General features: G+C 53.2%; 12 protein-coding genes and 1 long non-coding RNA gene across 23 annotated transcripts in view; 7 read left to right on the forward strand and 6 right to left on the reverse strand.

Moving 5' to 3' along the window:
- Positions 1-2,117: 2,117 nt before the first annotated feature.
- PBX4 (PBX homeobox 4) lies at positions 2,118-16,148 on the forward strand. Of its 2 annotated transcripts, none has more exons than XM_055699977.1 (9): positions 2,118-2,449; positions 5,885-5,958; positions 11,983-12,224; positions 12,580-12,770; positions 13,072-13,207; positions 13,451-13,607; positions 13,814-13,920; positions 14,765-14,866; positions 15,290-16,148. In XM_055699977.1, the coding sequence occupies exons 1-9, from the start codon at positions 2,244-2,246 to the stop codon at positions 15,380-15,382; spliced, it is 1,308 nt and encodes a 435-aa protein (XP_055555952.1). In that variant the 5' UTR covers positions 2,118-2,243; the 3' UTR covers positions 15,383-16,148. The 2 variants fall into 2 exon arrangements, with proteins under 2 accessions (XP_055555952.1, XP_055555953.1); XM_055699978.1 differs by having other exon boundaries at positions 14,765-14,851.
- Positions 16,149-16,295: 147 nt separating this feature from the next.
- DSN1 (DSN1 component of MIS12 kinetochore complex) lies at positions 16,296-20,869 on the forward strand. 2 transcript variants are annotated; one of them, XM_055699979.1, is made up of 11 exons: positions 16,296-16,444; positions 16,529-16,574; positions 17,296-17,622; positions 18,060-18,133; positions 18,334-18,406; positions 18,777-18,864; positions 19,916-19,975; positions 20,126-20,197; positions 20,289-20,436; positions 20,532-20,619; positions 20,712-20,869. In XM_055699979.1, the coding sequence occupies exons 1-11, from the start codon at positions 16,319-16,321 to the stop codon at positions 20,798-20,800; spliced, it is 1,191 nt and encodes a 396-aa protein (XP_055555954.1). In that variant the 5' UTR covers positions 16,296-16,318; the 3' UTR covers positions 20,801-20,869. The 2 variants fall into 2 exon arrangements, with proteins under 2 accessions (XP_055555954.1, XP_055555955.1); XM_055699980.1 differs by lacking the exons at positions 16,296-16,444; positions 16,529-16,574 and adding an exon at positions 16,590-16,759.
- Positions 20,870-21,010: 141 nt separating this feature from the next.
- Positions 21,011-23,155, forward strand: MVB12A (multivesicular body subunit 12A). The gene is given in 10 exon segments (XM_055699991.1): positions 21,011-21,110; positions 21,112-21,129; positions 21,217-21,312; positions 21,403-21,499; positions 21,626-21,752; positions 21,835-21,985; positions 22,141-22,216; positions 22,621-22,685; positions 22,774-22,824; positions 22,935-23,155. Coding segments are annotated over 10 exon segments (807 nt in total). The 5' UTR covers positions 21,011-21,047; the 3' UTR covers positions 22,998-23,155.
- Positions 23,156-23,445: 290 nt separating this feature from the next.
- Positions 23,446-38,454, reverse strand: ATP13A1 (ATPase 13A1). The gene is made up of 26 exons (XM_055699975.1): positions 38,094-38,454; positions 37,302-37,391; positions 36,800-36,990; positions 36,397-36,469; positions 35,930-36,085; positions 35,718-35,787; positions 34,999-35,105; positions 34,263-34,392; positions 33,935-33,990; positions 33,172-33,298; positions 32,551-32,688; positions 31,945-32,065; positions 31,134-31,291; positions 30,153-30,328; positions 29,647-29,757; positions 28,994-29,119; positions 28,559-28,667; positions 27,827-28,026; positions 27,343-27,439; positions 26,757-26,938; positions 26,338-26,452; positions 25,851-26,047; positions 25,242-25,384; positions 24,577-24,688; positions 24,209-24,352; positions 23,446-23,857 (listed from the first exon to the last, which is right to left on the reverse strand). The coding sequence occupies exons 1-26, from the start codon at positions 38,430-38,432 to the stop codon at positions 23,747-23,749; spliced, it is 3,579 nt and encodes a 1,192-aa protein (XP_055555950.1). The 5' UTR covers positions 38,433-38,454; the 3' UTR covers positions 23,446-23,746.
- Positions 33,900-35,077, forward strand: LOC106630906 (uncharacterized). The gene is made up of 3 exons (XR_001334298.3): positions 33,900-34,010; positions 34,084-34,254; positions 34,960-35,077. It is a non-coding gene; the product is annotated as an uncharacterized LOC106630906 (long non-coding RNA).
- A 90-nt stretch (positions 38,455-38,544) lies between the features above and the next one.
- On the forward strand, positions 38,545-60,463 carry CHCHD5 (coiled-coil-helix-coiled-coil-helix domain containing 5). Of its 6 annotated transcripts, none has more exons than XR_008730407.1 (5): positions 38,545-38,564; positions 38,652-38,792; positions 39,169-39,320; positions 44,942-45,061; positions 49,785-49,967. XR_008730407.1 is itself a non-coding variant. In XM_055699988.1 (4 exons), coding segments are annotated over exons 1-3 (294 nt in total). In that variant the 5' UTR covers positions 38,545-38,562; the 3' UTR covers position 39,320; positions 59,607-60,463. The 6 variants fall into 6 exon arrangements, 4 of the variants coding, with proteins under 4 accessions (XP_055555963.1, XP_055555962.1, XP_055555960.1 ...); XR_008730406.1 differs by lacking the exon at positions 49,785-49,967 and adding an exon at positions 45,205-46,534; XM_055699988.1 differs by lacking the exons at positions 44,942-45,061; positions 49,785-49,967 and adding an exon at positions 59,607-60,463.
- On the forward strand, positions 42,155-85,671 carry UBL5 (ubiquitin like 5). 2 transcript variants are annotated; one of them, XM_055699990.1, is made up of 5 exons: positions 42,155-42,159; positions 84,915-84,976; positions 85,073-85,156; positions 85,267-85,304; positions 85,451-85,671. In XM_055699990.1, exons 2-5 carry the CDS (start codon positions 84,921-84,923, stop codon positions 85,492-85,494), a joined length of 222 nt encoding a protein of 73 aa, XP_055555965.1. In that variant the 5' UTR covers positions 42,155-42,159; positions 84,915-84,920; the 3' UTR covers positions 85,495-85,671. The 2 variants fall into 2 exon arrangements, with proteins under 2 accessions (XP_055555965.1, XP_055555964.1); XM_055699989.1 differs by lacking the exon at positions 42,155-42,159 and adding an exon at positions 84,698-84,803.
- LOC102057726 (LIM homeobox transcription factor 1-alpha-like) lies at positions 46,341-71,149 on the reverse strand. Of its 2 annotated transcripts, XM_055699982.1 has the most exons (7): positions 70,969-71,149; positions 50,578-50,810; positions 49,984-50,141; positions 49,816-49,893; positions 49,053-49,185; positions 48,521-48,679; positions 46,341-48,149 (listed from the first exon to the last, which is right to left on the reverse strand). In XM_055699982.1, the coding sequence occupies exons 1-7, from the start codon at positions 71,139-71,141 to the stop codon at positions 47,995-47,997; spliced, it is 1,089 nt and encodes a 362-aa protein (XP_055555957.1). In that variant the 5' UTR covers positions 71,142-71,149; the 3' UTR covers positions 46,341-47,994. The 2 variants fall into 2 exon arrangements, with proteins under 2 accessions (XP_055555957.1, XP_055555956.1); XM_055699981.1 differs by having other exon boundaries at positions 48,026-48,679.
- On the reverse strand, positions 77,452-80,661 carry LOC102045844 (hepatic lectin-like). Of its 2 annotated transcripts, none has more exons than XM_027800164.2 (6): positions 80,524-80,661; positions 79,550-79,657; positions 79,172-79,246; positions 78,635-78,713; positions 78,165-78,260; positions 77,452-77,925 (listed from the first exon to the last, which is right to left on the reverse strand). In XM_027800164.2, exons 1-6 carry the CDS (start codon positions 80,564-80,566, stop codon positions 77,790-77,792), a joined length of 537 nt encoding a protein of 178 aa, XP_027655965.1. In that variant the 5' UTR covers positions 80,567-80,661; the 3' UTR covers positions 77,452-77,789. The 2 variants fall into 2 exon arrangements, with proteins under 2 accessions (XP_027655965.1, XP_005435595.1); XM_005435538.3 differs by having other exon boundaries at positions 78,165-78,277; positions 78,635-78,786; positions 80,524-80,660.
- Positions 82,325-84,908, reverse strand: FBXL12 (F-box and leucine rich repeat protein 12). Its single transcript, XM_055699983.1, has 3 exons — positions 84,581-84,908; positions 84,399-84,471; positions 82,325-83,931 (listed from the first exon to the last, which is right to left on the reverse strand). The coding sequence occupies exons 1-3, from the start codon at positions 84,679-84,681 to the stop codon at positions 83,176-83,178; spliced, it is 930 nt and encodes a 309-aa protein (XP_055555958.1). The 5' UTR covers positions 84,682-84,908; the 3' UTR covers positions 82,325-83,175.
- Positions 85,672-85,912: 241 nt separating the features above from the next.
- PIN1 (peptidylprolyl cis/trans isomerase, NIMA-interacting 1) lies at positions 85,913-97,482 on the forward strand. The gene is made up of 4 exons (XM_005435523.4): positions 85,913-86,067; positions 87,579-87,779; positions 93,877-93,987; positions 96,907-97,482. Exons 1-4 carry the CDS (start codon positions 85,914-85,916, stop codon positions 97,014-97,016), a joined length of 576 nt encoding a protein of 191 aa, XP_005435580.2. The 5' UTR covers position 85,913; the 3' UTR covers positions 97,017-97,482.
- A 17,121-nt stretch (positions 97,483-114,603) lies between these two features.
- On the reverse strand, positions 114,604-116,046 carry LOC102059952 (microtubule-associated proteins 1A/1B light chain 3C-like). The gene is made up of 4 exons (XM_005435535.2): positions 115,995-116,046; positions 115,865-115,920; positions 115,582-115,688; positions 114,604-114,979 (listed from the first exon to the last, which is right to left on the reverse strand). The coding sequence occupies exons 1-4, from the start codon at positions 116,044-116,046 to the stop codon at positions 114,604-114,606; spliced, it is 591 nt and encodes a 196-aa protein (XP_005435592.2).
- Positions 116,047-125,459: 9,413 nt separating this feature from the next.
- The window catches only part of OLFM2 (olfactomedin 2), a 14,329-nt gene continuing 6,046 nt past the window's right edge, over positions 125,460-133,742 (reverse strand). The window contains exons 3-6 of the mRNA XM_055699997.1: positions 132,899-133,054; positions 129,078-129,297; positions 128,487-128,593; positions 125,460-126,427 (exon numbers count right to left, since the gene is read on the reverse strand). Coding sequence (XP_055555972.1) covers positions 125,750-126,427; positions 128,487-128,593; positions 129,078-129,297; positions 132,899-133,054 — 1,161 coding nt within the window. The 3' untranslated portion in view covers positions 125,460-125,749. The remainder of the gene's footprint in view (positions 126,428-128,486; positions 128,594-129,077; positions 129,298-132,898; positions 133,055-133,742) is intronic.

A 133,742-nucleotide genomic window follows, 5' to 3' on the forward strand; every position in this document is an offset into this window, starting at 1 on the left:
AAACCCCATCGTAAATATACCAAGATCAGGTCGATTGAGAGTCTTACTGTGGTTATTGTTTTCCCCTCTGATTTAAAGCTTTAGTCAGTTCAATCAATAAATGCACCAATACTAAGAGAACGGTAATGCTCTGCCTGGAAACAAGATTTCAAGATCTTGATGGAGGCAAGCAGAGTTCTGGGAACGCGGTACTTGGATGTTTGTGTTCACTGATACCAGCGGTTTCTTGGACATTTTTTAATGTAACAAATTTTTGTTTGTTTGTTTGTTTTCCCCCCTAAATGCAACTATGACCCCCCGAGGAACAGCAGTATGCTAAGACTTCTACCCATGGCTCTGCATTGATCACGGTTGTAGCGGTGCCTGAAAGTGTCAGTGGTTTTAAGAGGTGTGTGGTGTTACGGGGGAGAGAATAAAGCTCACCAGGAGGAGAAGGAGGTTTCCCTGCTTTGTACTTGGAGGGGGCCTTCAGCTGGGCTTCAGCGGGACCCCCAGGGGGCCCTGCTGCCTTCCAGAGTCGTGAAGACCCCGCACGCTACCGTAATTGCCGCTTTTAGTAAACTTCTTTTGTAAGAACCTCAATGTGTTTGCTGCAGAGGAACAGAAAAAGTATTTTAACTTTGTCAGAGCACAGCTACTTCAGCCGGGCGATTGCTGGTACGCTACACTCGCTCCGCTGGGAACATCCCCAGAGGGGAAGCTCCGTGTCGGTTTGCAGCACCTTCCTCATTCATCATGATGTCTAGGAGGGAATGTTTTCTTTACAAAGATTTTGCTGAGCAGCCGGAGAAGCTGATGTGCCCAGCTGACACTGAGACCTGGCCACCGGGCATCCGAGAGAGGGATCAAACCTGGATTTTGTGTTCTGAAGCAGACGATGAACATCACGTGCCTGCTTTGGAGGATGAATGCAATGTTTCGTATTCGCAGAACTGATATTGTTACTTTAAACAGCAGTAAAACTGCAACACCGAACGGTAAATGACCCTTGCCTATGTGGTGAAGATGCAGGCGTTGGGTTAGCAGCAATCAGGAGAGCAGAAGATGCTTCTACTTGCAATGCAGCTGTAAGAGGATGTGGAACGCTGTAACCACGTTATGCTGCTGGGCTGCAAAATGCTGAAAGAGGTGAAGAACGGTGACGGATGCACTCAGCTGCATGCTTGTGCAGACACATTTAAATACACTTTAACCGTGAGGTTTTCTAACTTCTGTTTTTAGGCAACCCTAGGTCTGGCTAGAGTGCTATAACTTCCAAGTAGCAGCTTAGGAAGATACCCAAACTTATACAGCTGTCTGGGTGATCCTCTCTAAAAAATAACTTGTTCTGCACTGCTTTGCTCCCACAAGCCTTAATTCATCTGCAAACCTGTGAGATGCGCGGTAGCTTTGCTGTTGAAGCCTCTGCACGCTCGGAGCCACGCGTGGTGGCAGCAAGAGCCTTTCGGAGGTGACAAAGCGATGAGTGAACACGACCTGAGCCCAGGCTGGAGCCTGTGCCGCCTGCTCATGGAAGAAGGCGCTTATGGCGCCGGTGGATACCCGTGGCGTTGGCGTTGCAGAAGATCAGTAGTTCAGCAATAACTGGGCAGAACAAATCGGTTTAGAAGTGACAGTTTCCTTGGGTTACTAAGAAACGTGAACAGGATTAGCAACACAGAAGCAACGTGTAGTCTGATTGTTCCTTCGGTTGTGTTCCTGACTAATGAAGTGCCATTAGCATTGATCTGAATAATTTTGCTCTCTTTGAGCGTGAAAAGCGGAGATGGGAGCCGTGCTTGTGTGATGCTTGGCCTGACATCAGGAGACGATGGTGGCTGGGCGACGACCGGGCTCCTTGCACGGCACATACACGCGTGTTAGCATGCGGAGATGTTCTGTTTTCTGCTCTGACAAATGAGAGGTCAGTTAGCGGGACCCCCGAAGCTCATGAGCGCAGAGCCGCCTGAAATGGCCGATGGCCGCCTCCAGCGGTCAGCGGAGCCGGCGGCACTCCGGGAGGCGGCGGGGCGGGGCGGGCGGCGCTAGGACCCGGCGCGGGGGCGGGCGGCGCTAGGACCCGGCGCGGCGCTGCCGGCGGCCCCGCCCCCGGCGTGCGGCGGAGGGGGCGTGGCCTGGCGGGGGCGGCGGCGGCGGCGGCGGCGGCGGCGGGAGGGGGTGCGGGCGCTGGGCCCTGTTGTGTGGGAGCCGCTGGGGCCGCGCCGCTGCCCGTCCGCGGCGGACCGGCCCCGCTGCCCCCCGCCATGGAGGACCCGTCGCGGCTGCTGACGGCGGCGCACGGCGCCGGGGTGACCCTACCCGGCGGCATCCCGCCGCCCCCGCCGCCCGCCGCCGGGGATCCGGCCGCCGCGCCCCCACCGGGGCCGCCGCCCGCGCACCACGATACGGGCGACGTCCTGCAGCAGATCATGGCCATCACCGACCAGAGCCTGGACGAGGCCCAGGCCAGGTAGCGGCTGGCCCGGCCGCCGGGCGGGGAACGGGGCGGGGGGGGGCAGCCCGGTACCGGCCGCCTTCCCGCGCAGCCCGGTGCCGTGACTCAGCTCGGCGCGGCGGGGCTGGGCGCGACGCTCTGCCCCGCTCGGTACCGGGGCTGCGGCGGGGGCCGCGGTGCGATGGGGCCGCGGCTCCGGTGAGGCCCCGGGGAGGGAGGGGGGGTTGGGGGTCGGTGGGAAATCGCCCACCGGAGGCGAAAAGTTGGCGTTGGGTTCCCGGTGCTTCCGTGGCATCACCTCCCGTCAGCCGGGGAGCGCTTCCACACCGGCCTCCAGCACCGGGAGGCCGCCCTCGTTGCTTGTAATTAATTTCCCCACTCTCCATCCTTCTCGCCACGTTAAGAAATAGCCCGGGGTGGCGTCAAGACGGGAATCGCAGCCGTCATCCCCGGTGGAAACGGGATTATCCTGCCTGACGCCACTGGGAACAGGAAAGCCGAAACGGTGGCAGCCGTTGAGGGCCGAAGTTTGCTTGGGAAGGGCAAGAGAGAGGCAGCAGAGGTCCGTGGAGCCCCTCACGGCGAGGGGCTCGCGACGTTTTCCACCGCCACCGGGAAGTTTTTTCGGTAATCCTATCGAAAGGAAAAAGAGCAATGTTCCTACTTTTCCTCTTGCCTTGGCTTCGGTGGGATGTAAATAATTGCATGGCAAAACCAGCCTGGAAATCAACAGAATTCAGCATCTTCTGGTGTGTTCTCTGTGCCCTGGAGCTGCGTCCGGCCCTGATTGGCGCGGTGCAATTACACGTAATTACACGCTTTGCTTCCTCGGCGTGCGCGAGGTGGGCAGCCCCCACCATGAGGCCAGTTGGGAGAAGGTGGAGACTCATCGAGCGGGTTTATAAAAAGCAACAAAATGGTTTTCTGGTCTTTTTTTTTCCCCGGGATGAACGTGGCGCCGTGCCCCTGGCGTTGCCCTTGGTCCTTGCCCATGCCCTGATTTTCCTATCGCAACGATGGCTGCCGATAAAATCGTGGGGGTTTATTAATCTCTGCCTAAAGTTTGGCTGCGTTTAGTTACGCCTGGTGCTACCGTGCGCCGTCAGCAACCGGCATGCCGAGGCAGTGGCACTACCATGGGCAGGTACCAGATTCCAGAGGGCTGCGTGGGTTATATGAGGAGAAACCATGTGTTCGAAGGCACTCATAATTTGGGTTTAAAGTCGACTCTTTAGGGTAACTTTCAACTGCAGCTTGTAGGGCAATGAAATCCGTGAGCGTTGCTTGCTGGGGGTCGCGTGCGGGGCCGTTGCTTCTTCCCCAAACAAGTTTTTCTTTTCTACTTGCCAGTCTTCTCAGAAAGACCTGTCTGCAGCTCATGTATAGATCCTATAGGCGTGAATTTGCCTGTACGTTGCTTAAGAGCCGTAGTTTTCTCTCCTGACGACGTATTTAAGATCATTTTGACCAGAATAAATTTGTTAGGAACTTGAATTCTAGATAAGAGTTGAGGAATGGGCTTTGAAAAATGGCCTGACCATTGCTTAAACTAAATGACCTCAACGTTGTCTTAGAAATGCCGTCAAACTCCAGCTGGAGCACTGCAGGTTTTGAAGGCCCCCACGTTTTAAAGCAACTTTAGTGGATTTTCACGTGTATATGCATAAAAGAAGCTGCTTTTGTCTTCTGGACAAGAAGTTTGTTGGGTTGGCTTGGTCCTCCTTAAGAGGACGCGCTGCTGAGAAAGTAAAACTCAAGCCTGGTTAAACCCGCTGCAGAAGTGATCTTGGTAACACGGTGTTAACCGTTTCATTTGTTGGGGTTTACTTCTATTATTTATATTAAAAATGCACGTGGCTGTATTTTGTGTGCATTATTTTCACGCCTAGTGAACGCCAGAGCGTTCTTGCAGTGTGCTCAGCGAGATTTTTTTTTTTTTTTTAATACAAGTTGCAAACTGGGGTGAAAGTTGCGATGGAAGGAAATTCATCTGCCAAGGGTGAGTTTAACGCTGCTGTTAAAGACGTTGCCAGCCGTCTTCACAAGAGTTAGTGGCCATATTAATTATGCAATTATCTCTGGGTCTAGTATCTCTCCTGCCTTGTACGTAAACACCACTTTTAGACTCCGGGTGGAGCGTACAGTCTGAAGGCTTGGAATTCATTTCTCTCTCCCCCTGTTTTTTCCCTCATCAGGCAAGGACAATAGGCCTTCCACTAGGCTGTCTTCTCAGCTGCCTTTGTTCTCAGGCTGTTTGTCTTGGGGTTGATACTATCAAACATCTCCGTAGCCGAATGGGTTTTATACTTCTTTAGGCCGTGTCATGAAGGAAAGCGGCCGATTGGCTTCAGCTTCTGCAATTTTTGTTAAAAGCTTATGTTTCTGGTATTTGCTGGCAGTTTGGTGGTAGCTGGAAGTGTTACGGGTTGTGAGGAAAGCTGGGGCACCTGTATTTTGCAACTGTTTGTGATGGCTGGAGAAACAGACTGGTGCACGAGAAGGAAGGCCAGTTTGTATTTATGTAAAAGACATACTGAAACCTAGCCGTAAAGGTGACGTAAATATTATTTCTGAATGACAGAAGGGGTCACGAGAAGCAAACGAGGCTTTCTTGGAGGCGTGTGGTGCGGTTAGATGCTTCTTTCCGCTGACGTCTAGTGGAAGTTGGGCACCTGACTGCTGGCCAGCCTTAGAAATCGGTGTGGTGGTAAAACAACCCGCCCGCCCCCCTCCGTGGGAAACCTCAGCTCCTGCTTATTATACGGCGCTCACCGCGCTTCAAATGTGTTTTCAACTCAGCAAAAGATGTCATTCCTCTTGTTTTGATTAGGCATTAGGATGGATTCCGTGTTAACAGTGTAATTAACATGGTCCCTTCCTGGAGAGCAGTGGGAAAACAAAGCCGCAAACACTGAAGAGCTTCAAAAAAAGCAGAATTAGCACGTGCGGTAAAAACTTGTACGAAAATGCCGTTAAATACAGTCTGCTTTTCTTTGGATTGGGCGGCCGCTTGCGTGAGCTAGGCGAGTCGGCGAGCGGCTACTTAGTTTCTTCCTACTGATCAGGATGTATGTGCCCTAAAAACCCCCGGGTTTTTTCTACCTTTTGATGGATTCCGTGATTAGATTTTTATATTAGTATACTCAAGAAGCAACTTTTTATCCCCATGTATAAAAACACGCTTTTGGTAGAACCGAAGGTGCCTGCAGTTCCTGGAAGTGACACAGAATTCTGGATTCTAAGGCCTGCGTGTTTTTACGACAGTTTGCTCCTAGCGATGACTGAGTGTGGTGCTTAAATGAAATCTATCACCAGAACTTGCCCATTTCTCACTTAATCCGATGTGTTAACCTGCTGTCACTGCAGCGCGTTCCAGTCCTCTGTAAAGCCTTGGCGTCTTTCGCTGCCTTTCCTGCTGGCGTTTGCTCATTCTTTCTTCTTCCGTTTCAGAAAGCATGCCTTGAACTGCCACAGAATGAAGCCTGCTCTCTTCAGCGTGCTGTGTGAGATCAAGGAAAAAACAGGTGCGTTGATGTCTTTCCTGGCCTCAGCCTTCCAAAAAACCCACATTCCGTCACCTGCTTCGCTCTCATTTAATGCATTTAATTTAATTAAAAATACAAAAAAATTGTATTTTCCCTGATAGACTCTACAACTTAAGGCTGTTTTTTGGCTTACTAGTCTTCTGTAAGCTGGGAATTGCTTTGATGTGCTTTTTGTCATGCTGTCTGCGTGCAGATTTGGACAAAACGCTGCTTATTTGAGTAGGTGTTCTAGTTGTGTGTATGTAAAGAATCTATAGGCTGGGGTGGTTTTTTTTCTAGATTACCTAGAGAATCCTGAATAACGCTGCTATGTTGTTACACTCCTTCTCCCCCCCCCCCCCCCCCCCCCCCCCCCCCCCCCCCCTTTAAGGAATTAGTACCGAAATCGTGGTAGGAAGAGTTTGAAGTTGAGAAATAACTGTATTATGGAGAAAAGGAGACAGTAAGGCAGAACACTTGGGGATATTGGAAAACTGAAGTGGCAGGAAATGGAGCTGGTGATCGTGCAGCTTGCTTTGAGGAGCAGAAGCAAACGGATTTCGATTTTGAATCACCCCGTGTGTGTTCATATCTGAACGCTGAACGTTGTTTGAATATATAAGTTCTATAAACCATAGTGAATTTTGATGCTTTTTTAGAGAATAACTACTTCCGTAATACTTAACCGAAATGGTGGTCTTTTTCTTTTTTTTTTTTAAATTTTTTGTTGTGTTAATATTTAACATCCTAAACCTACATTTTTGTTACTTTTTTCTAAAAGCGTATCGAAACTTGCAGCGCTGTTCATTGCATCGCCAAATGAGGGGCCATGCAGTTCGGTCCTCCGCGGTGCCCTCCTCACCCAGGCGGACGTTACACGTTCATTTCTTGGGAATTTGGTTCATATCTTGCGTCCTCATGATAGCAGCTTGCTCCTGAGAGAAAATATTGGGGTAGGAAGCGTGTGTGTGCGCTGCCAGGGCGAGCTTTTATGTCTGTCTGTCCTCCGAGGATTGCTGTCCTTACAGAGGGTCTTTCCTCTGGTTTTCCCTTCTAGGTTGAAAGGAACCTTCTGTGTTTTATTGATTGAAACTGTGACTTCTCCCAGCTAAATACACTTGCAGGAGCAGACCCTGGTGCCGTGGTTATGCTGGATTTGTTTTGGTCTCATAGGTTTTTGAATGTCTGATGGTCTGTCTATTCCTTATTTAAATTATGGGGAGCAGATGTTATGGCTTCAAGCAAACAAAAGCCTGGACATACTGTAGCACAAGGTTTTGGGCTTTCTTTGTGACCCAGGCACACAAGCTTCTTTTCTAGCTCAGAAATCAGTTTCAAACGTGTTCCTCCCCCCACCCCCCCCCCACCCCCCCCATCTTTCTTTCGTTCTTTGTTGGAGCGCTCCTATCGTTCACAATAGCTCAGGATAAGCCGTATGCCTCTGCAATGGGCAGACAGCTGAAAGGTGCTGAAAAATTCTCCCCAGCAGCAGTGTTTATTAATGAAAAAGAAATTACAGATGTACTCTTTGTAATTCTGTTGAAATTACTCTTTGTAATTTAAATAGATTTAGCCACGTTTAATATTTTGCTCAAGCCCCGTGTGTGTTGTCATCATCTCCCCCCCCCAGTGATTCTATTTTTTATTTTAAACCACCTTTTGGGAAAAACAGGTATTTTATTTTGAAGTCTTAAATACCTGCTTGGAGCATACGCAGGTATTTGAAGAGGCATATAATCCAATAAAGCCTCCTTAGTTTTTTGTGGGAACTCAGAAGCATTTAGAGCGTTTTTAATCCATGCAGCAGACAGGGGTTTTTGCTCGTCAGGTTACACTTCAGGTATGATTCAAGCTGTATGAATTCAAACATGGCATAATTCTATCTTAAAATCAGAATTAACCATCTCTCCTATTAGAGATGCACGCTTTTGGTGCTGAATGTTAAATTTTAGAGTTTTTCTTCTCGGCTGATTATACCATACTCAGAAGACAGTAGTCTGCAATGGCTTCAGGCCCCTTGGGGCAGGGAGAGGATATTTCTCCCCACTTTTACAGAACCCGCTGCACAGTAGGACTCTGATTCTGTATTTCTGGCCCATGGCAGGGAACGTATTTGTTGCAGCATCGTAACATGGAGTACCATTTTTTTATTGTTTCTTGTCGTTGCTAGCTGCAACCCTCCGTCCTTCCTGCATTGTGCTGGCGCTCGGCTGGGTTAATTCAACGGGCACCTTTTCATCTGGTTATAAAACTTGGCAAGCGGCGTGGCTGAAGAACACGCTTTGTCTTTGTTGCTGAGTTTGTTGACATTCTTACGTAGCCCAGTCTTGTTCCTCAGCGCTCGGAGCCCTGCTGGCTTTTGTCTTCTGTTTCCATTTGCTTTCCTCTCTCCCTGAACGTGCAGGAGAGTGTTAGATTTGGAGAAGGCGCTCTCTGTGACGATGCTGCGAGAGCAGCTGAACCAACAGCGACGTCGTTCTCTGTAGCGGGGTGCTTGGGGGGCTGGTGTCCCCCAGGGAGGACCACTAACTGAAAAATGGGGGTGTCCAGTGCAGGTGAAAAATTGGCTGGGTGCCACACGATGTATGTGTGTGGTATTTTAGTAGCGGTAAGTAGTTCAGAAGGGCTTCACGATCGATTTAGGTGACCCGCTATTAAAAAAAATACGCTCCTGCCTTCTCACCGAACAGTCTGATTTGTGGGCTGCCAGACTGAGGAAACCCTTCTGCCTGAATAAAACCATCGTGAGTCAGTATTTAGCGTGAGTCGTAGAGTAAATATTTGCAAGGGTCACACAGGGGACAGGATCATCTTGGAACAACAGAGACATGGACCAGGAGGGGTGCTGGTCCAGCACCCAAGTGCCTACTTCTTGCACTCTCCATAGGTGTTTTATGCTCCATACAGTACAGGCTGTTCATTTCTAGCACTGATCATGCAGGTTTTGGTCCTAACTGTGTGTGTTCGCTACCAAACAGACGCATTTATCACGCGCTTCTGCATTACTTGCTCCATGAAGGAAAATCGGGAAGGGGAAGCAAATCTTAAGCAAAGCGTGTATTGCTTATTTTGGTACCAGTGATCTTGTACAGTTCATTACAGAACTGCAAATCTTTAATTAATGAGATGTAAATATATTGTAATGATTGCATTTGCATACTGAGTGAGGCTTCAGCACCTTAGGTTGTGATGTATTTTAATTAAAGATTAATTAGAAATGATGGGAATTTCATTTTGCTTAGTATAATTATTTTACATATTTGATGAATATCTGGTAGGTGGTGTGCCAGAGAATGCACAATATTGTATTAGTGCAGCTGACGGGAGCGAGTCGTTGGGCTTCTTGAGCCGGGGTAGGATTTTTCTTAAACATCCATAAAAATGATGGATTGGGAAGGATTTCAGGGAAGGATTTAAGTGTGAAGGATTTTACCGTTACGCAAGGACTTTCTAAATCACGCTTAAACCACTGACTATGCCGTAACTCCGGTCTCTTAGTGTCTTGACTCAAAGCCTTGAGTATTAATGGAGTTGTTATATGTTCCTAAACTATGGTGGGAACTTGAAAAATTCAGTGGCCGAAAGGCTACTGAGAGGGGTAAGCTTGCTGAGGAAGCATTCTCCTCAGAGTACAGTGAGCCAGCAGTTAATAACCGGTGTGTGAGGACGGGCATATGTAACAAGTCAGTGTTGACCGACATGCTTTTTTTTTTTTTTTTATTGTGGTAACTTTTTTTCCCCCTTTGGATTCCTTTTTCTTTAGTGAAATCTAGTTCTTGCAGAAGCCATGTAGACTGCGGACTCCTGCTGGCGTAATTTTCAGGACTGTATGCAGAAACGGGCGATGCCTGACCCACGGAGCATGCCGAAAGCTCACAGGGTAGATGCAGCCACCCTGACAAAACTCTTTGAGTGGTACGGTGTGTGCTCCTGGAATTGTTTTTACCAGGCTGCCAAGAGAGACTTGCAGAAGCTGGTGTGAGCATGGCGTTCCTGCAACGGCCGTGGCTTTGCTTTCCTGTTGCGCTGTCTTTTGAGATTTAATAGCTCTGGAAGATTGGTAGATGAACAACTGTACTTGGAAATCGGAACTGTCTGCTGCTGGCAGCAGAGTCAGGAATTGACTGAATAGGTGGTTTTGAGTGAATCTGATGTAATTTATGACCTGTACAAATATTATCATTAGGTGAAGATGCTAGGAGTAAAAATAAAGCTCAAGCCAAAGGTATCCGTTCCAGGAGACGATGGCTTTAATTTAAAAACCAACATCTGCGGCAATGATTTCTGTAGAACTTGTTTTAATTGTCACACATATTAAGATGCAGTTAATGCCAAAAGTTCCAAGTCAACTCGATGGAGCTGGTTGGACAGACCCAAGCTTCTTGCACTCATCGGTTCTTAGGTCTGCTCACCTCTGTCAGAGTTTATTAAATAAAATTTGCAACTACTAGGTTGGAAATAGAGTTTACGACGTGTTGGTGGTGGTTAACTCCTTTCTAGTTTCTCGTGACTTGCTAGAGTCGGCCAACCAGAGTCTTCCCTTGAGACTGGGAAGGTGCTTTATATGTGCTTTTCAGCAGTCAACTTGAGATGAGCTTATGTGTAATTGATGATAACTAATGTCTAATTACCATAATTAGACAAGTGACATAAAATTAAGCTGCAGCTGGGAGCTTGACTTCAACATGAGGTACTCTGATATGCATCATAATGTGCATAAAAAGACGTTTGGCAGAAGCACATTCACATAAGAAGGTGACACCAAAATATCTGTTCCACTGAATTTGTGCTTAGCTTAATGTGAGTTTTATCAAAAAGACCGAGGAGCAAGTGGCCACTGGCCAACTCTCTGCTGGGTCTTCTGGAAAAAAGGAGAGCTGGCGATTTTTAAATACAAAAAACCCAACAACAAACAAAAAAACCACCCCTTTTTTCTGTGTTTGTTTCATTTCTTGTCATGTTCACTCAGTAAAAGGTGTATGCAGTAGGTCTGCTATTAATTTTTTTTTTAAAGGTACTCATTTTAATTCCATAATGAGTTAGAAAAGCCACTAACTTTTAAAACAGTCAACACTTTCCTCGTTGTTGTCCTACCTTGAGCTCAGCCATTACCCATGTACAGCTATTTTTGCCTTACCTTTTTCTGCTTGCAAAAAGCCTGGGGATGTTCTGGGGATGTGCGTTGCTGTGACAGAGCGAATTCGGGTCTGCAGCCACCCCAAAACTCTCCTTTCATCAGAATTGCGTACTAATTTCTGTAGTACCTGCAAAATACCAAGTTCAGCAATGTGATTTTAAGTTTAGGCTGATTGTGTGTTCAAAATTAGCATTAACCTGCCTGTTAAGAGTTTGGAAAAGGGCATTTGAATTTGGTGGCTTGACGACTATCAAACTAAAATTGTCTAGCAGTTAAAAGTCAAAACGCTGTTGGCGTTTTTTTGTATTGACTTGGTATCTTGTGAGTTCTTACGCCTTTTAAAAAAAGAAGTTCCTAATACATTGTCAAAAAATTTTGGCAATTAAGTTTTAAAAATATATTTGCTTGGAATCAAACTTAAATAGTCTGAGTGTACAGACTGCTGCAGTCTGGGTTTGTTGAGTATAAGCTTAAAGAAACCGGCTTCTAGCGTATTTTTTTCATCTTGTTTCAGATATCGGTAGTTTTTAAATAGTTTTTAATAGATTTTTAAAATTCAGTGCTGTTAAGACCTCAGTTTGTAGCCTGCTGCTGTACAGCGTGGCTGCATCTTCGGCATATAAAGGGGATGAGGTCAGGCTCGTGCCTTGCGTACGGATTTATGTTTCGGTGTTCCTTGATCTGAGCAATGTCCTGTTTGTTTTGATGCATCGCCTTGTGGCTTTGTTAAACGCACCCTTTCCCCCGCCTCGTTTTATTTTTCCCCCCTTTGAGCTCAAGACCGGCTAAAACCTCTGAAGGGCGTTTAAATGCTTTGCCAGAATTGAAGTGGGTGTTCTTTCCTGATTCAGAAATAATCTGTTGATTCCTTCTTTATATTTATCTAGTGTTAAGTATTCGCGGTATTCAGGAAGAAGATCCCCCAGATGCTCAGCTAATGAGACTAGATAACATGTTGCTGGCAGAGGGTGTCTCCGGGCCCGAGAAAAGAGGAAGAGGAGGACCGATGGCTGTAGCAGCAACATCAGGTGGCTGTCCAAATGACAATAGCATTGAACACTCTGACTACAGGGCCAAGCTGTCACAGATCCGACAGATATACCACTCTGAGCTAGAGAAATATGAACAGGTGATCTTTCTGCATGGAAGAGTTTTTATCATCTCAATTAAAAATAACCGTTTTTTCCTTTGGTGTTGGTTGTAAGCACAGAACAGGAGGTATAATGAATTCAGGTGAATGCAAGGATATCAAATTGAGTTGAAAAGTTATCTCAGTGTTACGGAAGTAAGGTGAAGATAGAGGGACTGGACATCAAACTAAAGATATTAAATGTCTCGTTTATCTTTGTTGCTGTTTTTTAAGAGTAAATCGAGTAAAGCTGAAACATGGAAACTCTAAAGTTTTTTTTGCATATATTTTCTTGTTGGGGAAACAAATTCTAGGGTATTTTATTGTTTGTCGATACAACTGTGTGTGTTTTCAGGCCTGCAGTGAGTTCACCACCCACGTTATGAACCTGCTTAGGGAACAGAGTAGGACAAGGCCGATTTCGCCGAAAGAAATAGAGCGCATGGTGAACATAATCCACGGCAAGTTCAGCACCATCCAGATGCAGCTGAAGCAGAGCACGTGCGAGGCAGTGATGATCCTGCGCTCACGCTTTCTTGATGCAAGGTACGAGAAAACGCAGCCTAGCGATAACAGGTGTTCAAGCCAGGACTTCTTTTGTTGCTCAATGCCAATGACTGTGCAAGAAATCTCAAGTCTGTTGTTCCCAGGGTTGTTCTTGTTTAAATATTAAGAATTTGCCACCCATTTTGCTTGCTAGGGTATATGCTTTGCCATTGACAGTGTCCAGTCCCACTTCTTACATTCTTCAAGCCAAGCGTATTTTAGAGGGGGAGGGGAAAAGCCAAGTCTAGCCGTTCTACTCTAAAAACACCATTTTAAATAGGAATAACTAATATTTTTCTAGGCGTAAACGACGTAACTTCAGCAAACAGGCAACGGAAGTACTGAACGAGTATTTTTACTCGCATCTGAGTAACCCTTACCCCAGTGAAGAGGCCAAAGAAGAGCTAGCAAAGAAAGGTGGCATCACAGTTTCACAGGTATGAAATATGTTTTATGGGGAATTAAGTAATTTATTTTTCCTTCCTCGAGCGGTGGGGTTTTTTAGCAACAGGCTTCAGTTACTGGTACTTAAACAGGATTTGGGTTGTTCCGAAGGGTTTAGTAGAAGGTGTTTTCTGCTTGAAGCCTAGTTTAAAACATCTCCTTTGCTGACAACTCCCAAAGATAGTGGAAAATATAATAGTTTGATCAAATGCTAACAGCCATATCTATGTTTCCAGGTTTCCAACTGGTTTGGTAACAAAAGAATTCGATATAAAAAAAACATGGGGAAGTTCCAAGAAGAAGCCAATATTTATGCCGCAAAAACGGCAGTGGATGCAACTAATGTCGTGGCTCAAGGCAACCAGGCAAATTCTCCGTCTACACCAAATTCAGGTGAGTGAGAGTGCCAGTGAAGAGTCTGTCCGCTGGAAGGTCTCTCATTATTTCTTGTGACAATTAGTACCGCAGCCCACCGGTGTTCAAAATGGTTGTAGGGTTTCTTTTTCTTTTAAACTTACGTAATACTCCTTGAAGAACCATTTTTGTTGGGTGTTATTTCTCATTAAAATATGTTCTTTTTTCTTGGTTTTGTTTTTTAGCTTCCTCTGGCTCTTTTAAGATGACAAATTCCGGAGATTCCTTTATAAATTTGCAGTCATTGACTTCCTACCAGAGCTCCCCAGTGGGAGCCAATGTGCAGTCGCAGGTCAGTAAGGAATTAAAAAAAAAAAACAAACCAAAAAACAACTAACCACCACGTACTTTCAGCAGCGAGATAAAAGTTAAAATCCCGTTTCTGTCCTTTATACGGTATGAAGAGGTTGCCCAGGGAGGTTATGGGGTCTCCGTCCCTGGAGATACTCAAAACCCAACCAGACTGACCCAGCGTCTGACAGCAGGGTTGGATTAGACAATCTTGGGGTGTTTTGTGGTTGGGTTTTTTTTTTTAAGTAGATTCTCTTAATACCAGATAGGGGTGGGTTCTTCTGTCTCTGGCCAGCACTGGCTCGGATGCAAAACATGATTAGAGTAAAATTTCTCAAACGAGTCAAGAAGCAAGCCTGCTCAAATGCATCTTTTCTCTTGGAACTGGAATATTCTCTTACAGAATTAACTGATACCTAAATTAACTTACTGCTGGGTTTCTATCCCTTTTAAATATACATTAATGAATTGGTGTTTTCTCATTTTAGAGCCAATCTTGTTCCATGTAAGTAGAACTTAGCATTTGCGGTTAACAGTATCGTTAAACTAATTTTCAGCTTTCTGCTGAATTTCTAAATCCATCTGAATGGTGCAAAATCTGTTCCTCTGTCATAAAAGCTGTAGGTGACAGGTGTGATTCTAGGCTCCAATTCTGCTTGGTAAGGAACTAGCTGTAGTAGCTCAATTAATAGCAAGAACTGCAGAGAAAACTTGTCTTCCTGCAAGAAAACCCGCCCCTTATTTAAAGAATTTTTGGCCTGATAGGTGTGTGCCACGTACTACCACATTTCTTTAACCTGACTTTCTGTCCTTAACTGTTCTCATGGGGTGGGATCTCGTTCTAGATGGATTCCTTACATCATGTCATACACCAGACAGGAAGATACGACACAATTGTGGGGAATCCTTTGTATACGACGCAGCGCATAGATGTAAGATGTACTGAGGTATTTACTCACCAGAAACACAAGCTCTGCCCTGAGACTGTGGCACGGTGATCTGTGAATATAAGCTGACTTTTTATTCTGCCGACATGTCTGATGTGGGGATAGGAAAAAGCAGGGAAAGACATCTTTTAATACAAATACTTGACTTAAAGTTATGGCTTTGGTCACCAGAAAATTTGTGCGCTTCAGTTAATTCTTGCCGCAAGGAGATAGTGCTAGGAGTAAGAGTAACACCATAAAATCTGGGGAGGGAAGGGCGTTTTTTACACGGGGTATTTGTGGACCCTGCTTTGCCAGAGCTGATAAATAGTAATTTCCTTTCCAAAGCTCTGGTCCCTTGTAAGGTGGAAATGTGTAAAAACAAGTTTTTACAAGTAGTTTCTTAAAGGTTTTAATGAAATGTTGCATTTATTCTCCCTTCAGGCTAATGGCAGCTGGCAGGATGCTACCACCCCTTCATCAATCACTTCACCTGCTGGAGACCCTGGAAGTGTTAATTCGGATGCGTCTAATTAAGTTTTTAGGACCTATTGATGAGAGGAAAGAGGTCATTAGTGTAATTTGTCAATGTTGCTCTTTTGCCAATACTATTGTTTATACAACTTGACACACAGCTAATTACCTCAGAAAAACCCCTGGAACCAATAGAAGATTGTGATTACAATGATACCTCTCTACCTCTCAGCCTCACACAGTTGAGTTCTTTTTACTTATGCCCATTGGGATGTGAAATTGTTTTAAAAGAACTTGCTTCATTTTCCTAACCAAATTCATTTTTTAAAAATATGGATTTTATGGTAAGAATCTGAAAGTGTCTCTTCTAGAACTTGGCGTTTGTCTCAAGTTTTACAGCTTAAGAAAATTGACTTATTTTAATTTCCATAAAGTTTTTTACTATGAAATTTCTGTTCTAGTTGATAGCTACTAACAGTTAAACCCCCTGTATTGTAATTGTATGCGTTCTCTGTATTGTAATTTTGTATAGGAAAATAAGCTTTTCTTAACTAGAATTCATTCTGAGCTAATTAATCAGAACGTTGCTTTACCAAAACTCTCACTGGACTTTGCTCTCGGGTAGGACCTTCCATCCTGTGTCATTCCACATAATTCTTAATTTAATGTCTAGTGAAAAAAACCACCACAAAACCAATGAAAAAAAACCCAACAGCATCACCTGACTTCCCCGTGGATGATAGGTTTTTGTGCATTCCTGCAGCTGTTAACACAGAGTCCACCCCTTTCAGTTGAGATTTTATCAAAGATAATAAACTTCCAAAGCTTTTTTTTTTTTTTTTTTTTTTTCTTTTTTTCCTCCCTTTTTTTCGCTGTATTTCCTGTCAGTTTTCCTCGGGCGGGGAAAAGCGGCGGCGCTCCCTCAGGGCGGGCGAGGGAGGGGGGGAGGCGCGCGGCGGGGGGGCGGGGCGCGTTTCCCGCCATGCCCCGCTTCCCGGCATGCCCCGCGCCCAACGGCTGGGCGGTGCCGCCATGGCGGAGCGGGCGGTCAGCGGCTGCGGCCCGGCGGGGAGCACCGGGCCGGTTCCCGTCCCACCGCAGCTCTCCGGCGGCTCGCAGGAGGAGGTGAGCGCTGGAAGGAGGCCTGGCCCGGCCGGTGGGACGGCGGGGAGGCCTCGCCTCCAGCCTTGTAACCGATTTTCTCCTCAGCGTTCCCCCGGCGGAGCCCGCCCTGCGGCCGGAGGGGGAGCGGCAGGTAAGGGCCGGGAGCGGGGTGACGGGGCCGACCTGCGCCCCCAGAGGCTGGGCCTGCCCCGGCGGGGCAGGCTTGGGGCCCGGGAGGAGGATTTCCACGCTGGCGGGGGCCCCCGGCGGCCCGGGGAGGCTGTGGAGCGGTGATGCGGCCTCGCACCTCAGCGCTGCTGTAATAAGTAACTAAGGGTAATTTGCTGATCAAAGGGGTTTTTAACAAAAGGAATGATCTTGCTGCAACAGATTTGAGAATGTTTTGTCTGGCGAGAAAAGAGTTAACTGTTAACCATGAGGTTGGAGATGTACCTTCTCAAGGCCAATGTTAAACCATAATCTCATGTTACTATGACAACCTTTGTCTTCGTCTAGACTTTAGTGTAAAAATAGCTTAGTTTTGTAATATACAGCTTCTTGCTACGGGACTGAGAGCATAACTGTTTGCTTAAACCGGCCTTGAAGTTGAGAATAAAAGGGCTGTGTTACTTGTTGGAATTTGCGAGCCTGGATGGAGCTGTGACTCCCCGGCTGCCCAGTGCTGCTTTTGCTTTCCTGCCTTAATAAATACTTAGTGAATTTATTTCGGGTTCTAGTTATTTCAAATTCAACTATAACACTGCTGTTGCTCCGAGCGCAAACAAAGGTTCAGTGCGTTTGAATCCCTAGAAAAGACCCTTTCCCCTGTTTTTTTTGCCCCTCTTTTTACAACTATATCTTATTTGTCTCAGATTCTGACCCTGGAGAGGAGCAAGTGGATCCCAAGCAATTCCTAAAGCAGCCTGACAAAACTGCTGGTAGCAAGAACTCTAGTCCCCATGGGGTGACCAGAGCAGCTGTGAAGACATCCCGCAGAAGTCCCAGTCTTGGGAAAAGTACCTTCAGATTGAGTCCCTTAAGAAAGAGTACCAAGAGTGACAATATGCTGGGTTCTTTTAGCTTGTCCCCGAGACTGCTCATCACCACTCCTCAAGCCAAGCGTCGCTCTTGGCGTCGTTCGAGCCTGAAAGGCACAAGACGCCGAACGTCTCTGCCTCCCCTTCACCAAGATGTCACTGGTACAGCCTCCGCTTCTTCCCTTTATCAAGCTCTCTCGAGAAACTCGTAGGGCAGCCTGCAGCAAGTTGAGATTTGATTTTATGGCACAACCTTTAGGGCGATTAGAGCACAATTACGTTATTCCTAGCTAGTGGCCACTGATACCCGTGTTGGAAGTGGTCTCAGAGGTCCAGGGACTTGAGGATAAAAGGACATCCTGTGCTAACGGCTTCTGTAGACCAGTGGTTTGTAGTCTCTGCCTTTTTATTAGCATGGTGGAGCCTTAAGTGTGACATTTCCTCGTTAGGAACTCGCGTTTCTCCCTCTTTTCCCTGCTCCTTCCATAGCCTGCAAACCACGCTCCTATACAACAACAGCTTTTAAGTGTCCTTCAGGAAAATGCCAGCCGTTGGTGTGAATGTAATTGTTCTTAAATGATTTTGTTCTGATTTTTCAGAATTAAGCAAATCAATTAGCCTGGATCTGCCAGAGATAGACCGGCTTTCTGTGCTGCTGTTGTCCAGTTTCGAGGTAAGGTCCTCTCTTTTAAAAAGTGAATTATTTTTCCCTTGCCTTTATTCTGCCACTAAATGTACGTTCTGATTTGTATAACAGAGTTGTGAAATATGTGCAAGGGGAGGAGAGGCTCCTTTCTCCTTAACAAATCCTCCCCCAGACTTTGTCATACAGCTCAGGAAAGGGCTAAAACCTTCTTCTCCATCTTCTCTTAGTTTTCTGCACAGAAACTCGAACACGTCTTGAAGCAGACTGACGGCTTTAGCCATGAGACTTACAGAGCTAATGGTAAGGTGTGATACAGCATCAGTAAGGGTAATCCTGGGCTTAAAAACGTCGACCCTTCCCTAGCATCCTCTCAAAATGAAACTAGCTGTCTCCTGGAAGGGGTGGGTGCAGCAGAAAGTATGGGAAAGATGGTTTTTAAGCTGCTGTATGTGACCACGGTTTCTGGGAGGGAAGAGACGTGAACACCCTAAAGCCAGCAGTGGCCGCCGAGATGAGTTGTTTCTTTAGAAGCAGTGTAACTAGAATATCTAGAAAAACTATAAGGAATCAGAGCAGTGTCTGCAGGTTAGGTCACCGCTTCCTCTCTCAGGACTAACTAGCTTTCTAGGCAGTGGGTACGAGCACTGTTTTATTTTGTCTTTATCTCCAGTGCACTCGGTTTCAGAGGACTTGAAGCGATACATGCAGAAGCTGAAACGAGACGGAACGCTAAAGAGCTGCATAGAAAACCCTAAAGGGTAAGGGCTCACCCCACTCATCCCTTGCGGAGTGTAAGCGGTGAGTCGTATCGCTTTTGGGTGGAGAAACAAGTAGCCTGAGTACAAAATGGGTCTGTTGCCACGTACGACCTCGGCCTGCCCGCACAAACCTTCCTAACCCAGCTGTGTCAAAATACATTGGGTTCATTTAAACGTTTTAGTTAGCTGGCTTCCCCCATCCAGGCATCTGTAACAGAACGAGTGGGGAAAGGCTGCTGTGGAGATGGGCCAGCAGATTTTAGAGGGGGGTGAAACTTTGAAGTGGGAAGAAGCAGCTGTATTATCCCTTGGTACACATGCAGGATGTGGAGAGGGGAGTCGTCTGCAAGTCAAACCCACCCCAAATAAGATTTTGCCTATTAAAGTGGATATAAAACCCACGTGGATAACAAGGATCATACGGACAGCACGCTGGCCACGACCAGGAGCGTGTCCTCGTGGCCAGTGGGACCCTGGGGGCCACGAGGAGCGTGGCCAGCAGGTCGAGGGAGGGGACCCTGATGAGGCCACGTCTGGGGTGCTGTGGCCAGTGCTGGGCTCCCCAGTTTGAGAGAGATGGGGAGCTACTGGGGAGGAGTCAGCGGAGGCTGCAAAGATGGTGAAGGGGCTGGAGCGTCTGCCTCGGGGAAGGGCTGAGCAAGCTGGGCCTGTGCAGAGGAGAGAACAGAAGGGATTTTACCAGCGTGTACAAACACTGTAAGGGCGAGTGTCGGGGGTGGGGGCAGGCTCTTCCCAGCAGCGCCTGGCCACGGGGCAACAAACTGCAACACGGGGAGCTCCACTGGAGTGGCAGGAAAAAAGTCTTTGAGGGTAACAGGGCACTGGGACGGGCTGCCCAGAGAGGCTGTGGCGTCTCCAGAGACATTCCCATGTGCCTGGCTGCCACTCTGGAGCCAGGGGTGGGATGTGCTGGGATGGGATGTGCTTCAGGGTTTTACTGGACGTGGCTCTGGCTGGAGCGGGGGATGGGATGATGGGATGGGCTCCAGCAGCGCCCTGCAGCCCAGCCCGTTCTGCATCTGTGCTTCAGGGTTTTACTGGATGTGGCTCTGGATGAGTCGGTGGCCCAAATCAAGGAATACATCGCCAGGTAAGAGCGACCGGTGCACAGCCTGGGACTCTGAACAGACGCCTCTTGGAATTTGGGGCAGATTTAATTTTTTAGCCGTTTTTCCTACGGGCCTGTGCCGTTGTCGAGCGTTACAGAGGGATCAGGCGTACGGCGCTGTTCTCCCCGCAGGTTCACTGCCGAGTGCCAGTCCTGGGATCGGCTCCTGCAGCGCTACCAGGAAGGTGCTGGAGAGATCTCCAGGTGTGGATCGTCCCCCTTCCCACATCTTGCAGCTCTTGGAAAACTGGACAATGCCGCGAGCTGTGCCTCACCGAGACGGTGTCTCTTGCAGGCAGCTGGAGGAATGCCAGCGGCAGGGGGGGTGGGCAGAGCCCCCTCCCCACCTCCAGACCTCCCAGGCCCAGGTCCTCAGCAGCAAACCCGACTACCAGAAGATCCTGGATGACCAGGAGGAAGTTTTTTGCTGCATGGAGCTTGTGGTGAGGTCGCTCAGCTGGTTTAGGGGGAAAAGATTTAAGCCCCCTGCGAAGGACTGAGTGGTTTTTGTCTTGCTTTTTTTTTTTTCAATTTGCAGCTCGACGAGCTCCAGCAAGCAGTGACGGTGCTGCAGACCTTCAGCGAGGACAGCCGGCTGTACCTCCAACGCCTGTCGGAGCAGCTCGGTAAGCGAGAGCCCCTCGGGAGTGGAAGCCTCCGTGGAGGGCTTTAACGGGGGTTAACAGGCTTTTTTCCCCTTCTCCTCTCCCCGTTCCAGCCGCCAGGACCTTCCGGCAGGTGGACAAGTCCCCCGTGCGCAAGCTGATCGCCGCCCCGCCGAGGAAGACGCTGCCGCCGGAGGGCTGAGCGGGGCGGGGGGCTGCGGGGGCCGCGCTGCTGTCAATAAAGCCCGGTGCGAGCCGGGTGTGAGCCCGGTGCCTTCCCGGTGCCCGCTTTTCCCCGCGCTTCCGCGTTCGAAGGCGCCCGGCGGCCGCGCAGCCGCTCAGTGGCCGTCACGCACGTCAGTCAGAGCGCGCCAGCCAATCGCCGCAGCGGGCCAATAGCAGCGGGGAGGGGGCGGGGCTCCGCCAGTTCCGGGCCGGAAGCGGCGGCGATGGCGGCGGCGGCGGCGACCCCGCTGACCGGCGTGGGCTGGGCCGCTGCGCCCGAGGCAGCCCCCCGCCGGTTGGACCGCGGTGGGTCCGGGGGGAGGCAGCGGGGGCGGGGGGGCGCGGCCGAGCGGCGCCCGGGCTCCCGGTTTACGCCGCTCCGTGTGCCCGCAGATCACCGTTACCGTGGAGGGCGCGGCCGCCAACCTGGGCAAAGGCTTCGGGCACAAGGGCGGCGGGTACCTGTGCGTGAGCGGCGGCGGAGCCCAGGTGCGGGGGGTGGGCGGCGGGTGCCAGCCCGGGGGGGGTGGGAGGGGGTGGGCTGTGCCCGGTCCGGCACCGAGGTCCCGTCCCGTCCAGGCGGCTCCCGGGCCCGTCGTGACCGACGTCCAGGTGTTGAGCGACCGGAGCCCGCAGCCCACCGGCTACACCCGCGCCCCCGAGTTCCCAGAGCCACGTAAGTCACCCCCCCCGCCACGGTAAGGGGGATGGGGTGGCGGGGCCCGGTACCCCCCCCCCCCCCCCCAACCTCCTCCTGCCACCGGCTCCGCCCCCCCCCCCCCCCCCCCCCCCCCCCCCGCAGGAATCGGTGTCTCCCGGAAAAAACGGGTGTACGTGAAGCTGGTGCCACTGGACGCCGCCGAGACGGCCGTGTTTGACATCCAGCTGAGCTCCAAGAGCAAAGCCCTCCCGCACTACATGAAAATAGGGTAGGGGGTCCTGCCCCTCCCCCAATCCTCCCACCCCCCGCCCCCTGCCGCCCCCCCACAAACACCCGCCGGTTTTCCGTAGGGAAATGGGCAGTTTTGCCATCTGGTGTAAAAAGGGGCCGGTTCCAAAGTGCAGCCCCCAGCCCGTCCCCAAACCACGGACCATCAGCGCCGGCCTGAGGCAGCTTTCGCTCCAGCCCCCCGACCCAAACCAGCAGTACGTCCACATTGGGGTGTTGTTTGTTTTTTTTAACCCTTCCCCAGTCTTACCTGAACCAGTCCAGAACTGGGAATAAAATCTGGCGGCTGCCGGTGCCCACCTCGTGGTTCCCATTCACCTGAGCACATCTCCAGCCATTAATTATCCTGATCTGCTACAGGTCACCAGCGGCTCGGTGCAGCATCAAACGCGCTTTCCCAGCACCCATCTCTGTACGACACCTCCAACATCTACGGCCTCTCGGGTAAAGTGTTTTCTTCAGCTAGAAGCGAGGAAGCTGCATGAAGCAAGCATAGCTGTCTTTAAGGAGTATTTTAAAATATATATTAAAAAAAAGGGGCTTTTAGCTGGTTCGCATGCAGCTTGTTGCTGCGCGGTTCTTCTCGGTGGAGCCTGGAATTGAGCTGCGTTTTCTTAAAAGACTTCTCCCCTCCTCCAAGTTATTTCTCGCTTGAATTAAAGCCATCACTGACCTCTTGCTCAAACTGTGCTGCTGAGGTGTCCCCTTCCACTCATCTGCTTTGCGTGGTAATTAATTATGTAGGAATTGATCAAGGCCTCAGATTGGAGTAAATGTATTTTTTTTTTTAAATTGTTTTCAGAGCCGTTCCTGTGATTTCCTAACGCTTCTCTCCTTTCTCTTCCCAGCTATGGACGGAGTGCCTTTCACACTACACCCCAAATTTGAAAGCAGGCTCATTTCTGGCACTAATGTGAGTTCCCTTATGCTGCTGTTCTTGGCCCTGCCTCCTAACTTGGCTGAATTAAGAAATTTTATGTTTTAATTTTATTTGGTTTTAGGTTTTTCTCACAGACCTGAATGTTAAGTCACTTGCCGATATTGAGAAAGAGGTAACAGGGCTGCTTCGGTCACGCACCTCTTGGGGGGGGGCAGCGGGCGCGTTCAGAATTTCTTAAATACCCGTGTCTCATCCTGACCGATTATTTTTTTTTGTTTTCAGTACAATTATGCTTTTGTAGTCGAAAGGACAGCGGCTGCCAGGCTCCCACCCAGCATTTGTTAGCCCTGGAGTCAACCTGGAGGATGTGAACAGCATCCAGCTGGGCTGAGCTGCTCCCTCTCTGCTTAAATTTCGGGGTACCCAAAGAAATGCAATCAGTATCTGATCATGGGAACTGCTTAAGGAGAAAAATAAACGTGTTTCTCTTCTCACTGCCAAAATATTTTTGCAGTGCTTTTGAAATAGAGGGCTTCGGGGCTGGCGCGTACGGCAGCGGGTAACATCTAGAAGTTCTTGGCTGTGTGTGTTCTCCTACGCTTTGTCAGCACTACGAGTCTTTATTCTGAACATTACACCTCCTGCAAGGGTGTTTACGCTGTTCGTTGTGTCACAACTCCTACCCCTCGGCCTCACCTTTAGTTTGTTGCTGCTTTTACTCCTGCACTCGGTCCCACTGGCTATTTGAAACCATCGCAAAGCTTTCGGCCCTACCAAGGAAGTCCCAAACACGTTTTAAAATACATCGACTCTGGTTTTAGTTACCAAATTCTGTAAACGTTTCCTTTAAACGTTAGGGCAGTACAAAAGTCCTGCCAGTTGGTGGTACATCCCTGGAAACATTAAAAAGTCAGGTCTTGTTTCACAGAGGTGATATCCACGTGATTTGGAAGAAAGCTTCCCCACGCCCGTTTTCCAAACAGGATCAGAGTTCCTGTCAAAAGAATTAAGGATGATTCTTGCGACGGTGCGATGCGGCCGCGGGTGCTGTCCTTCGCATAGCACTGCTGGGGGCCAGGACCTTGGAACCCGTTTCAGGAAGGCACTTTAAGTTTTGCGCTCCCCAGCAGGAACTGAAGAATTCGGTCCACTAACAAGGCGAGGAAGAAGTCAGCCAGCAACACTTCCGTGATCACGATCTTGAACTAGGAAAAAAAACACAACGCGTCGGTCCCTCCCCTTCTTCAGTTACTCCAGAGCCGCTGCCCCACGAGGCGCTACTCTGCAGCAACTGCTCCGCTACAGCCTGAACTTCCTCCTTTCATAAAAATGACTCCGTTTTCAGAAATTCACAAAATTCACAACCTGCTGTAAAAAAAAAAAAAATAATCCCCAACGCTTCAGCAGGATCACTACCCTATCCTCTCCCTCGGAGCTACTCGGGCAGTCAGTGCTCCTGCCACCCTGCTAAAAACCTGAAGATGGGCTCAGACCTGTTCTCCCACTGGAAACCGCACTTAAAATCCAGTAGGAGCAGAGAAACGCCGCCTGCTCACCTCGGTAGGGATTTCTACCAAGCCGAACTGCTCGTTGAATTCTGGCGAAGAGCCTGTGAGAAGGCCCACGATGGCGAGTCCCGAAAGGACGATGCTCCACAGCAAAGGCTTGTTCTCCTGCAGGCTCTCCATGAAAGGATGGCCCTGAAACACCGCGGGGAGAAACCATGAGGCCGTACTCATTCAAACTAGGGGACGGGGTGCAATTTGCGACGGTTTGGGACACATGGTGCGAAAAGAGGGAGTTCCTCCCCGGCAGAGCACTGAGAAAACGTAGTTTGCAATTAGAGAATTTTGTATTGTTGCATCTTAATTACAAAAAACGCTTTGGTGGTGCTGCTGGAGATGCGACTTAAAACATGGCTTGCCTTGTAGTTGATAGCAAACGTGGCCATCTGCATCGCCATGGACATGATGTAGACTGTGCTGTTCACAAGGCTGGGCTCAAACTCCTTGTACAGATCCACAAACTCCTCTTGTCTGAAAGGAAAAAGCTGGAGGTCAGACCCAGAACACCGGGAATATTCAGTTCCCCTTGCACAGCCCTGCTGAGCCCAGTTTATTCCAGTTTGGTCAGGCAAAACCAGTTCCCCAGCAAGCATGCTTGCACGGGTAAGAGCGGAGCCGCAGAGGCTGCAAGCACAGGTCATCAAGGGGTTCTTTTTCACAAAATAACAATCAAAAAATTGGAAAGAAAATCAGTTTTTTGGGGCATTTTTCTTTATAACCTTTCCACTAATCCACCTCATTGGTGTTATTTTTTTTCCCTTTCCATATGGGGACGGTAGACGTTGGAACCACAGCGTATCAGACCGTACTCCTGCTGGTTTCATCACCTCCCTGCCAACGTGCTCGATAGACAATTAAAAAATGTTTTTTCTGGATGTGTCCCACACATTAAACTCCTAACACCTGCCGTGCTTGATAAAGCGCTCACAGGAAGAGCACTGTAGTGAGGGAGGCTGCTCTCCACCCTCCCACGTAGCAGCAACTGGGAGAAAAACATTCCAGTGTTGGAGGGAGAGACTCTTACTTGGAATCGCTGCGTGCCTGGGCGCCGCGGTACAGGTAAACGAGGCTGAGGAAATGCACGAGGAACTGCAGCAGCACCGTCAGGACCGTGTAGAGGTTAAAGATGTTTGGCAGCGGACGCTCCTTGGAAAGCGTCTTCAAAGGCTGGGAAAGCAAAGCGAGCAGAGGTGCCTTGAATGGTTTTGACCATTTCTAGGCAGTTTTCCAGCAGGATCCGACTAACGTTAGTGTTTCTCAGGGAACACCTACAAAAATTGCGCTTCACGCGCCGAGGAGACCCACAGCTTAGCTGGTGCAGCAGCCTCGACCAAACCATTTATCCACATTCCGCTTCCCACCTCTTCCAACCTTTCCGTGTGGGGACAGCAGTCGTTGGGACCGCACCATTCCCATAACCCGAGCGAAGCTGCCTGCCTGCAAGCCCGGGATACTCCCTCACACAAGTGCTGGCCTTGGGAGCCTCCCAAATCCAGGGGAACAAAACCCCTCACCCCCTCCAGCCCTGTGGATTCTTAACTTATTGAAATCCAACAGCTTTTTTGGGGAGAGAGGCGCTCCTTCAGGCATCCCGGTGTGCCCGACATAGACCAGCCACTGTCCCAACCCTCACCTTCGACCTGGAGATGAAAAGGAAGCAGCCGGCCAACAGCAGACCCTGCAAAGTCGCCTGGAAATCACTGAACTTCACCCCTTCCAAGTAGAGGACGCTCTGGCTGTAAGCGAGGATCAGGGCATTCAGGGCGAGGATCTTGAACATCTGCAGCGTAGTCACTAGCGTGCAGCGACCTTGCTTGATCACGTGGCAGACTAAGGAGCAAGAGGAAGCAGAGTTTGGAAACCAAACGAAAAAACAAAATGGGTTCTGGGGCTTTGTCCCTCAGCCCTCTCCTTTTCTGAAGCAGTTAACCCCTCACCACTCGTGTCCCCATCCAACAAACCCGCAGAGGGTTGCTCCACACAAAAAACTGGCAGTGCCCTGGGGTTGGGGGGGGCGTTTCTCACCACCCCACGCCCTCTGTCTTGGCTTCTTTCCGATCTAGATTTATTCCCCTTGGGGAACGCGGAGATGCAAAGTTCAGCTCCCACCACGCACTTACTGCACTGAATGGAAGAGAGCTTGGAGGTGAAGGGGGCGGCAATGCTGGCGTCGCCCAGCTTCACGACGGGTACACGCTCCTCTTCCAAATCCTTCAGGACCTGACTGATCCGCTCCTGCCGGTGAATTAAAGATACAGACACGTGCTTCATCACCACAACCTGGATGGAAGATGACCTTGTGCTACCCCCTCCCACACCCCTGCTCCAAGGGGAGGCATTCATGCTTGCAGCGCTAACTCGATGGCTGGCTGGAAAAGCAGCACTTTCTCTGCCCAAATCCACGATTTCAGGATAAAAAGCAGAAAAGCTGGTCTTTTCCCAGTACATCCTGCCATTTCCAGTTCCCATGAATTAGCAGTAAACCAGAGGAGGAACAAAGAGCAAGGGTAAGTTAACTTTTAAAAATATCGTTACCAACCCTCTGGATAGCCATCTGCTCCTCTCTTTGGGACATGACTCTGTGCTTGGCACCACGGGAGGTGGGCTTCACAGTCCCACTCCCCATGGATGGCAGGGCAGGCCTCCCGTCACTGGGGCCGTCTCGAGATCTTTTCTTCCGTTCGGGCAGTCTCTCGGGAGCATTTGCCAGAAGTGCCACTCCTGTCAGAGTATAAAAAAAATTAGCTGCAGGGAAAAAGAGCCGTGATCCCTTCCACACAGCAGGAATCCCAACTGCTGTTTACACCCGGAGCCAGGGTGCTAGTTACGCAGGGACTTCAGAGATGTTATGCTTGCTAAAAGAAAGCTTGGGGGGGGGAAAAACCATATGTAAGGATCTTTCTTCCAGAAAAACGTGTTTGCAGCCAATTCCTGCTGGCACGCAGGCAGTGGGCATTCCACCAGCACAGCGATCCTTCCTCTTGATGTTGGTTTCTGCCACTAAATGATGTTGGGCAGATCGATCCCAGCCCTCAAAATACCGGAAAAATGAACACCGGTTTTGCATTTAGGAACGCTAGCCAAACTCAGCCGGGCACGCAGGAGAGTCCTGCACGCAGACTCACCCACGTCTGCGTGTTTCAGAGCTCCGACGTCGTTGGTCCCATCGCCGCACATCAGCGTGACGTAGCCCAGGCTCTTCAACGTAGTGATTACAAACTCCTGCGCAGAAAAGGGTGCAGTGAGCCTCGGCAGCCCGCGCCTCCCGACACGCTGCTGCCTGCACTGGGTTATGTGTCTTGGTCAAGCACACAGAACAGTTCCTGTTCTGCAGGAATTCACTGGTCTCACACCCAGGCTCCCAAAGCTTCACCTTTGGGCTGCATTTTAGGAGCACAGAGCTAAAACAGGCCGAAGAGCTCAGGACTCTCTAGGATAAGAACACGGCACATCCTGAGCTCTGGTTCTTGCTGCTTGCTGGCTCGGGTATCAAGAGAGGTGCTGCTGGGTATGTTCATTAGCTGTAAACAGCTTTGGCATTAATCAGGGGCTGGTATCTACGTGGCTCCCAGGCGCCACGCGAGCCCTGCTAAAGCTGCCGCTTCCTACCTTCTGCTTGGGCACCACTCTGGCAAACACCTGGATGTGCGGAATGAGCTTTAGCAGCTGCTGCCTGTTCACAGCCTGGAGGTGGGAGAGACCTTCCCCAGTGACACACAGGTCGTAACGCTGCGTCAGCTCTTGCAAGGAGGTGGGCGAGATGGGGAGCAAGACAGCGCCGTCGACGGACCGCCACTGCCAGCCGGAGTCTGGGAAGAGGGAAGCGCAAGCTGGATGTGAGCGTGGCTGAGGCGCCTGGCTGTGCGAAATGCTCCCAGCCACCACACAGACGCTGACTCTCGGGTTTTCAGCCCCTCAGCCTCATGGACACGAGGCCTGCTGCTTCTCAGGACAGTGCTGTGCCCACCTCCCACCTAGGTACGCTCCTCATGGGGACTGCCCTTCCCTGCAGTCAGCGACATGGCTCTTGGCATCCCTGGAAAGCCTCTGAACCTGCACGGCAAGGAGGCCTTCAAGCTGCGGCTGTTTCTGTTCTTTTGGTGCTTAGATAGCTCGCGTTTGGAGCTGGCAGAGCTCGCGTAGTACTCCAAGCCAGAGAAGAGAGGGGCAAAAGGACAGAGGGTTATCTAGGCTTCTGGAGAGCAAGTCATCTCCATTATCAGCACCAAGCAGCAGTGCTAATAGCACGTGGCTAACTGACATGATGCCCCAGCTGCCCCAGCAGGCCTTTGGCTGCCATCCTCCAAAGCACAGAAGAGTTTCCTGCATGGGATCAGTTACCTTTGCTCACAGGAGGCTGCAGAATGAGGGTGTGCTCCCTCCGGAGGAAATGTAGCTCCCGGGCCACATGGCAGGCGGTGAGAGGATTGTCTCCTGTTATCATCACTACCTGAGGGGAAAGCCAGAGGGGTCAGAGAATCAGTTCTGGGTGGGCAAGTGGGGTTTCATGATGAGTCTCTTTTACACTGAAAGGACTTCTGCCTAGCTTGGATGCTGGTGACATTCTCAATCAAACGTAGTGATGTGCAGCGCCCCGAGGAGGCTTCCTCCGAGCCGGGGCAAAGCCCACCGCAAAAATAACATCATATGCACGAGGTCTCCCTGCCTTCACCACAGCGAAGCCTTTGCCCTCACTACACAAAGGCTTCGGGTACGCAAACTCCACACCCCAAACACCTTGGCTACCAGCAAGGCTAAGATGCTGCTGACGCTTACGTGGTGTGACGCGTTTTGGATCTCCCTGATGACAGCTTTGGAGTCAGCTTTGAGAGGGCAGGAAACCACAATGAATCCAACAAATCTAAGATCACACTCCAAAGCTTCCCGCTTCATCTCCCGCACCTGCCAAAGCAAACCAGTAAGGTGTTACCTGCTGCTTTGTGGCAATCCCCTTTTCCAGCAGGTGTTTCCTTGCAATCAAAGCACCAGCTAGTGCCCCAAGATGCACAGAGCAATGCTAGACCGTCCCCAGCTGCTCTAGGAGACAGCCGCCTTCGGCACAAAGCTCCACTGAGGCAGCCCTGAAAGGAGTTACACAGAAAACAGGTTCCCGTCCCCAGATAAAACCAGTTTCACAGCTGAGAAGTTCTGTGGTAAGCCTCTTCAGCTGCGACAAGAACGCACCCTGCTTTATACCAACAGGGAAACAGAAACATCGACGAATAACGGACAGGAATTCAAAGCTGGGAGCACAGGGCAGAGGCTGCCATCTTCCCAAAAGATCCAGATCATAAAAAACCCAACAAGGTTACAGCAGTTTGGGGCAACCACATCCCAAGAGACCCCCTCTCCCCCTCTTCCCCAGCCCTGCTCACACCGTCTCCGTTTCCTTTAACGGGAGCTCGATTCCAAGGCTTAAACACCCGTACCTGCTGATGAGTGAGGTGACCCAGTTCTTTGTAGCCAAGGGCCAGCACTCTTGCACCCTCATGCGAAATTTCCGTGTGGACAGCATGGTAGTTGCTTGGGCACTGAGACAACTGGAGAAGACGTGGGGAAAAGCATCGTATTAACACAGTTTCAAGCACGTTTCGGCATTTTGCATTAAATATACAGAGAGGGGGGGAAAAAAGGCACCTTTGGGAGGGTCCCTCACCATCAAGGGCGAAAGAGGAGATTCCCCCAGGTTTAGCCCTCTGTGGTCAGCAAAAGCATCAGGGCCAGGAGCCCCCGTGGCGAGATACTGGGATCTCACTGGGATTAGACTGAAACTCCCCAGTGGAGCCCGTTTTCAGGCATGGGATGGCTGCACCGTTGGGCGGGATGTAACGCCTACATCCCTCGGGTTCCAGGCTTGGCAGGGCCAAGCAGAGGCGTAAGGGGACGAGCACACGTGCTAACGAAGGCCCTTCCTCTCCTAGAGAGATGCGCTCACCATTTTGTGCAGCGTCTCTGGGGCCCCTTTCACAGCTGCAATGTAACAGAGATCAGTCGAGCCGATCTTCTCGTACGACGCCAAGACAGACATTCTTTTCAGGGCACTGGCAAAATGAAAGCGCTGGTGAATTTTCAGTCCCTGAGTTTTAATACTTCTGGGGAAAACTTTCTCATCTGGAAACAAACAGATCAGGAAATCCTGAAAGGTTTCTCGGTATCAAAAGCAACACCCCTCCCTTCAAGGTCCCGAAGGAACCCATAGGTCACTGAGATCACGCCATTTTCCTCTCTTTAGATAAAAGCATACAGAGCTGGAAATTCTCATGCCAACAGGCAAGGGAGATAGCGGATCAGAACACCTGGGTGCGTTAGGATAACAGCTGCACAGCAGGCTGAAGGTGCATTTATAGCAAATGTTCTCATCGGAGGTAAAAATCCAGAAGGAAAAACACAACAGCACGGATTTCAGCGGGATATGTAACACAGTATTTCCGAAAGATTTCTAACGTTCGCTGTCTGCGCGTGTGAGAGACAAGAAAGCAGAGCAGAAAGCCTCCAGAGGGACTGCCCGCAGACCTCGCTGAAACCCACGCTGTCACGTTTCCACTGCTGCGACCTGCGCTACTCGCACCCTGATTTTACTCCGTCTGCGCAAGCAGAACTGGAAGACACCAACCTGAGCCTGGCAGCTGCAGAACGCAGTATCTGCAGGCCCGAGAACGGACTTCTACTATTTGCTGTCCCTCAGACACAGAGTACAAGGATTTCCACCGCCCCAGACCAGTCCCTGGGATCATACCGGATGCCATTCACTCCGTGCAGAAAGCTGGCATGAGGCATAGGAAATCTCCACAGACTAGGTAACGTCACGCTCAGAACAGTGTCATCGTTGTCACCCTCCCCTAAAAAACCCACCCCACACCCCCCAGCGTATGTAAACGGGGCTCGGGAGGAGGGAGGAGCTGGAAACAGGTTTTACCTTTGGTCAGGGTCCAGTCCACAGCCATCAACATCGCCTTCTCCAACGGATCTCCCACTAGCGTCCCATCATCCAGCAGCACAAGCGAGTGGCAAGTAGCAATGGCTCGGTGGGTTTCTACAGGAATGTCAGACACTGGTGTCACTTCCTTCCCATCCCTGCAGCATAAAAAAAAAAAAAAAAAAAAGACCGCCCGTGTTAACAGACCCATTCACATTATCTCAGACAAATCCTGAAAAAATTTTTTTTTCCCAGCCAAAAATTCCTACTCTAATATAGTAAACAGCAGAGCTTCTCATGGTGAGATCAAAGCCGTAGGAAATCTGGCGCTCTCTCAAGTGCAAACAGTGCCAAAGCCCATCATTTTTGCCAGTCCTCCAAAGGAAACTTGATTCAAGCAGAGCACTCGAAGAAGAGGCCTGAACTAACACACTTAAGTAACTGCACAATCGAAGGACTTGGCTGCCTGTCTCTCTGCCGCGGCATCGACCTTCACGCGCAGCTCTGAATGGCAGCGGCACAAGGTGGCAGGATGCTGCTACAAGGATGAGCAGCGAAGAGCTCGGTTACACAAAAGCCTGGGGCAACAAGCCCCCCCAGACAATTAAATTCACAAGTCCCAAGCCCATAGTCGTTGCCAGAGAGCAACAACCCTCTTCTCCTTCCAGTTCAATCCACATCTTTCACTCTGAATCCCCAGTTCTCTTCTCTTCCTCACTGGAATGTGATTGCACTCGTGCCTGAGGAGCTCCCACAGCGCCCAAAGCCTGGACCACAGCAAATCACGTAACAAAAATCACCCAGGACCTACCTGAGCCCAGCCACTCCTCTCACTACCAGGTGATCGCTGGTTAATGTGCCGGTTTTGTCAAAACAGCAAACTTGAACTTTGCCTGCAAAGGGGATGCGGAAGGGCTCCGTACAGTACACGTCTAGAAGAAGAGAGGAAATTCCACGAGAGATCTGCCATGACAGGACGCTCGGTGGCTTTAATCACAAGACAGGAGCTCTCAGCACAGTGCTCTGATAGTTAACGAACCCAAACCTCCCTGTTCTGAATTGTGGCAGTATTTGAAACCACAACAGCCGCCAAAGCCATAGCAGCGATGCAGCCCAACACCAAATTCACTGACCTCCATATGCCACGGGTAGCAAGCTGCTCAAAGCAGAACGGCGAGGCTGCTGAGCAAGCAGTTCCCTCCTACACTTGCTTTAGGACCCACTTCAAAGCTCACAACTCCCAAGCATTTTGGCCTTTAAACCCCCTCACACACACCAGCTCCCAAACCCACCCCATCCCCGCGTAGAAACAAGAGGAAGCTACAGTCATTACACTCTCATTTCCTCACTGATGTCCCCACAGTTCCAGTCACAAGAGAAGTTCTTTTTTATCTCTGTGTTTAGGCTTGGTACTTACAGAGCTTGGCCAAGGCGATGAGGGAGGTGTTGACAGCCAGTGAGAGCTCAATGGGAAGTTCAGGTGGAACGACCGAAGTCAGAATTAAAGTACACTCCAGGAAAAGTTTGTAACGGTTCCTGCTGGGATCCTTGGTGCCTACGGAATGAGACGGGAGAGCTGTATACCTCCTCATCCTCAGACTGGGTGTGCCCCAGGGAACTTGGATGAGTACCACAGAGGAGCTCACCTACCGAGGAAGGGCTGTGGGAGGGCAAGAAAAGCAGCATAACGGCAGCGGAACAAGAAGGCAGGATGCTACTGCACGGAGGAGCAGCAGAGAGCTGTTCCGTAAAAACCTGACCCTACAAGTCCCCCAAGACAATTAAATTCACAAGTCCTGAGCCCGGCGTTGTTGCCAGAGACCAACAACCCTGTCTCCTTCCAGTTCAATCCACTTTATCGCTCTCGGAATCCCCGAGCGAATCTTCTCAGCGGTGCGGGCCCCTACACTGAAACAGTGGCGCAGCCCAACCCAGTTATTGTGACTCCCAGGAATTACGTCGACTGCCCTTCCCACAGGCTTTGGTGCAAGTCCTGTGCAGAGACCTGGAAGAGGCAAGGAAAAAAAATAAATCTCACCTTCAATCCAGACGTACGCTGCAGCGGCAATGGCGAACACCAGCAGGAACAGGATGAAAATGAAGGTCTCCAGGTTATTGGCCGTCACTCTCTTCACCCCAAAGAGGATTGTACGCAGCAATTTCCCCTGAGAAATACAGCCTTCAATGCAAGAAGCTGACTCTGCAGCATGCAGTGGTTCGTTAAAAATGTGTAATGCATTGGTTTGTTAAAAACACGCACAAAACCCATTTTTAAAAATACACTCTGGTGTTTTGGGGCCAGAGCCTGAGAATGATTCCCACGTCTGTGATCCTCTTATTAGGCAGCAGCCTAGAGTCACTTATAATTAGTAACAAGTTTGCAGGTTTTTTAACAAGTCACTGGAGTTGATGATTTCGTTGAAGCAGCCTTCAATTTTCGATTGAAAAAGCTCGTGTTTGTGGCTCCAGTCTTTCCAGACACACTCAGAAGCCCTTTCCCAACATTTACCATTATAGAAACAGGGATAACCAGAAGCTGTAGTATAGACACAGCGTGGCCAGTGACAGCAGGAACCCCGAATCCTGACTGCTGGGCTTCCACACCGAACATCAGACTACTTATCCGACCCACAGAGACCAACCTTATTTATCCCTGTCCCAAACAAACAAGTAATTTTAATGCCCCGATTTATATTTCCCCCGTCGCTGTACTTCGTAAGCGTTTTCTGACTGCGGAGGGCTGAGCAACACAGCCAGCACCATCGACAAGACGGGGACGAGAAGGCACGTCCACAATGTACCTGAGATGTGTTGAAGCCGGTTCGCAGAGCATATGCCACACACCCGCTATCAACAGCTGGAAGAGGAAGGAAGACGGTAAGTTTAGGGCAAATCTTGTACAGGTTTACCACAGACAGAATAAACTTGAAGCTACACCCTTCTCTTACAGGAGGACGTAGTCAAGTTCAACAGGACATCACAGCAGCCTAATAATCAAAATAAACTGGCAGTGACAGGGCCAAGGAGACTGGCTCAACGACTCCCTCCAGAAGTTTTATCAAGCCCCCTAAAATCAACCTGCGAGCGTGCCACACGCTCGTCTCTGAGGAGATTTGCGCAGGTACGTACGTTTCAGTCCTGTGCTGGCTTTCTGGGGCGGGATGTGCTGCACCACTTTTGTTCCCCCAAATATGATGTGTAAACGGGAATCTGTCTGCATGTCCAAGATGTGCTCTGGATTGAGATCTTCCACAGGCTCCTGCGGGACAACACTCAGCCTCAGAATCACAGCTGTAAACAAGTACACTTAAGAGTATTCTCTTCTGTTCTTATCCCACGAGATGCTCTCAGCTTCACTTCAACCAAAGCCTGAACCGAATCTAGACCTTAACACGCCATTCAGCTCCGATCGGTCTGGGTTTAGAGCCTGGCATCTGTGGGAATGCTGGTTTCGGGGGACTAGTTCACCCCTGGCACACTGAATTCAGCAAGGGAGGCTCCGCAAGCATTACTTTCTCATTTTTAAGTCACCCACTGGCATAAAAAAAAGGAAGACTCGGGGCTTTGAAGTGCTTTACACCCATTCCTCCTCCCACCTCCACCCCACCAAAGGAATCCAGACTGGGGAATGTGTAGGAGAGCGATGCCATGCCCGCACGATGGAGTTCAGACCCAAAAGCTGGAGCCATTGCCAGACAAAACAGACTTTTCTGTTTCTCATTTACCAGAGACCATCAATCACTGACAGAGAGCTGGTAACAAACAGACTAGGTTGCTTGGGCCGGCATTCACGCCAAGGGATGACTTTGCATTTTTACTTTTCCAGGTTACGACAAAGGGACAGCACAGAGGACATTTCTCAGACCTTCATCTGCGGCACAGACTCCCCTGTCAGCATGGCTTCGTCTACGATACACCTTCCACGTAGCAGCAGCACATCACACGGCACGAGATTTTCATGAGGAGATCGGCCTGCAATTAACACGTTAAATCTGAGAAGCAGCTCAAAGGGAGAAGCGACTGCTGTTTGGCTACTTCCCTGGCAGGGCACAGCTCTCCTTCAGTTTAGGAGATTCCTAAAGCTTCAAAACTCCCCATGAGCTGCTGAGTTTACCCCAGCACGTACCCACTCCCTGACCCAAAAGGGTTTGAAGGTTACTGGGTCTCTAACTGAAACCAAGAATGTTTAACATCAAGTCACTGGGTTCTCACTGCTGTTCAGGCTTCGGAGACCGCGATCACAACCTGGGGTAACACAACCTTAAAAGGGAGAGCAGGGTTAGGTGCCAGGCCCTTCCCCTTTCCGTTCGAGGAATTTATTGTCAGGGAACCCTTCATCTTCACAGTCCTAAGCTGAAGAATCTGAGGCCGACTGATGCAGGGATTTACCTTTCTTAAAGGCAGCTAGCAGGTCTAATAGATTCAGCCCAAACTCTTGGACCCTTGAGTTGTGACACTTACGAATCAAAGCCCTCAAAAGCACCCCAGCCAAGACCTAATTAATATACCTAATTCAATTCACCACACCAGAAGAAATCAGATTTTAAACAAGCTTTTGATTACAACCATCACGCAAGTCATTACCGATGGAAACGATATCCCCTGGAATAATCTCATCGCTGGAAATGGGGCGCCACTTGCGGTTTCTGTAAACCTGGAGGGGGGGGAGGAAAAGCACTTTCAGCAGCTCTGTATGTGTCAGAAAAGGATCAAAGAATGGGAAAAAGGAGCAACTAATCAGTTAGAAGACAGCTACAGCAAAAACTTCCTGCACAGTTCTCTCCGGTTTGGATTACCTGGATCATGTAGGGCTTGTTGCCCATTTTTCGGATCTCCGACATGTTCCTCATTTGCTGCTGGACCAGAGAAGCTTCAAACGCAACCAACATGGAGAGGGTGAAAACACTGTAATACCAGTATTCATCCAAGCACCACAACCCCACACAGAACACCTGTGGAGAGAGCATGACACGGGAGTTATTCTGATCCCTCTCAGAAAACAAAAGCTTCAAGTTCCAGGAAGCTAACTTGGTAAACGTTGAACTGTAGCAAGCCAGAAAAACAGAAAACCACAGTACAGCCACTGGGGAGAAAGAGGGTTCCTCCCAGAAGTAAAATTGATGTTACAGTGCAAGATCAGCACTTGCTCTCGATTTTAGAAAGCTGCCAGCTGATTTGTGGCTCTCAGGCCAGGATTATAAGGAATTCTCTCGTTCTTTAGCAGGGAGAAGTATTTACAGCTCTTTTTGTTTGTTCATTTTACCTGAAAGATGAAGAACGGAGCTGTAGCTCTTTCTTTAAAGAGTTCCAAGAACTCCGGCACCACCATCTCAGCCCTGGGAAAGAATCGGATTGTTATTAATCTGAACATTCCAGATTCCCAGCAAAAGCCCAACCCAAAAGCCACCTGCAGCCTCTGGCGTCAAACCACGCTGTACTCCAGAACGTCCACAATCTCCCTATTTTCAATTACTTTGATTCAGTTAATTTGTTATACGTGATTAATTTCCATCTATAGCCCACCCCGGAGAAGACCCCCCCAGCACGCTACCGTTCTCCGTTTTTGAAACAAGTGTCAGCAGTAACTGAAATCTATAAAGCAAGGCTAGAAATGTGGTTCAACGCTGGGATACCGTGGCAAAGAGATCTGCACCTGGAAAACTTACTTGTTTGTACCGTATTTCTTCTCAGCTGCTCGAATATCTTTGTCCTCCTGATAACCTCGGGCATTCTGGTAGTAACAAAGAGGATGTTCCACCGGGAAAGCTACAGGAAGAAACTGTTTCTTGCCATCTATCTCATAGGAGTATTTGATTTTCTGAAATTCAAAGGAAAGAGCCTCCTGCCCATCCTCACCCTGCAGAGAGGGGGGAAAAAGAACCAAAACAAATCAGTTGAACACACAGCAAAGGCTTCACTCCACACACAGTTGGGCCTGAAGAAGGAAAGAAACCCCAACCCCTCACGTATCTTGTCATTGTGTGATTCTTCTTGTGGTACGTGCGCCAGGAAACACCGTGCTCCCTTTAACATCCCCACTTGTGACTGACCGCAGCCGATTATTCACTAATTACTTAAATTAAAAGCTGAGGAACTGCAGGCTTACGCTGTGGCAGCTCCCTGGCCCATGACAAACATCAGCGCTGCTCCCAGCAGCAGTGTCCTTACCTGGTCTCTGTGGAGTGGCACTAGTTCGACCGATCCGTTATTGGGGGTTGGCACCACTTTAGCCAATGTGGCTTTCTTAGGACAAGGCTCCTGAAACATAAACGAGACACACGTCATCAAGCAGATCCCAGGCCCCGAACTTCCCCCAGTCAAGAGGGATTCTGGCTGGGATGCACTAAACCGGGCCAACCACAGAGGCCTTTGCACTAAACCGGGCCAACCACAGAGGCCTTTACAGCCGGGTGCTTTTGTGGAGCTGTTGTTAGAATCAAAGACATTCCAATTATTGCAGTCCATCCCCAAAATCACACCCTATCGCTAAAGGACGTCTATTCAGTCCTTCACTTGCACTTGAGGCACATACAGCTGCCAGTAAGCAACTGTAAAAACGGCAACCAGCTGGTCCACCGTCAAAAGACGGCGGCTCGCCACCAGCAAAGGCAGTGGCCCCTGTGCTGAACACCCGCCGCATCCCAGGCTGTCTGTGCACAGACATGCCGCTGGTTTCCCCAATGCCGCTTCGGGGCTGGGGCCTGCCGAACTCTGCCACCAGCACGCCGCCATGCTGCCCAAGCCCAGCTAAGGGGAGAAGCGTTGTGATGCTGAGCGTCCCCTCACCGTCTTCCTCAGAAACATCCCCTTATGGACCGCACGCCCCCACGCCTTCAGCCGCCCCCGCACGCCTGGAGAGCCCGCAGGGCGCGGCAGGAGCCTCCCGGCGCTGCTCGGGGGCAGCCCCCGAGGGGTCGCCCGGCCGGCCGGCCCCGCCGCACCGGCAGCCCCGGGACTCACCCGGACGCAGGTGAGGGCGCAGTGAGCGTGCACCGACCACAGCCCCGAGAGCGCCGTCAGCAGGTGGACAACGCCGATGGCGGCGAGCGCCAAGAACGCGGCCTCGGGGGGCGCAGGGCCCGGGCCCGCTCTGGGGCCGGCCTCCTCTTCCTCCGCCACCGCCACCGCCTCCCGCCACGCCGCCCACACGCGCGGTCCCCACAGCCACAACCAGGCCGGGTAGAGCCCCGCCACAAACGGCAGCACGGTGCCGTGAAGCAGCCGCGGCCGCCGGCGGTAAAGCGTCACCGACAAGACCAGCTCGTCCAACGGACCCGGAGGCGGGCCGGCCGCCGCCATTTTCCGACAGACCCGCAAACGACCCACTTCCGCTTCCGGCCGGGCCGCGCGCGGCGCCTGCGCAGTGGCCGGCGGGGCGGATGGGGCGGGGCTGCGCATGCGCAGAGCGCCCCCCAGCGGCACCGGCGGCATGTGAGTACGGGCGGCGGCGGGGCTGGGCCGCGCTAGGCCGCGCTGCCCCCCTCCCCCCCATGCGGTAACGTTGCCGTCTCCCCGCAGGCAGGCGGCCCTGGAGATCACGGCACGTTACTGCCGCAGCGAGATGGAGCAGTACGGGCGGTGCGTGGCCGCCAGCCCGGCCTCCTGGCAGCGCGACTGTCACCGGCTCCGCCTCAGCATGTCCCGCTGCGCCGCCGCGCAGTGAGTGCGGGGGGAGGGTGGGCTGGGGCCGGGCTGGGCCCCTCAGGGCCATCCTCCCCAGGCTGGGCCACTCAGGGCCGGGCACCTCAGGATTAGGCTCCCCGGAGTTGGGTCCCCCGGGCTGGGCCCCTCGGGCTGGGGCTGGGCTGGGCATCTCAGCGTTGGGTCGACTGGGCCGAGCCCCTCAGGATTGGGCCCACCGGGCTGGGCCCCACTGGGCCGGGCCACTGAGGGCTGGGGCTGGGCCGGGGTCCCCCAGGGCTGGAACCCCCCCAGGGCCAGACACCCCCCCAGGGCCAGACACCCCCCAGGGCCGGGCCCCTCAGGATTGGACCCCTCAGGGTCAGGCCATGCAGCTCCCGGTGTTGTCCCGCAGCCCCATCGTGCAGCAGATCCGCCGGGACTGCGCGGAGCCGTTTGCTGCCTTTGAGCAATGTCTGAAGGAGAACCAAGCTTCCGTCATGAACTGTAGCGATCAGGTCAACGCCTTTCTGCTCTGCGCTGACCAGGTGAAGCTCTCCACGTGAGGTGAGTGTCGGGCTGCGGAGCGGAGCCCCTTTCTCTCCACACCTGTGGTCCAGAGCCCTCCTACTGACAACCACTCCCCATGTCTGCTTGGGGCTGCTTGGCTGCACAGCTGGAGTGGAACAGTACAGCCCAGAATACACAGAGACCCTCCTTTTTCTCCCACCCACCTTCCCTTCTTGTCTCAGAAAACCATTGAGCACAGCCAGGAAGTATATTTTGGTTACAAGAGTGGTTTATCCGTTGGCATGGACTGTCCAGGGCTCTAAGCGATGTGTGTGTGGCCATCGTGGCTGTGAATGCAATGGTGTATTTAACCAAATGGGTTTGTTCTTCTCTGTCAGACTGAGCCGATACCCTGGGCGAAAGGCTCTGCTAGGGAAGCAGTCTTGCCCAGGGAAAGTTGTGATTTTTGTCTAAATCTATTGGTCAGCTTGGCCATCGGTTTGGTATGGTAATATATACAGAATGGCTTTGTTGGGGCAGGTCAGCTTGCAGCGCTCTGCTGAAGATCTTGTAAACATCTATGGAGCCACCTTAAAGTAAATAACACGTCACTGACTATGTGGAAATCACCTGAACGTGACATACTCCCATGACCTGACATGGTAATCTACTGTACCTCATAACTAGGGTGCTGCATGCGTGCAGAGCCTACCTGAAGCTTGTATTTGTGCTGTTTTTTCATAGGGGAGCCTTGGAATTAAAATTCATCTTCAGGAGTGAATGAAAAGTCTTTCTGTACTCTGGAGTATCGTCCCAGTGCTTGGTTGGGTTGGTTTTACCCCTCTGAAAAACAACACGCCGCCCTGGGATGTGGTTTTCTGGGTCTGGTTACACTATGCTTGTCTCCAGCAGACAGCTGGACTCTGACCGGGATGCCAGAGCATTCCTGATCCATTGACTGGACGGGTAACGCTGGGGTTTGTCTGCTGAGTTGCCTCTAAAAACTTTCTAAGTAAATAAATTACGGAACTGTGTTGAAGCGACACCGAAGGATCAGCAGTGACCTGCAGCTGTGCTTGTGTGAGAGCCGAGCACTGAAATCAGCCCTTACCTCTTTTTCTGTGCTCTGTATTCTTCAACAGTTCCTTTGATGAGTAAGCACAATAATTTTCCTTCGTCCCAATAAAAAAACCCAACACTTCTCAAGATCCAAAGCCAGTTCTGGCTTTTCCCACTGATGATGGAAGCTGCTCTTTGAGCTGGACCAACTGCAGGGACCTTTCTTTGACTGTAAAGGTCAGCTTGACTCACCTGAAAACATCCTGTGTGGTTCCCAGTTTTGGGGGTGCCTTGAGGGGTTGTAGCCCCAGGCCTTCTGCTGGTTTAGAACAGCAGAGGGAGTCTTCCCACCGGCAGAGACGGCAGAAAAAGCACAGACTTCAGAGCACTGACTGCTCTACTTGGAAGTGCAACAGAGATCTTCCAGTGCAGGGGTGCTGGAGGCGGGGCGGGGGGCTCTGTTGTTCTACCCCAGGGGGACGAAGAGCCCAGCTCTAAGGAGAGGTTGTTCCTGGGCTGTAAATAGTGTGTGTGTGAAATTAAAACAAAAGAAACTGTAGATGGTGTTATGAGGAGGGGGGTTGAGACCTGGGGCTCGTGGGATCTGTGAGCACATCTGCGGAGGGAGAATGTTGGGGTGCTGCGAGCTAGGGCCCTCGTGTCTCCTCCAGCATGCCACGTCTGGAAACTGCTGTAGGGCTGTGAAGTGGGGCTGAGAGTCTCCCAGCACCAGTTTAAACTTCGGAAAGTCCTTTGGGGAGCTCAAGACCAGGTTTAAGGAAGGAGAAATGAGTTTCTGTGACTTAGTGACACAAACGCAGCTTCGGAACTTTGCTGCTGTCCAGAGTAGGAGCTTGGGTCTTCCAGAAGAGTTACAGAGAAGTATAAATCAAAATCTTCCAAAAGTGTGCAGGGAGTGGGCAACATCCAGAAACTATTACGTACAACGCCCGTGGAGTCTTCCTCTGAAGGCACAGCCCAGTGTTTGTGAGGGTTTTTTTGTACCTTGAAGAGAGGGTGAGACGTGGACAAGGAAACTTGGCTTTGACCTGGTTCCCAGGGGTCCATACCCCTTCCTGGGACACGTTAATCCTTATTTGTGTTTCAGCCAGGCGTAAGTCCAAGCGCTCGCCTTTGAGCCTGTGCTGGTTGGCAAACATGGCTTGGCATTTTCCAGTTGGGCAGAGTTTCGCTCCTTTGGGGAGAGGGACAGCAGGTTTAAGTTGAGCTGTTCCAGCTTCTAGCAGAGCCCGAAGCTCAAAGCTGGCTGTCGGCGTTGCTGGTGCCTGCCTCAGAGGTGGGTGCATTTCAGCAGTGGTCTTAAAACGTCTACACACGCTTGTAGAAAACTTTTTTTTTAATTGAATGCTGCGCATTTGCAATGTAAAGAGCTGTTTATCTTCTGACGGAAAAATTGGGGAGGAAAAGGTGACAGTAGCTTTGCCTCAAAATTAATTTGGGGGGGGGGGCAAGTGCTACCAGAAAAGGAGGAAAAAAAAGTATCTATTTTTATTGAGTCTTTTGAGTTTTTATTTATACCAGGCAGCACCCTATTAGTCATAAATTGTGGTGTGAATAGCTTTATTAAGGATGCCGTTACACAGGAGCAAAGGTGCTTTACATGTTGTTGACATTGTATTGAAATGTCAGCCTGTCAGCAGAAAAGCCATTTTTCATTATGTTTAAGGTGCACTGGGCCCCCTCTTAAGCCCAGTTATGCCGCCTCCTCCTCCTCAGGAGCCTGAGCCACTCTATTATTACTTGCTTTAACACATTAACCGCTCAGCTGCCAGCCACTTGCCACTGTCATCGATGAGCCAAACTGTCGCAGGGTTCAGTTCGCTCCTTACTACAGAGACGGGGGAGAGGAAGGTGCTGCTCCATCCCGTTTCTGCCTGCAGCAGTGGAGAGAAATGTTTTCTGAGAAAATACTCGTGAGGCAGCGGCAAGTTGCATGGTGACTAAAGAGTGCACGTCTTTCACTGCCTGTGTAAGGTAAACGTAAAATAACTTCGTGTAGCAGAGACTGACGGAACCTTCCCGTGGAGGGGAGTGTTGTGGTGGTCACTACCTGAAGCTGTGGCCCTCCTCAGTTTGCCAGCTCCCGTGGAAAGGTTTCTAGATTAAGTCATCTTGTAGCCCTGGCAAATTTGGCAAATGCCTTTGCGAAAAGTGAAAGGCATAGCAACGATTTTTCTTTCCTTCAACTGGATGGGCCGGGGAACGGCTGGAAGAAGCCAGAGAGTATTCTCTTGCTTTCCTCTTAGCCTTGAAGGAATCCACAGCTATACGTGCAGTGCTGCGTGATTAATCAGTTTTATTCTCACTTAGGCAGAGGGGCTTAAGGCCTCTTTAAGCGAGAAGCAGGAGTTTTGCAGCTCATCCTAATGGCATGGGCTACCCAAATTTGCTGGAATAAAATCTGAGTGGCCGTTACAGCTATTTTTGCCCTTTGCCAGCATAAGGGAACAGCCGCCGTGGATCTAACTGGCTCGGATGCGCGGTAGCAGCTGGAAATAAGGCAAAATTGTATACACAGGGTGAACAAGTGTCCCTGGGAGTGCTGGGAAAAGCTGTTACTTCCAAATCCAGCTGTTGTGGGTTTTTGGTCCTGTCACTGGAAACATATTTAGCCTTAAAAGCTAAAAGGAGCATTTGTTGCTCCAGTATCTTACACGAGGTGTAAACTGGCAAGGGAGACCTCTGAAAAGCTGAAAATTTTGGAACTGGGAACCCAGGAAAGCTGCCTCTTCATTTCTTGTACCACAGGATTATGATCTCATACCTCTTAGTTTGGTTAGGACAGGCTTCTGGAAGCGAGTGCAGGAAGCCGTTGGAAGGGGGACAGTCACTGGCACGAAGCTGAACAAGGGGAAAAAGTCCTCGGGCAGTCAATCCAACTGGTAGGTTCAGCTTTTTTCTCCAAAGACTGCAAAGAGATTCAGCTAAATTAATGCCAAGTGGCTGAAATCAATAAATGAATAAGCCTGTGGTTCCTAGAGTGAGAGACTTGGGGGGGGGGGGGGGAATAATTAGAGCAGGATTCAGATAGATTGGTCCTCTCACATCCTCCCAAACACAGACCAGACCAGAAATAAACGCTACAGCCCTGCAGTACTGAGGAGAGGAACCCAAAGGGGCAAATTCTGCGATGGATGAGAGCTGTTAAGCAAGCAGCGCCAAGCTTGTGTAGGCGTTCTCACTTGGGGGTTAATTATTGTGAAGGATCCTTCCTTCCCACAAGTCTTTTTGTGTCGCTACACTTCTGTTTCTTGTCTTCTGGCATCAGCATCACCATTCTCTGCTGGGTTTCCGTCTCCTGGTTCTATGTTTTCTCCACTTTTAATTGTTCTTCTCTCTTGTTTGCAGTCAAATGTGCCTTTTGCCTGGTAGTTAAGTAGATGGGGTGTCAGGTTTTTTTTCTGTTTCCACTTACTCGCTGTCTTTCTGTGTGGCCTTAGAGGATCCTCCCAACATGGTCTATGTCTCTGTTTACTCATCTCTGAAATAAATAACACCTACTGGGCTGGGGAGTAATGAGGGATAATTAATTAATGCATGCAAGGAGTTCTGAGGTCCTTAACTAAAAGAAAGCCAAGGATCATTAGGTTACTTAATTCTCTGCTTTGTTTTGCCTCCATTTCTTCTTGGTTTCGATCTCTCAGAATGTGAAGTTAAGTGTGTCAGGACTTTTTTTTCAGCCTGTTGCTTTAACTCCTGTTGATGTCATTTTCCCTTTCAAGTGGAACTTTAAAACCAATAAGGTAAATTACACATGATCCTAGAATGAGGAACTAACCAAAACATCTCTTTAATTTTTCATCCAGAAAATATTCTCGTTTTACACTCTGCTTCTTTTACTTAAAGGAACCATAAATCAGCGTGTTCCTTTGGTGTTTGCAGTCACGGGGAGAGATTTAGTGCTGCTGGCAGGGCCGGGTCTGAAATGGGCAACTGTTGAGGGCAGAGAGTTGTGCAGAGCCACATTCCATTCACACACACATTTGCTTTCCTTGGCTGTCATCCAGCTGATTATTTTTTATTTTATTTTATTTTATTTTTTTTTTGAGCCGCTTCTGAGCACGAGGGGAATTGTGTGGGCAGAAGGGAGCATTTGGGTTTGGTTGGGGTTTTTTTCATCTGGCAGTCAGTCTGCCATCTCGACTGGCTTTTTATTCACCTTTATTTTCCTGCCTGCAAAGACAGGAGGGAAAGACACCTGGGTAGGACAGAGAGTGGCGGGTGCTCCCAGAGCCTCCTGGGGGAAACAGGCTGGCGTGTCACGGCCAAGGACCTGCACCTCCGAGCTGGATGCGAGCAATTGCGCTGCCTCTTGACCGTGCAGAGCAAAAAGGGAAAGCCAAAAAGCCTGGGTGTCACCTCAGGTGCTTGTGATTCTGTTCCTCACTCTGCTGCGGGGTGAGCTTAGCCTCTTGCTGCTGTTTCAAGTACGTGTTCCCCAAGTCCTACGATAGCCGTGAGGCTTAATTGGCTGATGGTCACAGGTGCTTTGGGGCGCCTTTTGGTACCCCTGGGCTGCCCAAGGGCCAGATCTCTCCTGCATTATGTATGCAAAGCTACTTCTGCCTCTTCCCACTTAACGCTCGCTGTCTCCCCAGGTCTTTCACCACTGCAAGAAGACTTCCAGCTGCCAGACGGGCTTGGGAGTAGGTTCACCTGCAGCCACTGAACACTGATACCTACCTGGCTGCTGAAAATAAAAGCAGCTCTGTCCTCTGGTAAGAAGTAGCCCGACAGCCTGTGGGCTCTGTCGGCTGCGGTGCTGGTGTCCACCTTTCTGATCTCTGCTTGTTTCAGGCAGAACCTGGGCGCAAAATGGGGGAGCACCTGCTATCTGACAGCAGGTCCTTTCCTTCCTTAGCTCTAGGGTATCCGTTTCATCACTGGCTCTTGTACTTGACCCCTCGTGTCACCATCAGACATCTTTGCATCAGGAGCCCCGGGTCTAGTGTAGCTCTTCACCGTATTTATTTATTCACCTTGGGATCCTGGTTCCTTTTGCAACTCCTGACACCTGCTATTGAGTTTCCTGACTCTATGGAGGTATGAGCAGCCACTCACACGAGTTGCTCCTTTACTCCAGGATACCTAACTCCTGGGAAGGGTGAAGGATGGGCCATTCTCCTGGGAAGCCCAGGCCAACCTTCGTGGGACTGCAGGGAGCCAGCTGACTGCCCATGCATGCAGTTTGTGCCGAGGCAAGCTTCAGATTTCCACTTAAGAGTTTGCTTTCTTTTTTTTTTTCTTGGTTTTTTTTTATTATTATTTTCAAATGTACATGCAAAAAAACATGGCACATCACAGCACTAGATCACAAGAAGGGAGGGTGGGGTTTCAGTGGGTGAAGCTGGCTCTGGTATTTGGGAGAAACATCAATTTGCACATAGTTCACTGTAACGTCCTCTTAAAACTTAATCTCAACTGAGACCGGCTGTAGTGCAAGAGCCTCTGAAAGTAATGCACAGCGGGAGGAGTTTTTCTGCTTTGTTTTTTAGGGGTGGGTGACTACACAACAAAGGTGGAAGTCACCTAGCTGCAGCAGCTTGGTCTACAACTTGTCTATCTGGGCAAACGTCTCGTAAATAGCTGTTTCTGCAAAAGGCTCCCCCTTCCCTCGTAAAAAGAAATGTCAAAGTGTCTGTAAACTACGTACATGACTGCCTTCTGGGGATAGGCGTTGTCAGATAGTGAGAGCAAAGGCAAGTCCAGCTACAGAACCTGGCACTGTGAGCACAACGGGAAGTGACTGCACATCAGCACGTGTCACGTTCACACAGCTTTATTAAAGGAAGCAACGGTGGGGGGATCTTTATAAGGGCTGTGGTTCTGTTACACGTCATTCCTTATGTCAGCTCTCTATAAGCAATTAAGAAGGTGCCAAATTCCTGATAAAAAACAAAATGCATCAGGACTGCATCTCCTTTCAGCCCCAAATCCTGGATTTTTTGGAATTCCTGGGAATCTTCCTTCATAACCGCAGAAAACAAAACCTAGCCATTTCCTTTTTTTTTTTTTTTTTTTTTTTTTTCATTTGAGTGGCTACACACCTTTAAAATCAGGCTGGCAAACCTGTGAATGCTTGGAAGTAAAACACCACGTACAGAAACATCAGTCAGCCGGGTTCTTGAGTTGCGCTGTTCGACTCCCAGCTTTGGAGATCCAAGATTTAAAAATAAAGCGTTGTTTCCTTTTGGAGTTGTCTGCCGGTTGTTCAGTTCAAATAGAGAAGGGAAGGTTAGTTCTGGAGGACCGTATTCCTTCAGCTAACGTGCTGTAAGCAGGCTCCTGGGAAAACCTGACCTTTCCAGGAATACCGGCTATCCTTCACGTATATAAAGAACCAAATCCCAGACTTGGGTCCGAAGCAGGAGAGTAAAGAATTTCCCTTTGGTAATAATTCAGACTTCCATTCTCCGCTCTCTTCTTTCTTGCCCTTTTGGTGGGTACACACGTTGCTGCCCACCTGCTTCTCGTAACTCACCTGCCTCGTGGCATGGTGGTGGATGGAGAAAATGGGTTATTCCTTTCTATCCGCAGCAGGGATGCTTTTCTCTTGGCCGAGTCCTGATGTTGCCCTCGAAGCAAAAGCCAAACGTAGCCTCTTGGAGCGAAGTGACTCGGCAGGGACACGTTACGGGATAACGCAATCCCGTTTTTTTCGTCACTGGATGGAGGGAAGCGAGGTGCTGGGGTGCCTGGAGTAAACTGGGAGCGCAGTCAGGGTGGGAAATCTCTCTGTGGACAGACCTACAGGGGAAGGGCTTTCCCACAGGAGTATTTTTAGAGTAAAATTGATTCATTTTTAAAGAAAGAGACTGAGATTACTGTGGCTGGCAGCTGTTGTTTTCTGAGAATGAAGTTTTCGTTCTGTCCGTAAAGGGAGGAAAACTGCTCTTTTAGAGACAGACAAGCATAAAGCTGGCAAAGGACTCGCTGTGGGTGTGTTACGCTTCTCCTGACATCCCTGAACATGAGAGAGGGTAAATATTCTGTTGTTCCTTGAAGCAGGTACCCAAGGGTAGCTGTTTTCAATCGGGGGCCAAACTACTGTGCGTTTCCAAAATGTGAAATGTTAACAAACGGCCCTGGGCCAGCCGATCAACCACCACGTAGAAAATCTCGGAAGCAGCGGTGGCATCCCCTAGAGATGGCTCAGGACCTTGGATTTTACTGTTGGGAATTAACCTTGTCTCGTGAAGCCTGCGTCTGGATTGGGAAATGAGGCAAAACAGCACAGTGAGCAGCTCAGCTGCAACCGAGGCTTAAATAAACTCGAGTTCTTGGGAGAAGAGCACCTCCTGCTTCGAGGGGCAGCTCGGGTTAGCTTGGCCAGTCTTTGCTTGCAGGACATAATGCTCAAAAGCTTAAACACTGGACAAACTGCTAAAGTTACAGCTAAACAACATCACACCATCGATCTACTGGTGGCTAGAAAAAAAGGAGAGAGACGTCCCAAAAGTCCTTCAGGCTGTGAAAAGTCTCCAGGAATTAGTGCTTGTACGCGTGGCGGAGCTGGTTGCGTCCTCCGTTGTGCAGTGCTCAAGGAATGTCTCTGAAGGTCTCGGTCTTGTTTCTTCTCCCTCACCCTCGTTCTGAATTGGAAGCAGCATCCATCCGAGATACTCGTGAAGAGCTGGGAGCTTTTCTATGGTCAGGACGTGAAGTACGAGCTCTGCATGGAGTAGAGTCGGTCGATGGGGTTGCCCACACGGGCTTGGAGGAGGTTGGCTTCGGCTGTCGAGAGCAGGCAGTCTCCCAGGTGGCTGATGCTGTCGCTGTCCATATCATGAAAAACTCCTTCTGAGTCTAGAAAAGGAAAAGGAAACGAGTGTGAACCTGAGTAAGGGTGACAGCAGGACCGTGTTTTACCCGGAGCAATGGTCAGCAGGGCTGGCGTGAGGTGAGCCCCACACGCAGGACCGGCTGTCGGCGTAACTCTTTCTTTCCTCACTCAAATATTTCACGGTGGATGGAGGGAAGACCCCAGCCTTGCTCCCTGCCCCCTAGCCGAGCTCATCCTGAGGCTCTGGCCTCCCCAGACTTCTGAGAAGGGCTGGCCAGAAGGTCCCGTGGAGCACTCGCTGCTGCTGACCTCGGCAGAATTGGCTTTTCACGACTCGGGCTGCGATGTGCAGCTTTGATGCAGAGACAGGACGGTCTCCACACCGCTCTCCTACCGTAGGGGTGCAGGTGGTCTCCTGGAAGCTGCGGGGGTGTCAGCCCTTGTCTGTACAAGTCTGTGCTGTAGCCGTTCTGGTCCAGGGGCAGCAGCTGCTGCTGGGGGATCCTGGGGTAGGGGACCATCAGCCCATCCAGACCGTGAACGCTCGCACCGTCTAGAGACACAACCAGTGGGATGGGTTGAAGAAAAGGGTGCACAGCACGTAGCACTATCGCGATAACATTATCCTCATTGCTGCAGCGGCGTTTGGTGGTCTCACTCTGGACCAGCGCCGTGTGGTACTGGGCTGTGTGCGTACAAGCGACAGAAAAAAACCATAGTCTTCTCAAAAAGAGGAGATACGTGGTGTGTCACGACTACCCGTGACTGAACATCACCTAGCCGTTCCAGCTAGCCAGTTCAGCTGGTATGTGTGCTCGTTGCTCATCTCTTCCTGTGCCCATTCCCTCTCAAATACACCCCCAGTGGGTCCCCTCCATCCCAGCCTGCAGCCCCCAGAGCTGTCACCATCCGCGGCCGCTCCTCACCTTCGCTGTCGTCGTTGCTCTGCCTGCTGTTGCGACCGGTCCCTCTCCCGGTCCCTAAACGAGGGTTGCCCAGCTGGTCTTGCTCCTGCTGTTGCTGCTGCTGCTGTTGTTGCCTGCGAGCAATCTTCTTCATCTGCAAGGAGATGGAGACCCTGGATTTGAGGTTCTGAGCGAGAGAGGAGGCAAGTGAGTTGTGTTTTCACAGGGAGCGAGCACGGCTGTGATATAAAGCTGCTCATACTCCTCTGGGTGAGTCCTCTGCAGGCATCCCTGGGTGAGGAACGGGGCTGACAAAAAGCTATATTTGTGGGAGAAGCCGTTTGCAGTTTAAAAAACAAAGGACTTGGTTTTACTACAGAGCGAGGTTTTTCAAAGCCACATTATTTTCTGGTTTCATCCTTTAAATTCTGCTAAATTCGAAATGTTTAATCTTCTAGAAGAAAGAAGTGGGAAATCCTTCTCGTCTTTGTGTAGTAAGGGGGGGAAAGCAAGCAGAAAAAGAGTAATAAAAATTCCTTCACAGCATGAAAAATGTTAAGCCCTGCAAACATCTATAATCGATCGATTTTTGTATTTCTCTTTGTGCTTTTGCTACTGCTAAGTAACACGTTGTGGGACTAGGTGGACCAGTGCTTGGGTCCTGCATAGCTGTTCTATTCTTCTGTTTTTTCTTTTCCTAAGCTAAATTCTAAGTTCCCTTTTAATTGAACGAGCGTGTGTGCTATTCCCCAGGTATGCAGAACCCAGGAGAACCATCACTCACCTTGGCTCTTTGGTTCTGGAACCAGACCTGTACCACCCGCACCGTCAAGCCCGTCTCAGCTGCCAGGGTCTCTCTCACCTGTCCACAAAACCCAGAGAGCTGAATCAGAACTTACATCGCCTTTACGAGGATCCAAGCCAGCAGTTGTGCTGAGTGGCCTCCTTATACCTTTCTGCAAGGTTTTGAGGAAACCTCGAACGAGGCCTTGAATGCCCGACGCTGCTGTGTGGTAAGGATGGTGCGCGGGCGCTTGGAGCGCTTGTGGTCTTTGCTCTCCTCGCTGCCTTTGCCGTGCGAGTGGCTGCCGTCTTCGTCCTCGCTTTTCACTGCAACAGAGGATCAGTAGTGGTGGTTCAGCAGAGACTGGCCTTTCTGGGCCACCTCCCAGGGCAAGGATTTAGAGAAACGTGGCAGAGTTTTGCTCCTTCTGAGCTGCGATGTAGAGCAGAAGCGCAGAGCGAAGCCAGGAAAGCTCGTGGACTGAGCTGTGGCTCGGGGGCAGGGCTGTCAGTTCAGAGACAGTGCTTTTGGGCCAGCCTGGCCCTGGATCATCCCATCCAAAAGCCCACCCAGACCTCACCAGATCGTCCGAGTGGATCTCAGCAGCCTCGTACCCCCTTGGCCGTTTATCAGGAAAAGATGCTACAACCTCTACCTGCGTACATCTCCCTCTGCAGCCTCCCCCATAGTCAGTCAGGGAGTAAGCACCCTGGACGAGGTTCACCCCGGTTCCCCACGCTCACCACGGCTCCAGCCTCTCACCGGACTCAGTGGGTGCAGGGCTGATAGCGCTCAGCATCTCCTTCTCCTTCTCGTAGTCACTGCGGCACAGCAGCTGCCCCTCTTTGAGCACAAACTCATCTCCCCGCTGCAGGCGCCGCTCACACTCACAGCAGTAGAAGCAGTGAACGTGGTAGACGTTCTCCAGCACCCGCATGATGAGCTCAGAGGGGGCGATGGCTTTCAAGCAGCTGCTACACTTGGTTTGGAAGAGCCTGAAAAGAAGATCCGAGCGGTTAGACCCTGGGGCAGGGGAGATCAGCCCTGGGTTGGGGCTCAGGAAGCCAAGGGAAGGAGGAAGTGGATGTTTGGAGCTGTGCTAGCAAGAAGCATCCATCCCACCTGCGTGCTGGGGCTTGCTGACCCTCCCTGGTACCAGGGAGGACCACAAACGTGCCTGGCCCGGTGGGACAGAGCTCTGTGTCCCCTCGTCCTCCCTAGGGCCGTCAGCTGCCTGGCTTTGTTAGGTTGCTCCTAATGAGAGGACTTCATGGACCGCTCCAGGACCATCCCCAGGGCCTGGAGTAGCCTTACGCAGGGAATCCCAGGGGGAAAGCTGTTTGTGGCCCACACCGTGTCCAGAGAGAGAAATAAACAACTGCTGAGCACCCCACGTACAGAGCAGATGGTTCTGATGAAGTAATTTGGGATCTAAACAAATGTGAGCGGTGGTGGCTGCCGGCTGACAGCTTCTATTTAGCCACTTGACAAGAGAAAGTAATAAAATAGGGATTAATTAGGCTGTTGTTTAAACACACAGGATCTTCCCCACCAGCAGGGAACTCATAAACTGGGATTGAGAACAAGACTGGGTTAATCCTCCTGGCAAACTCTGTGGAGCAGGATGAAGAGGCTTACAGGGGTGGGCTCATCCCTTCCAAATACCACCATGGATTTGTGCTGTGCAGTGGCTTTCGGCTGAAGTGTCTGGGACATTCCAACTGGAATGGTGTGGGATTTCTCTCTCCTTTGTGTGAGTGTGTGCATGTTCCTCTCTCCCTCCCCGTGTCTCTTTCTCTCCCCCTTTCCTCTTTGTCTTTCTGTAAGTCGCGCTTGAAAAACAATAATCAAATTTTAGTTGAAAAAGCTGGGAGTAAAGAGCAGCCTTTTAACCACAACCTCTCACTGTCTGACGAAGGAGCAAACTGGGAGCGTGTTCCAGGCACAGTCCCAGTCTGAATCTGGGCTGAGTCCCAGTCTGTCCCTTTCCTAACACCAACACCCTTCTTTTACAGCAGAAGTGAAATAGTAAAAACGATAAAAAAGACCCAACAGCAGAGCCAGCCTGCGATCACGGCTGCCTGAGATCAGTCAGGAACCTGTGACATACCCCAAAACATGAAAGTCATTAACGTTCTTGGGTTTTAAGCCCAGGTGGAAGATAATGGGGATGTAGTCTGACCCCACGTTCGTTGCAACCCAGAGGATCTTGCTCAGGGATTCCCACCTCGAGCCCGTTCGCTGGTGGTGGACGTAGAGGGAAGGCCAGCCAGCTGCGGTCTGGAGGCTCCGAGAGGAGGAGGATCTGTCCACGTCCATTTGGAAGAGGTTCCAGGGGCTAACGAGCTCCTCTATGCCTTATTTCCAGTTCGAATCTTACTGTATTCCACGCCCAGCAGCTAGACTTCATCATGGCTTCATCTTCTTGCAAACCGCTTATAATTTAGTCACGCTGGTCGTGGGTCACCAAACTATTCTTCCCAGGTTTCTGTCCCTTATCCTTCAAACAACCGGTTTTAAAGCAAGCACTGACTTTTCTCTGCATCTCAGCTGGGAGAATTACCGCCCCCGAAGAAAAGTCTGCCTGGCTTCGTTACGGAGCTGGATCTAGTGACACGAACACCGTTCGACTTGGGGACAGGCTAGCCCCAAGCTTCCATTGCATCCCATGCTACCAGAAGGTACTACGGTCTTGTCGTATCTTCCAGAGACGCGTTTGCTCCTGTAATACATCCAAGCCAAGCTGGTTCCACCCCAGAGCTCCAAATCCAGCGCCAGACACGCTGAGAACACAAACCTGACAAACAGAAGCTTTACTTCAATATCCCGACCTGTCTCCAAGTAAGGAACAGGATAATTTAGGAAAACACTGATCGAGGATGGCCTGTTTTGCTTCTCACTTGTGTTTTCTTAATTATTGTTATCCATGGAGATAACTGGAGCATTCCCTCGTTCCTTTTCTATTTCTAGCCTGAGTGATATCCCTGGTTGCTTGCGGAAAACATCCGGAATATTGCTTATCCAAGCCTGATGTGCTTCTAACTGCAGGGATGGAGCAGAACGAGGAAAGGTGAAAACAAAATAGAGCTGGGACCGGAGACCTCACCCTGTTGATTCCTCCCGCCGCTGTTGGGACGAGGCAGTTAGCAAAGCCTCATGTAAAGACGCTGCCATGTCCCAGGCTTCCATGAAAAGGGCTTTTTTTTTTCAGCCACCAGGTGAGGGAAGCGTAACTGCAGCGTAACTCAATAATGCTTTTGGCATCGTGATGCCCGCACCCTCCATCTCCCAGCTAAGCCCCGAAAACAAATCCGCTCTGCTTTGTACTAATTGAAGAAAACATTCAGCAAGCAGCTCATAAACACGGTGTCAGCTCGCATTACACAAAATTAAAATTCTCAGCCCCTCCAACACCAGGAATTCCTAAAGAGGCTGGTTTTAATATTGCCTGAATCCGTTTAAGTCAAGGTAATATTGTTTGGGTTGCCATAGGAACAAAATACATCTCCATTGCTGGCAGTGGGTTGCAAGGAGGCTTGGGAGGCTGTGCCGCGGGCCGCGGCTGCACGGTGTCTGGAAGCGGCTGCCTGCGGAAACAACGCTGAGGGACAGGCTGAAAAATAAGCGGGTTCTCAGGTTCGTAATGAAAAGCGCGTTTAGGAAGAGCAGCGACACAAGCCAGAGCTCTGCCTGCTCCCGGAGCAGCAGCAGGACCACTTCAATGCACCTGCAACTCACAACGACGACACCCCGCTTCTTTCAGAAAGACCCCTGGCCTGCCTGATCCTTACAGCCCACTTCTATTTTGTCCAGGTCCCCCTGTGTCCTTAAGACCTCCATTTCCCCCAAATCCCACCTGAGTTTGATTTCTGTTTGATATATCCTTACAGGAGGTGTGATAAGGCTGTCGGCTTTTATTCCTGTGAACAGTCGGAAACCATCCAGTGAGCAGAGGCAGGTGTGTGCACGCAGGAACATGTCCCTCATCCTTCTTCGTGAAGGGTGGCGAGGCGCTGGCACAGGTTTCCCAAAGAAACTGCGGATTCCCCATCCCTGGAAGTGTTCAAGGTCAAGTCGGATGGGCTTTGAGCAACCTGGTCTGGCAGAAGGTGTCCCTGTGGCAGCGGGGGTTGGAACGAGATGATCCTTAAGGTCCCTTCCAACCCACCCCGTGCTATGATTCTATGACTCTTACCAGCTTGCCTTAAGTTAATTACCTTGGAAAATAATAGAAATTTGATTTTCCTGCCGGGGGATTGCTCACCTGGCTGGAAAAAGTGTCAGCAGCCGGAAGGCGGGTGGGCTTGGAAGTGGGAACGTCTCTGGGAATTCGGCCATGGAGCAAGTAGGATGGTCGCTCCCAAGTCGGTGTTGTGAGAGAGGCTTGGGGTGACAGGGACCGGTCCTGGCAGCTGGTTCTTCCCATGGATGGACACGCGTGGCCAGAGAACCGGCGCTGGGGGCAGGAGAGCTGCCTGGCAGCCGGGGCCAGCGCACCTGTACCGTTCACCAGCTCCGAGACGGCACGTGTCACCTAAGCCAGGACGGAGGTGGATTGTCTCTTAGAGCTTTGGTGCTGGGCTGGAGGCCAGGGTCGCCAGCTGCCCACGCTTTCCTTGCCCGGAGGTATTTGACCCCTCTGCAGAAAAGGCTGAGCGCCTGCAGGAGCACAACCGGCACCACCCAAAAGTCCCGACGCTATTTCCCCCTTCCTCTTGGATGCCTGGACACCACGGTGATGCCTGGCGGTCTGAAGCTTGCTGAAATCTTGGTCCCAGCAGCATCTTGTAGCAAGGAGTGACATACCCTGTGAAAAACTATCGCTTTATTTGAGACCCTCCCCCTGCCTACAGCTTCACTATCTTCTTTTTACCATGAACTCCTTGCTTTGCTTTCTAAGAACAACATTTTTTTTTGCGATTATTTTCTCTTTTTTCCATTTAAAAAAATACTGGTTTTTGTGATTGATTTCCCCCCAAGATGTTCAGCAAAGTTGCAAAGTGTGGAGCAGCGAGAAGAGGAACCACCTGCATCCCTCTGGCTTTTGCCCACAGCCGAGGCGCTTTCAGATCTTTCTCCATCTTTTCAGAGGGTTTTATGGACTTCGTTCATCAGACTTTAGTCCTGGTAAAAAACACCCCCAAACTCTCCGTTAATCCTGGCAGAGCAGCCGTGTTGGAGCCGAGGGCATCGGTCTCTCGGCCGATGGCTCTGGAGAAGCGGCCACCCGGCTCCCAGATGGAGCTGAGCTGAGCAGTGACTTGTTTGAGAACCTCTCTGACCCGCTGTGACACGGAGAAGACGCTGACCCAGGCCTGGGAAGGGTAATTTGGCAGGCATACGATTGTCTCGATGGGATTAAAAGGTGTTAATGAAGCAAGGAATTAAGCTGGGAGGCCTGTGCTTGGTGAAACGAGCTTATTTAGTTAGGGTTTAGTCAAAATGAAGCAGTCCAGGCTTAAGCGAGGTCTGTTTACTTAACATTGAGCTGCCAAATCCATTGTTGCTGTCTGAAATATTGCAGTGGAACTTGCAAAGCCCCTTTCCAGATTTTGGGCTGGGGGCTTGACAGGGAAGGGAACACACAAGGGAAACGAGGAGGCTGCGGCGGCACAATATGCGCTTTCATTCCCGACTGCACCAGCCATTTCCCCTGGGTCGGCGATACAGAGCGGCACCAGGGGGGAAAAGAAATTTTCCTTCTGCTTAATTTCTGACTTTTCCCAGCAATGTTTGGGTCGGAAAGAGGAGGAGTCATTTGGGGGCAACAGTCACCTTTGCTCTCCGTTGCCTCCAAAACTCTTTGCGGGGTTACATGGGTAGATTTATGGCCAGAAAGGAACTTTGTGATCATGTCATTGTGCCTCTTGTCAGAAACTGCCGAGACTCAAACTTTTGCAAACCTCTGATGTGAACCTGTACGCCAGAAAAGAAATCTTCAGAAGTCAAAGATTACCAAAGCCTGCTGCCTGCAAAGTTCTCCCCCGAGGAGTGGAAAAAAACCCAAATTTAAAATAACAGGCGTTAGTCACCTCGCTTAAATGTTTCTCTAAAAGGCAGAGGGATGAGGTAAGAGTCGAAGAGCCACCATCACACTGCTGCCGTTGCATCCTCACTGCCACACAGCGTGAACGACCCAACCTTCTCTCCCCACCCCTGGAGATACCCCTGGAAATACCCCTGGGAAAGGATGAGGGCAGCACCACGGTTGTGTGGAGCAGGATTTGGGGATGGAGCATGCAGCCAAGAGATCTCCCCGCAGTTTTGCATCTAGCACCGTGAGCAGCATTTTGTGTCATCGCCCTGGGTTCTAAAGAGTAGCCAAAAAACCCTGCGTCTTGCAAGCGTGGTCCTGCTTGGCTGGACCCTGTAAATGCCTTTGGCATCCACCAAGGTAAGAGGTGCAAGCTCTGCTCCCTGGGCTTGATTCTGTTCCTGTCAGCGGTGAAAACATGCTGGGAAAAATAATAAAAAAAAAAAAAGCCAACCGCTAACGCCGCCGAAAACCTAAACCACAAGCAAAACAGAAAAGCAAAACAACACCGAAGAGGTTCCCAAAGCCGGAGAGATTCATAAATATTAAAGTGACACAAGTGAAATGCTACTGAAAGATTTAATACTCTGCTGCTGCTCTGTCCCTCAAGGGGTTAAACCCCCCACTGCGAGGATATTACTGCCAGCACGGTGGCACTGAGCCATCACCATATAATCTGATGAACTCTTTTATTAAATTTCACAGGCCTGTCTTCTTTATTAAAATCTCCCAGAATTCATAGGGCGTCTGTCATATCACTGCTGAATGCTAACAAAAAATGTGGGTTGGGGGTTCTTTTGGTGTTTTTCCTCCCCCCCCCCCCCACACACACACACACCCCCAACATGCTTTTCCTTGAGTACTGCCGGGGAGGGGTTGTGCTGGGGTGTCTCTGTCAGGTGGGAAGGACGGTGGGAAAATACAGTGGGAGAAGGGGGTTGTGTGGTTTTGTGAGCGTGTACCCCCCCAAAAAAACATCCCACTCCACCGCCGTTCCCTGAAAAGCTCGGTGGAAGGGAAAACGGGTCCTAAAAATGAGTTTTACCCGTCTTGGTACCCATCTGGTGCTTGCTTTCCCAGTGGGACCGCTCGGGGCATTGCAGCCCTTCCCAAATCCCGCTGTCCCCCACGCCAGGGGCTTCTGCAGTGATGGGAACCGCGTGGCCACCCAGTGCAAGGACCGTGTTCGCTGGGTGTTGTTGCTCTCGATGGGAGCTGGTATTCCTCGCCGCTCCCGAGGAAGAAACCGAGCAGGCTCCTTCCAAACCCATCCGGAACGGAGGGACGGCGGCAGTACGCGTACCTGGAGCCATTCCCTCCTGCCCTTCCCTTCCAGCTGCTAACACTGCACGAACAGCCTGGTTGCCTTGCGCTCCCAGCCCTGCCGGAGCTCCCCTAAGCTGAAAATACCCCCCCATCGCTGGGGGGATGCGGTGGAGGGGGTTTCAGCGTCGGCATTGCCCTTGCCTTGCCAGGCAGAGGGAAAGATCTTCCTGCTCTGCTCTAATCCCATGCGAGGCTCGCTCGGAGCTGGGGGAAGATGGGATTCAACCGCTGGATCTCTCCAGACCTGCGCTGGACTGGAACTAGGCTGCAGCTTTGGGTTTATTCTTTTGAGAGTGTATTCTAAATGCTTGCTTTTCTTTTTTTTTTTTTTTTTTTTTTAATATTTCCAACAGATCGTGGGAGCCCTGAGCCGAGCGGGGATGGGCACACGCTGGGCAGGGGCAGCATCTATTTCTCCGGGTTTAACCCGTGCAATTTCCCGCTCAACTCTCCTGGGGTCCTGCGCTTGGTGCTTTTTCAAGGATACTCTGCATGCTGTCGGGAGCAAAGCCACTTGCCAGTGCAGGAGTGAGGAGGTGGGTCCTGCCCCCAACCCACCTGCCCACCTCTTCTTTTTGAAATCGTTTTCTTTTCCCAGTGCAGAGAGCTGGTGTCATGCCTTGGCAAGCCACCCCGCTCACAAGCGGGCTCTTCCTCCACGCTGAAGCTCTTGGGAAGCTTCAGCCCCTGGTTCAAAAAAAAAAAAAAATGGGAACTGCACCTGGATGGGGATTCCACCTCTGTGGGAAGAGACAAAATTTCTGGCTCTGTATCACCGAGACAGCACCTTCCCGCTCCCCCCCTGAGAAGGGAACCGTCGGCTCCTTTCTTTCTCCTCTTTTTTTCCACCCTCTCCGCTCAACAAGACGCGAACCAAGAACTCGCTCCAGGTCCACAGGTTTCAAGTTGGGAGTTCTCAATTCATATTGATTTTGCCCTGCCTTATTGCGCGGCTCCGGGAAGCCTCCACATCTCCATTAGTATGCCTGGCAGGAGAAGGCTTCCTTCGCTTAGTAGCTAGGGGTGATATTACCCATCCTGATAGTATCCAAACTCAATATCCTGTTTCTCCTTTTCTCATTTCCTGTTTTCAGGTCTGAATGCCGGCGTTGTCACAGCGAGAGGGGGGAAGGCAGGGGGGAAAGAGAGACAGCAGGACAGTGTGTGCACGGGAGAGGGAGGGCTGGCGGTGGGGGTATTGATGGGGGGAGGTAGGAGGGCTGCAGACACTTTTATTACAGATTTAATAATGACAAAAGAACATCATTAAACATTCATTAGAATTATTTAATTAAATTTTACTTTGGGAAGGGGGGGCGGGGTGGAGAAAGAGATTAGATATGATGTAAAAAGCAATATTGATTGAGAAAAGAACAAGCTTGGGAGATGCGATTTAAATTAAACACCGCGCTCTCGCCCTCTTCTCGCTGTTGGAAAGGAGGGAGGGGGCGTGCGGGGGCACGGGGCACCGTGCCTGGCCAGGGCTGCTCCTGCCTCCAGGAATGACATTTAGCTCCAGCCCGTCCTAACCTGGTGACCGGAGCCGACTTTCCTGGCAAAACGCCTCTGGTACCCCCTGGAGCTGAGTTGGGCCAGTGATGAGCTGGAGGTTGGCACTTGGCCATTAAAAAATGTTGTCCCTGTCTGTGCCCTGCTAGATTTTTTGGGAAGTTCTGGGCATATCCCCACCGTTCCTGTTGTGATTTAGGAATAACAGAGCATCCTCACTGCAAGGGTTCAAAATAAACCCTCCTTTTAAGCAGGGCTCATTTTAGAAAGTATTAAAATGCTCGGGCAAAAGAGCCATGGTCCAAGAGATGACCAGGGCAATATTTCAGCAAAAAATAAAAATAAAAATAAAAATAAAAATAAAAATAAACCTGCATTAAGGATTGAGAGAGGTACACCAGGAGCAACCTCCAGAAAACAACTTGGATTTAAAGTTGCCTTAGCGAGTGATCTACTACAGAGAGCACGCCAAGCTAACACTGTCAGCTTTGCGATCCCTCTGCATAGATGCTCCTGACCAACGTACCAGTCCAATATAATCCAGATTTTAAGAAATCTAAAGAGATTTTTTAAGCAGTGAAAGCTTTAAGCTGTCAATGGGAACCCACCGGTGTAAATCAAGAAACCAGCTGACTTCACTGGGAGGTCTCCACGTACAGACCAGCCTGACTTGGGATGGAGGGGGTAGGAATAAAGAGAAGGGAAGGGAAAAGTTGTGAGAAGAAGGGAAAAATAAAAAAAAACCAACCAAGCCAAAGCCTCAGGGAACAGGTCACAAACCACAGCGTGGAAAGCACTTAAACCGTGCCCCAAAATCTACCCTGGCACTGCAAGGGAATGACGCCGCTTTTTGGAATGAACGTCACCCATTTAAAAGCATATTGTTAATTAAACTTCTGCATATTTTTTTTTTTTTTAACAGGTCAAGCTGCTTTTTAGCTTCATCTTTCTCCTGGCACCAGCAAAACCACAGCCAGGAATTGGGAAAGGGTTTTGGGATGCTGCTTCCCCATGCCAGGCTGACCAGCTCCGATATTACCGCATCGGCAAGACCCTGATAATGGAAATAAACTCTGTGAGCAGTCAAAGATGTGTGAAGCTGCCACCGAGATAGTTAGGATAAACTATAATTAACCACATTTAAGCTTAATTGCATTAAGGGGGGGTGGAAATGAAAGCTGGAAGCAGATTATGGATCTGGTTTATAATTCAATTTGTGCAACAGCTAGGAGAGAAGAGGCCACATTCTCCAGCGGCGTGTTAGCAACGCGGGAGTCACGGAGCTACTAGAGCTCTGGAGATGAGCAGTGAGCAGGAACAGCGGAGGGAAAGAGGGGGAGAGGATTGGGAAGCAGGAGGTAGGAAAATACCTGGGGAGAAAGATGGGAGAAAGACTTAACCCTGACTTTTAGGGTTCTGTGGGGCACCAGCCACGCTTGTTCAGCGTTGCCACCTCTCGCCCTTGTTTCTTTAGCGTCTGGTTTCACGCAAACTTCTCAAAGAAGGAGGTGGAGGACGAGGAAACGGGGGTGATAGATGACGAGTGCTGCACTTGCAGTGTTAGACACGTTTGGTAATAAAGGCGATGTGCTAACAGGGGGACAGCAGCACCTCTGTGCTTCATAAATCACTTTCCCTTAAATCCTTGCCATCAGTCGCGCCAGCCGTGGGCTTTCCACTTTGGTGCAAACCCTTTGCCGAGACCAAGTGCCTGGAAACCCCTTCTGCTGGACCCTTCCTAAACCACTGCGGATGGAAAGAGAGAAGAACAGGCTCTGGGCTCCCCGGCCACGCTCCAGGCATCTCCTAGTCTGGGAGAAAAGTGTTTTTCTTAAAGCAGTAACAGTTCAGGGCTCCCCGTCGGGATGCTCGTGCTGCAGGGCAACAGCTCCTGCCCGCCTGCCTGCTGCTCCCAGTGCCACAGCCCTGGCACGGCTGGAAGCCTGGAAACTGGCTCCAGGAGTTTATTTCTGGCACCTTTGCCTTCACGCCTGCCCTCTGGTGGTCCCTGGTTCTGGACTGAGAGGGATGCTGCATCCAGAAGTGGGAGCACGTTCCAGCCTCCCACCCTTCGGAGCCTTCGAAACCATCAGAGCCCTTCCCGGCACGCTGCTTGAGGAGCTCTGGCGCTGGGAAAGTCGATGGGGTGGCGTGTCGGCATCCCTGCAAACAAGCTGCAGCGCTCGGTGCGTGCAGGTAACATCCAGACCCCGCTGCAGCGGGAGGAGAGATGCTCCAGGCACCGCCAGGGGAACGGAGGTGCCGGGATGCGAATAGCATCCGAGATGCTGGGATGCCAGTAGCATCGTCACCCTGAGCTCTGACCCTGCTCCGTGCCCGCTGGCCCAGCCTTCAGCAACCCCCACTCCTCACCCAGACACCGGGGCAGGAACCTGCCAGCCCAACTGGGGCTGTGCTGGCTCTAAACCCGGTTTGTCTTGGGGCAACACCGGCAGCGCACAGCGAACCCTCAGCCTTACCCCACCGCCGAGCAAACCTACCCCTTCCCCAGCCCAGCGAACTGTGGCCAGCCCTAGAGCAAGCCGGGGGGGGCTCTGCCAGCTCCCCGATGGCAAGGTAAAAGCTGTAGCCCGTCTGTCAGCGCCACGCTAATTAGCAAAGCCCCGCAGAGCAGGCTCTCCATCCCTGCGCTTCCCGGAGGCTGCTTGCCCGCTGGACCATATCCACCTCCCCCAGCCCAGGTGCCAGGTGGCAGCATCCTCGGTAGCTGTGTTGTGCCCATAAAGTCTGGAAGGGATCAGAAACCTCTTTCCCTGGAAATCCCGAGTTGGATAAATATAAATTGGATAAACCCTTGGCACCCACCCGATTGCCAAGGTGTATCTGTGTGCTCTGGCGTGGGGGGGGGACAGTCCCTCAAATTATGGTTGTGGACTCTGATACCTGCATATTTTTCCTTTCCCTCATCAGAAGAGAAAGCCAATTCTTTTTTTCCAGGCAGGCACAGCTGGAATGAGATGCTCACAGGGCTCTGGATGCTGGATGGTTACAAAAACTCTGCCCAGGAGTAGCATGAAAGTTGGTGCTGCGGGATCCAGGAGAGACTCGAGGCCATGGGACACGAAACACGGAAGGAAAAAAAAAAAACCAGCCCAAAAGAGAAAAAGACTATCTATCCAAGTAAATTACATTTAATTACACTAGAAAAATAATGTGCCACCCATAAAAAATAAAAGTTCTTCCTTCCCCACGTATTTCCCCCCCTCCATTGGAAAAAGAATCCAACGGCAATGGGGAACAGACAGCACGTGGTGGCTGGTTTCTTAATCACGCTCAAGGCGCATCTGCATATTTCTTTCATTTTGCAGTGATTATAGAGTTAGTGTTTAATTTCCTGGGCCCTGTGAACAAACCAATGCAAGGGAACAGTGAGAACTGGGGTAGGAATAGCTTTGTGTAATTAACATCATTAATCATCAGCCGGGCTTCGCTCTCAGTGGGAGACAGGGCTCAACCACCCGCCCGACAAGGAAGGAGGAGATCCTTGGGATGGGGAAAAAGGCAGGAGGGATCCTGCAGGATCCCCATCTGTGGGATGGGGTTGGTCACTGAAGCTGGGGGGAACTGGTCCCGCTCCCCGGCAGCATCCCACCCCGTCCAGGGAGATGCGGAGCTGCAAACACACCAAAAGGACCATCCCAAAAGGACCCCGGGCTCCTTCCCCAGCTTCAAGCTTCCCACTTTTTGCACGACTGAGGTCCTGCCTGGTCCTCACTGGTGGACCAACCTCCCCAGTTTGGAGGAGCGAAGCGTCTACCAACAGCTGCAGATGCTCCTCGCAGGGCCAGCGCCAAGCACCCCTCGCCCTGTGAAAGGTGCCACCCAAGGGTGCCCGGACTCAGTCCCATCACCCAGCCCGGAGGAGCTGGAAGGAGTTGCCAGCTCTTTCCTTCCTCCATTCCCTCATTTCCCCTCTTGTTACTGGTGGAGGTCCCCGCAGGGTCTGCTCGGCGGGCACGCGGGCTCCATTCATCACTGCCTCGTCAAGGGGGCTCATTATCTCATTTATTTGCTCCCTTTCCAGAGCGCCGCCACTTTTCATTACCTCTCTCCAGCCTGATGGAGCGGGGGGGCCAGGAGAAGACATGACTCGGGGGGGGGACACCCCATTGCTCAGCAGACAGAGAAGCTGCCTGTAGTGGAGCAGGAGGGACGGATCCTGCCTGCTCCGGAGCATCAGGACTGGGATGCCCAGCAGAGGCAGGAGCAGCGGCGCTTGGTAAAGCCAGGTGGGACAGGCAACCAGAAGCGCCTTTGTAAGAGCAGCAGCTATCCTCAGCTCTTGCAATCCATCACGTTTTGTCCTCGAGTCCCTCTTTTTCAGGTTATAAATACATCTCAAGCACCATTTTTTAAAGCCCTCATACTGGGGAAGCACTCCGATAATTTCTGAGCTGCCTATAACCCAATGTCCCGAATGCAGCAAAGGGGAGGGAGAAGCTTTTTTACTTAAAAGCCCAAAAAATCCCACCACGAGAAGAAAAAAAAAACACCAAACCACAAATTCTTCTGGTTTCAACACCAATTTCATCATTTCTAGGGTCTGACTCCTGCTCCTGGAATGCAATGGGGTTTGCACACAGCGCCTGGGCTCGCTCTTGACCACCTCCCATCCCGGCTTCTGCAACCCAGGAGATCTTTGCTGGGAGAGGAGCCCTCCCCCATGGGTTTAAACATTAACCAGCTTGCTCAGAAGAGTTGCCAAGGGGCTCGCTCTGGGTCAGTCCCCAATATTTGGGCAGGGAGGGTGTCGCTCCCTTGGGCAGGGAGGAGCAGGGCTGCTAGCTCCTCCTGGGCTGCACCACGCTGCTCCTGGGGATGCACAAAACTCGGTCCCCTCCACGTCCCAGCCATCGCCTGTGCCCCCACCTTACTCCACCTGATGAGAAAAGCCAGCTAGTTCCCATTTTCCAGCAACTCCATTTGTATCGCATCACTCGCCTCTTCGCTGGGCTTTTCCTAACCTGCACAACCCCTAAAATTGCCCAGAACGGTCCAAGGTCTCCACAGGATGATGCTGGATGTCACTCCAGGCTACCGAAACGGCCATTTGGCCACCGTGCACCAAAGAGTCTGGTCTCGGGGGTCCGTGTTTCCTACCTCTGCTCTCTGAGCATCCCTGCTCCACATGCCGGAGCAGCGGAGGTTATCTACGGCGGGTTTCAAAAGGCAAATGAGCTGCTCTGGGTTCAGCAGGATCCCCCCAAACTTTGCCCCCCCCCAAACCTTGGCCACCCCAAACTTTGCGTGGGCTTTCAACCCCACTCGTGGCTTGGCAACATTATCTCAAGTTGAAGTGCAGGGCTGGGTTCTGCCCAGCTCGCCCAGCAAGGATGAGAACAGCTCTGAGAGGATGCTCGAAGGGATGCAGGCAGAGCCCACGGCTGGGATGCGATGCTCAGACCCCTCCTCAACCTTCTGGCCTCCATCCTACAAGCAGATGGAGAAGCCAAAGCGATGCAGGTAAGGAGCAGGGGACTGTGAGGGTGCTCGGAGGACTCGGTCCGTGCTCAGCTGTGCCGGTCACGTGCCGGCAAAACGCTCGGCAATGGAGAAGCTGCAAGTCAGGTTCGAGCCAAGTTCACCCCGTATCTCGACCGAGAGGACGAGCAAATCAGCTCCACATGGGCAAGAGGAGAGCGCGGAGGAGTGGGGGAAGGCTGCCAGCGCGAGGCTGCGGTTCAGATCCCTCCTGACAGCTCCCCCGGCAGCCCCCACATCGCCTGTCATTCCACAAAACAAACTTCAAAGTAAACAAGGCGCCCCGCACCCGGCCGTTACAGCCACTCTATCATTGCTCAGGAGGATTTTTCCTTCCTTCCTTCCCCCCCACCCCCCACCCCTTTTCTCCCTCCCCCCCCTTTTTTTTTTTTTTTTCCCCCGAGCCGTTGCATTGCCACAAGCTGCCCGGAGCTGGATTTACAGGGCAGGTGCCTGAGCAAAGCGCAGGAGAGCTGGCTGGGCCCCCGGCAAGAGGGGAAGAGGAGAATTTCACAAAACCCTTCAGATGGTGGTTTTATAGGACAGGGACGGCAGAACAACATCCATCTTCGGGCTTAACATTTCATCTCCAGCCCAACAGCCCGTTCCTTCCCCCACGTTCAGCTGCAGCTGCTGGCTTATCTCTCCATTAAAGCATTTTCCTCTTTATTGCGCAGTTTCACATGAGAAGGAATAAATGCCAGATGGGTCTCCCCGCCGGGTCACCACGCCGCAGCCCAGGGCGACACGGGATTCTGCAGCTTGGGATTCATCCTCGGCCAAATCCAGGAACTTTGGGAAGTCAAGGCCAAGCATAAATACTCCGGGGGATAAGATTTCCAAGCGGGAGGACTGAGACTTTGCCTCCCTGGAAATTCCCATGGTGAAGGCACAAAGGTGCTGAGCCTTCGAAAGCGCCCGAAGCACTAGCTTCCAAAAGGGGTTCAGGAGCTGGAGACCCTCAAGGGGGTGGTTTTGGAAGGGCGGTGAGATGCTTCGGGGCACAGAAGGGGGATGGAACAGAGCGTGCCGGGGGGCTGCAGCCCTGCAGCTGCTGGGAAAACCAGAGTGACCCCAACACGACGGCCAAAAAAGCAGCGTTGGAGGCTGAGGTCTCTCCACGTGGAAATGCCGTCACTGGCCTCGGGTCAGGCACGCGCCCGCCCGGAGGAGGAGACGATGCTTCTCACATCTCTTTGCAAAGATGTTTTGAGCTGGTTACTCTTAACCACAGCGGTCAAACCACCCCCATCCCCCACCCAGTGCCTGGCTCCTGCCTACCCGCACAGCAGCCCAAGCCAAGACCCTTCAGGGGTCCAACTCCTCTGCTTCAAAGCACCCAGGGACCCTCACCCTTCGCCAGGATGTGGGTGCCACAGTGCTCAGCCCTTCCCTGCCACGCCAAGCAGTGGCTTTCCAGCTTCCCAGTGCCTTCCCAGCACCTTCCCAGCACCTTCCCAGCTTCCCAGTGCCTTCCCAGCTCCGTGCCCCTGCCTCTCCCAGCCACCCTGAAGAAACAGGCAAGCCATGGTATTTTTATTTCCATCCCCATCGCTGCCAAGCGCTTGCATCAGTGGCTCTTTTTTACCAAGCGCAGGGCAGATAAGATTGCAGCGTGGAGTCTTGAGAGGATGCTGCCAAACTTCTGGAAATCGGTGGAGCCTCTTCCCAGCATCATCCTCAGATGCCTCTTTGTTCCCTCACCAGCTCTTCCCAGCAGCACCGGCTGCAGAAGGTCACAACTTCCTTTTCCACATGGGTTTTCCAGGAAGCAGCGTTGTCCCTCCACTAATATTTCAGTGGAAGGTTTGACACGGGAGAGACGAGCGGGGAGGGAGCGCGTGGAAGTGGTTTGTGTGGCATGGGATGAAGCAAGGAAGCATCACCTCAGCACCAGCCACTGACAGAGCCCAGCCCAGCCCTTCGGTGCCATGGCATTACTGGAATCGCCAGCATCTGTGGCGACCAGCAGTGACGTCGGGGAGCTGCCGAGCTCCGAGGAGCTCCCTGTCCCAGGCGGGGAGAAGCTCACAGCGTTTCCCAATGGATCTGGAGTTTGCCAGAGCATCATTGTAGTTATTTAGGTCCCTCACCAGAGGCAGAAGGAAAGGCAGCAGCCTTGGAGCCATCCCCTTCCTAGGAGCCATCCCCTTCCTTGGAGCCATCCCCTGCCTTGGAGCCATCTCCTGCCTTGGAGCCATCCCCTTCCTTGGAGCCATCCCCTGCCTTGGAGCCATCTCCTGCCTTGGAGCCATCTCCTTCCTTGGAGCCATCTCCTGCCTTGGAGCCATCCCCTGCCTTGGAGCCATCTCCTTCCTTGGAGCCATCCCCTGCCTTGGAGCCATCTCCTTCCTAGGAGCCATCCCCTGCCTTGGAGCCATCTCCTTCCTTGGAGCCATCTCCTTCCTTGGAGCCATCTCCTGCCTTGGAGCCATCTCCTTCCTTGGAGCCATCCCCTTCCTTGGAGCCATCCCCTTCCTTGGAGCCATCTCCTGCCTTGGAGCCATCCCCTGCCTTGGAGCCATCCCCTTCCTTGGAGCCATCTCCTGCCTTGGAGCCATCTCCTTCCTTGGAGCCATCCCCTTCCTTGGAGCCATCCCCTGCCTTGGAGCCATCTCCTTCCTTGGAGCCATCCCCTTCCTTGGAGCCATCCCCTGCCTTGGAGCCATCCCCTGCCTTGGAGCCATCTCCTTCCTTGGAGCCATCCCCTGCCTTGGAGCCATCCCCTGCCTTGGAGCCATCTCCTTCCTTGGAGCCATCCCCTGCCTTGGAGCCATCTCCTGCCTTGGAGCCATCTCCTTCCTAGGAGCCATCTCCTTCCTTGGAGCCATCTCCTTCCTTGGAGCCATCCCCTGCCTTGGAGCCATCTCCTTCCTTGGAGCCATCTCCTTCCTTGGAGCCATCTCCTTCCTTGGAGCCATCCCCTTCCTTGGAGCCATCCCCTGCCTTGGAGCCATCTCCTTCCTTGGAGCCATCTCCTTCCTAGGAGCCATCCCCTGCCTTGGAGCCATCCCCTGCCTTGGAGCCATCTCCTTCCTTGGAGCCATCCCCTGCCTTGGAGCCATCTCCTGCCTTGGAGCCATCTCCTTCCTTGGAGCCATCCCCTGCCTTGGAGCCATCTCCTGCCTTGGAGCCATCTCCTTCCTAGGAGCCATCTCCTTCCTTGGAGCCATCTCCTTCCTTGGAGCCATCTCCTTCCTTGGAGCCATCTCCTTCCTTGGAGCCATCTCCTTCCTTGGAGCCATCTCCTTCCTTGGAGCCATCCCCTTCCTTGGAGCCATCCCCTGCCTTGGAGCCATCTCCTTCCTTGGAGCCATCTCCTTCCTAGGAGCCATCCCCTGCCTTGGAGCCATCCCCTGCCTTGGAGCCATCTCCTGCCTTGGAGCCATCTCCTTCCTTGGAGCCATCCCCTGCCTTGGAGCCATCCCCTTCCTTGGAGCCATCCCCTGCCTTGGAGCCATCTCCTTCCTTGGAGCCATCCCCTGCCTTGGAGCCATCTCCTTCCTTGGAGCCATCTCCTTCCTTGGAGCCATCTCCTTCCTTGGAGCCATCCCCTGCCTTGGAGCCATCTCCTTCCTTGGAGCCATCTCCTTCCTTGGAGCCATCCCCTTCCTTGGAGCCATCTCCTTCCTTGGAGCCATCCCCTGCCTTGGAGCCATCTCCTTCCTTGGAGCCATCCCCTGCCTTGGAGCCATCCCCTGCCTTGGAGCCATCCCCTGCCTTGGAGCCATGCCCTGCCCCGCTGCAAGGTGGACGGAGCCACAGCCGGTGTGGAAGCAGCTCTGGTGTTTCCAGCCATGATCAAAGTTCTCCGTGCCGAGAGATAACCTCCAGCATGCTCGCCCCTGCCCCCGGCTCCATGGAGCGATGCCACTTGCCTTGTGCAGCCAGACGGGAGGCTGCGGTGCTGGCTCATCATTCAAAGTCCTGCTCGGAGGAGCAGATCCTGCACTCCCTTCAGGTTCTTCCAGCTTATCTCTTGTTCCTCAGATGCTGAAGGAAAGGGGGTGGCCAGCAGATGGGCTCCCACTGCTCCGGCTCACAGCTGTCAGGGATCAGCCTTAGGGGAAACAAGGGGCTGCTTGTGCCACGTCACACACACCCCCACCCCCCAAAAAAAAAAAAAAAAAATGCCACTTGGGGCTCACGGTGGCCACCAGGGAAGGCAGAACTGGGGAGATGAGGCTGTCCTTAGAGGGAAGCCCCTCTCCCTGTCCTCCCAGACTCATTTCCAGTGGCTGCTCTGCTGCAAAACGTGGGGGTGCCCAGACCAGCTCCCTGGGCTGCCCGATGCCCCTCGGGAGAGGACGTCACCGGTGCTGGAAGGAAAGCGAAGGGTGAAAGCTCCACTTTTTCAACCAGTGAGGGCGACAGGGTTTGCCAGTGGCTACAGAGCCAGGCAGTGGCAGAGAGGAGATTTTTCCATCCTCTGTTCACCTCCCAAATGCGTGAGAAATGCTCAGAGAAGCACCTGAGCTGCTTTGGCAATAAAAGTGCATTTATGACCCACTAAAGTCAAAAAAACCCTTCACTGCCTTAGTGCTGGGGCAGGATGCAACCACGCCACCAGCGAAGGTGCTGCTGACACTTCTCCCATCTCCAGCGCTGCAGGAGTTTTGCAGGCAAAGCTGATAAATTTATCACGATAAATCGAGAAACCTGACATTTCGGAGAATGTCACCTGCAGCAATAATTGTATTTTATCAAATCACACAGCCCAGCGATATGCTGTCCTACAGCCCCTCCAGGGTTTTTTGTTGTTGTTTTGGGTTTTGTTGGAACAAAAAACCATCCCCACCACCACAACCCAGCTTCCCGCTCACGAAGTGCCCCCAGCCCCTCCAGCTTGGTGGGCCGCTTCCCTCTGGTCAGCTCCGTTTGGATTCACTGAGCACTCAAACGCCACATTCGATCTAAGCAATTAAAGTCCTGTAACAAGCGGAGGAGCGCAGCCGCCCAGTCTTCTGCTGGATGCCCTAGCAAGGTGTTCAACAGCAGATGAAGTTGGACAAGATGATCCTTGTAGGTCCCTTCCAACTGAAATACTCTTTTCTCTTGCCTTGCCTTCTCTTGCCTTGCCTTGTCTTCTCCTCTTGTCTTCTCTTCTGTTCTCTTGTCTTCTCCTCTTGCCTTGTCTTTTGTCTTCTCTTCTGTTCTCTTCTCTTCTCTTCCTCCTCTTTCTCTTCTCTTCTCTTCTCTTCTCTTCTCTTCTCTTCTCTTCTCTTCTCTTCTCTTCTCTTCTCTTCTCTTCTCTTCTCTTCTCTTCTCTTCTCTTCTCTTCTCTTTCTCTTCTCTTCTCCTTTCTCATCTCTTCTCTTTGTTCTTCTTTCTATTTCTATCCTATTCCATTTATTTTGTTCTTTTCTATATTATTCTATCCTATCCTATCCTATCCTATCCCATCCCATCCCATCCCATCCCATCCCATCCTATCCCATCCCATCCCACCCCCCCATCCCATCCTATCCTATCCTATCCTATCCTATCCTATCCTATCCTATCCTATCCTATCCTATCCCATCCTATCCTATCCTATCCTATCCCATCCTATCCCATCCCATCCCATCCCCCCCCATCCCCCCCATCCCATCCCATCCCATCCCATCCTATCCTATCCTATCCTATCCCATCCCATCCTATCCTATCCTATCCTATCCTATCCCATCCTATCCCATCCCATCCCCCCCATCCCCCCCCATCCCATCCCATCCCATCCCATCCCATCCTATCCTATCCTATCCCATCCCATCCTATCCTATCCTATCCTATCCTATCCTATCCTATCCCTTTCTATCCCATTTCTATCCTGTTCCAAACACTTGGTGATGCCGACCCTCCTGAAGACACGGGATTGCCATCGCGAGCAGCGCAGAGCCCGCCACCCTTCCATGGCGAAGACAGGCACAGACGTGTCCTCCCCCCCCCCGCCCCCCCCGGCCACGAAAGCATGCAGAGCTCGCCAGCAGCTCCCAGGTACGGTTGGGGGACATGGGGACATGTCTACGGGGGCAGCGTGCCCGCTCCCGGCCGCGTCTGGTCTGTCCTTCACCCCACGAGCAGGGAGCAGGACCTTCCCTGCCAAGCAAAGCTCCTCGGGGTACATCTGCCGGCCCAGGATGACAAGCGCTTTCATCTCCTGGGTGGCCCTGGACATCCCTATTTCCTGGAACAGCATCCCAAGAGCCAACCGCTGGTGCTTCCCTCCTCCCCAGCCGACAACTCATCCCTCCATCCTCTTCATCCCGGCCACGCCACCACATGCGACCGAAGCGAAGCACTTCTGTCCCCATGCGGGACATGCTGTGCCCATGGTCACCTCACCAGCCTATGTGCCACCACCATGCCCCTGGTCACCTCACCAACCTACGTGACACCACCACCACGCCCCTGATCACCTCACCAGCCTACGTGACACCGCCATGCCCTTGGTCACCTCACCAACCTACATGCCACCACCATCGCCATGCCCTTGGTCACCTCACCAGCCTACGTGCCACTGTCACCGTGATGCCCCTGGTCACCTCACCAACCTACGTGACACCACCACCGCCATGCCCTTGGTCACCTCACCAACCTACGTGACACCACGATGCCCCTGGTCACCTCACCAACCTACCCACCATCGCCACTGTGATGCCCCTGGTCACCTCACCAACATATGTGCCACCACCACCACCGTGCCCCACCGCCCCCCACCCTTCTCGAAACACCTCGAGCCTCCACCACAGCCAAAACCGAGCCAAGAGGGATGGCAAACCCAGGAACAAGTGGAGGACACTTACTTCTCGTAGTCGTGCTTGCAGTAGAGTTGCCGGTTGCGGCAGTAGCAGGTCCCGGAGAGCGGCTGCAGGCAGACGGTGCATTTCACGCAGCCCTCGTGCCACGAGCGCTCGTTGACCCGCAGGAGGAACCGGTCAGAGATGGGGGTGTCGCAGCCAGCGCAAACCTCCCGCATTTTGGAATCCGAACCTGGGCAGCAGGGGAGAAAAAAAAAAACGGTGTGAGAAAAGGTTTTCCTGTGCTGGGAGGGATCGTGTCCTGCAAAATCCGCATCTGCTTTTGGGAGGGGGTGATGCTCAGCCTCACGGAACTCCTTGCCATCGCCCACCGTTGGGTTTTGCTTTTTTTTTGTTTTTCATTCCAAAGCCACGTGGTGTTAGTGTAGGAGAGTGGGGAGGCTCAGTGTGGAGGTTTTTTGGTGGAAAATCAACGTCAAAGCGGGCTCTGAAAGCAGCAGTTTTGGGGTTTCTCCAGGTTCTGGGTGATAAATGCCAGGTGAACCCCAACCCCTCCGCTCTGGCACCATCTACATGGCAAAGGACGGGGAAAACACACGTGGGAACGGGAGAGCGAATCCATCCGTGTCCCACTGGGAGAGGGCGGGGTGCTGAGCGTGTTGGAAAACTCCAGGTCGGAGCACAGAGCTGCATCTGAATTGTGTCCAGTTTCACCCCACATTTGGTGCTAAAAGCTGCTTAAAAAAGGCTCCCAGAGCAGTTGGGGAGATTTTTCTTTTTCTCCTCGGTGTTATCAACAAGTAAATCTATGGCTGCTCTTCAAAGGCTTTGTCACGATAACTTCAAGGTAGAGGAGGGAGAGTAATAAACACACTATCTGGTGCCTCAGATCTGGGTTGCAGGCTGAGCCAGGCAGTGGCACCGTCTCCCAATGTCCGCAACCTCCATCCTGCCAAGCTCCGTGGGGTTTCGGAGCATTTATCCCTGTCCCTGCTTTTATCCTCCTGTAAACTTCTGGATCCTGGGATAACACCTGCCCGAGCCCCCTCCAAGGCTGGGGAGGGTGATGCCGTCCCACGGATGAAGCTTAAACCTGGTTAGAAAACCTGCTGGGGGCAACCAAGGTCTTCTACTGCACCTTGGAGGAACGTGGGGTTGAAGGGGGTGGCTAAGCCCGGCTCTGATTTGGCCACCGGCCCAGGGTGAGGAGGCAAAGCCAACAAGGAGCGGTGGGAAATGGCAGGAGATGTGTTCTGGGGGAGAGCCACAAGGCTGGGAGACACAGAGGAGCCCTCACCCAGCCGCATCTCCAGGAAAAGGGGATTTACTTCTCCGGGAACACGCAGAGACCAGCCCAGCCCTGCAGATCTCCCCCCTCCCCCAGCTCTGGGAAGCAGCCCTTACACCTGAGCACCCTCCCCCACGGCTGAAGGTCCCAGCCAGGTCCCTGCACCAGCCCCCCAGCTTGCCAGCTCCCTGGACTCGGGGAAGCTCACATCGGTGGCGGGAGCACGGATGAGTGGAGCAGGACCACCACGGTGGAGGCAAAAGGCGAGCAGAGAGCATCCGCCAGCAGGAAGCTTCCTGAAGGTTTTTTCCATCCGATTTTAGCCACGGATGCTTTCCCGAAGCCCCCAAATCATTTGAAACCACAGCAGAGGCTCTCTGCCTTGAAGGGCGCTGCCGTCCTTCCACCCACGCAGGAGGGGCTGTTTACAGGGAGTAAATTTGGGCGAATTGGGGCTTTTTCACGCAGGCAAAAAAATGAGGTTTGGGTTTGGGTCCTGTGTCTCCAGCATCCCAGCCGGCATCCCAGCCGGCAGAGCCTGCGGGCACGTGCCCGGGCGATGCCGGCCGTTGCAGCAAGCCAAGTCCTTTGCAGATCTCAGGCTCCTTAATGAAGTGCTGGCACCTGGAACTGGGGTGACAGCATCAGCTGGAGGGGACTGGGACCCTGAGACCCCCCCGGCAGGTCGGGATCCAGCAGCTGGGGAGCAGAAATGAGGCTTTTGGCTCAAGAAGAGGAAAACTGAACGTTTGCCACGCTGCTGGGTGATGCCGGAGCAGCAGCACAAGAGCAGCTCTGCAATGCCAGGAGTGGCGTGGGTGGCCGAGGCAACATCCTGGGGGCTGTGGCACGCACGGAGCTTCCCTATGGATATTTATCCCATGCCGAGCCTCCACTTCTCACTTTTCCCTCTGCTATTAACCTCTGCCATCAAATATTTCCACCCTCTTGACTTTCCACCCCCCCCACCCCACCCCAGGCTGAGCGTCACCACGGGATCAGCCAAGCCTGAGGGGGGTTGGAGGCATCTGGGATTAAAATCCCTCTCTCTTTCATTTAGGGGGGAAAAAAACTGGGAATAATCTAATAAGAAATCAGTTTGAAAGCAGATAGTTAATTCGCCAGGGAGCTCTGGCAACGTGGGATCAGGTTAAATAGGGGAGACACAAAACTTCAGCCCCGGGGGTGTTTGTCCCTCTGGATTGGTGAGCACAGCAGCGGGATGCCAAGGATTTGGGATGTCAGGGATTCAGAGTGCCAGGGACTCGGGATGCTAAAGATACGGGATGCCAGGGATTCAGGATGTCAGGGATTTGGGATGCTAGGGATATGGGATGCCAGGGATTCAGGGTACCAGGGATTTGAGATGCCAGGGATTTGGGATGCTAGGGATATGGGATGCCAGGGATATGGGATGCAAGGGATTCAGGGTACCAGGGATTTGGGATGCTAGGGATATGGGATGCCAGGGATATGGGATGCCAGGGATTTGGGGTGCCAGGGATTTGGGATGCTAGGGATTCAGGGTACCAGGGATTTGGGATGCAAGGGATTCGGGATGCTAGGGATATGGGATGCCAGGGATTCAGGGTTCCAGGGATTTGGGATGCTAGGGATTCAGGATGCTAGGGATATGGGATGCCAGGGATTTGGGGTGCCAGGGATTCAGGATGCCAGGGATTTGGGAATCCAGGGATTCGGGATGCCAGGGATTTGGGGTGCCAGGGGTTCAGGGTGCCAGGGATTTGGGATGCCAGGGATTCGGGGTGCCAGGGCTTCGGGGAGGTGGGAGGCAGTGGGATCCTGCCTGTGGTGCCCCCTCACACCTCAGTCTTGCTCGCCACAAGGCCACAATGCTGTAACACAACGGGAGATGAGCCAGCGATCCCGAGCTCCAGGGGGGTGAAAAATCCCAGGAAAACTGTCGGCTTGCCCGAATCCCCCCCACAGCCAGCCCGGGGAGAAAAAAGCAAAACTGAAAGTAAAGGAAATTCTGCTTTACGCTGCCCTGAAAGCATCAGGCTCATAAAAACGCAACAGTTTGGATCCACAAATACGTGAAGGAAGAGCAATCCCGACCCACCATGTTCTGGCTAGGAAAAGGGACAACGAGGGGGACCCCACCTTGTTCTCCTGGGAAAAGGGAAAAGGGACAACGAGGGGGACCCCACCATGTGCTGGCTGGGAAAAGGGACAACGAGGGGGACAGGAGTGAGCCCAACTTCAGCACCCAGCATCAGGATGGAGGGGAGGCAGCTCGGGCGCTTCACCCCAGCGTTATCCCAAATGTAATGCCCGCATCCATGGGGGCATGGGAACCCCCTCCCGGGATGTCGTGGGGGGATGTCTTGGCTATAATTTAAATTTGGGATCGGCAAAACCATCGCCCCTGGCTGGGAGGGTCGAGGGCCACGCGAGCACAGCCTGGCCCTGCCGCGGGCTGCTCCCTAAAGTCACCGAAAAAACGGGATAAACTCCAAAGGGGTTTTATCCAGGAGGTAGGGATGGAGGCTGGCGGTGTTCCCATCCTTTTCCCGGGGTTCTGTGCCGGTGCTGGGCGCCGGTAAGGATAACCCCAACCCACAGAGCCGCAGCGGTTCTGAGGCTGCCGGATGGCAAAGCCGAAATCCAAGTGGAGCCGGGGGAGATGGCCCCACCGACACCCCCCCCCCCCTCCCGGTCACCCCAACAATCCCAGGGGGAAGGATTCTCCTCGCTGAAGGAATAAAGCCGGCGGAGGAGCCGGGAATGCCGCTGCCGGCGGGTGGGATCGTAGGGTTGGGGGGTCCCGCAGCAAGTTACGGCCACACCGAGACCCCCGCAGCGGTGAGGGCGTCTGAGGATGGGGGGGTGGGCACGGATGCTGTCTGATGGGGGGGTTGGGGGGGGTCCCCGCTCTCCGGTGCGTGGCACCCGCTGCCGGGCTCCCCGGTACTCACCGAAGCCCAGGACCGGCGTTGCCTGCTGCAGGCAGGATGGAGCCTCCTCCGTCTTCATCGCGGGGGCTGCGGGCGGAGGGGGGGGCGTTAAGGACCGGGATCCGTCGCCCCCCCGGGGGGTCGGGGCTAACCGGTGCCTCCCGCTCGTTTTCCGCGTCCCGGAGCTCCGGTGAACGAACGGTAACGAAATCACGGCGGCTGCGGCGTCTGTCCCCCCCGCTCCCCCCGGGACCGATGGGGTTAACACCGACCTTGCCCCCCACATCCTCGGAGCCCACCGGGGGGGCTGCACCGGGGGGGAGCGACCGCGATCCTCCCCATCCACCCCCTCCCCCTCCATTCCCCGTCCCGTCCTGGCGGCCCGACGGGTCCCTGCGCTGCCGGTGCCGCCGCTCCCGGACGGGGCGCCCCCCCCTCCCCGTGTGGCCCCCTCCCCCCCACCCCCGGAGCATCCCACCCGTCGGGCACCGGGAACCGCATCCCCGCCCGCCCCGTCCGCGCTCGGGCACTTACCGGGATAAGGCTCCCGGTGCCGGTCCCGGTAGGGAGGGGATGGGAGAGGAGCGGAGCGGGGAGCGCCCGTGTGCGGGGCAGAGCGCGCAGCCCCCGCCCGTGCCCGCGCCCGCCCGCGCCGCCGCCCCCCGCCCCCCCCCGGGAGCGCGCCCGAGCCGGCCGCGCGCAGGGGGCCCCATCCAGGCGGGACCCCCCCCACCCCCCAGCCGGACCCCCCAGGAGGGACCCACCCCCACCCCCTAGCCGGACCCCACAGGGGGGACCCCCACCCCCCCCCCCAGGCGGGACCCCCACCCACCCCCCAGGCGGACACACCACCCCCACCCCCCTTGGGGGTGATGCCCCCCGGTAAGCCCAAGAGGCGATACCGACGGCGCCCCCCCCCCGTAGCGGGTGTCGTGACAGAGGCAGCGCGTCTCACGACAGGCGCTGTCGCAGGGACGGGGGAGGCTCCGCGGGGTCCGGATGGTCGTGGGGGTTGGGGTTGGGGGGGGGAGGGGGGGGGGTGGGGGGGGTGTCCGCGCCGCCCGTGGTGTTAATCCGCCGCGTCGCCGCTCACCGCGGGGCTGCCGGGGTCCGTCACGACAGACGTGTCGCCGACAGGGCAGGCAGAGGTGCGGCCGCCCGCCGTCGGGGCCGCCGAGGGCATCGGCCGGGGAGCTGGGGGGGGGGGGGGGGGCAGGGGGGACTGGGGGGACCGGAGGGGACCAGGGGGGGACCCGGGGGGAGCTGGGGGGGACCGGGCCGGGGGCTGCCGGGGTGGCCCCGGGAACAGGGGACCGGGGGGGGTGTCCCGGGGGGCGGGTGCGCTGGGTGCTGCCCCCCCCCCCCAGGGACCGAGCTGTACTTGGGTTGGGGAGCACGACCGGACACCCCCCCAGTACCGGGTGACTGAGAGCGGCTCCCACCCGCTCCCCACAGCGCACACCCCTCGTAGTGCGTGCACACGCGTGTGCACACCAGCCCCTCGCAGTGCACACACCCCTTGTCGTGCACGCACACGCGTGTGCACACCCCGCCCTGCAGCACACACACCCCACACAGCGCACGCACACGCGTGTGCACGCCAGCCCCTCGCAGTGCACACACACATTGTCGTGCACGCACACGCGTGTGCACACCCCTCCCTGCAGCACACACCCCACACACAGCGCACGCACACGTGTGTGCACGCCAGCCCCTCGCAGTGCACACACACCCCTTGTCGTGCACGCACACGCGTGTGCACACCCCTCCCTGCAGCACACCCCCCCCACACAGCGCACGCACACGTGTGTGCACGCCAGCCCCCTTGCAGTGCACACGCACATTGTCATGCACGCACATGCGTGTGCACACCCCTCCCTGCAGCACACACGCACACTTTGCAGTGCATGCAAGGTATTTTGGGGGGAATCCAAACTACACCAAGGAAAAAGGAAAAAGTTAGGAAAACGATGGGGTTTTTCCCTCGCTAGGAAGCCCAAACCTCATTCCCACCTCTGAATTGGTGTTTAATGGTTTGACTGGAAACCAGTTTGATGGGAAAATCCCATATTCTGCCCCATTTGTCCCCATCCTGCCCCCAGCATGTGCCATCAGGCAGGAAGATCCCATATTTGGTCCCATTTGTCCCCAACCTGTCCCCATCCCGCTCCTGGTATGAGCCATCGGGCAGGAAAATCCCATCTTCTGCCCCATTTCTCCCCATCCCGCTCCCAGCACCGCTGCTGAGCTGCTCAAAACGCGTCTGCTGCCCCAGTTCCCCCCTACCCGTCTACACGCCCTCCTAGAAACAGAGAAACTTCATTAACCAGGGCACTAATTGTCCTTTATTAGGCTGAGCTCCCCATGGAGAACCAGGATTCCCAATTTTGGTTTTGGGGGGTTTTTTTGGATTCCTGATTTTGGGGGTTTTTTTGCTTATTTGATATTATTTTCATTAATTTTTTTTTTAAAGATACACGTGTGTGTGTATATATATATATAAAATATGGCGTAGGACCATCCGAATCCATCTCTGCTCTTCCTCAGGACAGCGTGGAGGCGAGGAAAAGCCGGGAGCAAGCGCCTGGATAGTATAAATTAAGGAAAAGGAGCCTCGGCGGTGCGGGAGCATCGGCCGCTGCCTCGGCGCGGGGCTCGGCTCAGGGGGGCAGAGGCTTCTCGCAGACGTAGTAGCACTCGTAGGTGCAGTAGACATCGTTCCACTTGCCCGACACCCAGAGGTGGGCACAATCCTCGTTGTTCCCGCTGTTGTTGGGTTCTCCCTCTTTCCAAAATCTGGGAAGAAAAGGATGGAGCTGAGAGAGGGCGGCGGGAGCAGGCGGCAGAGCCCTGGGGTTGGGAGAAGGGCAGGGAAAAGTGAAACCCGTTGGATTTTTGGGTGGGTTTAGATGCCAAATTTTGCTTCTGCTGGTGTGTTAGACCTTGTGGCCATGGCCGTGCCGGGGCAGGGTGGGGGAGGGGCATGGAGGTTTTGGGGTGATGGGTGGCAAACCCCAGGGCAGGCCAGCACTCACGTGAACGTGGTTTTATAGTCGGTCCCGTCGATCCATTCCCATTCCCCTTCCGAATTCTCATCCGTCAGCCCGATCCAGAAACGCTCATTCCTTGTCCTGAACATGATAAAATTCTGCAGCGGGGAGAGGAATCAGGAGGGAAAAGCACCGGGAAAAGGCTCCTGGAGCCGGCTGGAGCCATCTGAGCTCCGTGTTGGCTCCGGGAAGGGAGGTTCAGCTCTGCCCTTGGCTATTTCTCGACCAGGTGGAGGTGCAGGATTGGTGCCGGTGCTCAGCATCCCGCCCGCATCCAAGGGAAGGCAGGGATGCAGGCAGAGCAGGTTCTGCCTGCTCTCTGCTGGCTGATCCAAAGGATAACAGGACCAGCTCCCGGCTCCCGGGATGCTCAGGATGGCAACAGGGAGCCAAGGAGGCACAGGAGGATTTTGGGAATTCTGGAACTTTCCTGCCTGGAGCTGGGATTTTTTTACCTGCTTGGTGTAGCTGTCAATGACAGCCAGCCGCGAGTGCATCTCCTCGCACGCAGCCTTCGCCTTGTGCCAGCTTGTTCTGCTTAGGGAGAAGTAGTAACATTTTCCGTCAAAGTATTCCCATTCCCTGGATCCAGGTCCGCAGGGAAACACTGGGGAAAGAAGGATGGGAGGGAATTCAGGGGGATGGCACGGAGCTGAGCTGGGCTTATCCCACCAAGAAAGTTTTCCCAGCAGAGCTCCAGTGCCAAACTGGTCCAGACGCAGCGGCACGGTCCTGCAGCTCGGCATATTGGATTGCCGGGAAGGTGGCAATTAGCACCCCCCAAAAAAAAGGTGGTCGGGGTTTTGTTTTTCCTTATTCCCAGGAAAATTTGGTTCTTTCTAAAATAGAAATGTGTTGCTTCTGGCTCAGTGGCAAATCCAGTGGGGGACGGATGTGCCGCACCACCTTGGCAAAGCGAAGTAAATGATTTAGGGAACGCTTCGGGAATTATTTAGGGAGACCAGAGGGGAGGAAAAGCAGCCAGGACTTACGGAGCGAATCCCTGCTGGAGAAATTCTGTTTCTGTTCCGGGTGCACCTCATCCAGTTTGGAAGAAATGGCTGAAACTATGGAGAGAGAGGGAAAGATGCCAGATTATCGGTCGTGCACGCCGACTGCCCACGAGTGCCTCACCCCACCAAGGATCAAGACGGGATTTACTTTTCCAGCAGCCTATGGGGCAAAGAAATCCCTGGGAATTTAAAATCCTGGCTCAGATTAGCCCCAGAGGGTGGCACGGACGTCAGCGGTCACGCCGTGGGACAGTCTGGGAGCTCCTCTGGAATTAGGACCTGTAGAGTCCTCTACGGCGCTTGGCCTTCATCAGCCTCCTACCTGCCTAATTAATTAGTTCAATGATGTCCCAGTACCTCTGGAGAGCGACACAGCGAACAGGATGATGATCAGCAAGAAGGAGAGGGCCAGCAGCAAGTAGACGGTGAAAAAGGATCTCAGCTTCTGCTGGAAGAAGTTTCTGTCTTGAAAAGAAAACAAACAAACAAACAAAAAACCCCCAAAAAAAGATGTGACACATAATTTCCCTACGGATCACCAGGATTTTTTCATAGCTCTTCTGGTTCCGTTTATCAAAGGGTTAATAAATAACCCAGAATCGTTATCTCTTTGCTACAGGAGCCGAGGTTGTAGTGATAATTCCTGCTCAGATCCACCTGGGGAGCTGAGGGCACCCCAACGCAGGCGGCGACACGCGGCTCAAGGGCAGGGCAGGTGACATATAAAATAAAAATAATTTCAAGCTCCCACCACGTGTTAGGGGCTGTGACACATTTTTGGAAGCCTCCCAAGCTGTCTGGCGACCCTTTTCCAAGGGGAAATTGTTCTCCAAGTGATCTGGGGGGCTCTTTGCTGTCCTCAGGTGCCCTTCCTGGGGTGGGGGGACACCCATGGGAATCCCCCCCGGGTGGCAAGGATGACCCTTGGGAGCTTTGCCAGGGTGCTGGGCTGCTGGCTTTGGGAAGCTTGACTTGGGAAAGCTCCGGGAAAAGCCTCATTTCTCCCCGGTCCAGGACACTTGCAAGGTTGGAGCCTCTCAGGTGTTGCTGGTGGGGCACCACCACCATGACCAGACCTTCATCTCCATCAGCGCCCACCACCCAAGACCTCCGAGCCGCAGCAATGAGCTCCTCGGGGTGGGCTTCCCCACCCCCCCCAAGCAACTGCGTTAGAGCCGACCTAAGAGGAGAAGGAAGGAGAGCACGGACCTTCCTCTCCCTCGGAAACCACGTCTTGGTGGAGCCAGACCGCGCTGGAGGACGCAGCCTCGTTATCCCGGTTCCTCCTACCGGAGGAGGCGGCGGGTTGAAGCCGGCGTGGCTGGAGTTACCTTTAAAAACACGCAGATCGTTGTGAAGATGTTCCTCGTCCATCCCGGGAAGGGGATGCAGCTCAGCCCCAAGCAAACAGCAGCTTTTGCGCCGGGATCTCTGGTAATCGAGGACTTCCACTGTCCCTAGGGATGGTCAGTCCAAAGGTTATAATTGAACCAAGCTGTCCTATTGGTTTGGCCTCTCAAAATAGCCGCTTGGATCGTGTCCACTTCCAATAATTTGTTTGTCCCTGTTTGTTTTTTTCCTCCAGCTAAGCCAGGTGCCTTTTTTGTTTGCACTTTTCCCCATCCCTTTGGATTAAAGAAAAAAAAAACACCAACAAAAAATAATTCTCAAGTTTCTGAAGGTGTTTCCTCCACATTTTTGTGGTGGAAAAATGATTTGGGGTTTGGAAACCAAAGCTGAAGGCGCAAGCGGCGCCCCAACAGATGCGCTAGCTCCCAAAAAATATAAACGGATCCGGGTCCAACGCAATGCCGGTGTGGATGTGCATCCACGTGGGATGGAGGTGCAGGAGCAGCTTCTCAATTAAGGGTCGCTCCCCACAGTGATCCATCGCCCAGAAAGCGTACGGCCTCGCTGGGTTTTCTTTTCACCTTGGTGGCCGTGGATTTTTGCTCCTCTCAGCCCCGACAGGGCACCAGGAGCCGTTTGGATTTAGCTGGCGCCCAATTTTCTTCCCTATTTTTAAAAGCTGGCGTCTCCACGCATGTACAGACAGCTGTAAGGTGGGGCTGGGGATGAATCGTTCAAGGTAAAAGGTCAGAAAAAGATGAAATAAACAGTAGGAAACCACCTGAATTTGGAAATTAGAAGCAATAAGGGTTTAAACCAGCCCTCCAAGCGCTTCAGGAGACGCGGGAGGAGGGTGAGCCGCTGCTCCACCAGGGCAGAAACACATCTGATGGTTCAAGAAGAACCTTCCAGCCCTTTCTTCCTGCAATTTGCCCATGGCCACGCGATGTTGACAGCTCCCCTCCTGCTTCCAAACCTGAAAAAGCTCGCTTCGTGCCATCTGAAGTTGTAATTGCCGTTGTGTGCTATTCCACACGGTTAGCAATTAGGCGCTCTGCGGATCCGACGGAAAAGTGGTACGTTGGGACCCTCAGATATTAAATTGGGTCGTTTGCGGCGCCGGGCTCGCAAGCGTCCCACTGCAAACATCGAGAGAACATTTAGGTTCTTCCCGCAGCCTTGACTGATAAGACAGATTTTTACTGGTTTTAATTTTCCTTTCTGCTGCTTTACCTTCGCTCTCCAAGCCTAGAGTGCTGGGACAGATAGCGCTTGAAGTTTTAATAACGCTAATTACTCCCACGTAAATCTCTAGGCTTGGGAGAAACACGTGGCCGTACTTATTAAGCCAGCAGCCTTGGGATGTTTTCCAAAGCAGAGCTGGGGCGTTTTTTACCATTGTTTATTTGCCCCAAAGCTACGCTGAGATTGTGTGTAGGAACAGAAAGGAGGCCAGGGCGCAAAGACCAGCCATTAACGAGACGCGCAGCGATGAGGATTTCATCACAGGGGGGGTCACTGCCATCCAGGTCTGTCTGAAAGCCAACGGCTTGTTGCATAAGCTGCAGCTGAAGGGAGGGCAGGGGGGGTGGGGGGTGAAAACCAGCTGTATCGAGGCAGAGCCCGGAAAAAGCTCAGCTGAGACATTAATCCATCTGCTGCGCTTCCGAGAAGGACGCTGTTAGCGTCCAAAGACACCGCTCGGTGTCACCAGCCACCTCTTGATTTTTTTTTTTTTAAAAAAGCATTAGCTCAGTTAAAACCTCACAGCACGAGAAAATGTGTATCAAAAGCATCTTTATTTAATAAATACAACGATATGAAAACATCTTTGGCTCAAGAACCTGAGAACAGCCACGTCACAGCCCGTGGTGTTGGTCACCTGGGGTTACAACATTGTGGGGAGGAAAAGGAGAACACAGACAATAAAAGGTGACGAGGAAAGGTGGCTGCTCCCAGTAAAATCCAGAGATAACACCAGCTCAAGAGACATGTGGCTCTCCAGGCCGGGCGTTCAGGACACCCCACAACCAAAACCTTTCTGAGGAGCAGCCTGAAGAACTCAATTTGAACGACAGTAGAAGCGAGGTGACATCCTGGACTTGAAAACGCTCGCCGGCCGGGCAGATCACCTCCACTTTTCCAAGAAAAGAACAGCTCTGGAACGTGTCGCCCAATTATTTCTTCCCCGGCAGAGTGCGGCGCCTTGGTGCAGGGCGGTTAAGCAATCGCAGTCAGACATGAACTGGGAGTCTGGGGTTTGGGCTGCCAGATTTTGTTTTTTTCCAGCAGCATTCTGGAATTCCGTGCTCATTAAGCAGCTTCCCAACGTTTAGTGGTGGGGGAAGAGGAGAAGGCAAAGAGGTTAAACTTGTAACCTCAGCCGGTTTTTGGTCACTTCATCAGTGGGGTTCCCAAAAGCTAGGTGCTCCCCGGCCCCTGAGGCACAGAAAATGGGGGGAATCCTACCCAAACCAACTTTCTGAGAAGCCATTTCATACGAAGGGCAGAAGGACAGAAATTTTGCCCCAAAAATACATATAGCAGCTTCCAGAGAAACAGGTTTTTACACCAAAGGGAGAACTTCACATGTAATAAGGAACAGCAAACGCTCTGCTGCTTCAGACTGTGCGTCAAGGAGCGTGTGAAACACTACAGTGGGGCAAAATTGCCCGAATTTTATCGATTTCTTCCTTTTCAAAGGTTAATTTGAGGTTCCTCAGCTGGGGCAGTGCTTGGCACAAAGCAGTAACGGCACTGGGAGAAATCTTATCGCAGAGGTGGAGGCACAGCGCCTGCAGGTGCTGCAGCGTGGCTAAACAAGCCAGCCCCACGTCCGTCAGGGAGTCAGTGTCGCTCATCTCCAAGAAGCGGAGACGTTTCGCGTGGCGGACGATGAAGGAGATGGCAGCGTCGCCGAAGCTGCAGTGACGGAGCACCAGGCGCTCCAGCTCCTCCAGGTGCGGAGCCGCCTTCTGAATCCCTGTATCGGTGAGGCGGTAGGTGCCGCAAAGGCTGAGCGTCTTCAGGCGGTTCTGGGAGGAGACGTTGAGCAGGTGGTGATCGAAAAAACCCGGGGTGTTGTGGACAATGAGGTGCCGCAGCTGGGGCGCCGCAGAGGCGAGGAACCAGGCGGTGGGGATCTCGCAGCGGCTCAGCTCCAGCACGGTGAGGGAAAGGGGGATGCTCTCATAGGGGACGTGGCGGAGATCCGTCTCAGCCAGGGACAGCCGGTGGAGCCGGGGGCAGCGCTTGCTCAGGGCAGCCAGCAGCGCCGGGGAGAGCAGCCGCCGCTTGCTGACGGAGCAGAGGGTGCCCCGCATCCGCAGCGTCCGCAGGCTGTCACCGAGGTGGCGCCGCACAAGGTGCCACAGGCTGTGGGAGCACAGCTGGGGGGAGAGAGAAAAGGGCCTGGTCCCAGGGGGTGGGCAGGGGGGGACCACCTCTGCCTGCAGCGAGGTGATTCCCCCTGCTCCCAGCCCCCGCCCGCAGCGGGGCGCCCACCCCGCCCCCCGATCTCAGCCCCCTGCCCGCAGTAGGGTAACCCCCTCACCCCCCACCCGCAGCGGGGTGACTCCCCCCCCAAACCACACTCTCCCCCCAAATCGCACCCCTTCCCCCCCGAACCACCCCCCCCCCCACTCTCCCCCAAATCGCACCCCTTCCCCCCCGAACCACCCCCCCCCCCACTCTCCCCCAAATCGCACCCCTTCCCCCCCGAACCACCCCCCCCCACTCTCCCCCAAATCGCACCCCTTCCCCCCCGAACCACCCCCCCACCACTCTCCCCCAAATCACACCCCTTCCCCCCCGCCAATCGCACCCCTCCCCCCCCTTGCAGCCAGGCGGCCCGTACCCGGTGTGGGCTCAGATCCACGTATCTCCAGACCATCGGGTCCTGCACCAGCTGCTGCCATCGGCGACAGACCCTGCGGGGGGGGTCGGTCAGGGCCCGGCCCGGCCCGGGGGGGCGGGGGATGTCGGTCAGGGCCCGGCCCGGGGGGGCGGGGGGGTCAGTGCGGGGCGGGGGGGCCCTACCTGGCCGCTCGTAGCCGGTCCCGCAGCGGCAGCAGCGCCAGGACCTGCAGCAGCACCAAGTCGGGCAGCACCGACACCTCCACACCCGCCGCCTCCGCCATCTTGGCCGCGTCTTCCCCACGAGGCGGCGGCCCTTAAACACGTCACTTCCGCTTCCGGCCTCGCTCCCGGTAACTTCCGGGTCTAGCGGCGTAGCGGCTGTGGCGGAGTGACGCAGGGCTCGGTAGGCCCCGGGGGGGGGGCTCGGACCTCCTTCTTTAATCCCCTTCCTTACCGACACCCCCCCGGTGCCTTCCTGCGCCTCCCCGTTAACCCCCGGTGTCTCATCCCTCAGGCAGCCATGATTGAAGTCGTCTGCAACGATCGTCTGGGCAAGAAAGTGCGGGTGAAATGCAAGTATCCCCGGGAACGGGGGAGGGGGTGGTTCGGGGGTGGTGGGGGTGGGGGTGAGGGTGCTCCCGGTTCCCCCCGTTTCCTTAACGGCCCCGCCAGCACCGAGGATTCCATCCGCGACCTGAAGAAGCTGATCGCGGCGCAGACCGGCACCCGCTGGGATAAGATCGTGCTCAAGAAATGGTGAGTGGAGCCGGGGAGGGGGGGTTGAGGCAGCCGGGGCCATCGCCCCCCCATCCCCAGGGCGGTGGGGTTGGTACCGGCTGCCTGAGGGCTGTTTTCTGTCCCCGCAGGTACACCATCTTCAAGGATCACGTCACACTGGGCGACTGTATCCATCTGCGGGCGGGTGGTTTACGGTGTTACCGGATGGGGGGGTGCGGGGGGTGGGTGCCCTGCAGCTTTGCCCCCCCCCCCCCCCCCCACCCAACACCACCCCATCGACCTTACGTCTTTCTCCTTAACTCCATCCGCTAGATGAGATCCATGATGGCATGAACCTGGAGCTCTACTACCAGTAGCAGCTGCCATCCCCTCCCGGCTCCCCGCGGTGCTCGCTCCCCCGTGGGACCCACCCCCTCCCCCACCAATCTGCGTTTCCCCCCTTCCCGCCCCTCAGCTGGAGCCATGTTGAGGCTCTAAACCTGCTGTAGCTGCCCTGGAGTGTTTAAGTGGTTTATAATAAACGTGTCTCTCGAGTCTCGTTGTTGTGTGGCGCGGCGGCGGCACCGGGAGCCGCGGGAACGGCGCGTTGCTGTTTCTCTAATGCGTTCCTGCTCCTTTTGTCCCCCCTGCGGCCACCGTCCTCTCCCGCGTCACGTGCCCAGGCCCGCTTCCGGCCTCACTGCGGCTTCCCGCCCGCAGCCAATGACCGCCGGAACGGCGGGCGCTTCCACCAATGGCCGCGCGGGGAGGTTGGGCGCTGCCTTCCCTTGGGCCAATGGGGATAGGGAAGGGGCGGGCCGTCCCCGCCCCCTCCCCGCGCCAATGGGGCCGGGCCGGGCGCGGGCGGTGCGGGAGGCGCAGCCGAGGGAAGATGGCGGAGGAGGAGAAGCTGCCCGCGGGCTGGGAGAAGCGCATGAGCCGCAGCTCCGGTACGAGCAGCGGCCACCGGGAGGGGCTGGGGGGTGGCCGCCCCCGCGGTGCTGCGCCTTCTTGGGGGCCCGGGGTTGGGCCCAGGTCGGGGTGCGGCCTGGTGGGCCCGGCCTGGGCCTCGGAGGGGGGTGGGGAGCCGCGCTGGGGGTGGGGATGTCTGTGGGGGTTGGGCTGCGGGGCTGCTGTGCCTGAGGGCGTCGTGGGCCTCGGCCGGGGGGCGGAGCGGCTGCTGGGGGCAGGGGGGCGCTCCTTGTGTGGTAGGGGGGGCTGGGCCTTCCAGCGGGGTCTGGCCTCCTCTTCCAGGCTCGAAAGGTTCCTGGGAGGCCGCGTTCTCTAGCTGGGCTGTTCCTGTCGCTCGCCTGAGGGGAGGCCGTGAGGCTGGTGGGGTAGAGGAGTCTGTGAGGGCCCTTCTTTGTCAGAACCAGCTCACCTGAAGCATCCTGGAGCCGTGGCCGTCCGGTGTTAGGTCCAGGCTCTTGGCTGGAATCGCAGCTGGGACACGGGCCCCTTTGCTTCCCCCCGCCCAGCTGGGCTGTTGCAGCCCCTCACTCTGCTTTGGCTTTTTACCTGAGCCTGCTCCGCTCCCAACATTCAGCGGAGAGCTTTGGGCTGAAGGTTTCCCCCCCGTCCAGTTGGGCTGTTGCAGCCCCTCACCTTGCTTTGGCTTTTTACCTGAGCCTGCTCCGCTCCTCGCTTCAGCAGAGAGCTTTGGGCTGAAGGATTCCCTAGAAGGAAGCAGAAATCACCTCGGTCCGTGCTGTGAGTTATAGCAGGTAAATGCACGCGCGGCTCTGAGCGCTGCAAGGCCTTGGAACCGCAGAATTACCCAGCTCTAACGCTGAATGTGTTGAGAGGGGACTCCACAGGAGCTTCATTCTCCACTACCCGGAGAAAATACAGATCTCTTGTGCAGGAAGGTCTTCTTTTCTGGTAGAAAAAAAAGGGGGTTTTTGGAAGGAAGGGTCTGCGCCATACAAAGATGTGATCTTTGCTGCCAGTAGCCACGTTTGCTGCGGGATGCGCTTAACGGAGAGGCTCTGTGCTGCTTCCCCCTTGTAAACAGGACACAAGAGAAACAGGGTCTTGTCCCTCAGCCAGAAACCCAGCGCTGCCCACCCTCCTGGCAGCGGCAGGGTGCTGCCTGGGGGTGTTGGTGGTTTCTGGCTGTGTCAGTGGGTGTTTTGTCGCTAATCCAGGCGAGCCGCGTGAGTTGGAAAGGCAGCTGGAGCCTGCTTCTGCGTGGGGCTGCTGCTTTGATTAAAGGCGCTTCCTGACGGAAACGCTCGCGTTGGGAATTACGTGGAGTTGTAAAGGCTTCTCTCCCACCTTGGGTGTTTGAGCTGATGGCGTGGATGTGGCCAAGCACGCGCAGAAATCCAGTCTTCCATGCCTTTGGGGTCGAGGAGGGGACGCTGGGGGCCAGGAACATGACACTGGGGGTCGAGGAGGTGATGCTGGGGGTCTGCCAGGAGCTTTTTTTTTAACCCCAGCCCCCCCCCTCTGTCCACAGGCCGTGTTTATTACTTCAACCACATCACAAATGCCAGCCAGTGGGAACGGCCCAGCGGCAGCGGGAAGAACGGCCAGGGGGAGCCCAGCAAAGTGCGGTGTTCGCATCTCTTGGTGAAACACAACCAGTCCAGAAGACCCTCGTCGTGGAGACAGGAAAAGATCACACGGACCAAAGATGAGGCACTGGAGCTTATAAATGGCAAGTAAATGCAGGAGAAAGAGAGAGAATATGATACTGGCAGGAGAAAGAGAGAGAATATGATACTGTTGGAAGGGGAAAAGTCGTTTTCAGGCTAGAATTGAACCCCGAGACGAGTGGTTGTGTCGTGAACTTGCTATAGCAAAGGGTTTTTTTCAAGCCAAATGGTTTGAACGTGGACTTTTGTGTGGCTCAGCCCACCCAGAGAAACAATTTTGCTGTATGATTCGATGGCATAAAGATAGGTCCCGGCCCAAATGTCTTCCCCTCTGTGTTTTTTTTTTTTTTTTTAATGTTATTTCAGAGGTTTGTTTGTATTTTCTGTGTAAATGTGTATTTTTCTATTAAAAATAAACTTCTTGAAAGATAAACCAGATGTTCTTTAAACATTGCTGTTTATTTAATGCCACTTGACCCCTTGCCCTAATAGCAACTTAGAGTAAGTTCTGATTAACCTCTGCTTGAAATCAAGTTGCTTGTAGGAGGCAATCAACCCTGCACAGGGCTGTACGGGTGATCCGACGGGTTTTTCCCAAATTCCCAAAGCGTTCTGGTTTGTGGTCTGGTCTAGGAGTGAGTGCGCTGCATGCCTTCCGCAATCATAGGCGGTGTTAATTTCAGCAGCCTCGATTATTTTAGTTCATTTGTTTTTCCTTGCAACTCTGGCTGTAGAATTGAATTGATGTCGTGTTTCTTCAGCGTTGAGGTTTTGCTCTTAGCGTGGCAAGTTCGAAGCCCAGCTGTTACTCCCGGCTTTTCCCTTTTAGCATAAGGAATTTGAGGGCTTAAGGTGAGGTTTCAATTAGTGCCGGTGATTAACTGAAACCGAGACCGTGCTCCTTTAGTGGGCAGCTGTGGTTTTTTTCTGGCGGCAAGGACGCCGAGGCTAGCTGGCGCGCTGCGGGCGCGCAGGTTTGTACCGCAGTACTGCGTCTGGTGTATCTTTTACGGCTTCAGCCATGAGGGAGAGAAGGTAGCGAGGGTGTTTTGGCTATCATTAGTCCTAATCAACAATTAATTTAAAGATTTTCTTACTTGCCACCCCTGGGAGGGGAAATTTTGCTCAGTAAAGCAAAGCACCCAGGCGATGACCAGCAGGTGGTATCTGCTCACCACCTTTTGGAAGGGGAGATGAGATGAACTGGCACAGATGGGAATATTTTATTATTTTTATTTTTTTTCGGGGGGGGGGAGGGGGAATTGTCTCCTTCAGGTGAGGGTGGCTGGAAAAGTGTGACCAGAGGAGGTGAAGTGGGATGCACGCCTAGCGTGGAGATGTGTGTGTGTGCCAAGGGAGTTGAGGCTGGTGTGAAGATAAAAAGATTGCAATATTTCAGCCGAGCTGCACGTTCTTTCTGTCTTCTCCTTCTTCCTATTTTTTTTTAATTATTCTTTTAAGAATAAAAAGTATTCTAGAGCCGTCTCTTGCAGTGACATTCAACTGAAAGGCGAGCACAGAGCGTTCTACGGCTCAGAGGTTAAATGATGCGTGATGCTGGCGTGGCGTTGGTGAATCTTTGTAAGAGGGGGTAATTTCTATTTTTAGAAGGGAAAGTTGTCTTTTTTTCTCTCTAAAAGAGGTGTTCCAGGAGCTTGTGACTGGGTAGGCTTTTTGATACGGAGATATTACCTAAATTGGTTATTTTTAGAAGCCTAAATAATGTTGTTTGGGCTCAACAGTCGTCATCGTTCTTACTTGGTTTGGGTGCTCCGTGGTAGGGTGAGGGAAAGAAACGATTTAAACTTTCCCTTTTTGGAAGGATGAGGTTAAGCTTGGCAGCTTCCGAGCCTTCTCGCTATCAAATAACCCTTGTTCCATAATCCGTCTGTGGGGTCCGAAGAAGAAGGAGTCGTGATTAAAATATCCTTCGTGTAAACGCCCCGCTTGTGTTGTTGGTAAAGAGAATTAATTTTTGGAGCGGGAATGCCGCTCTCAGAACAACCCAACCCTAACCCCTGTCCTCTCCGCGTTTGTCCCCAATGAACTTTATTCCTGGGAAGGTCACAGGGACCATCAGGTGACGATTAATTATTTTCTGGTGGCTTCTTGAAAATGATTGTTTCTAGAGCAGCTGAAACTTCCCGGGAGGATGGGCGGCTTGGCTCAGCCGCGGCTCCTGACAGTCAGGCGTCGGCGAACTTCCCTGCACAGATGTACCGTACCTGGGGAATGGAATTATAGCGTGGAATTGCCTAAGTAGGTCTCCTTTTTTTGGCATGTTTGGTTTGGAGAGGGGATAACGGCTGAGATCTCCCTCCGAATCTAGCTGGGGCGTTTATACACGAATAAAAACCCGAGAAAGAAATGAGATGAAGGAATTCTTTGTTCCCAGGGGAAAGGGGATGATCCTGAAGATAAATGTTTTCGGGAGGTGAACTTGACTCGATGTCAGATATTCCAGTTGGGTGGTTTGGAAGCCGTTCAGGGAGTCGCAGCGGAGGATGAAACGGGGGTTCGCCCTCCCGCTGGGAGCTGGAGCGCTCGGGGTGCTTTTCCAACCGGCGATAACATCCCAGGGAATGCGGGGTTGGGAGGAAATTCCAGAGCTGAGCCTGACCCTGGTATTCACGGCAGGAAAACCTCCTAGTCCCCTCTGCCCGCTTCATCGAGGGGCAGCTGGGGGTATCCTGCCCTGACGTGTAGCAAAGCCTGCTTCCCAGCTAAACCCTGCGTCTGATCGGTTTCTATCCGTTGTTTCTTGCATTGGTGGTGTTTAATTACTCTTAATTAATTCCCTCCCCGTGCTGACCTCCGAGTGGATTTAGAGAACCCTGCTCTTTACCAGCCTGGTTTTGCACGCTGAGCCAACCAGGCTTTTAGTTTCTGGGAATGTAGGTCATCCCTTCTGCCATTTCTGCTCTTAGCCCTCCTTTGCACTTCAGTTTCAATTAATTTTTCTCGAGCGTGGGTTCATCGTGCTGTGCAATATTCCAGCTGAGCTCTTGGCTGTGCCTTCTACTGGGGCGTTTACTCCTGCCTTTCTCTCTGCTGAAGATACCAGGAGCTTCTCGCTTTTTTAAAGTCACACTGCCTGTTTTGGAGTGCTTTGTCATTCCCTTTTGACGTCCTCCTCTTTCTGATCGAGCCTCTCTGCAGACAGCAGGTTTATTTGGGGGTTTTTTGGTTGTGTTTTTGTGTGTGTGTGTGTGTGTGTTTGTAAATAGGTGCGTGAGTTCACTTGGTGTCGTTGGATCTCGCCGGGTCCTTGGGGTCACGTTTAATATTCTGATCCTCCTGCCAACGGTGCTTCCCCCCCCCCCCCCGGCTCCAGCTCGTTACTCACGTGTGCCGTTAGCTTCACTCTGTTTCTTGTTGCAAAATCGGTCAGGATTCATCCCAAAGCGCCATCCCTTGGATGCTGCTCTTCCCCAGCACTCCCCATTTCAGCACCATCCGTTGCCATTCCTTTTTTTTTTTTTTTTTTTTTTTGCGCTGATACCCCATGATTTGGTTTCACTTAGCCCTGGAGATTTTTAGGGATACTTTATTAAAACCCAGACAGTGGTTTGTTGGGGTTTGTTTTTGTTTTTTTTACACTAATCTGTGTAATTTATTCCAAACAGCCGAGATCATTTGGGGAAAAGTCTTGTCAACCCCGCTTGACGGAGCCAAAGGTTAGAAACAAGGTGTCTTCTTCTGGTAGAGGTGCTTTGAAACAGCTTCCTTGGCTTTAAAAAAAGCCTTAGGCTTCTTCCAGGAAAACCTTCCCGTAGCTGACAGGCGGGTTTTGCTCTCAGACTGCTCGCTGGCATAAAATTAGGAAGTTTTAATAACTAAATTCTACTTCAAGGCGTAGCTGGTTTTCTCTGCAAGCTTATGAAACCCTCTTGACCCCTCGGAAAGTGCCGACGTGACCGGTTTGGGATATAAACATCAACGCTCTGATCCTTAAATTTGGGTCCTTCATTACTTTGACATCAGGACGTATCGTAAAGCTGTAATTCCTGATGCTTCTGGGTGCGCTGTTTGACGGGTGCTTGCAGCTCTGCGCAGTTAGATACGTATTTATGGTGCTGCAAATAGGTATTTTTAGGATAAACTCCGTTTTGTCAGCAAGTAGAGTGTTGGTGCTCAAGCAGCTTAGTTTAAGAGGATGAACTGGTACCGGTTTCTTTCCTAAAACTGTCTTCCACCCAGATTAAGAATCCTTTTTTCTCTTTTTAATGCAGGATAAATAGCCATTGTCTTAAGTTTTGTAAAGTTTTGGACTTGCACGGTAGACTTTTTCCGCCTCCACGCGTGCATCTAAGCAGCAGGTAGGATCCGCGCGCGTTATAATCTCACTTGGTGCTGAGCGCTGGTGTTTTCTGTTGGAGCAGGTTATTAAGGTATTAAGATAATTCAAAAGCTGTAGAAAGTTACATTCAGGGCGCCTGCTTAAAAAAAAAAAAAAAAAAAATTAAAATCTAGGACAAGAGCTAATCAATCTCCTTTTCCCATTTTTTTTTTTCTTTTGGTCTGTCCAGCTGGAAAAGCAAACCCAGCCGTCCTGAACACCTTGCTGGATTCCAAAGGTTGAGGCTAGTGGCAGAAAGAGAAGACTGAGTTGGGGAGGAAAAATGGGCTGGAGGGTTTAAAATCCCTTAGTTTTGTCTTGTTAGCGTGAAACTGCGACAAAGGAGTGAATTAAGAAACGGCTAGCCTGCTTTTTCACTTCTGCTGGACACGTCAACCTCCGCTCCGCTCGTTACAGAATGATTTTCTTACCTGCTCCCAGCCCTTGCAGATATTTCCTCCGCTGGATAAAATTCCCTAGCCTTTAAAACGAGCTGGAAAAATCCTTATTTCCTCATCTTTTTGCATCGTAAACCGCCCTCTCCTTTTTGTGGGAGCGTGCCTCCAAATAATAATGCCTAGCTCTGGAATTAACATGCCTGACCCTCACTTGCGGCTGGAAAAAACCATGCTCAGCCCAATTTTAGGTATTATATATATATATTTATTATTTTTAGAGACTTATCTAGCAAAGTGCAGGCTCTTTATACATGCAGGCTACAGGGCTTGCGCGGGACCGACCTGAAATAGGAAGCTTGGTGATCAAAAAACCAAAAAAAAATAAACAGAACAGCTTTGAGAGGGGGAAACTGCATTTCTTTTCTCATTTTTTTTCCCATTCATCGGTCGCTTCTCGGTGTTTCTCTTTGAAGGTAGGAGGCTGCTTAGGTCTAAAATGGAAGCCAGGCCTTAGAGATTCTTTCAAAAGGTGACGGGAGGTTTTCTGGAAAGAGGGGCTTGAAAATTAAAAGGGTTTCTAGAGAGAATTAAGTTTGTCTGGCTCTACGCAGCCGTCCTCCTGCGGGAACGTTTCTTGCAACCGGTGCTAAATTGCATTTTGGTGGGGGGTGGCAGCGAGTCGGACCCGTGCTGGCTTGGGATTTCAATTAGTGATCCCGCTCCTCTTAACGAAGGAGCCGGAGTCTGGGGAGGCGCGTGGAGCTTTGCGGGATTTTCTGGTCTCGAGGGTCTGTGACGAGCTGCCGGGCGGCACCGAGGGATGTGTCGGGGGCGCTTGTGCTTTGCCCAGCCCCGAGAGCCCTCAGCATCTGTAATGAGTGGCTCTATAATAATTTTAACAAGCTGTTGATTGGAAAAGATGATCTCTCTCTTAATTTATCTTCTTACGAGCTTGGGATGGGGGGATCTGCTGGGTTCAGGACAGGGAGGCGGAGCTGCGAAGACTACAACTTTTTTTTTTTTTTTTTAAATACCTTTTAAAAAGCTGTCTTGACAAATAATTCACTCCTCGGGGATTCTTCTGGTGAGGTGAGCTCTTCTGCAATCAAAAACTCATCTTATTTTCGAGCCCGATAAAAAAAAAACAAAAACAAAAAAACCCAGTTGATTCTGCCTACTACCCCCTCCCGAAGCACAGGAATTTATTATTTAATAGAAACTTAAATAGAAATGGACTACGGTGCAAAGCTGGAAGAAAACCTGAGACAGGCACTTTTGGGGTGTTATGGACGTTTAATTCTGGCTCTGTTCTTGGGGGGTCTGAAAGCCTCGTTCCGTGTGCGTAGGTTTTGGGGAGCAGGGGGGGGAGGGGGGTTCCCCCCTTTTTGCCTTCCCCCACCTGAATTCTTCCCTTCTTTCCAGGCTACATCCAGAAGATAAAATCGGGAGAAGAGGATTTTGAATCTCTGGCTTCCCAGTTTAGCGACTGCAGCTCGGCCAAAGCGGGAGGCGATCTGGGTGCGTTTGGCAGAGGTAAGCCCAGCTCAGCCCGGCGGCGTGGACGCCGGATCGGGATCACGGGGTCGATCCTGATCTTCCTGGCAGGGGGAAGGGGGGTTTAATAATGCTTCATCACGTAGGGCCGAAGGTAAAAACGGATTTAGATGCCAGGTTAGCCCGCTGTGCGGGAAATGTCGTTGGATGCCTGGAAGTTAAACCAATTAGGAATGCAATGATTAATATTATTCCAGGCTGAGAGGCGATGTTGTGCAAACGCCCTTCGTGAAATTGGCTTTTCCTGCTGGGAAAAAAAAAAGGATTTTCCAGCTATGCTGACTGGAAATCCGGTGGCGCAGCATAATGAGCGCTGAATCAGGAGGAGGCGGCTAAGCCTGGCTAGCGGCACGGCGGAGAAATGATTCGGCTTTTATTGGCAAGTGATTAACGAGTTGTGGAAATAAGATCAAGTCGCAGCCCACTGAGATAATGGTGCCGGTGAGAGGTTTTGTTACACGGGATTCTCGATGGGTGCAGTGATGGAGCGACAACAAAAGGCCGGTGGATGCTGCGTCGTGAAAGAGATTTGCTGGCGTGGGAGGAAAAAAAAAATCTTTCGGATGGGGAAGTGTAGCACTGAACTTTGTCTTAGGGATGCTTTTTGCCGTAATTTCTGCTAGGAGGAAAATACAAACGTCCCAAGTGCGGCTACAGTATTCGGGAAAACAACCCAAAAGCTTTTTCTGACGAGGGTGTCCGTGCGTATTTTGTTTGAAGAGGGTCTAGGAAGGTTCTTGCCGGGGAGGGGGAATGCTGGATTCGTTGATCCCATCCGTATCCCAAAGCGTCGCAGCAGTTGCTTCCTCAAACACATCCACTCAGGCGGGGGGTGGCGAGATTTTATGGATTTTATGGAATGAAGCGTTAATCCTAGGGTGCTGTGCCCGCTGGTTTGGGTTCAGCGGGTGCTCAGCTCATCGTGCTCTTCGGAGACGTAGGGGAAGAGATTGATTTGGGGGGTTTTTTTGGTTTGTTTTTTTTTTTCCTGGCTGCACCAAAATGTAAGGAAATTTTGCAAGAGGCGGTTTCCACTAGATGGCATTGGAACCATGCGTGGTGGCCAAACCCCTGAGCTGTCAGTCCAACCCCCTCTCTACCTCTTTTGAAGCCAAATAAATAGAAAAAAAAAACAAAAAACAACCCAAAAAAGTAATTCGTTAGAACTTGGAGGACGGGTTACTTGGGAGGCGAAGCCGTGAAACCATTTCAATCTGTCTTCTGCAAACCCTTCAGCATTGTCAGGTGGCTGGTTGAGGAAGACCACTGTGGTGTAGTGGGGGGGCTGGTACCTCGTCTGATGTAAAGGTTTCAGGTCCTAGTGGAAAATAACCCCCCCAAAAATTCGAGGGAACGACGCTGGCTTTGTCACTGGAGCTCGTGAGCCGCCTCTTCTCGCAATTAATTGAAACGAGAGAAGCGAAACTCTGGAAAGCCGTATGCATCAGGTCACTCCGGTGATAAAACATATTTTATTTTTTTATTTTGGAAGGGGAAAATGCCAAGCTGAAGCTATTACTGATCCCGAAAGGGAGGAATCGAGCATCTTCTGCGGCATCTAACGGCCTCGGTAGAGGAAGAGGGAGGGAGGGAGGGAGGTGCTAAAGAAAAAGATAAATTCTGGAGATGCTGCCGGGCTAGATGCGATGCCTCTGGGATGTGCGGGCTTCGGGGGGGGGCGGGAAGCTTTAATTTGCAAAGAGATTGGCATCTGGCTGTGCTGGGGGGGCACTGTCACCCCCCAGCCTTCGCTGGCAGGGAGGAAGGGTCCCCTCTGTGCTGGGGGGGGGCACTGTCAGGTCCCCTCTGTGCTGGGGGGTGGGCACTGTGACCCCCCAGCCTTCGCTGGCAGGGAGGAAGGGTCTCCTCTGTGCTGGGGGGGGCACTGTCAGGTCCCCTCCATGCTGGGGGTGGGGGGGCACTGTCAGGTCCCCTCTGGGGTGGGGGGGAGGCACTGTCACCCCCCAGCCTTCGCTGGCAGGGAGGAAGGGTCCCCTCTGTGCTGGGGGGGGGGGCACTGTCGGGTCCCCTCCGTCCTGGGGGGGGCACTTTGCGTCTCATCCTGCTGCTGAAGCTTTTGCTGAGAGCCCCCCCGGTGAGACCTGGACCTGCTGGCATCAGTAAAACCTCGTTTGTTTGTTGGTTGTTGTTTTTTTTTGGGGGGGGGGGGGGGGGCAGTTTCTCTGGTCTGACCTGTGTCACGGGGGAAATTAGTGCCCCCCCTTGGACCCCCCACCCCGTAGCCGGCTGCTGTCTTTCCTCTGGGCTTGAATTTTTTGGCTGAGCCCCTCACTCTGCTCGCTCCTTCCCCCCACCCTGCCGAGCCACGGGGGGGTCCGCTGGTGAATCTCCCCCGGGGGGTGTGTGGGGGGGTCCCTCCTCCCAGCACCTCCAGCTTTCCCCAGCCTGGATTACTCAGATCTCCTGGAATTCTGTGGCTGGCAGACTGGAGCCCCCGGAAAAGCAATTTTTTATTTAGGTGATGCCATGATCCCTGTGTGCCTTGTCAATTATTTAGCGCCACTTGTAACGAACATCAGTTCCGTTCCCGGCTGCAAGACCGGCCTCCACTTGTGCCAGTGAGTCTGCAAAACAGATTTTTTTTCTCTTCCTTTTGGGTCCACGGCTCTCTGAGTATCTTTCCTCCCTGCAGTTGTGTCTGTAGGATCCGAAAAAAAAAAAAAACCCAACACCCAACCCTGTTGAAAAAAGAAAAAAAAAATTCTGCGAACGCGTCGTTTTGCATCATCTTCGGGCAGCAGCTGAAAACAAACCTGCAGATTATTAATTGGTGACTTTGTGGTTTGCCTGGGAGCTTTTTTGGAGGTTTGCTTGTTTAGGAAGATGTTGCGTTTGTTGCCGGGCTTAATTAAACTTTGTGGTGTCTGCTCTCCGCAGGTCAGATGCAGAAACCTTTCGAAGATGCTTCGTTTGCGCTGAGGGCTGGTGAGATGAGCGGCCCCGTGTTCACAGAATCAGGGATCCACATCATCCTACGCACGGAGTGAAGTGCCTTGGTGACCCGTCGAAAGGAAAAGGGCGAGGGGAAGAAAGGAGAGAAAAAAATAAATAAAACGACAACGGGAAAAAAAAAAAAAGCCAACCACAAAAACGAAACCTACTCCAACCCTGCACTCTCCCAAATGAACTTCATCTCCAATTTAAGAGAAAAAAAAAAAGCAAAAAAAAAAAAAAAAAAGCTTATTTCATATCTCAGTGTCTTCTGTGGCACCTGCCCCTGTGTTTTGCCCCCCCGCCGAGGTGCATGGTCAGCCCAGGGTGAGACCCCCACCCAAAATAAAGCCAGTAGCGTCTTTCATCAGCAGAGGGAATGTTTAAACCCAACATTTTTGGGGGGGGATGCCACAGCCGCTCGAGTCCTGTTGCCGTGTCTCCTTAAGCAGAGGGATGGTGGATGCTAAAGGTCACACACTTCAGTGCTTCCCCCCTCCCCCACCCCCCCCCCCACCCCCCCCAATTATTTATTGCCGCGACGTGCGAACGGCAGGTGCTGGGACGGAACGAACACCCCAACCCCTCTGCATGTTTCTTTCCACTTTTTTTTTTTTTTTTTTTTTTTTTTTTTTAATTTTTATTTTTTGGAACCAGCCCCAACGCCATTTCGCTCCGCTCTGGGTGGGTTGACCAACCCATTAATTAAAAACCAATTAAACCCGGCGGGTAGCAAACGAGGAGCCAGCTCGTCCGTCCGTAGCTTCCCTTCAACTTCCCTTCTCCCATCCCTCCATCCCTTCCCCACGGTGGCACCGGCAGCTCCCTCTGCTCCTGCCATCGCTTTCAACTCTTGGAAAAACTTGAAGATGCCTTTTTTTTTTTGGGGGGGGGGGGGGGGGGGGGAGGGTCTGATGACAAGAGTTCCTGGCCAGTGGTTGCCACCACAGGCAGATCCGTAGCCGGCCCCAACTCCGTCGCGGGTACATAGGATGCTCTGTGCTTCCACAGCCTGGAGTCGCTCCGTAATTTTATTTTTTTTTTATTATTTAGGATGCCATTCTGTAGGACGGACATTATCTTGGATTTTTTTTTTTCTTTTTAACTAGAAAGCTGTTGGGTTTTGGGGGGGTTGTGTGTGGGTTTTTGGGGTTTTTGGTTTTTTGGTTTTTTTTTCCTCTGGCTCCTCTTGAATCCCACTTGTGGTTTAAACACTGTAAGGCGTTGTTTTCCAGTTACGCTGCGTTGCTTCTGTTTAGCAAAATAAAAATGGGGGGGGGAATTAAAAAAAATTTAAAAATAAAAAATTATCCCAGCTTCGGTCCAATGCAAACCAGCTGTATAGTTCCAGCTCTCTTACGCAGAAAATAAAAACCCTCTCCAATTAAACATTTCAAGAGCTCTGGTATTGATTATTTCTCCTCCTTTGCCTGTAGAGATCTTGCGGCTTCTATGAGAACAAAAAAACCCCAAACCTCTGCAATATGTGCTGAGCTGGCTCTTGTTTCTGTGGGGTTTTTTTGTTGGTTTTTTTTTTTTTTCTTTTTAAGTCTTAAAATGGAAATGTGGCCGAAGACCAATTTGGAAAAGTTTTTCTGACGCTAGAAGCTGATATCTTTTATCCCCCTTTTTTGTCACTGCGTTCTGCTTTGCATCGAATCAACGCTGGATTTCCTAAGAACTGCTTAAATCCTGGTGGATTGGGGGGTTTTTTTTTGTTGTTTTTTTTTTTTAATTTTTAAATTTTGAAAGGTTCATCTCGAAAGGTTGATTTTTAAAGGTTCATTTTGAAAGGTTCATTTTAAAACCCGGTGCTTCTAGCGCGGTTTAGGAACTGTTTCCTGCCTCTCCCGCGTTCTGTGAATTTAAGTGTTCCTTTTCTGGTGTGAAATTGGCCGTTATAGGGAGCGTGGCGGTGGGTTTCCTTTGTTTGTTGTGGGGTTTGGTTGGTTTTTTTTGCTAAAATCTGCCATTTTAGAGCTGGAAAAAGGCACCATCTCCTGCCTCCTCCCTCCAATTACTGGACCATCAAACCCAAACCTCCGAATATCCCTCGCCGTTCTGCTTTTTGTCGGGGAGATGGAAAGCTCCCGCACAGCAGATCAAAGTTGGTTTCCGTAGCTACACATCGATTTAAAAAAAATAATAATAATTAAAAAAAAAACCAACCATCCAGCTCAGGGTGACAAAGCGGGTGAGAACCTGAAAAAGAGGAAAACTCTCGAATAAGTGGGTGGTGTGATGAAAGCGGGAGCGGAGGTAAATAAAGCGCTTGGTGATGGTTGGGGGTGTTTAGGGTCTTTATTATGGCTGATTATTATTATTATTGTATTTATTATGGCTGATTATTATTATTATGATATTTATTATGGCTGATTATTATTATTATGGCTGATTTATTATTATTATGGTATTTATTATGGCTAATTTATTATTATTATTATTACTAAGGTGTAACAAGGGTGTATTATTACTAAGAGCTGGGGGGGCTCTGTGCCGTCCGGTGGGCTCCAAGCAGCCACCCAGGGAAGAATAAATACCCTGAGGCTACTCCGGCGTTACTCGAGGTGGGACCTACGTAGTAAATAGACTTGGTGGCTCTTCGGTTCCAGCGTTGGGGTGAAGCCAGCCCGGCGTCACACCCAGGGGAACTATCCTGCAGTGCTGAGCGGCGGCTGGGGCTTCGAGACCTCGGAGAAGGAGCGAGCGGGTGCGTGGGGAGGGTGGGAGCTGCTCTGGAATTTGGGGATGGGTTATCCCAAAATTTGGGTTCGGCCACGCTGGGAAAAGAGGCGCAGCATCCTGGTTCCCGTAGGGGATCCTGTGCTCGGAGCTGCTCTCCTGCCTTTTCCCGAGGGAGCAGCCGCTGGTTGCTGCGCTCGCTGGTCCTGTATCCCGATTCAGCGATGGATGGACGGCCTGGACGGCGATTTTTTTCCCAGGATAAGTCATGGAGCAGCACATCCCCGCTCCCGCCCTTGGCTGGATGCTCCAGCCGCGTGTCAACCCTTGGACCCGTCACCAGCGTGGTGACACTGACAGTAACCGCTTCCGACAGGATCGTGTTTGAAACCTTCACTTTTCCGGAAGGATCATTTAAGGAATTTCTTCTGGTTTCTTTCCAGAGCCTGAGGAAGAAGCTTGTCGTATCCCGGGAAATCAGGAGCCAGCTTGGAGGCAGGGCTGGCGCGGGGGGAGGGGGGGATGCTTTTCCCCAGCTCCCTCAGCCCACCAGGAGGATGCTGAAGGTGAGAGGCAGGTGGGGAAGGGGGGACGGACCCCGTGTTTGTCCCCCCACCCCAAAACCGGGCTCAGGAATGATTTTCCACCCCGTGCCGGTGGCTCTCGCCGCGCCGCGGGAGGTGGCATCCATCACTGTCAAGCGCCGTTATCAAAGCGGAGCTGAGGAGCTCCGGATCTGTCCTCCGGCTGGTGACGCAGCAGCTTCCAGCCCTGGGAAGGAGCTTGGGAAGGGAATTGGGAGCCGTGTCGGACTTCCAGGAAAAACGCACCTCTCTCACCGAGGGAAAGGTTTATCCTGGGGGAAGTGGGTCTAGGAGAGACAGGGAAGCTCATCCGCACGGCTTTAGGAGCTGCGGTGAATCCCGCCTGGAAGGATCAGTCCTTGGGACACGGGGGATGCTCACGGTGGACATTCCCACCCCGAAAGAAATAATATTATTTTTTTTCAGGGGAAAAAAAAACCAAAAACCCAGAAGAAATAATTTTTTAATTTTTTTTTTTTCAGGGGGAAAAAACCCTTTCCTGGGCACACCGTGAAGCAGTGGGCAATATCCTGGTGAATAAACCGAAGTCGGGATGGGGTTAAACAGAGCGTTGGGTTGGGATGAGGGTCCAGGGGTGCTGGGGGGAAGGGAGATGTGACCGAGGGGTTCAGTCCTGACGTGTTCCTGCTCACAAAGGCGCTGCAGAACTTGTGTTTCCTGGAAAAAACACCGTCAAGAGAGAAGGGAGGCACTGGGATGGAGCAGGAAGGCACTGGGATGGAGTGGGGAGGCACTGGGATGGTGGGGAGTATCCGTCAGGGAAGTACCCATCACAGAAGTATCCAGGGAAGTACCCATCAGGGAAGTATCCATCAGGAAGTACCCATCAGGAAGTGTCCATCAGAGAAGTATCCGTCAGGGAAGTACCCATCAGGGAAGTATCCATCAGGAAGTACCCATCAGGAAGTGTCCATCAGGGAAGTATCCGTCAGGGAAGTACCTATCAGGGAAGTACCCATCAGGAAGTACCCATCAGGGAAGTACCCATCAGGGAAGCACCCATCAGGGAAGTATCCATCAGGAAGTACCCATCAGGGAAGTACCCATCAGGGAAGTATCCGTCAGGGATGTATCCATCAGGAAGTACCCATCAGGAAGTGTCCATCAGGGAAGTATCCATCAGGGATGTACCCGTCAGGGATGTACCCAGCAGGGAAGTACCCATCAGGAAGTACCCATCAGGGAAGCACCCATCAGGGAAGTATCCATCAGGAAGTACCCATCAGGGAAGTACCCATCAGGAAGTATCCATCAGGGATGTATCCATCAGGAAGTACCCATCAGGAAGTGTCCATCAGGGAAGTATCCATCAGGGATGTACCCGTCAGGGATGTACCCAGCAGGGAAGTACCCATCAGGAAGTACCCATCAGGGAAGTACCCATCAGGAAGTACCCATCAGGGAAGTATCCGTCAGTCCCAAGAGCGGGAGCCGATGGGGAAGCAGCAGTTGTGGGGCTGAGGGTCCTGGGAAGAGCGGGGTCTCCACCACCAAAGCAGCAGCACCCAAATCAGCACCCCTGGGTCCCATCCGTGCCGGGGGAGCTCGGGGTGGGAGTGGGGTGGGGGTCTCTTTCCCTTTGGATAAATGGCTGCCGGGCCCTTGCCCACGGGGCTGGGCTGGTGTCCCCGTGCACCCCGGGAGCATCCATGAGTTTTCCCACAGCCTTCCCTGGGATTTGTGTTCTCCAGGCTTTCGGAACTGGATCCCGAAGGGCACATGGACAGACGGGAGCGGCTTTATTTAACACTGCTGTTTCTAATTGTCCATAAAAAATATATATATATATATAAAAAAAAGAAACCACCCAGGGAGCGCTCGGTGGCTCGGCTGGGGAACGCAATTATTTTTCCAGGCTCCATCTAATCCTCGTTACTGAATTTCTTGATCCTTCAGATCCTTCTCCCCAGGGAACTCACAAGCACAGCAAAATCCCATTGGCACGATCCCGTCTTTGCGTCCGCCAGAGCCCCCTCCACTCCTCCATCACGCCACCCCCCGTGTCACTTTGCATTTCATTAACATTCCAGCTGAATTGCTGAATTAATCCCGTATTTTCCGATCGGTGCTTCCAGCCTCCTGGCACCGATGGTTTTTATGGCTCACCCTACTCGGAAGGACTTTTGGGGGAGGCAAAGGTTGGAGGAGGAGGAGGAGGAGGATGGAACCTGCATCTCCAGGACCTGGTCCCACCTGGGAGCATCACCAGTGGGACCAGCACTAGATTAAAAATCCGTTATCTCCGCTTTTCCACCACCCGCAGCTCTCGTGGGTGAAAGAAAAAACATCTCCCAGCTTCCAAATATCCCAGGAAAAAGCGATATCCCTCCTTGGGAGGTTCCTGGGTGTCCGCTTGGATGGTGCCTGGACCTCTAGATGTAGCTCTTGAGCTGTTATAGAAGATGAAACCCCAACCACCACCCCAAAAAAAAAACCAAAACAAACCACCTCCCTGCAGGGCCGTTTTGTGCCCCTGCCTGGCATCTGCCCAGGGACTGGCTTGTGCATCCCATAGTTCTGCAAACACAACCTTAATTAGATCATCAACTGGATCTAATTTGCTGAGTTTCCCCCCTCCCTTCCCCCCCCCCTCCCCCCCCCCCCCCCAGTTTCATCACAGATCCGGCTGCGCGCGGCGCTGCCAGAGCTGCTGGCAGCATCCAAGGATGAGGCTGGAGCGTTTAGCTTTTCCCTTAATGAACTTTCCTGCTCATTATTTTTAATTCATTTCCAGCTTCCATAAGAGGTGGCCGGGCTGTGGTGCGGGACTCATCCTGCCCGGGGGCATCCTGGAGGGTTTGGGGGGAGGGAAACGATGGTTTGTGCCTGGTCCTGGCTTGGAGAGGGGATGGAGAGAACAGGGATGGACTTCATATTTTAATTAATTTTTTTTTTTTTTTTTTTGCCTGCAATTTAGCACAAAGCCCCTTTTCCTCAGCCCGGCTGGGCTCGGAGGGTGCTGACGTGGGTGCAAAGCCAAGCTGCAAGGTCAAGGGCGGTGCTGGCTGGGCAGGGGGGGCTGCTGGAGACCCCCTCGCCCGCAGCAAAAGGCATCGGGGTGCGGGACCCCCCGCATTTCCTCGCACCCCTCCCCCCCCTCCCCGGGCTCTTTGTGGGTGCTGAGGCGGAGGGAGGCTGGAAAGGGGGGCTGGGGGTGCCCTGGTGGGTGAGGAGGGACTGGGATGGAGCATGAAGGCACTGGGGTGGAGGGGAGGAACTAGGAAGGAGCAGGAAGACACTGGGATGGAGGGGAGGCACTGGGATGGAGGGGAGGCACTGGGATGGAGCAGAAAAGCACTGGGATGGAGTGGGGAGGCACTGGGATGGAGTGGGGAGGCACTGGGATAGAGTGGGGAGGCACTGGGATGGAGCGGGAAGGCACTGGGATGGAGGGGAGGAACTGGGATGGAGCAGGAAGGCACTGGGATGGAGTGGGGAGGCACTGGGATGGAGCAGGAAGGCACTGGGATGGAGGAGAGTTTTTCGAGTTTTCAGGATTTTTTTTAATTATTATTTTAATTTTTTTCCTGGCGGCTTTTTTGCTTCTTTTTTCATTAATTAATGATTAATCACCGCTCACCTGGCGCGTTTCGCTTCCTCAGTGAGCTGCTGGGAGCGATGGGATCCATGGAGCATCCAGAGCCAGAGCTGAGCCCGTTTCCCTTTTCCCGGAACTGAGCCCGTTTCCCTTTTCCCAGAACTGAGCCCATTTCCCTTTTTCCGGAACTGAGCCCATTTCCTTTTTCCCGGAGCTAATTAATGCCAGGGTTTATGATTTTCAGGTGGCTCATTAAACCTGCTGCCTCCAAACACCCCGGGAGGGAATGATTTTTATTTTATTTTTTTATTTTATTTTATTTTATTTTCTGGGCAGGGATGGAAATTTCCTGCCCGTCCGCGGGGTGGGGGATCCTTCTTCCGGGGGAAATCCGGGGGGAGGTGGAAGGGCTGGAGCTGAAACCAGGAAATGGGATGTGGGAGGGTTGGGGGGGGCTGTGGGTTGGGGGGGGGGGCGACGACTGTGGGATGTGGGGGGTTGGGGGGCTGTGGAATGGGGGTAATTTTTTTTTTTTTACATTGCAGGACAGCGCAGAACTTAGAGGTGAATATTTTTTAATTTTTTAAATTTGTTTTTAAATCACAGAAGAGCCCAGAAGGGCTAAACATTTTTAAATTTTTAATTTTTTAATTTTTTTTTTATTTTTTAAAAATTGCAGGAGAGCCCAGAAGGGCTACATATTTATTATTTTTTTAATTTTATTTTTAAAATTGGAGAAGAGACCAGAAGTAAGGGGTGAACACTTTTTAATTTTTTTAATATTTTTTTTTTTAGCCACCCTAGCTCCACCGGTGGCTCTTAATGAGCCTGGCTGCTTAATTACGCTGGGCACCCTGCTGGAGCAGGGAGAAGCCCCTGAGCCCCCCAGAGCCTTCACCCCACTGACCGCCCACCAAGATAAATGAGGAACCTTCGACCCCCTGCACCTCGTCCCTGAGACACGAGGGAACTTTTTTCCTCCGGAAAACCCAGCGTGGTGGGGTTGGCATTTCCTTCCTTGGATTCCCAGTACCTGGATGCTGGAAGCTGTGGGAGCAGGATGGGAGCAGGGTGGGAGCGGGGCTTTCCACCTGCTGGCTCTGGGATGTGGGCATCATCCGGAGCTGTCTGCATCCACGGCTGGTCCTGGGGTGGGAAATCCATCCCCCTTCCCCTTTTCCTCCCCTTTTCCTCCCCTTTTCCTCCCATTTTCCTGCCCCAACGCCCACCACCAGTGATGTTTTGGCTCAGAGTCGCCCCGGTGCTGGTGGCTTGGGCAGGATGCGCCAGGCACCGGGTGTACCTGATACGTGGGAGATGCTGAGCTGCTCAGGATCTTTGGGCTGTGGTGCTGGTCCCTGCCCCCAGCCCCCCATCTCTGTGGCTGCTCATCCCTCCCAGCCTTCCCATCCTGTCTCGCCATCGTTTCCTTACGGGATTTAGCGGCTGAGACCTCGTTTGCTTCCAGAGCTTGATACCCCGTTAGACCTTCCCGCCTCCCTGTGTCTCCATCCCCCCCACCCATCCACCCACCCCGTGTCCCACGGGGAGTTTCAGCCCTGTGGGTGCCCCCCTGGGGCTTGTCACCCGCTCAGATGCCATCGGGATTTTCCTGGGGTCCTGGCACAGCTTCCTGGGAAGGCAGAAGGCAAATCCCACAAAATTCCTACTGGGGGGGTTCCAGCCCCCTTAATGAGAAGCGAGTAAATAAACCTGGGGAGGGGGTGTCCCCCACCCCGGCTGGCTGTGACCAAAGGTGCCAGGGTCCCTCTGGAGGGGAGGGGCACCCCCCGCCTGCACCCATCCTGCCTTGGCACCTTGGCTGCAGCCCTCGCTGATGCTCAGCTGCATCCCAAGGCTCCAAGGTTTCCATGGCAACTCAGCATCGACGCAGCCAAAAGCTGTGGGGCCCTGCCCAGGCTTGGGGGGGGGAGGGGGCGCTCAGCATCTTCTCAATGTACCCAAATGTGACTGTAAATATATAAAAAAATAGATATTCTGTTTATTCTATGAAAAAATGGATGGTTTCTATGTAAAATATCCATCCCATATATATAATCCTATTTATTTCTCTCTAGATGAGATATAGATAATACATATAATTTTTTTTTTTATTCAGTGCAACTTGGGACAGCCCTCTAGGAAGGTGGGTGCGATGCTGGAGGGTATCCAAACGTCCACAGCTGGAGATTCCAGCAGCAAAAGCTTGGCTATGACAAGGTGCCGTGCTTTTCCCAGGATTTGGCCCAGGTGCTGGCGTGGATCCAAGCATGCCGGTGGCACACGCCAGGCAATTTGGTGCCCGTCTCGTTCATTCCTGCATGCCAGATCCCTCAACCCAACGGTCCAGGTAGGATGCTGGATCTATTTCTGCCTCCATCCCATTGCTGGAGGTGATCAATAAGGAAAAAAACGGGAATTAGCCGGCAGCGAGCTCTTTCTCTGGAGCTACGTGCGCGGCCACGACTTTTTTTTTTTTTAAAAAAAAAGCTCAAAACCAAGCACCTGGCTTCCCAGGGCTCGGTTGAATGGCACTCAAAGGCAGATGATGACCATTATCCCAATCCATCGCGGCAAAATGATGCATTTCCAGCCCTCCTGAGTGCAGCCGCAATTAATCAGAGCCTATTTATGGCAGGCTATTCATCAACGGCGCAGGAATCATCAACACGGTGGATGGGAGGCTGGAACAGGAGGCAAAGCGGGAACAGATTTCCATATTAATTGACCTGATGGGTTTTTATGACTTCCAGGGAACGAGGGTGCTGGTTCCAGCAGGATGAGACCTTGGGGGGAGGGGTGGGGGCAAAAGCATGACCTTGAGTTTTGCGTGAATTTAATTTCTTAATTTCTCAGGGGTGTTTTCAACTCGGGATGAGAACCACAAACAGATAGATGGGGTAAAAAAAATAATAAAAAATAATAATTAAAAAGTCACGGTCTTCCATGGTGAATCCAGCTGGGATGGTTGAGCTGGTGGGTGGGTTTGCCCGGTTGATGGATTCGGGCAGGAGCAACGTTGGTGATGAAGGTTCTGCTTCGTTATCTCCTCCTGGGAGGTGGGTGGGAGGGAAAGGTGCGAGGTGGGGTTTGAGCCTCAAATTTGGAATGGGTTGGGTTGGGGGGACCTTGGGAGGTCACCCAGCACCACCCCCACCCCACCCTGCGGCTTCAACAGGACCAGGTTGCTCTTGGGGGTTTGCTGGTAGATGCTGGTGGTCCAGGGGTGGGCATTTTTGGAGGAGAAGGCAGCAGGTTTCGAGGTCCCCAGGCTATTTTGGGAGCAACAGTCCCTTCCTCCCTCCTCAGCATCTCTATGGGTCGGGAATCCCCTTCCCTCCCTTGTGCTGGGGGGTGGGAGCATCCCAGCCTCACCAGTTTGCAAAGGAAAATCCTTTGCAGGGTAAAAAACCTTTGGTTTTCCTCCTTCTTTATCCTGCAAAGTACGGAAAGAGCCAGGGCAGAAGGAAAAGGCGCCTCGTGCACAGATCACAAAATTTCCTAGGCATCAAGGCTTCCCACCGGGAACACTTAGCATGGGGAAAGAAAAAAAAAAAAAGAAAAAAAAAAAAGACTTTTTTTTGGTTTTTTAATCCTTTTCCAGCAGTTTGTACATTGGCAAAGCAGGTTGCGGCCCTTGGGGAAATCTTAATTTGAACGAAGCAGCTTTGATGATTTCTGGGGATGGCCAGGGAAAGCTGGGAATTACTTGGAAGCTTCTGGATGAGCTGGGGCTTCCATCTCCTGCATGTGCAAAGGGAGGGTCAGGCAGTGCTGGCGGCGTCATCGTTGGGATGAACCAGTTCCCTCCTCTTCCTCTCCAACTTCATCTCTTCTGGAGCATCCTGGCTGCCAGGAGGTCTGTCCTGGGACCCTGTGTCCCCTGTCTTGCTCCCTTTTATCCTCATGGAAGCTTCTGCTCCCATTTGCAGCGAAGGAGGATGCTTCCAGGATGTGCAGAAGCATCTGCCACCAGTCCGGTCCTGCTCAGGGATGCAGCTTTGGATGCTGGGCTGGTTGAGATCCATCTGATCCTGCTCAGGGATGCAGCTTTGGATGTTCCATCTGGTCCCACTCAGGGATGCAGCTTTGGATGCTGGGCTGGTCAAGATTGGTCCAGTCCCACTCAGGGATGTGGCTTTGGATGCTGGGCTGGTCGAGGAGTGGGAGCTCTTCGGATGAGCGTTATCCAGAGACACTGATGGCCACCCCAGGAGCAGACAGCACTCCACCTGGATATCCTTCCAGCCGGGACTTGTCTCCCTGTGCTACAGCCAGAGCACCAGTGGAGAGAAACTGGCGCTTCCAGGTAATCCATGGAGCTGGTGAGTGTCCTCAGGAGGACCTTGGACATTCCTCAAACAAGCCGGTGGTCTCCTTTTGGGTGGGCTGGTCCTTGCGTGGTCCTGGTGTGCCAGGGCTAGCTGTAGAAGCTCCCAGGTGATTTACAGTCCTCAGCACCCATGGTCCTATCCAGCCTCTGCAGAGCTCTTGCACAGTGCCTGCTCCAGACTTTTTTCCTCTTGGCACCAGGGAGCCCTGAGGTCCCAGCTGGTCGGACCAGGTGGGCAATGAAGGATGCTGAGGGATGGGATCTGCAGGGCTGAGAGGTTCAGGCAAAGCCAGGGATGAACCCAGCGGAGGTTGGCAGGCAGAGGAACATCCTTACCCTCTGCCCCCAGCTTTGTCCTGCTCGGATTGCCCGGCCAGGTGGCCACCATGGCCACCTCCACGTGCTGTGGGTGGGTGCAGAGCCAGAGGATGGATGGACCAAGCCAGATCGCAAGGCAGCTCAATGCAACCCAGCCTCTTCTCCTTTCTTCTTCCTTCTCTTTCCTTCTTCCTTCTCCTTCCCCTTCCTTCTTCCTTCTCTTTCCTTCTTCCTTCTCCTTCCCCTTCCTTCTTCCTTCTCCTTCCTTCTCCTTCCTTCTTCTCCCTCCTTCTTCTTCCTTCTCCTTCCTTCTTCTTCCTTCCCTTTCTTTCTCTTTCCTTCTCCTTCCTTCTTTTTTCTCCTTCCTTCTCCTTCCTTCTTCCTTCTCCTTCCTTCTCCTTTTTTCTCTTTCCTTCTCCTTCCTTCTCCATCCTTCTCCATCCTTCTCCTTCCCGTGCTGTCCCCACCTGCCCTTCTCCGCAGTCATCCTTCCCGGCACTCCTCACTTCCGACCTTTTTCCCACTCCTCACTTCCTCTCTCCCCCCGGGCTCACTCCGTGCCCCCATCCCGGGCTCGACTATGTCGTGATGCTTTCAGATTTGTCACTTCTTCCTCCTTCATCGCTGCAGTTCGTTGCCTGGGATCACAGATTGAAAGAGCAATTTGTAGAATTTTTGGGTTTGGTTTTTTTTGTTGGTTTTTTTTTTTTGGCTGCTGCTGTGCCAAACAGCAGGCACGCAATTAGCAGCAGTGCTAACGGAGCAATTTGCAGCTGATCCGCTGGTTTTTCCTCACTTCCCTGTCCTTCCCCACTTCCAGCAGCAAAATAACCCGTTGAGTTGAGGGGGTGCATCATCCCCCTCCTCCCCTTAAATCACATCTAAAGCCTTTATTTTAAAAGCCATTAATCGTTAATGAACCAGCCGGCGACGATGCTGGATTCCTAGAAGGTTTCTATTCATAAATAAGCATCAATTAGTAAAGTTCTGTCGCGCAAGCTCCGACGAGCGCATTGTGCCGCCAGCTTTTGGCCAGCATCTCGGCACCCATCGGCCGAGGCACCGGGATGCTCGCGGAGGATCCAGCGGGATCTTCCATCTGCTTTGGCCGCTGCTTACCCTTGGAGTGATGCTGGGAGCGTGTGTGGATCCCGCTGGCTCCTGGGCACCCGGCTCCGTTCATCCCGGTGCTGTCCATCCAGCTAATTAGGCTTTTTGAAATATAAATTATTCTTTAAAATTTTTTTATTTTTTTTTTAGATTTTTTTTAAAAGGTGTTTTAAAAATATCCTGCGACGCAGTTGAGGGGGTTGGTGGTTTATTTCCATGATCTCTTGAAATCTGTATCTTACCTCTGCCTGGTGAGAGGCAGGACAGCTCATTAGCTGCAAATCTGCTGCTAATTGCCTGATGGGGAAGGTGAGTCATTCCCAAGCTGTTCCTTATCCTTGGAGCAGGGAAACCAGCACCAGCCAAGAGAAAATCCTGCCTTTTCGATGCTGCTGGGGTACGGCTGCAAGGTGGGGGTCCTATCCAGCTGATGATGCTCAGCCAGCTGGACTCAGCTGGGGGGGATGCTCCGGGGCATGGTGACTCCAGCTCCACCTGGGGATGCTCGGAGCATCCCGCTGGGCTCAGCCAAGGTTGTCTCCTGCCTGGGGTAAGGTCCTGTCACCCGCATTGACCAGGCTCCGACAGCTCCCAGGAGCTCCCAGCCTTGGAAGTTCAACCTTGAGCAAGGCAACTGCTTAGTTTTCCATTTTGTGATATTGGGATGCACCAGGTGGGAGCGTCTGAGCTCCAACTATAGCAGCAAGGTGCAGAAAACCCATGGGGATGGTGGGGGAGGGTTGATGGAGGGGGATCACCTAAGAGCAATCTCATGGGGATGATACAGGAAGGTCTTGAGGGAGGGGGATCAGATGGTGGGGGAGGTTTTGAGGGAGGGGGATCACCTAAGAGCAATCCCATGGGGATGGTGGGAAGGTTTTGAGGGAGGGGGATCAGATGGTGGGGGAGGTTTTGAGGGATCACCTAAGAGCAATCCCATGGGGATGGTGGGGGAGGTTTTGAGGGAGGGGGATCACCTAAGAGCATCTCACAAAGGACCAGAGCCCAGGAAGCAGAGTTGAAACCCTTGAGGTACCTTCTTCATCCCCCAGGATCCAAGTTTTGGGAAGCCTCCAGCTGCAGCAGGAGCAAGACGGGGATGGATTACACGCTGGTTGCTTGTCATCATCACCCTTCATGTGACAAACCACCACATCTGGGGTTGGGATAAAGAGGAGCCAGAGGAATCAAGGGCTTAATCACCTCAATCTGGAGATGGCTTCATGATTACGGCTCTCAGGGAAAACATCTATTCAAGGATGAGACAAAAGGAATGAGCCTAATCAGGACTGATGTGTTGGGGGGGGGGGCGCTGGCCCCATCACCAGCATCTTCTGAGATGAAAGTCCAATTTACGAAACAAAGGCACAGCAATTTTTCCCACCATAAAGCGTCCGACAATAGAAGATTTACCCGCTAACAAACACGCCAAAACGGGAGATGCCAAGGGAATCTTAACGAGGGAGCGAGGATGTCAATCCTGTCCAGCAGATCAAGGAATCTCAGTGCTCCGGAAAAATTTCTGCATCTGCAGCATCTCGGCTGGTCCCTTTGGTCCCTCTAGGGAGTAACAGCATCGCGCGGCAAAGGACCAGGGGAGAAAAGCACTCAGGATTACCGCTGCCTCCTTCACACCCAACCATGGCAAACCCGCCCCTGCTGAGCCAATTAGCTGCCGTGTAATTAACTTGGAATGATATCGGCAATAAATATGTAATTATATTTGTAGTAGGACGGGTGGCTTGTGGTTACAAATGGCATGGAGCAAAAGAAATGACCCGGCGAAAAATCCATCAGCATCCCCAAAATCCCGTAAAATGCTGGTCAGCAGCTTTTTTGATCTGGTTTCCTAGAAGAAATGAAGGAGATCAGCTTTCAGCATCCCTGCATCCGGGGGGGGGGGGAGGGGATTCTCCCGGTCTGGAAGCCCGGGATGCGCGGCGTGTCCCCGTGCATCGTGCAAATCGTTGGGCACGATCCTGGTGTTGGGCACCGTGCTGGTACCCGGATCAAGCGCAAGGAGTTTATGATCCAAGGGATAAGGTGGGACTGTTGGATGCTTTTGGCATCCAGCATCTTCTGGAAGTCTCCGGAACGGATTCAGCTCTGGTTCTGGAAGGCAGTAGGGACCCTCGTGCACCTTGGCCAAGCCCAGTTGCCTCCCAGTGTATCCCAGGGCTTTACTGGAGCTTGGCCAGTGCTCCCAAGGTTCCTTCATCCCACTAACCTGGGCTGGGTGACGGGAAACCCTTCGCCCTCCGGTGCAGCCTTCCCCATAGGCTTCATCCTCATGGAGTAAATCCAGGAAAGGAGGGGAAGCCTCAAAAGCTGTTTCCTTCCAGGTGCCTGGAAGGTAGATGTATTTCCCTGGGAAAACGGGAAAAGGGCAGGAAAGGGGAGCAGGAAGCTCTTTGCCATCCCAGACCAGGGCTTTGCCAGGCTACACCTCGCCTTCTTTAACCCTCTGCTCCAGACCCTTGGTTTCAGCCATTAATTAAGCTAATTAAGAAGGCGAACCTGCTCTGAACCCGTAAGGTGCCACATCGTAGAGCCCTGGGAGCCTTCAGCATTAATTGAACCTTTAATTGTTGTGGGCAGGGAAAACCCACCCCATCCTTCTCCAGGTACCACGCATCTGGCACAGAGACGATACAATAAAATAAGATAAAATGAAATAAAACAAAACAAAATAAAATAAAATAAAATAAAAAACCCACCACCACCACCACCAAGCAGGAAGGTGTCTGTGCCAGGGGAGCAAGCACTGCCTCTGAACATCTGCCTGGGAAGGAGGAGAAAAAGCTGTGGTTGGGATAAGGGATGGGGAAGAAGGGGGGGATGGGGAAAAAGGGGGGATGGGGCAGGCAGCAGCACTTCCCCCCCCCCCACGGGGGGCAACAACCCCCCCAGCACCCAGCGAACGGGGCCGTAAATATATTTTTCCAGCTCTTTTCCAGGGGGAAATGAGATCCGTGGATCCTCTACGCTCAGCCCCATCCTGCTCTGCTCAAAGGGCTGCAGCTCCATACTGGGAGCTTTTCCAGTTTCTCCCAGTGCTCCGGGCAGGGATACCCCTACCTGCACCCCAGGAATCACACGGGTCACCGAGATCACCCCAGGATGATGGGGATGATCTCCCCATCGCCTGGATTCACCCCTTATCATCGGCAAGGGCGCCACATGGAGCCATCACCCCCACCCCCAAAATAATTCCCAGCCCAAATCCTCGGCAAAAACCTGCTGCCCCACACTTTGGGGGCTGCACCCGGCGTGGGGGGCACGTACAGCCCCCACATCCCAACCTGCATCCCTGGGCAGGGGGGGGAATCTCTCTTCAACTCGCCCCCCCCCCCCCCCCCCCCCCCCAAAAAAGCACATCAGGGAATCTGCTCCCGCCATTGCAGCAGCTAATTTTCAAGCTTATTTATTAGCATTTATTAACATTTTCAGATTAAATGTGCAGGAAATCTTCACCCAGCATGACTGTGCAGCAAGGGGCGAGGGGAACCCCAAATATTGAAGAGGGATTTTGTGGGATGGGGGGGTGGGAAGCCCATGTCCCAGCACAGCACCCCAATTTGAGCTCAGCTAATTGCTGCTGATGGGTTTTTGCTCCGTATCCCCCATCCTCAAGGTGCTGGTTGGAGGCAGAGGGGGGGGTGTCAAGCCCCCCCATTCTGCAGAGGGGAGGGGGATGGGGTACTGTTATTCCGCAGGAGGGGGTCTCCCCGGCTGATTTGCAATGGTGGGGGCAAAATCCTTGCCCTTCTTGCTCCCCCTGGACCCCCCAGCTTGGCTGCTGACAGCTTGGTGGCTCCCTAGAGATAAGGGTGGCATCAACCTCCAATGGACCAGGTGTGTTTCGGTGGCCCCCCAAGTTAAAGGTGCATCACCTCTGAGGGACCAGGTGTGTTTCAGTGGCCCCCCAAGTTAAAGGTGCATCACCTCTGAGGGACCAGGTGTGTTTCGGTGGCCCCCCAAGTTAAAGGTGCATCACCTCTGAGGGACCAGGTGTGTTTCAGTGGCCCCCCAAGTTAAAGGTGCATCACCTCTGAGGGACCAGGTGTGTTTCGGTGGCCCCCCAAGTTAAAGGTGCATCACCCCCGAGGGACCAGGTGTGTTTCGGTGGCCCCCCAAGTTAAGGGTGGCATCACCTCTGAGGGACCAGGTGTGTTTCGGTGGCCCCCCAAGTTAAGGGTGGCATCACCTCTGAGGGACCAGGTGTGTTTCGGTGGCCCCCCAAGTTAAGGGTGGCATCACCTCTGAGGGACCAGGTGTGTTTCGGTGGCCCCCCAAGTTAAGGGTGGCATCACCCCCGAGGGACCAGGTGTGTTTCGGTGGCCCCCCAAGTTAGGGGTGGCATCACCTCTGAGGGACCAGGTGTGTTTCGGTGGCCCCCCAAGTTAAGGGTGGCATCACCCCCGAGGGACCAGCCGCATTGAGGTGGCCAGAGGCACCAACCAAGTATTTTTGTAGCCCACCCCCCAAGAGCAGGGATGCTGTAGCAGCGGCTCGAGGATGCTCAGCCTCCCAAAATCCCGCACCGAGCGTGAAAGTCCCCGTCCCCAATCCTGTTAGGAAAAATGTTTAGAAGGAGCCTAAATTTTCCGAGGAATAATAACGAGCTGTAAAACCTTTTTAGAAAAATAACCTTCCTGGGGCTCGGAGGCAACCAGCACCACCTCCTACCGCCTTGGGAGAATAATCTGGATCTAAAGCCGCAGGATTAGGGATGCAGCGAGCGGCGAAGAGCGTTACCGGGCCCGGCAATGGGAGGGGGGAGGTTCGGTGCAGCCGCGATCCGGGATCCCCCACAGATTTTAAACCAAGTTGGGAGAGAGACATCCCTGATCCCGCCAGCACTGGAGTCCTGGGATGAGTAGCCACGAGGAAACTGCGTTGGAGGAAGTGCCACCAGATGCTTCCTCCTGTGAGGTGTGGGAGGCGGCATTGGAGGAAGTGCCGCCAGACACTTCCTGCAAGGCATGGGAGGAAGCATCATTGGAAGTTTCCTGCAAGGCAGAGGAGGAAGTGCCACCAGACGCTTCCTGTGAGGCCTAGGAGGAAGAGTCATTGGAGGAAGCATCACCGGACGCTTCCTGGGAGGTGGCGTGGGAGGAGGCAGTGAGGGAGGAAGCGCCACCAGAAGCTTCCTGCAAGGCACTGGGGGAGGTGTTGGAGGAAGCGCTGCTGGACACTTCCTGCAAGGCATTGGAGGAGGCGGTGAGGGAGGAAGCACCGCCAGACACTTCCCACGAGGCGGCACTGGAGGAAGCACCAAACATTTCCTGGGAAGCGTAGGTCAGGTAGAGGAAGCCATCCTCATCCCTGTGGTCCCGGTACAGCTCCTGCATGGTGATGGCCATGTTGGGCAGACCCTTGTCGTTCACCAGCAGGAAGAAGGTCTGGGAAGAGGCCAGGCAGAGCCGCGTCCTTCCGGGAAGGAAACAAGTATTGCTCAGCACCCAGCAGCATCCTGGAAGGAAGTACCCATGGAGGTGCAGGAAAGACCCTTGGACCACTCAAGGGGGCTTCTAGAAGCATCCCCAGGAAGGATCCATCCATAGGGACACAATCCTGGCTCCAGGACCGGTCACCCACAGGGGTAAAGGTGGGTGCCAGGGCACAGCTGGATGTGCCCCAAAACATCTGGGAGGACCAACCCCTCCCCCACATGCTCTCGACGCCCCCATCCCCCAAGTTCTCACCTCCATCTGGCCAGGAGATACCTATCCTTGATGGTGGGGGATGGGGGGATTTCAAGCAGAACCAGGAGCACCAAGGTTCTAAACCAACCAGCAGGGCTGCTAATTACCTACCCCTAATTAACAACCCTGGCTCCCCAAGGAAAAGGGCAGATTGTCACTTTATCCCACCAGGGTGGAGGGATACTGCTCCTTTGCTAATTGCAAAGGTTAATTGCGCTAAGCTAAGGCTAAACACTTGGCCAAGCTGCATCCAGGCTGGGCTTTCACTCTGGGGTCTCCACCCCCACCCCTTAACCCTGGGGGTCCTTGGGGTCCTTCAGCACCTACCGCAGGGTGACGGTGAAGTGGGAGAGGGGCAGGTCCTGGGCAACCAAATATTTGGTCCTGGTCAAGGGAGGCAACGTCTTCTCCTTCTGGTAACGCTCCACGACCACCTGTGGCAGGGAGAGGATGCTGGAGGGTGGGGGAGGGGCTGGGGGACCACCCTGCCGGGGGACCCTGAGAAACAGGGCTGTGGACAGCAGGATGGAGCCCTAAAAATCTGTTAGCCGAGAGTTACAACTCATTTGCCAGCCTTGGTGGCCATACCAGGATGAGCCACAGCCCTTACTGGGATCTTGTTGGGGTACTTGATCCGGATCTGTGCTACCTCATGCATCCTGGTGGCTGCAGGAAGGGAAAAAAAGAGGGCTCAGGACCATCCAGCACCATTGTCCCCCGCTCTGTCCCCACTGACCTACCAAGGCTTTTCCTCTGCTTGAATGTCTGGGAGGTGCTGGGGCTTGGCTGCATCCCTGGACAGGGAGGGGGCCAAGCAGGAGGCTAGAGATGTGAGCAGGATGGGTGCCTGGGGTACTGGGAGCAGCTGGTGCTGCAGGGTGGTTAATATAGCCCGGTCCTGCCCCACCTGGGTGGGGTGGGTGGAGCTGGGGTGCTCAGCAGGGTGCTGGGTGCTGCTGGGAGGGAGGGATAAAAGCTGGGGTGCTCAGCTGGGTTCTGCTAAGGGGGTGGAGAGGAACTCGGGTGCTCAGCAGGGTGCTGCTGGGAGGGAGGGATAAAAGCTGGGGTGCTCAGCTGGGTGCTGGGTTCTGCTAAGGGGGTGGAGAGGAACTGGGGTGCTCAGCTGGGTGCTGCTGGGAGGGAGGGATAAAAGCTGGGGTGCTCAGCTGGGTGCTGGGTTCTGCTAAGGGGGTGGAGAGGAACTGGGGTGCTCAGCAGGGTGCTGCTGGGGTGGGTAAATAAATAAGTCAATAAAAGGTGCTTAGCAGGGTGCTGGGCTCTGCTAAGAGGGATGGATAAAATCTGGGGTGCTCAGCTGGGCCCTGCTGGGATGGATAAAATCTGGGGTGCTTAGCAGGGTGCTGGGCTCTGCTGAGAGGGATGGAGAGGAGCTGGGGTGCTCAGCTGGGCCCTGCTGGGATGGATAAAATCCGGGGTGCTTAGCAGGGTGCTGGGATGGATAAAATCCGGGGTGCTTAGCAGGGTGCTGGGATGGATAAAATCCGGGGTGCTTAGCAGGGTGCTGGGCTCTTCTGGGCTGGGTGGAGAGGAGCTGGGGTGCTCAGCAGGGTGCTGGGTTGGGTGACAGTTGGGGTGCTCAGCTGGGTGCTGCTGGGCTGGATAGAATCTGGGGTGCTCAGCAGGGTGCTGTTGGGCTGGATGGGCATTCCTTGGACAGGGCTGAGCACCAGCAGGATGCATCCAGTGCCAGCCCAGCATCCCTGCTACGTGCCCTGCAGAATTTATTTTTTTTGGGGGTGTGTGTGTGTTTAGATTTAATTTTTTTAAAATATTTTAATTTTTTTATTCTTTAAATATTTTTGGTGCTTTTTTAATTTGGGGGAGATTATTTTTTTGGGGGGGTGTTATTTTTTTATATTTTTTTTTTTCATTTATTTTTTTATTTTTATTTGGGGGCAGGTTTTGGGGGAATTTTTCATTTTTATTTACTTAGTATTTTTTATTTCTTGATTTTTTTAAAAATTTTATTTTGGGGGGACTATTTTTGAGCAGATTTGGGGGGATTTTTTTAATTTTTATTTTGGAAACGTTTTTAATGTTTAATTTTTAAAACTTTTAACATATTTTGGATTTTTTTTATTTTGGGAGGATTTTTTAAATTTTTATTGTATTTCGTAATTTCCCCCCCTTCCTTTTCCTTCCTTCTCCAGCACCCCCCCCGTCCTCCCCCGCACAAAAGGAGGTGGCAGGACAGGCTCAGCCCAGCTCATTCCGCCACAGAAACATAAATTAACCTCATTTACATAAATTCCTTGACATCGCGGTGCTTTCTGGCTGCGCCTTGGGAAGGGGCTGCTGCGCACCCGGGTGCATCCCGGCAGGATTTGGCCCCTCCTGGCACCGAGCATCCCCCTCCCCCCAGGGCCGTGACAGAGCAGGGGCTCCTCACCCCTGGCTATTTCCTATCCATAATTAATTTATTTCACATACATTTTTAATTTATTTTGCCATTGTGCTGTATAGTCGCCTACTTTGCCATAAAAAAATAAAATAAATAAATAAAAAAATAAATCATCACTGGTTGGGAAAATTCCATTAGCTGTATATATTCCATCTGTGTAGCCCGTTAAGCCATTATAAATTTATATCCCTTATAAATTTAATTCCAGGACATTGGCGTGGGATTTGAAGCAGAGTTTCAGAGGGGGTGGGGGAGGGGCGTTGTCCTCCCAGGTGATTTTTTTGTTTGTTATTTTACCAATAAACTGATAAATCCTTTTTTTTTTTCCTCTCTTATAAATTTAATTCCAGGACATTGGCGTGGGATTTGAAGCAGAGTTTCAGAGGGGGTGGGGGAGGGGCGTTGTCCTCCCAGGTGATTTTTTTGTTTGTTATTTTACCAATAAACTGATAAATCCTTTTTTTTTTTCCTCTATTTGCTAATAAAAAGGAATCGATTACTGTTCCCTGATTTAATTCTGCTTCCAGGCGAGTGCTAATGGCTTCGCCGTGAGAAAAAGTTGATTTTTTTAATTAAAAAAAAAAATTAATCTCCATTTACAATTAGTTCATTAATGGTGAGCATCTATTATTTATTAGTTTAATTTCCGATTATTGCTGTGGTACCGGGCTGGGCTCTGGAATCCTGGGTTGTCATGGAAATGCGATGCTTTCGTTAGCGTGAGCTAATTAATTAAAGATGAAGGGAAATTAGTTTTCGTGATTGGGGGGTGGGGGGGTGGAGCATCCCCCAGGATCCTCCGAGATTAATTTCCTTGAGGAGTAAATAGGGTGGGAAAAATCCCAATAAATAATAAAAAAAAAAAAATCCCCCCTACTCCCTCCAAAGATTGATTTTTAATATTAAAGTGGGAATCGCAGCCCCAGGGTGGGGGAGGGGGGACACTGCCCGCCCCTCCCCCCCCAACTCTTGGGGGTCCCTGTCCCCACGGCTGCACTGTGGGGGAGGGGATGCTCAGCCATAGATAAGATATAGACAGGATCTCTCTACATTATTCCACCTATTAATTATCGCTAATAGGTACCTATAGATGCGATTGCTATAGGTTATAGCTAGCAGCTGGGGTTTATAGATTAGATTGCTATATTTTATCGCTAATGGGTATACATTATAGATAAAAATTCTATATTTCATAGCTAATAGCTGTATCATAGGTAAGATTTCTATATGTTAGCTAATAGCTGTATCATAAATAAGATTCCTCTATATTATAGCTAATAGCTATATATTATAGACGAGATTTCTATATTTTATAGCTCATAGGTACATATTGTAGCTAACAGCTGTATCTTAGATAAGATTTCTATATGTTACAGCTAACAGGTATACCTTATAGACAAGGTTTCTATATTTTATACCTAATAGCTGTATCATAGATAAGATTTCTATATATTATAGAATATAGGTATATATAAGATACAGGTATATCTTACAGACAAGATATCTACACGTTATAGCTAATAGGTACATATTATAGACAAGATTCCCATATTTTATAGCTAATAGCTGTATCATAGATAAGATTTCTATATATTATAGCCAATAGGTATATCTTATAGACAATATTTCTATATTTTGTAGCTTATAGGTACATATTATAAACAAGATTTTTATATGTAATAGCTAATAGCTCCATATTACAGACAAAAATTCTATATGTAATAGCAAATAGCCATATATTATAGGTAAAATTTCTATGTTTTATAGCTGATAGGAACATATCACAGACAAGAACTCTATATTTAAAATATCTGAGTATTAGGGGTAAGATTTCTATGTTTAAGAGCTAATAGCTGTATATTATAAATAAGATTTCTCTAATAATAGTTCAGATTATATATAGCTCATAGCTATGTATTATAGCGAAGATTTCTATATTTAATAGCTATGTGTTACAGATAAGATTTCTGTATTTTATAGCTAATAGCTATATATTTATAGGTAAGATTTCTATATTTTACAGCTAATAGGTACGTGTTACAGATAAGATTTCTATATTTTATAGCTAATTGCTGTATGTTATGGGTAAGATGTCCCCACACATTATAGCTGTCTGTATGGCGGTTGGTCCTCCCCCGCCGAGAAACCACGGATGCTGGGAGGAGGCTTCACCGCAGCATCCTCCACCAGCAGCCCTTTGGCCCTGGGGAAGACCCCCCAGCTCCCCCCACCCAGGGCAGCACCCACCATCCCCAAGCCCCCAACCATTCCCAGCGAGGGGTCCGCACACCCACCCAGGGCAGCACCCACCATCCCCAAGCCCCCAACCATTCCCAGCGAGGGGTCCGCACACCCACCCAGGGCAGCACCCACCATCCCCAAGCCCCCAACCATTCCCAGCGAGGGGTCCGCACACCCACCCAGGGCAGCACCCACCATCCCCAAGCCCCCAACCGTCCCCAGCGAGGGGTCCGCACACCCACCCAGGGCAGCACCCACCATCCCCAAGCCCCCAACCGTCCCCAGCGAGGGGTCCGCACACCCACCCAGGGCAGCACCCACCATCCCCAAGCCCCTCAACCATCCCCAGTCAGGGGTCCGCACACCCACCCAGGGCAGCACCCACCATCCCCAAGCCCCTCAACCATCCCCAGTCAGGGGTCCGCACACCCACCCAGGGCAGCACCCACCGTCCCCAAGCCCCCAACCGTCCCCAGTCAGGGGTCCGCACACCCACCCAGGGCAGCACCCACCATCCCCAAGCCCCCAACCATTCCCAGCAAGGGGTCCGCACACCCACCCAGGGCAGCACCCACCATCCCCAAGCCCCCAACCATTCCCAGCGAGGGGTCTGCACACCCACCCAGGGCAGCACCCACCATCCCCAAGCCCCTCAACCATCCCCAGTCAGGGGTCCGCACACCCACCCAGGGCAGCACCCACCATCCCCAAGCCCCAAACCGTCCCCAGCGAGGGGTCCGCACACCCACCCAGGGCAGCACCCACCGTCCCCAAGCCCCCAACCATTCCCAGCAAGGGGTCCGCACACCCACCCAGGGCAGCACCCACGCTCCCCAAGCCCCGGCGTGGGCAGAGCATCCCCAGGGCAGGGGGCTGCAGGCTCGACTCCCAGGGTTTTTTTTTTATTTTCACGGCTTATTTTAGCGCCGATGCTCCGGCTGCGTTACCGCTTCCCTTTCCATAAATAATCCTCAATTATGGAGCTCCCGCTGGTTTTTCCTTGGGAGGAAAGTCCCCAGCGGGTCGTGCCGGGCTGCAAACACGCCACAGCTCGGCAGGAACATGATTAGTGCTGGGGCAGGCGCGGGGGCGGCTTTGTTGATGTTTTAATGGCGAAGCCAGTTATTAACGATCAGGCTGGTACCCACCGAGCCAGGAGATGCTTCTCCAGGCTCAAGATGAGGGGGAAGGTGGGGGTCCCACCATCCCACGCTGCTGGGCGCTGGGCACAGAGCCCACTTTTGGAGGGGCACGCTCAGGATCTGGGCATCCCAGGTATTGAGAATATCGGAAATATTATGGAATATTTTTTTTTAGCACCAAAGGAGCCGCAGCCATCACCACCCTCCAGCTCAGGCGTTGTGCCCCCCACCCCCCTTCTCCATCCTGCTCCATCCCCAGCCAGGATCGGTGCTGAATAACAAATTCGCCTCCCGTTAGGGCTGAGCGTTCCCAAGAATTTCAATAAGCTGGAAAAACCCAGCCTGCAGGATGAGTGATTTCGGGTAGGGAGACAGGCTTAAGGTTATTAAGTGCCCTGGGTTATTATTTTTTTTCCACCCCCCCCCCCCTTTTTTTTTTTTTTTTCTTTCGGAGCCGAATAAATAGCGGCGCAAAGGAAAAGCCTGTTGGGTTGGTGTTTTTTTTATTTCTTTTTTCTTTTTTCCTCCCCAGTGGGAGGCATGGACCAACCGTGCCTCAACCACAGCTGCACTGCAGCATCCCTGCGATCCCCCTCCCCAGTCCCTGCCCCCATGCGGGGGTGCCCCAGGGGGAGGGATGCAGGGAGGTGACCAAGGGCTCTGGGTGGCAGTGGGTGGCAGGGTCCTCGTGCCAGGGCTCGTCCCCCCGTGAGGTTTTTTTTCCCCAAAGATTTATCCCAGCCCATCCATCTCCATCGCCAAGCTCCCGGCTGGAGCGCAGAGGTGGAATTTTGGGGGATGAATCTAGCTGGGGTTTGAGGGAGGGGGAAGGGTCATGGAGAGAGGGTGGGGGGCAGGGCTGGGAGGGGGGGCACTGGCCGTGGGGCTGCCCCTGGGGTGAGGGATGCGGCATCTCCATGAGCCAGGGTAGCATGGAATTGGATGGGAATGGGGATGGGATGGGATGGGATGGGATGGGGACTGGGACTGGGATGGGGATTTGGACTGGGACTGGGATGGGGATTTGGACTGGGACTGGGATGGGATGGGGATGAGGATGGGGATGGGATGGGGATGGGATGGGATGGAGATGGGATAGATGGGATGGGGATGGGGATGGGATGGGATGGGATGGGATGGAGATGGGATGGGGATGGGATGGGGATGAGGATGGAACTGGATGGGAATTCGATGGAATTAGTTGGGGATGGGATGGAGCTGGCTGGGGATGGGTTGGAATGGGATGAGGATGGGGGTGGGATGGAACAGGATGGAGATGGGATGGAATTGGACGGGGATGGGGATGGGATGGAATGGAATGGGATGGGGATGGGGACCGGGATGGAATTGGATGGGGATGGGATGGAATGGGATGGGGATGGGATGAGATGGGGATGGGGACAGGCTGGAATTGGATGGGGCTAGGACAGAATTGGATGAGGATGGAAATGGATGGGGATAGGATGGGGTTGGAACGGAACTGGGTGATGATGGGATGGAATGGGGATGGGATAGGGGTGAGAAGCAGGCATGCCCTCCTCCCAGCTCCTTGCTGTTCCCTGCTGGCTTTGCACTGCAGACACCCCCTCTACGTCTCCTGCTGTGGTCACCTACCATCTGGGGGGGTGGGGGGGTGACACAACCCCAACAAAACCCACCCCTTGCTTTTCTGGAAACCACTGGGTGAGAAACAAACGCTCCTCGGGATGAGCCCAGATTAATATCCCGGTCCACAGGCCTCTTGGATACAGCCCCTGCCAAAGCGGGGGAGCCTTGCTAAGGCACTAATTGCTAAATAATTACTGCAGGGGGGGGTTGCCAGCCACTGCCCGGAGCTGGCAGGCATGTGGCTGCACGTTGTACACCCTTTGCACGATGCAAAGCCTTCCATCCTCCTCCTCCTCCTCCTCCTCCTCACCTGGCTTGGCTCACCACCGTCCTGGCCGTGCCAAGCCAGGCGCCGGAGCCCTGCTTGCTCTTGGCCACCAGCCTGTGGCAAATTAAAACTCCCCGCAGGAGCGAGACTGAAGCTACAGAGGGAAAAGTGGCTGGCGGGGGCTTGGCTGAGCCCCCCCAGGTCCCATCCGGCTCAAGGGGCTGGGGCAGAGCTGCTTCAGCCAGGGCTCAGGGCGGTGGGGTCCATCACCTTCCCATAGGCACAGCCCAGCTGGGTTGCAGGAACGGAGCTGGAAAAGCAGGGATGTGCTTCAGTGGGGGCTGTGGGGGGGGCTCAGCACCCAAATCCAGCACCCTGATGGTGCCAAGGAGCTTCCCTGGGTGTCTGGATGATGCTCTGCAGAAGGAGCATGCAGGGGGCTTCTGGGCCACCCCGGGTCCCCCCAACAAGCCCATCGGCATGGTCGGGGGCAAGCTGAGCTGCCCAGCACCCCAAAACATGCCACCATGGGGGGCGGGGGGGGGGGGCGGGGTGTGTGTGTGTTGCTGAGATCCAGCATCACCACAGCCCTCTGATCCCACTCCTCTCGCAGCTGATGGGATTAGGGGGGATTATCCTCTTGTTCCTCCCTCCCCTCGAGGAGGAGAATAACCGTGAGAAGGTACTTCCAGCTTTGCTTTTATGCTCTTTTTTTATGCTCTTGACCCAGGTGCTGGCCTGGACCCCTCTTTTCCCTGCCCCTCCCCCCCACCCCACCCACCCCCGCCCCCAGCCTGTGAAGCTCCCGGAGCTGCGATGGGTTGATGTGACTTGTAGGGGCTTTCACGCACCCTTGTCCCCATCCCCATCCCTGTCCCCATCCCCACACAGCTCTCTGCCCAGGTTTGGGGGTGGGGGAGGTCTCTGCTGGCAGGGTGTCATCCCCCCCGCCACCCATTTCCAAAGCATCCCCCAGGGGCCAGGCTGACCCGCAGCCCTGGGCAGCACAAGCGCCACGGCTCGGTTTTATGGGACCATTTTAAGCTTTGTTACGCCTGACGATGCCCATGGGAGGTTTGCCTGAGTGGTCAGGCTGCCTGCCAAGTCCCTTTCTCCTCCAGCCCTTCGTCCCCTCCCACCCATCTCCCCCACATCCCCTCCATCCCCTCCCCCACATCCCCTCCATCCCCTCCACATCCCCTCCATCCCTTTCATCTCCTCTGCATCGCCTCCATCCCTTACATCTCCTCCATCTCCTTTCATCTCCTCCACCCCTTCATCTTCCCCACATCCCCACCATCCCCTCCACCCGCTCCATCCCCTCCACATCCCCTCCATCCCCTCCACATCTCCTCCATCTCCTCCATCCCCTCCATCCCTTTCATCTCCTCTGCATCACCTCCATCCCCTTTAGCTCCTCCTTCCCTTCATCATCCCCACATCCCCACCATCCTCTCCACATCTCCTCCACCCCCTCTGCATCTTCTCCATCCCCTCCACATCCCCTTCACCCCTCCACACTTCCTCCACATCCTCTCCATCCCCTTCACATCTCCTCCACCCCCTCCACCCCCCCACATCCCCTCCACCCCCTTCAAATCTCGTCCATCCCCTCCACCCCCTCTACCCCCTCCATCCCCTTCACATCTCCTCCACCCCCTCCACATCTTCTCCACCCCCTCCACATCCCCTCCATCCCCTCCACCCCCTCCACATCCCCTCCATCCCCTCCACATCCCCTCCACCCCCTCCATCCCCTCCATCCCTTCCACATCACCCCCTCCATCCCCTCCACATCCCCCCCACCCCCTCCACACCTCCTCCATCCCCTCCACATCACCCCCTCCATCACCTCCACATCCCCTCCATATCTCCTCCACCCCTACACCCCCTCCACCCCCTCCACATCCCCTCCATATCTCCTCCACCCCTACACCCCCTCCACCCCCTCCACATCCCCTCCATATCTCCTCCACCCCTCCATCCCCTCCATCCCCTCCACATACCCTCCACCACCTCCACATCCCCTCCATCCCTTCCACATCCCCTCCACATCTCCACCCCCTCCATCCCTCCTCAACCTCCAGGCAGCAGGTTCCTTCCCCCCCCCAGGCTCAGGATCCCTCTGCCCTGGCCTCGTTGGGTGCCCATTTGGGGGTGAGCCACCCACGCAGGGTCTGCTCCCCCCTGGCAGGGTCTTCTCCCCCCTCCCCCAGCAGGGTCTGCTCCCCTCCCTGCTTGCTGCAGCTGCTCCATCATTTATTTCCCTTCCCTTCCTCCTGGCCTCACCCAGCTCTGCTGTAATTTCCCCAGCGCCGCACCCGCATGCATTAAACATGCCCATAAACAACATCGCTGGCTGCCGGCGCATCTGGGAGGGGGCTGGAGATGACAGAGGGGATGCAGAAAAAAGGGGGAGGGGGAGAAACAGAGCCATCAAATGACAAATCATAATAATTTTTTAAAAAATTCAGGGGGGGGGGAAATATCAGCACAAGCCCCATCAAACGTCAAAGAGCCTGGTTTTATTTGCTGTCAAAATAAAGATGCCAATCGAAAATAAATAATAAAAAAAGAAAAAGAATGAAAAAAAACCCAACCGAGGTCAGCTCAAATGAAGGCAGAAGTGATCCATGCGCCATGACCCGCGGGATGAAACCGAAGGAATATATATTAAAAAAAAAAAAAAAATACAAATCAAAGAGGAGGAGGAGGAGGAAGGCTCCGTCCCCTAGAGAATGGCCGAGGCTGACGTGTAGAAAACCAAAAAGCTGGAGGAGGGAGAGCAGAGGAGTCCGGCGTGGGAAGATGGGGTCACAGTTCCCCCGACGTCTTTATGACGTGGAAGAGCGTGACGTTGTAGATGACCTGGTGGCCGTTGTTCCAGGTGTAGAGCACCCTCTCCCGCGGGTTGTAGTCCAGCATGGATATGTGGGAATACTGGTTATGGAAGGGAATATCCGTGTATTCGTAGCTGGAAGTGTTTGTGTAGTAAGCAAAATAAATCTTGGCACCGGCCAGGTGGGAATTGGTGACGTAGAGGGTCCCGCAGATCATGAAGGATTCTCCGGCGCTTCGTTTGGGGTAACCCGTGTCCCAACTCCTCAGGACCTCCAGCGTTTGGGGATCCACCCGGCTCACCACGATGTTGCCGGCATTTTGGTTGGTGGTGTAGACGGCCCAAAGGCCGTTCTCGTCCACCATGAAATCGATGTCAGAGAAACCACCCCAAGAATAAGGGAAAGTGTTGTTGTAACCGGCGCCGGCCAAGCTCCGCTGCACCAAGACGCTGCGGGAACGAAAGTGGTACTTCACCGCGATGTTACTCTGGTATTTGTTGTAGTAGAGGGACCCGTTGAAGACCACGTGGCCGGTGCCGGCCCAGGGATGCGGGAGAAGATGCTGCACAAAATTCTGCCCCGTCACGAAATCGTTCAAGGTCCGAAATTCCAAGACGCGTCGCCCTTTGTAGTAACCGTCCATGTACCACACCTGCAGCGGGCTCTGGTTATGGGGTGCTCGGCCCAAATGGGGCTCCCCTCCCCCCATCCCCCCCACGATGAGCCCCCAGGACAGCCAGACATCACCCACCCCCCCCACAGCCCCCCACCCCAGCACACGCCGGGATACACCGTTTTCCCAGCTTCCCCCCTTGGAACTGGGGGTTCTGGATCAACTGCTTGGTTAATTGTTAATGCTTCGCTAAAAGCAGCCGGCTTGATTGGGTTCCCCAGCCTGCAGAGACAGCGCGTCCCCTACGTGCAATGGAGCAGAGGGTTGGCACCCCAGCGAGCGGGCACCCTGGCACGGGCATCCCAGGTGGGGTGCACCCCAGGTGCACGAGCAGCGTGCACCCCAGGAGGCACGCACCAAGGTGCTGGACCCCAAGCAGCGTGCACAAGCAGCGTGCACCTCAAGGAGCATGCACCAAGGCACCCCAGGGAGCATGCACCATGGTGCCTGGACCCAAGCAGCGTGCACAAGCAGCGTGCACAAGCAGCGTGCACCCCAGGGAGCACACACCATGGTGCCTGGACCCCAAGAAGCATGCACAAGCAGTGTGCACCCCAGGAGGCACGCACCAAGGTGCTCGACCCCAGGCAGCATGCACAAGCAGCGTGCACAAGCAGCGTGCACCCCAGGGAGTATGCACCATGGTGCTGGACCCCAAGCAGCGTGCACAAGCAGCGTGCACCCCAGGGAGCACACACCATGGTGCCTGGACCCCAAAGAAGCATGCACAAGCAGTGTGCACCCCAGGGAGTATGCACCATGGTGCTGGACCCCAAACAGTGTGCACAAGCAGCGTGCACCCCAGGAGGCACGCACCATGGTGCTGGACCCCAAGCAGTGTGCACAAGCAGCGTGCACAAGCAGCGTGCAACCCAGGGAGCACACACCATGGTGCCTGGACCCCAAAGAAGCATGCACAAGCAGTGTGCACCCCAGGGAGTATGCACCATGGTACCTGGACCCCAAGCAGCGTGCACAAGCAGCGTGCACCCCAGGGAGCACACACCATGGTGCCTGGACCCCAAGAAGCATGCACAAGCAGTGTGCACCCCAGGAGGCACGCACCAAGGTGCTGGACCCCAAGCAGCGTGCACAAGCAGTGTGCACACCAGGGAGTATGCACCATGGTACCTGGACCCCAAGCAGCATGCACAAGCAGCGTGCACCCCAGGGAGCACACACCATGGTGCCTGGACCCCAAGAAGCATGCACAAGCAGCATGCACCCCAGGAGGCACGCACCAAAGTGCTCGACCCCAGGCAGCGTGCACAAGCAGCGTGCACCCCAGGGAGTATGCACCATGGTGCTGGACCCCAAGCAGCGTGCACAAGCAGCGTGCACCCCAGGGAGCACACACCATGGTGCCTGGACCCCAAAGAAGCATGCACAAGCAGTGTGCACCCCAGGGAGTATGCACCATGGTGCTGGACCCCAAACAGTGTGCACAAGCAGCGTGCACCCCAGGAGGCACGCACCATGGTGCTGGACCCCAAGAAGCATGCACAAGCAGCGTGCACCCCAGGTAGCATGCACCAAGGTGCTGGACCCCAAGCAGCATGCACAAGCAGCGTGCACAAGCAGCGTGCACACCAGGGAGTATGCACCATGGTGCTAGACCCCAAGCAGTGTGCACAAGCAGCGTGCACAAGCAGCGTGCACCCCAGGGAGCACACACCATGGTGCCTGGACCCCAAAGAAGCATGCACAAGCAGTGTGCACCCCAGGGAGCATGCACCATGGTGTCTGGACCCCAAGCAGTGTGCACAAGCAGCGTGCACCCCAGGGATGTGTCCCCATGGGGGCACAGCCAGGAGCGACACCGCAGCACGAGGCAGGTGGGTTGCAGGGGACACGGCACCTGAGGGGTGCTGGGCTTTTGCAAAAATTCAGAGCCAGGAGCTGCCCCCCTCCAAAATTCCCCTCTGCTGGGGTCTGGGAGAGTTTTATGGAGAGACCCCCCAGAATCCAGCCACGCAGGAGCCACAGGGAGGCCAGGCTGGGTTGTCCCCCCATCCCGGTGGGTGCCCCTGCCACTCACCCGGCTGTCGGCACTGGGTGTCATCGTGTCGGTCATCCACGACCCGAAGCGGGAGCCCGACGCACGGATGGTGATGGGGTTGCTGACACCCGTCAGCTTCCCACAGCCTGGGATAAGGGAAAAGAGTTTGGAATTAGGGAAGGGCAACCAGGACCATCACATTGCCCAGTTCCCCCCAGTCCCGTGGGCATCATGGGGTGGGACCAGGGTTCTCCTTCACCGCAGGGAGCCCCAGGAGTCTCAGGAGCCGGGGGACAGGGCAGCAGGATGGGGAATCCTTAAGAAAAAACACCGCTGGGCTCTGGCAGCTATTCCTGAGCAAGGAAAAGTGGTTCCTGCCCTATCCCAGCGCCCAGCCGCACCAGTAAACTCCCCGTCGGCACATACTGGAGGATGCTGGGCTGCCAGGATTATTATTATTCGGAAGATATCGGCAGTGCAGCAGAACAGGAGGTCCGGCGAGCACGTGGGCAGAGCGCACGGCAGCCGCAGGCAGGGCTGGGCTCTCAGAAATGGGAAGCTGGCAGCACTGCCTGCCCTGCCCCCACCCGGAGGGACCCCTGCATCCCTGCCTGGGGGTGGGGGTCGTACCCAGTTTTTGCATGCAGGCGTGCAGCCGTGCCTCCAGCAGCAGCACCCGCTGCTGCAGCTCCTCGTAGTCGTAGGCGCCCATCTCCTCCTGGATGGCCAGCAAGCTCCCGGAGAGGTTCCTCACCTCCTCCTTCAGGTGCACGATCAGCCTTGTGTCTGACTTGTACTGATCCAGGACGGGCATCAGGGGCAGCAGCTCCGTCATCTTGTCCTTGAGTTCCTGTTTCAGTGAAAAAAAACCCCAACCCAACCCACCCCCCTTTCAATTAATCCCTTAATTTAGGCCTGGTGATGCTTGGCCCCATCCATGCCTGTCCATCCCTCTGGATGCCCCCAGCACAGCGGCCCTGATCCCGTGGCCTCGTTAACACACAAGAGATGAGCCCTATTCCCTAGGCTGGTAATTAATAACAATTAGAAGGCTTTGCTCAGGGAGCCGTAGCTAATGAATCACCAGCAGCCGATGTTATCGCCTCGCTCTGCAGAGCGGGAGCCAGGCAGGATCTGGCCACAGAGCGATGCTTTACACAGGAGGGATGCAGGAGGGTGCAGTGCTAGTTCTGGGGGAATGAGAGCACCCTGTGTACTGCAGGGATGCTCGGCTCTGGGATTGCCGCAGGGGTGCTGAGCCCCAGGACCAGCACAGGGATGCCCGGTGCTGGGAGCCCTGCAGGGATGCTTAGGCACCGGCAGTGCCACAGGGATGCCTGGCCTGGGGAACACCACAAGGATGCTCAGCCCCAGGACCATCACAGGGATGCTCAGACCCCAGGAGTCCCCCAGGGATGCTCAGACCCCAGGAACCCCGCAGGGATGCTTGGGCCCCGGGAGCCCTGCAGGGATGCTCAGACCCCGGGAGCCCCACAGGGGTGCTCAGCCACCTGGACCGCCCCAGGGATGCTTGGACCTGGGACCACCACAGGGATGCTCATCCCTGGGACCATCACAGGGATGCTGGGACCCCCGGAGACCTGCAGGGATGCTCAGACCCTGGGAGCCCTGCCAGGATGCTCAGCCCCCGGAGACCCACAGGGATGCTCAAACCCCGGGAGCCCCACAGGGATGTTCAGGCACCTGGACCGCCCCAGGGATGCTCAGCCCTTGGACCACCACACAGGGATGCTGGGACCCCGGGAGCCCTGCAGGGATGCTCGGACCCTGAGAGCCCTGCAGGGATGCTCAGCCACCTGGACCGCCCCAGGGATGCTTGGCCCTGGGATCACCACAGGGATGCTCATCCCTGGGACCACCACAGGGATGCTCGGATCCCAGGAGCCCTGCAGGGATGCTTGGACCTCCAGGCCCTGCAGGGATGCTCAGACCCCAGGAGGCCCACTCGATCCTGCCAGGCTGGTGCCAGCCACCGCACCAGCATGGCAGGGAAGCGATGCGGGGGAAGCACGGCAGCAAGCTGGCCCTGGCTGCAAGCCACTCCACCGAGTCTCCTTCACTCAAGGACGCTGCAAATCCACAGCCAGCACCTCCATCCTGCTCTGCAGCCCCTGGCCCCGCTCACTGTCCCATGGCTTAGTGGATTTTCCCAGGAACAATCCTGGCTCACCAGCACCTTTCCTCCCTCCTCCTTTTTCATTTTGGGACAGTATCACAGGGCCAGCATTCCCATGTCTCGGTGGGATTGCATCCCGGTCACAGGGCTCAGCACCTCCTGCTGTGATTAAACCAGCCGAGACATTTGCTGCAGCTCAGATGTTTAATCAATGTCTCATCTCTGCAACTGTCAGCGCCCAGCGTCCACCCGAGCATCCTCCATCCTGTTTCAGTGCCAAGAACCAGCCGCTCCCGAGACAGAAACACTCTTTTAGCTGTCAGGATGAAGCCCTGAGGTTCCCAAAATAAACCAGTGCCCCAGCGGGAGGGCAGTAATGGGATTTCTTGGGGGTGCAAAGCTGCTGCAGCACGGACAGCATCGACTGGCCGGCTGCATCGATCAGCGCGGGGCGCTGACGGCTGTCACCCGTCAGGTGGAAATCATGGCTTTGCCAAGGAAGAACCGTGTTTCGTTTAATTAAACGTGTCGATTTGCAGCCAGATGGGCTGGGAATTGGCCATCTCTGCTGTCCTGTCACGGGCACAGCTCTCCCCACAGGATCCAGAGAGGCAGCAGGATGTGGCCCCGGCTCGGTTTGCCATGCACACGGTGCAGCCATCGTGGCTGGGCACCCTGTCCCAGTCCTGCACTGTGCATCCACGCTGTATGCTCAGGTGCCATAGGGATGCTCAGCTCTGGGATCACTGCGGGGTTGCTCGGCCCTGGGACCTCCACAGGGATGCTCAGCCCTGGGACCACCACAGGGATGCTCGGCCCTGCGACCACCGCAGGGATGCTCAGGGACTGGGACCTCCACAGGGATGCTTGGCCCTGGGAGCACCACAGGGATGCTCAGCCCCAGGACCACCGCAGGGATGCTCAGCCCTGGGACCACCACAGGGATGCTCGGCCCTGGGACCACCGCAGGGATGCTCAGCCCTGGGACCACCGCAGGGATGCTCAGACCCCGGGAGCCCCACAGGGGTGCTCAGCCACCTGGACCGCCCCAGGGATGCTTGGACCTGGGACCACCGCAGGGATGCTCAGCCCTGGGACCACTGCAGGGATGCTCGGCCCTGGGACCACCGCAGGGATGCTCAAAGACTGGGACCACCGCAGGGATGCTTGGCCCTGGGACCACCACAGGGATGCTCAGGGACTGGGACCTCCACAGGGATGCTCGGACCTGGGACCTCCACAAGGATGCTCGGCCCTGGGACCACCGCAGGGATGCTCAGGGACTGGGACCACTGCAGGGATGCTCAGGGACTGGGACCACCGCAGGGATGTTCAGCCCTGGGAGCACCACAGGGATGCTCAGGGACTGGGACCACCGCAGGGATGCTCGGCCCTGGGACCACCGCAGGGATGCTCAGGGACTGGGACCTCCACAGGGATGCTCAGGGACTGGGACCTCCACAGGGATGCTCAGCCCTGGGAGCACCACAGCGATGCTCAGCCCTGGGACCACCGCAGGGATGCTCAAAGCCTGGGACCACCACAGGGATGCTCAGGGACTGGGACCTCCACAGGGATGCTCAGCCCTGGGAGCACCACAGCGATGCTCAGCCCTGGGACCACGGCAGGGATGCTCGGCCCTGGGACCACCACAGGGACGCTCAGGGACTGGGACCACCGCAGGGATGCTCGGCCCTGGGACCACCACAGGGATGCTCAGCCCTGGGACCACCACAGGGATGCTCAGGGACTGGGACCTCCACAGGGATGCTCGGCCCTGGGACCACCGCAGGGATGCTCAGGGACTGGGACCTCCACAGGGATGCTCAGCCCTGGGACCTCCACAGGGATGCTCAGCCCTTGGACTACCACAGGGATGCTCAAGGACTGGGACCACCGCAGGGATGCTTGGCCCTGGGAGCACCACAGGGATGCTCAGGGACTGGGACCTCCACAGGGATGCTCGGCCCTGGGACCACCACAGGGATGCTCAGGGACTGGGACCTCCACAGGGATGCTCGGCCCTGGGACCACCGCAGGGATGCTCGGCCCTGGGACCACCGCAGGGATGCTCAGGGACTGGGACCTCCACAGGGATGCTCGGCCCTGGGACCACCGCAGGGATGCTCGGCCCTGGGACCACCACAGGGATGCTCGGCCCTGGGACCACCCCTGCACACAGGACCCTTGCCACAGTGCCCACCCACAGTGTAGCATCACGCAGCACCATGAGCTCCAAGCCAGGCTGCCCAACCCAGCAGCTGGTCCCACGGGTGCGAGAGGCATTGGGGGTGGGGGAGGGGCACGGTCTCACCTGGAAGCTCTTGGCATTGAGGCTCTTCTGGCTCTCAGCAGCCACCTTCAGCTGGGAGTCCAAGCCCTTCATCAGCGACTCGGTGTTGCGCACATACTGGAGGTCCCGGTAGGTCCGGAGGTCCAACACCTCCATCGACTGAGAGATGTTCTGCACCTGCGTGGTGGGATGGGGCGGGGGTCTAATTAACACAGCTCCCTGCTGCTAATGAAGAGGTCTGAACTGAGGAAATTTGGGCTGCGGAGACAGAGAAAGGATGGGGAAGGGAAAAGCAGCCCCCAGGACCAGCCTGGGGTCACCAAGGAGACCCCACCCTGGCATCCCCATCCCCAGGGAGCCGGAGGATGCGCTGCTCCTGGCATTTATGTAAACGCTTGCGAGAAAACTCATCCCCCTGCAGCTTTAATGTGGAAAATAACCCGTTTTACTCATCCTGCTTCAGCTGTTATTTGGTTTTTTAAACCACCCGAGCGCACATTTCCCAGCCCTGCTCTAGGAGCTTCCACTCTTTAATTTCATCTGCCGCAGCTGGGAAAGTGATTTTATTTCCAGGCTTTCAAATCATGGGAACGTGACCGTGTTCCTCAAACGGTTCTTTATTTATTAGCACCAAACCCGCTGGTATTTACGGTGCCACCACCACGGAAAGGAGCTGCTTAAGAGGTGGTTTTGCAGCCACGTTGGAATAAAAGTTTAATCGTGGCGTGGTAAAAACCAGGGGGAAATTAAAATAGCTCTGCTGCGGGGAGGGGATGGCGCCTGGTTTCTGCCGGGATCACGGGGGGAAACCACCCAGGATCCACTAAACCCAGCATTTGCCTTACGGGGTTGCTTGGGATTTATC

This window comes from Falco cherrug (assembly GCF_023634085.1).
Source record: "Falco cherrug isolate bFalChe1 chromosome 11 unlocalized genomic scaffold, bFalChe1.pri SUPER_11_unloc_3, whole genome shotgun sequence".
In the NCBI taxonomy this organism is placed as follows: Eukaryota; Metazoa; Chordata; class Aves; order Falconiformes; family Falconidae; genus Falco; species Falco cherrug.

What these genes read in the sequence shown, in the direction of transcription:
- PBX4 (XM_055699977.1), top strand. Translation starts at nt 2,244, where the DNA reads ATGGAGGACCCGTCGCGGCTGCTGACGGCGGCGCACGGCGCCGGGGTG. An exon ending in TGAGATCAAGGAAAAAACAG is followed by an intron (nt 5,959 to 11,982) that starts GTGCGTTGATGT and finishes ATATTTATCTAG; the next exon opens with TGTTAAGTATTCGCGGTATT. An exon ending in TCACGCTTTCTTGATGCAAG is followed by an intron (nt 12,771 to 13,071) that starts GTACGAGAAAAC and finishes ATATTTTTCTAG; the next exon opens with GCGTAAACGACGTAACTTCA.
- DSN1 (XM_055699979.1), top strand. Translation starts at nt 16,319, where the DNA reads ATGCCCCGCGCCCAACGGCTGGGCGGTGCCGCCATGGCGGAGCGGGCG. An exon ending in CCGGCGGCTCGCAGGAGGAG is followed by an intron (nt 16,445 to 16,528) that starts GTGAGCGCTGGA and finishes TTTTCTCCTCAG; the next exon opens with CGTTCCCCCGGCGGAGCCCG. An exon ending in GGTGCTGGAGAGATCTCCAG is followed by an intron (nt 20,198 to 20,288) that starts GTGTGGATCGTC and finishes TGTCTCTTGCAG; the next exon opens with GCAGCTGGAGGAATGCCAGC.
- ATP13A1 (XM_055699975.1), bottom strand. Translation starts at nt 38,432, where the DNA reads ATGGCGGCGGCCGGCCCGCCTCCGGGTCCGTTGGACGAGCTGGTCTTG. An exon ending in GCGCCCTCACCTGCGTCCGG is followed by an intron (nt 37,392 to 38,093) that starts GTGAGTCCCGGG and finishes TTTATGTTTCAG; the next exon opens with GAGCCTTGTCCTAAGAAAGC. An exon ending in TTTTCATCTCCAGGTCGAAG is followed by an intron (nt 25,385 to 25,850) that starts GTGAGGGTTGGG and finishes TTGCTTTCCCAG; the next exon opens with CCTTTGAAGACGCTTTCCAA.
- CHCHD5 (XM_055699988.1), top strand. An exon ending in TCCCGCTGCGCCGCCGCGCA is followed by an intron (nt 38,793 to 39,168) that starts GTGAGTGCGGGG and finishes GTTGTCCCGCAG; the next exon opens with CCCCATCGTGCAGCAGATCC.
- LOC102057726 (XM_055699981.1), bottom strand. Translation starts at nt 71,141, where the DNA reads ATGCGGGAGGTTTGCGCTGGCTGCGACACCCCCATCTCTGACCGGTTC. An exon ending in TGCAAGCACGACTACGAGAA is followed by an intron (nt 50,811 to 70,968) that starts GTAAGTGTCCTC and finishes TCTTCTTTTCAG; the next exon opens with GCTCTTCCAAACCAAGTGTA. An exon ending in CCTCAAAACCTTGCAGAAAG is followed by an intron (nt 49,894 to 49,983) that starts GTATAAGGAGGC and finishes TTTTGTGGACAG; the next exon opens with GTGAGAGAGACCCTGGCAGC.
- LOC102045844 (XM_005435538.3), bottom strand. Translation starts at nt 80,566, where the DNA reads ATGGACGAGGAACATCTTCACAACGATCTGCGTGTTTTTAAAG. An exon ending in CGATCTGCGTGTTTTTAAAG is followed by an intron (nt 79,658 to 80,523) that starts GTAACTCCAGCC and finishes TTTCTTTTCAAG; the next exon opens with ACAGAAACTTCTTCCAGCAG. An exon ending in CGCTGTGTCGCTCTCCAGAG is followed by an intron (nt 79,247 to 79,549) that starts GTACTGGGACAT and finishes CTCTCTCCATAG; the next exon opens with TTTCAGCCATTTCTTCCAAA.
- FBXL12 (XM_055699983.1), bottom strand. Translation starts at nt 84,681, where the DNA reads ATGGCGGAGGCGGCGGGTGTGGAGGTGTCGGTGCTGCCCGACTTGGTG. An exon ending in GACCGGCTACGAGCGGCCAG is followed by an intron (nt 84,472 to 84,580) that starts GTAGGGCCCCCC and finishes CCCCCCCCGCAG; the next exon opens with GGTCTGTCGCCGATGGCAGC. An exon ending in TGGATCTGAGCCCACACCGG is followed by an intron (nt 83,932 to 84,398) that starts GTACGGGCCGCC and finishes CTCTCCCCCCAG; the next exon opens with CTGTGCTCCCACAGCCTGTG.
- UBL5 (XM_055699990.1), top strand. Translation starts at nt 84,921, where the DNA reads ATGATTGAAGTCGTCTGCAACGATCGTCTGGGCAAGAAAGTGCGGGTG. An exon ending in AAGATCGTGCTCAAGAAATG is followed by an intron (nt 85,157 to 85,266) that starts GTGAGTGGAGCC and finishes CTGTCCCCGCAG; the next exon opens with GTACACCATCTTCAAGGATC. An exon ending in TCACGTCACACTGGGCGACT is followed by an intron (nt 85,305 to 85,450) that starts GTATCCATCTGC and finishes TCCATCCGCTAG; the next exon opens with ATGAGATCCATGATGGCATG.
- PIN1 (XM_005435523.4), top strand. Translation starts at nt 85,914, where the DNA reads ATGGGGATAGGGAAGGGGCGGGCCGTCCCCGCCCCCTCCCCGCGCCAA. An exon ending in GCGCATGAGCCGCAGCTCCG is followed by an intron (nt 86,068 to 87,578) that starts GTACGAGCAGCG and finishes CTCTGTCCACAG; the next exon opens with GCCGTGTTTATTACTTCAAC. An exon ending in GGCACTGGAGCTTATAAATG is followed by an intron (nt 87,780 to 93,876) that starts GCAAGTAAATGC and finishes CCTTCTTTCCAG; the next exon opens with GCTACATCCAGAAGATAAAA.
- LOC102059952 (XM_005435535.2), bottom strand. Translation starts at nt 116,046, where the DNA reads ATGCAGCCAAGCCCCAGCACCTCCCAGACATTCAAGCAGAGGAAAAGC. An exon ending in CAAGCAGAGGAAAAGCCTTG is followed by an intron (nt 115,921 to 115,994) that starts GTAGGTCAGTGG and finishes CCCTTCCTGCAG; the next exon opens with CCACCAGGATGCATGAGGTA. An exon ending in AGTACCCCAACAAGATCCCA is followed by an intron (nt 115,689 to 115,864) that starts GTAAGGGCTGTG and finishes TCCCTGCCACAG; the next exon opens with GTGGTCGTGGAGCGTTACCA.